This window comes from Hyperolius riggenbachi, chromosome 11 (assembly GCF_040937935.1).
Source record: "Hyperolius riggenbachi isolate aHypRig1 chromosome 11, aHypRig1.pri, whole genome shotgun sequence".
Classification (NCBI taxonomy): Eukaryota; Metazoa; Chordata; class Amphibia; order Anura; family Hyperoliidae; genus Hyperolius; species Hyperolius riggenbachi.
The window spans coordinates 3324300-3466728 of NC_090656.1; the positions used below are offsets into that span (position 1 = coordinate 3324300).

The window sequence follows — 142429 nt, forward strand, 5'->3', positions numbered from 1 at the left end:
ACTATATGAAGAAGAAGATGAAGAAGATGAAGAAGAAGATGAAGAAGAAGAAAAAGAAGATGAAGAAGAAGAAGATGATGAAGAAGAAGAAGATGAAGAAGAAGAAGAAGATGAAGAAGATGATGAAGAAGAAGATGAAGAAGATGAAGAAGATGAAGATGAAGAAGAAGATGATGAAGAAGAAGAAGATGAAGAAGATGAAGATGAAGAAGAAGAAGATATAGAAGAAGAAGATATAGAAGAAGAAGATATAGAAGATAAAGAAGAAGAAGAAGATATAGAAGAAGAAGATATAGAAGAAGATATAGAAGAAGAAGAAGAAGATATAGAAGAAGAAGTATATACAGTACTGAACAAAATTAAGGACACAACTTCTCTTTCCACCTTTTTTTTTTTTAAAGGAACATCCCCACATAATCACTTGCTGTTGTTACTTGGAAAAAAAGATGTTTCTTGCATCATTCACCCTCAAAACAAGTGTTGGAAGCTATTTAAGGCCAATTCGAATAGTCAGCTCGAATAATGAGCTCGAATACCGACTCGAATAGTGAGGTCGAAGTCCGAGGTCGAATCGAATAGTAAAAAATATTCGACTCAAATATTCGACCGAATTCGAATAATTTACTATTCGAATTCGACCAAACTCGAATTATAAAAAGGGGTATCCGAGCATCACTAGAATGGAGGGTTCTATTCAAGATCGGCCTACTGACATTTAAATCCCTGAATAATCTAGGCCCTGGATACATGAAAGATATGTTACAGCTGCGTAGCAATCCCCGCATTCTCAGATCCACAGGTTCTAATAATCTAGTCATACCCAGAGTCCACTTGGAAACTTTTGGTCCCAGAGCCTTCTGCCATGCTGCCCCTACGTTTTGGAACTCCTTACCTCAACAGATCAGGACAGCCCCATCCCTGGACGTGTTTAAATCCAGACTGAAAACCCACCTGTTCAGTCTGGCATTTGCAGAAATATAACTTTTGTTGTGTGAATACTTCATCCTACTAATTACTGAATCTAAGAGAGCCTAAGCACTTTGAGTCCTATGGGAGAAAAGCACTATAGAAATGTTATTGTATTGTATTGTATAAGTGCTGAATCCAGAGAGGAGAGGAAATAAGCTGTTTGGTTGCCAAGCACATTTGGCCCATGGATCAGGTACTCTGTCCACCAATCGTGATATAAAGTGTACATTAACAAGGCAGTTATATTAGTCCAGTGCTGAGCGGAAAGTCACTGCTGAACCCAATCTTTGCACGGGACAAATCAGACTCGGAAGATTAACAACTCAGACCTGCAAGAAATGCCCTGCAGCTGGGATCACTAATGGACAGCAGTGGTTGGTAGTAAGTGATCCAATATGACAGATTATTAATGATGCGCGCTAAAAGTGATAAACAATTTTTATTTTAATATATTCAATGTTCCTTCACTCAATAAAACTCAGCTATTGCAATACATTTTTGGGGTTTTAAGGGATCCCTTGTCTTACAACGCTGCTTATTTAGATAGGAGCCCATCAGCGCCTGGTGACATAAGTATATAAAGTAGATTATTAATGATGTTCAGGGCCAGATAGCTGGAGAGGCCACAAAAGCCCGAGCCTTGGGCAGCTGCAGCCCCCGGGGGCGCCTGGACATGAAAAAGCTACATATGAAAGAGGAGGCTGCAAAAGGGGAGCAACACAGGCAAAGGGAAACTGTGATGTACATGGATGATACACGTGCAATGGGAGGAGACTGCTGTACATGGATATCACACATGGAAGAGGGGCTGCACATGGAATGGGAGGGGGCTGCTGTACATGGATATCACACAAGGAAGAGGGGCTGCACATGGATTGGGAGGGGGCTGCTGTACATGGATGATACACATGGAAGAGGGGGCTGCTGTACATGGATAATACACGTGGATGAGGGGGCTGCACATGGAATGGGGGGAGGCTGCTGTGTACATAGATAATAGACATGGAAGAGGGGGCTGCACATGGAAAGATAGGGGCTGCTGTACATGGATGATACACATGGAAGAGGGGGCTGCACATGGAATGGGAGGGGGACTGCTGTACATGGATGATACACATGGAAGAGGGGGCTGCACATGGAATGGGAGGGGCTGCTGTACATGGATGATACACATGGAAGAGGGGGCCGCACATGGAATGGGAGAGGGGCTGCTGTACATGGATGTTACACATGGAGGAGGGGGCTGCACATGGAATGGGAGAGGGGCTGCTGCACATGGATTATTACACATGGAAGAGGGGGCTGCACATGGAATGGGAGGGGCTGCTGTACATGGATAGTGCACATGGAAGAGGGGGCTGCACATGGAATGGGAGGGGCTGCTGTACATGGATAGTGCACATGGAAGAGGGGGCTGCACATGGAATGGGAGGGGCTGCTGTACATGGATGTTACACATGGAAAAGGAGGCTGCACATGGATTGGGAGGGGCTGCTGTACATGGATGATACACATGGAAGAGGGGGCTGCACATGGAATGGGAGGGGCTGCTGTACATGGATGATACACATGGAAGAGGGGGCTGCACATGGAATGGGAGGGGCTGCTGTACATGGATGATACACATGGAAGAGGGGGCCGCACATGGAATGGGAGAGGGGCTGCTGTACATGGATAGTTAGAGTGACCAGACGTCCCGGATTGCCCGGGACACGTCCCGGATTCGGGGTCCGCTGTCCCAGGCTTAATGAGGTCCCGGGAAACGTCCCGCTTTCAGCAGCGGGACGTCCCGGCCTCGGGACTCTGGCCACTCTCTCCTCAATGAACTGGCAGCGGCGTCTATAGACGCCGTGCCAGTTCATTGCCCGCAGCCCCGCTCCAGCCTCCTCTTCTGGTGTCTGTTTCCGACACCGGCAGGCGAGCAGGGCTACGGCAAGATGGCTGCCGGAGCCCTGTACTGGAGACCTATTTGTGTCACTAGTACAGGGCTTCGGGCGCCATCTTGCCGTAGCCCTGTCAGCGCGGGAGAGAAGAGCAGGAGGAGGAAGACGGTCCCGGGACGGAGCAGCGCGCCAGAGGCCGGACACTTCTGCCAGGTGAGTAAATGCTTTCTTTTCCAGGTGAAATGTTTGCCCGCATTGTTTCTTTTCCAGGTGAAATGTTTGCCCGCATTGTTTCTTTTCCAGGTGAAATGTTTGCCCGCATTGTTTCTTTTCCAGGTGAAATGTTTGCCCGCATTGTTTCTTTTCCAGGTGAAATGTTTGCCCGCATTGTTTCTTTTCTGGTGAAATGTTTGCCCGCATTGTTTCTTTTCCAGGTGAAATGTTTGCCCGCATTGTTTCTTTTCTGGTGAAATGTTTGCCCGCATTGTTTCTTTTCCAGGTGAAATGTTTGCCCGCATTGTTTCTTTTCTGGCGAAATGTTTGCCTGCAGTGCGTTTCTTTTCTGGCGAAATGTTTGCCCGCAGTGCGTTTCTTTTCTGGCGAAATGTTTGCCGCATTGCGTTTCTTTTCTGGTGAAATGTTTGGCCGCAGTGCGTTTCTTTTCTGGTGAAATGTTTGCCCGCAGTGCGTTTCTTTTCTGGCGAAATGTTTGCCCGCATTGCGTTTCTTTTCTGGCGAAATGTTTGCCCGCAGTGCGTTTCTTTTCTGGCGAAATGTTTGCCCGCATTGCGTTTCTTTTCTGGTGAAATGTTTGGCCGCAGTGCGTTTCTTTTCTGGTGAAATGTTTGCCCGCAGTGCGTTTCTTTTCTGGTGAAATGTTTGGCCGCAGTGCGTTTCTTTTCTGGTGAAATGTTTGCCCGCAGTGCGTTTATTTTGTACTGACATGTTGCCCGCATTGCGTTTATTTTGTACTGACATGTTTGCCCGCATTGCATTTATTTTATACTGACATGTTGCCTATTGCGTTTATTTTCTGGTGTCCGGGGTAACTGTTACTGCATTTATTATTTAATGGTCATAGATGGCTATGTTTGCTGCTTTGTGGTTACGGTATACTATTAGCATCACACAGTTTCTGCACACCCATGATACAAAGTCTCGTTTGTCCACATCATGGCGTAAACACTGCTTTCTTATGCCTCGCTGTTACATCATTACGTTAGCTCCGCCCATACAATGTCATGGCCACGCCCATTTCTTCGGCGCCCGCAGCCCCCCTCCCCCAGTCTTCGCCGCTGCGTGCTCCTCACTCCTTCCCACTTTTCGCCCCCCCCCGTCCCAGGTTGGACCCACAAAAATATGGTCACTCTAGGATAGTGCACATGGAATGGGGGGCTCCGGGGCTGCACATGGCAGAGGGGGCTGCACATGGAATGGGAGGAGCTACTGTACATAGATGATATGGAATAAGAGGGGCACTGCTCCACTTGGAAGGGAAGCCCCAAACTTGGCCTAGGGGCTGAAAATCTAGCCTTGATGATGTCAAGGGGGGGAAATAAACCTCCAGGGGATAAAACTATTCATTAAATAAACTGAATTTGCACACCAGAGGGGGTGGAGCCTCCAGGGCAGGGATTGGGAGGAGGGGGTGGAGTCGGCAGGGACTGGGAGGAGGGGGTGGAGCCTCTAGGGCAGGGGTTGGGAGGGGGTGGAGCCTCCAGGGTAGTGATTGGAAGGAGGGGGTGGAGTCTCCAGGGCAGGGATTGGGAGAAGGGGGTGGAGTCTCCAGGGCAGGGATTGGGAGGGGGTGGAACCTCCATGGTAGTGATTGGGAGGAGGGGGTGGGGCCTCCAGGGCAGGGATTGGGAGGAGGGGGTGGAGTCTCCAGGACAGGGATTGGGGGAGGGGCCTCTGCATCATGTCACAGGAAATGAGCAGTACCAGACACTCCAGGACATCGGGGGAATAATCTGGCGCTGTTACGTCATCACGCACGCCGCTGCTGTCGGGATCAGCTCTGTGGGGCGTGGTTACGATGCGCCCTCCCTTCCCCCTCCAATCAGGATGCGGGGCGTAGCGTGGAAGCGAGGGGCGTGGTTACAATGTGCCCGCACTTCTCCCGCCATTGCTGGCAGCATCGTGTTTCACCCTCCAATCACGATGCCTGCAGTGGGCGTGGCCTGGCGCGGAAGAGAGGGGCGGGGTTACGATACGTTCCCTCCATTGCTGGCAGCATCGTGCTCTCTTCTCCAATCAGGATGCGGGGCTCGGGGTGGGCGTGGCGCAGCAGCGGGGAGGGAGGAGCACGTGTGGCCGGACAGGCAGGATGATGAGCCCGGAGCAGAAGAAGCGCAAGGTACTGATCATGTGACACAGGCGGCAGCGAGCAGTTACCAGGCAGCAGCGAGCAGTTACCAGGCGGCAGCGAGCAGTTACCAGGCAGCAGGGAGCAGTTACCAGGCAGCAGCGAGCAGTTACCAGGCGGCAGCGAGCAGTTACCAGGCAGCAGGGAGCAGTTACCAGGCAGCAGTGAGCACTTCCCAGGCGGCAGTGCGCAGTTACCAGGCAGCAGCGAGCAGTTACCAGGCAGCAGCGAGCAGTTACCAGGCAGCAGCGAGCACTTCCCAGGCGGCAGCGAGCAGTTACCAGGCAGCAGGGAGCAGTTACCAGGCAGCAGTGAGCACTTCCCAGGCGGCAGTGCGCAGTTACCAGGCAGCAGCGAGCAGTTACCAGGCAGCAGCGAGCAGTTACCAGGCAGCAGCGAGCAGTTACCAGGCAGCAGCGAGCAGTTACCAGGCAGCAGCGAGCAGTTACCAGGCAGCAGCGAGCAGTTACCAGGCAGCAGCGAGCAGTTACCAGGCAGCAGCGAGCAGTTACCAGGCGGCAGTGAGCAGTTACCAGGCGGCAGTGCGCAGTTACCAGGCAGCAGTTACCAGGCAGCAGTTACCAGGCAGCAGCGAGCAGTTACCAGGCGGCAGCGAGCAGTTACCAGGCAGCAGCGAGCAGTTACCAGGCAGCAGCGAGCAGTTACCAGGCGGCAGTGAGCAGTTACCAGGCAGCAGTGAGCACTTCCCAGGCAGCAGTGAGCACTTCCCAGGCGGCAGTGCGCAGTTACCAGGCAGCAGCGAGCAGTTACCAGGCAGCAGCGAGCAGTTACCAGGCAGCAGCGAGCAGTTACCAGGCAGCAGCGAGCAGTTACCAGGCAGCAGCGAGCAGTTACCAGGCAGCAGTGAGCAGTTACCAGGCGGCAGTGCGCAGTTACCAGGCAGCAGTTACCAGGCAGCAGCGAGCAGTTACCAGGCAGCAGCGAGCAGTTACCAGGCAGCAGCGAGCAGTTACCAGGCAGCAGCGAGCAGTTACCAGGCGGCAGCGAGCAGTTACCAGGCGGCAGCGAGCAGATACCAGGCGGCAGCGAGCAGTTACCAGGCGGCAGCGAGCAGTTACCAGGCGGCAGCGAGCAGTCACCAGGCGGCAGCGAGCAGTCACCAGGCGGCAGCGAGCAGTCACCAGGCGGCAGCGAGCAGATACCAGGCAGCCGCGAGCAGATACCAGGCGGCAGCGTGCAGTTACCGGGCGGCAGCGAGCAGTTACCGGGCGGCAGCGAGCAGTTACCGGGCGGCAGCGAGCAGTTACCGGGCGGCAGCGAGCAGTTACCGGGCGGCAGCGAGCAGTTACCAGGCAGCAGCGAGCAGTTACCAGGCGGCAGCGAGCAGTTACCGGGCTGCAGCGAGCAGTTACCAGGCTGCAGCAAGCAGTTACCAGGCTGCAGCAAGCAGTTACCGGGCAGCAGTTACCAGGCAGCAGCGAGCAGTTGCCAGGGAGCAGTGGCCAGGCAGCAGCAGGGAGCAGTGGCCAGGCAGCAGTGGAGCAGTGACCTGGCAGCAGTGAGTAGTTACCAGGCAGCAGTTACCTGGCAGCAGCGACCAGTTGCCAGGCAGCAGTGCGCAGTTATTAGGGAGCAGTTAACAGCAGCAATTGTTGCCAGGCAGCAGTGCGCAGTTATTAGGGAGCAGTTAACAGCAGCAATTGATGCCAGGCAGCAGTTACCAGGGTGCAGTAAGACGTTACCAGGCAGCAGCGAGCAGTGACCAGGCAGCAGTGGGCAGTTGTGAGAGTTTGAGAGGCATTTCACTGCCTATCAACAGTTCGTGGAAAAGAGGCCTTACTAGGCAGAAGGGAGCAGTTTCCAGGTAGCAGCGAGCAGTTACCAGGCGGCAGTGACCAGGCGGCAGCGAGCAGTGACCAGGCGGCAGCGAGCAGTGACCAGGCGGCAGCGTGCAGTTACCGGGCGGCAGCGAGCAGTTACCGGGCGGCAGCGAGCAGTTACCGGGCGGCAGCGAGCAGTTACCGGGCGGCAGCGAGCAGTTACCGGGCGGCAGCGAGCAGTTACCGGGCGGCAGCGAGCAGTTACCGGGCGGCAGCGAGCAGTTACCAGGCTGCAGCAAGCAGTTACCGGGCAGCAGTTACCAGGCAGCAGCGAGCAGTTGCCAGGGAGCAGTGGCCAGGCAGCAGCAGGGAGCAGTGGCCAGGCAGCAGTGGAGCAGTGACCTGGCAGCAGTGAGTAGTTACCAGGCAGCAGTTACCTGGCAGCAGCGACCAGTTGCCAGGCAGCAGTGCGCAGTTATTAGGGAGCAGTTAACAGCAGCAATTGTTGCCAGGCAGCAGTGCGCAGTTATTAGGGAGCAGTTAACAGCAGCAATTGTTGCCAGGCAGCAGTTACCAGGGTGCAGTAAGACGTTACCAGGCAGCAGCGAGCAGTGACCAGGCAGCAGTGGGCAGTTGTGAGAGTTTGAGAGGCATTTCACTGCCTATCAACAGTTCGTGGAAAAGAGGCCTTACTAGGCAGAAGGGAGCAGTTTCCAGGTAGCAGTGAGCAGTGACCAGGCAGCAGTGAGCAGTGACCGGGCGGCAGCGAGCAGTGACCGGGCGGCAGCGAGCAGTTACCGGGCGGCAGCGAGCAGTTACCGGGGGGCAGCGAGCAGTTACCGGGGGGCAGCGAGCAGTTACCGGGGGGCAGCGAGCAGTTACCGGGGGGCAGCGAGCAGTTACCGGGGGGCAGCGAGCAGTTACCGGGCGGCAGCGAGCAGTTACCGGGCGGCAGCGAGCAGTTACCGGGCTGCAGCGAGCAGTTACCAGGCTGCAGCAAGCAGTTACCAGGCTGCAGCAAGCAGTTACCGGGCAGCAGTTACCAGGCAGCAGCGAGCAGTTGCCAGGGAGCAGTGGCCAGGCAGCAGCAGGGAGCAGTGGCCAGGCAGCAGTGGAGCAGTGACCTGGCAGCAGTGAGTAGTTACCAGGCAGCAGTTACCTGGCAGCAGCGACCAGTTGCCAGGCAGCAGTGCGCAGTTATTAGGGAGCAGTTAACAGCAGCAATTGTTGCCAGGCAGCAGTGCGCAGTTATTAGGGAGCAGTTAACAGCAGCAATTGTTGCCAGGCAGCAGTTACCAGGGTGCAGTAAGACGTTACCAGGCAGCAGCGAGCAGTGACCAGGCAGCAGTGAGCAGCTGTGAGAGTTTGAGAGGCATTTCACTGCCTATCAACAGTTCGTGGAAAAGAGGCCTTACTAGGCAGAAGGGAGCAGTTTCCAGGTAGCAGTGAGCAGTGACCAGGCGGCAGTGAGCAGTGACCAGGCGCCAGTGAGCAGTTACCAGGCGGTAGCGAGCCGTTACCAGGCGGCAGCGAGTTTGAGAGGCATTTCACTGCCAGTTCGTGGAAAAGAGGCCTTACTAGGCAGAAGGGAGCAGTTTCCAGGTAGCAGTGAGCAATTGGACAGTATTTGGTCTGCTCATGGAAAAGGGCCTTTATAGCAGTGTCCAAAAGGAACGCAGAATGATTATTAAGTAAATGACAGCATACTACGTGTACCTGAGATGAGTGAAGTAAAAAATCCATACTTACCTGGGGCTTCCTCCATGAACTGTGTTGCCTCCCTCGCTGTCCTCCCTGGTGGCTCCATTCCTCTGACATATCCCCTGGCAACAGCGGAGCAGCATGACTGAAGCCCTGTTACCGGGGTCTTTTACAGAGGAACGGAGCTACTGGGGAGTAGAGATGGGAAGTTTGGATCTTTTCAATGATCCGGATGATTTGAATCGGATCATTGAAAAGATCCGGATCTTTGATCCGAATCTCGGATCATTTTACTAGAGAAGCATTTGGGGGTGAAATGACTAGCAGGGCAGGAGAAGGAGAGGGGGGTGGACACACAGAGAAGGGGAGAAGATGGACAGAGGGCAGGGAGTGGACAGAGAAGGGAGGAGAGAAGCAGAGAGCAGAAATGTTTGTTTGCACACAATACCCACATGCTGCAATCATGCTTTACATGTATTTCACCTACATGTTCATCTGTATACCTTGAATGGAAAGTAGCACAGTGAAAGAAAGCATTCCCCGAAGATAAGTGCAGCTGTTTAGTGCCGAGTGCAGGAGGATCATATTACACTGCAATCACAGTGCCTGCAAAGTTACTGAGCTGTGCTGAGCTGAGCCAAACGTTTCCAATGTGATCACTGTGCACAACTACGAACAGCCAGCCTATAATGGGCAGCACGTTGCAGCCAGTATGTGTGCTCTACACATATCTGGCAGTGGCACCCATGTCCCCTCTACCTGTCCCTGCAAGGCTGGCTCCCCTGAGTCCCCTCCAACAGAGCGATCCATCTCTGCTCTGCTTCCCGGACCCCGCTGCCCGCTGAGAGGGGGCGTGTCGCTCCTGGCCCCGCCCCTTTTGCGATCCGAATCACTCATTTTGATGATTCGGATGATTCGACTCACAAAATAGATTCGGATCAAAGATCCGAATCGTTCATGATCCGGACAACACTACTGGGGAGGGAGGCTGGAGGAAACTCCAGGGGAAGTATTGGTTGTTTAAAGTGGGATTGTCACCATAAAACTCAAATTTCAACAGCAACTGGTCTGAGTGTATTAAGTGATAAAGAAGCTAATCCTGCATTCAAAACTTGCAAAACTCTTTCTGCTGTTATGATTTGGAGTTATCACATACTAAGGAAGTGCTCCTTAGTATGTGATAACTCCAAATCATAACAGCAGAAAAAGTTTTGAATGCAGGATTAGCGCGTATATCAAAAAAAGGCGCCTGGAAAAAAGGGCGCGGGGTGTAGCCGAAATTATAAGTTTGAATGCAAAACCGTATTTTTCGTTTAAGAGGTTATAAACGATAATTTAGTGCTAAATACGTTAAATAAACGGAAATGAAATGGCAAAATACCGTCTATAACAGTAAACGAATTCTGAAATGAAACGTCAAATAGCGTCTATAGAAAAAACGATATTTACACTCGTATTAAGCATAGTACTAGAATGGTAGGTTTTACAGGTATTTTACTACAATTATACCTAACTTTAGGGTCACAGATATCTCTCCTTATCCCTATCCCTCACACCTAGACCCCCCTTTGTGTAAATACACATAATGTAATAAATTGTATATATTACATATATTGTACTATAACTATACCTAACCTTACTCTCATACAGAACCCTCCCTGTACCTATCCCTAACCCCTAGATCCCCCTGGTGGTGCCTAAACCTAAGACCCCCCTGTTGGTGCCTAAACCTAAGACCCCCCTGTTGGTGCCTAAACCTAAGACTCCCCTGTTGGTGCCTAAACCTAAGACTCCCCTGTTGGTGCCTAAACCTAAGACTCCCCTGTTGGTGCCTAAACCTAAGACTCCCCTGGTGGTGCCTAAACCTAAGACTCCCCTGGTGGTGCCTAAACCTAAGACTCCCCTGGTGGTGCCTAAACCTAAGACTCCCCTGGTGGTGCCTAAACCTAAGACTCCCCTGGTGGTGCCTAAACCTAAGACTCCCCTGGTGGTGCCTAAACCTAAGACCCCCCTGTTGGTGCCTAAACCTAAGACCCCCCTGTTGGTGCCTAAACCTAAGACCCCCCTGTTGGTGCCTAAACCTAAGACCCCCCTGTTGGTGCCTAAACCTAAGACCCCCCTGTTGGTGCCTAAACCTAAGACCCCCCTGTTGGTGCCTAAACCTAAGACCCCCCTGTTGGTGCCTAAACCTAAGACCCCCCTGTTGGTGCCTAAACCTAAGACCCCCCTGGTGGTGCCTAAACCTAAGACCCCCCTGGTGGTGCCTAAACCTAAGACCCCCCCTGGTGGTGCCTAAACCTAAGACTCCCCTGGTGGTGCCTAAACCTAAGACTCCCCTGGTGGTGCCTAAACCTAAGACTCCCCTGGTGGTGCCTAAACCTAAGACTCCCCTGGTGGTGCCTAAACCTAAGACTCCCCTGGTGGTGCCTAAACCTAAGACTCCCCTGGTGGTGCCTAAACCTAAGACTCCCCTGGTGGTGCCTAAACCTAAGACTCCCCTGTTGGTGCCTAAACCTAAGACCCCCCTGTTGGTGCCTAAACCTAAGACTCCCCTTCTGGTGCCTAAACCTAAGACCCCCCTGTTGGTGCCTAAACCTAAGACTCCCCTTCTGGTGCCTAAACCTAAGACCCCCCTGGTGGTGCCTAAACCTAAGACCCCCTGGTGGTGCCTAAAACTAACCACCCCCTGGTGGTGTATATTGCACTGTATGTATACCTAACCCTCCCTGTACCTATCCCTAACCCCTAGACCCCCCTTCTGGTGCCTAAACCTAAGACCCCCCTGGTGGTGCCTAAAACTAACCACCACCCTGGTCCTAACCCTCCCTGTACCTATCCCTAACCCCTAGACCCCCTAGTAATGCCTAAACCTAACCATCCCCACTGAACAAAACACGCTAAACACATATAAACAATAATATATTTAATCCTTAAAATACTTCACTCCAAATAACATGAATAAAACAATTTATATATTTATAATAGAATAACTAGCCTTAAAATCACGTAGAAATCTTAAAATAACAATAATATTTAAAGAGACTCCGTAACAAAAATTGCATCCTGTTTTTTATCATCCTACAAGTTCAAAAAGCTATTCTAATGTGTTCTGGCTTACTGCAGCACTTTATACTATCACTGTCTCTGTAATAAATCAATGTATCTTTCCCCTGTCAGACTTGTTGGCCTGTGTCTGGAAGGCTGCCAAGTTCTTCAGTGTTGTGGTTCTGCTATGAACTCCCCCTTCCAGGCCCCTCTATGCACACTGCCTGTGTATTATTTAGGATTAGAGCTGCTTCTCTCTTATCTTTTACAAGCTGGATAAATCGTCCTCTGAGCTGGCTGGGCTTTCACATACTGAAGAATTACAGACAAGGGCAAAGCAGTTTGCAGGAAGAAACAAGCAGCCTGAAACTTCAGTGCATGAGAACTGCAGGGGGAAAGAAACACACAAATGATCTCTTGAGATTCAAAAGGAATGCTGTATACAGCCTGCTTGTGTATGGATGTATTTTCTATGTGTGGACATACTGTACATCAACCTACTTCCTGTTTTGGTGGCCATTTTGTTTGTTTATAAACAAACTTTTTAAAACTGTTTTTAACCACTTTTAATGCGGCGAGGAGCGGCGAAATTGTGTCAGAGGGTAATAGGAGATGTCCCCTAACGCACTGGTATGTTTACTTTTGTGCGATTTTAACAATACAGATTCTCTTTAAAGCGATATTTTAGTAACCTTAATCAACGCATTAGAAGTGTAAAAACAAAGTTAATACCATAAGCGATGTATTTCTAATACAATCAGCTTTAGAAACGTTATTTAAGCATCATACATATGAAAATGAATTTTAAATGATAAAAGTGTAAACGAAATTTTAGGTGTTATAGTTTTATAAGCGCATTTTTAAAACGAAAAACTAGTTAAAACCCATATAAGCGAAATTTACAAACGAAAAAATAAGTATAATACAAAGTCTAAACGAACTTGTAAACGATATTTCTTATAAACTTTATCCTGTAAACGAAAACCTTTAACACGATCCCTGTAACCGCTATTTCTCGTGCGCCCTTTTTTCCTGTCGGGCGCCGAATAGCCGATATTTTGCATTGCAGTCTATGGCGGCGCCCTTTTTGTCCACTATCCCTGTGCGCCCTTTTTTACTAGTTCAAGATTAGCATCTGTATCACTTAATACACTCAGACCAGTTGCTGTTGAAATTTGATTTTTATGGTGACAATCCCACTTTAAACAACCAATACTTCCCCTGCAGTTTCCTCCAGCCTCCCTCCCCAGTAGCTCCGGGTAGAACCCCCAGCATACAACTGTTTGGCACTGACTACTAAAGGGACAGTGCGGCCCTTTAGTAGTCAGTGCCAAACAGTTGCATGCTGGGGGTTCTTTTTATCTATAATATATTCCTCCTCTTCCCTTTATTTCTCTGCTTAGCTGAAACATGATCCTCTGCTCACATGTGTTTACAAGCAAGGCTGTGGTGACTCAGCGATTGGAGGAGAAAAGAAAAAAGTAAAGGGCAGAAATGACATCAGGATTTAGCCTAAACTGTGGGCAAAACACATGGCCCCCACCAGGAACAGAATTCTCGTCATTTACTATATAACATTCACTGAAATCAAAACGTGGACAGTATAATACATGTGTTGTGTAAGTAGATCAAGTGTTTATCTACTTATATAGGTGTTTTTTTCCTGGCATAGTATGGCTGATCCTCCTGCTTTAATAAAATGAGTTTTTCTGTTGTGGCCCCTCCAGAGGATGCGCTGGTAGAAGAGACAGCTGTGAAGGGCCCCTGGGGACAGTGCATACTACACTGCTGCTTATTGTGGACACCAGTTGATGCTGATTTTAACAATATTGGTAATACATAATAACCAATTTCCCCTACCCTATCCCCTCACACTAACTTTCCTACCACCAGAGCAGGATCATTCACAAGTCAACCTAGGCGGGTGCCTGGGGCCCAACTGCCACTTACTCTGACCTGTCTCCTATCTTAGGAAAATACAGGGGAGCCAATGCTACTACCTTGCCTAGGGCCCATTTCATCTAAATCCATCTCCGCCTAACTGTGCCAAACCCTAACCAGTACATCTAATCTCACCCTAACCCCGGGGTCAGGAGCCTTGTTGGCTGAGAGAGCCATATACTCCACATATTATAAAATGTAATTCTGTGAGGGCCATACAATGGCCTCAATTCACTAAGATCATGCTGGAGATAAGGCAAGAGAAAACTTACCTCCACACAGTAAAGGTAGCCATACACTGGTCGATGTGCCATTAGATCGACCATGTGACAGATCCCTATCTGATCGAATCTGATCAGAGAGGGATCATATGGCTGCCTTTACTGCAAACAGATTGTGAATCGATTTCAGCCTGAAACCGATTCACCATCTGCTGAGCTGCTCCTGCCGCCTGCCCCCCCCCCCCCCCGTATACATTACCTGACGCTGGCCCCCGGGCATCTTCTCCGCATTGCACGGCTCTGTTCCGGCTCCATCCCGGCGCTTCCTGTGTCACTGCAGTGACCAGGAAGTTTAAATAGAGCGCCCTCTATTTGAACTTCCTGGTCACTGCAGTGACACAGGAAGCGCCGGGATGGATGGAGCCGGAACAGAGCCGTGCAGCGCGGAGAAGACGCCCGGGAGCCAGCGTCAGGTAATGTATACTTGATCGGATCGGCCGCCGCTAGCGACGCACACTTTACCCGCGGGCGATCGAGGGTAATTTCCCGCACGTTGCGATCGACGGACCGATCCGATTTCGGGAGGAAATCGGATCGGCGGCTGCGTTTACCGCGAACGATTGGCAGCAGATTCGATCCCAGGATCGAATCTGCTGTCGAAACGGCCGGGAATCGAGCCAGTGTATGGCCTGCTTAAGAGTTATGTTATCTCTTCATTCCTTAAGTTACCTCCTCTGTAGTTATTTTCACACGCAGGTAATTAACAGCCTGTCTTTAACTTTAGAATTCTGTAGTTATTTTAAGGATTGAAATGTTAACTTAAAGACAGAAGAGTTAACTTTAGCTTTGCCTGAGGTAAAATGTTTCCTGAATACTACAGGCCTCGTCACCATGGTGATAACTCTAGAAACGTTAATAAAGACAGGAGATACGCTTGAATTGAGGCCATAAAGTTTCAAACTGGGACGGTAGGGCTCACGTCCCTGTTGCCATGGTGATCTGTATACAGTTGATCCGCTGGGCAGCGACAGTGTCATACACGACTTCAGCTTCTCTTGGATTTCAGCAACATCAGCAATTTCACCGAGAGCCAGACAGGAGAAATACCGACTAACAGCTTGTACAATTAGCTAGCTGACTTGGGGGTTGATTCACTTTGTGGGGCGAGGTCCCCGCACTTTGATTGGCCCAATAGGCTGCTTGCCAAGCGACAGGCAGCCTATTTGGCCAATCAAAGTGCAGGGATCTCGTCCTACAAAGTCACTGGACCTGACAGGATACAGGGTGGGATAATGGAGCAGCTGTTAGTTTTGGGGGGAGTGAAGTTTCCTTCAAGCCTGGTGTGACAGACCCAACTCTAACTATAAACGCCTGCTTACGTGAACTACAGCAATGGATGAATGACAACTGTCTGAAACTAAATGCAGACAAAACTGAAGTCCTTCTGATAGGAGGGCAGAGCATGACAACAAGACGACTTAACTGGCAGTCTTCACCACTGGGAATAGGAGGCACGGATCTACGCAGCTCTGATCATGTGCGTAGCCTGGGAGTTCTAATTGATTGGGATTTAAACTTCAGAACTCAAATCTCTGCTGTGGTGAAATCATCCTATTTTCACCTGAAGAACATTGCAAAAATCAAGCACCTCATACCCCCAAAAGATCTGCCAACCTTAGTCCACGCCTTCATCACATCCCGACTGGACTACTGCAATGCTCTCTACACTGGCCTTCCAAAAAAGGTCTTGTACCGCCTACAGCTGATACAGAATACTGCTGCCAGACTGCTAACCAACCAACCCCGTCACTGCCACATAACGCCAGTCCTGCAGTCCCTTCACTGGCTACCTATAGAATGGAGGGTCCTATTCAAGATCGGCCTACTGACATTTAAATCCCTGAATAATCTAGGCCCTGGATACATGAAAGATATGTTACAGCTGCGTAGCAATCCCCGCATTCTCAGATCCACAGGTTCTAATAATCTAGTCATACCCAGAGTCCACTTGGAAACTTTTGGTCCCAGAGCTTTCTGTCATGCTGCCCCTACGTTTTGGAACTCCTTACCTCAACAGATCAGGACAGCCCCATCCCTGGACGTGTTTAAATCCAGACTGAAAACCCACCTGTTCAGTCTGGCATTTGCAGAAATATAACTTTTGTTGTGTGAATACTTCATCCTACTAATTACTGAATCTGAGAGAGCCTAAGCGCTTTGAGTCCTACGGGAGAAAAGCGCTATAGAAATGTTATTGTATTGTAAGTAAGTTAGTAGCAGGGCTGTGGAGTCGAGGAGTCTGAGCAATTTTGGGTACCTGGAGTTGGAGATTTTATAAACTGAGGAGTCGGAGTCTGTTAATTTTTGTACAAAATCCAAAGCCCTGGTAAGTATTAGACTAAGGAGTCTGAGTCAGTTTGGGTACCTGGAGTCGGAGTTGGAAGATTTTTGTACCAACTCCACAGCCCTGGTTAGTAGTGCATGCTACAGCAGTAGCATGACTACTTTGAAAATGTTACTTGCGCTGCCACATTAAGCTGCTCTGCTTGAGCAGTGTAGCTTAGTGCATCAACCCCTACATTTGCCTGTGAGCCAGATGCAGCCATCAAAAGAGCCACATCTGACTCCCGAGCCACAGGTTCCCTACCCCTGCGCTACCCTAACCCTTCACACTAAAGCTGCGTACATGCTAGATTAAAGATTCCCATTGGACAACATCAGTCTACTGTGTGTACAGGCCTTATAGCGGACCTGAAGATGAGAAAAAAAAAAAGTTTCACTTACCTGGGGCTTCTGCCACTGCTCTGTGCCCGCGATGTTGCTAAACGATCCTCCTTCCCCTACGCAGCTCTCTTTTGCCTCACAGTCGGCGTCCACCGAGCCTGTGCGGCCTTAGCTGCGCGCGTTCTCGTTTGTGCTTTCGTTGCCAGGAGCGTACTGTGCAGGCGCAGTAGAGATTTTCTCATACTGTGTAGGATGCTCCTGGCCTCGGGGGCGTGTACGTACGAGGATGCTCCTGGCCTCGGGGGCCTGTACGTACGAGGATGCTCCTGGCCTCGGGGGCCTGTACGTACGAGGATGCTCCTGGCCTTGGGGGCGTGTACGAGGATGCTCCTGGCCTTGGGGGCGTGTACGAGGATGCTCCTGGCCATGGGGGCGTGTACGAGGATGCTCCTGGCCACGGGGGCGTGTACGAGGACGCTCCTGGCCACGGGGGCGTGTACGAGGACGCTCCTGGCCACGGGGGCGTGTACGAGGACGCTCCTGGCCACGGGGGCGTGTACGAGGACGCTCCTGGCCACGGGGGCGTGTACGAGGACGCTCCTTGCCACGGGGGCGTGTACGAGGACGCTCCTGGCCACGGGGGCGTGTACGAGGACGCTCCTGGCCACGGGGGCGTGTACGAGGACGCTCCTGGCCACGGGGGCGTGTACGAGGACGCTCCTGGCCACGGGGGCGTGTACGAGGACGCTCCAGGCCACGGGGGCGTGTACGAGGACGCTCCTGGCCACGGGGGCGTGTACGAGGACGCTCCTGGCCACGGAGGCGTGTACGAGGACGCTCCTGGCCACGGGGGCGTGTACGAGGACGCTCCTGGCCACGGGGGCGTGTACGAGGACGCTCCTGGCCACGGGGGCGTGTACGAGGACGCTCCTGGCCACGGGGGCGTGTTCGAGGACGCTCCTGGCCACGGGGGCGTGTACGAGGATGCTTCTGGCCACGGGGGCGTGTATGAGGATGCTTCTGGCCACGGGGGGCGTGTACGAGGATGCTTCTGGCCATGGGGGCGTGTATGAGGATTCTTCTGGCCATGGGGGCGTGTACGAGGATGCTCGCAGGCAGGGACTTGCAGGCTCAGTGGCTTACAAGGCGGCGTGAAGAAAAGTGATCGGCGGGGGAACGGAGGATTGTCTCAAACGGCATGGACACAGAGCGGCTGCAGGGGGCTGGCAGAAGCCCTAGTTAGTGTTTTTTGGGGGGTTATTCCAATCTTCAGGTCCACTTTAACCCTCCTAGCACTATATCTAACCCTAACCATTAAATCTCATCTCCTCTCACCCGAACCAGCCTACCACTATGCCTAATGCTGGGAGTACGCGGCGACACTCGGGCCTGGTGTCGGCCGGTTCTTCCCGGTTAATGACGCAATGCGTCATCACGCCGGCCGCTTCGCGTCATCACACCGGCCGGCGTGACAGGTCTGCGCGTGGGCGGAAAATGAAGGAGAGGAGCCAGGAGGACGCCGTGGGACCTTGCCGCCTACGGTGAGCTGGAAGAAGCCCCAGGTAAGTGTATTCTTTTACATTCGGGCACTGCTCGGAGTCCATTTAATTTCCGACATGTCTGATCTCCCGCCCGATCGTTTCACCGCTCAATTTCTCATAGAAGTGAATAGAGAAAGATAAGAAATACGAGCGAAGATGAATCAATTGCAGAATCAAGCGGCAAAATCTAACTGTGTATTCCCAGCATAAGCATTAAAGGGAACCTAAACTGAGAGGGATATGGATGTTTCCTTTTAAACAATACCAGTTGCCTGGCAGTCCTGCTGATCTCTTGCTGCAGTAGTGTCTGAATCACACACCTGAAACAAGCATGCAGCTAATCCAGTCTGACTTCAGTCAGAGCACCTGATCTGCATGCTTGTTGAGGGGCTGTGGCTAAAAGTATTAGAGACACAGGATCAGCAGGAGAGTCAGGCAACTGGTATTATTGTAAAAGGAAAAATCCATATCCTTCTCAGTTTAGGTTCCCTTTAATTCTAATCTGCCCTTACAGGAACGCTCCTACACTGTATCCTCTTGAACTGGTGCTGCATGGTAAAGATAGCTGCCTCTTAACTATACAATGGCCAAGCAACAGTAATGCAGCTCCCGGAAGCTGCCACTTAAAGGACCACTATCATGAAAAAAGTAGTCAGGTTTTGGGCCAGTCCATCTCCTCATGGGGGATTCTCAGGGTTTTCTTTCTTTTCAACAGCATTTCCTGAACGGCTGTTTAACTGTCAAAATAGAAAGATACCAGCCGGCCTCCCTACTCACTTGCACACAATTTTGTATGTTAGACTTTGCAACTGCTGTCCAAGAAATGCTGTTGAAAACAAAACGCTGAGAATCCCACTTGAGGAAATGGACTTGTCAGTTTTTAACTGCCGACTTTTTCTGTGATAGTGGTCCCTTTTTAATATCACAATCCGTGCACAGTAGCTGAGATTCGGCTAGATGGATAGACCAGGATGCTTTTTGTGGGGGGGGAGGAGGGGGGCTTTGCACTTGGTTTATTATCACGTAGTGACTGCGGAAGATACAGGTTCATGTACCAGAGATAGCGGTATGGTGGAAGCTTGTCTCACTCCGCTGTTTTGTCTGCAGATGACACAGGAGGGGGGCGATGATCCACTCTCTACCTTCCTCCACTGGTGTAAGGATTCCGGAATCAAGCTCAACCCAAAGGTCAGTGAGACCCAGAAAAGGGCATTCCTTGTTGTACTAGATCAGTGATCTGCAAACTTAGCTCTCCAGCTGTTAAGGAACTACAAGTCCCACAATGCATTTGCCTTTATGAACCATGACTGTGGCTGTCAGATTCCTGCAATGCATTGTGGTACTTGTAGTTCCTTAAAGGAATATTGTAAGGGGTTGGGGAAAATGAGTTGAACTTACTCGGGGCTTCTAATTGTCCCCCGCAGACATCCTGTGCCTGCGCAGCCACTCCCCAATGCTCCGGCCCCGCCTCCAGTTCACTTCTGGAATTTCAGACTTTAAAGTCAGAAAACGACTGCGCCTGCGTTGCCGCGTCCTTGCTCCCGCTGATGTCACCAGGAGCGTACTGCGCCATACCCAGTATGGTCTGTGCCTGCTCAGTACACTCCTGGTGACATCAGCGGGAGCAATGACACGGCAACGCAGGCACAGTAGTTTTCTGACTTTAAAGTCTGAAATTCCAGAAGTGAACTGGAGCCGGAGCATCGGTGAGTGGCTGCGCGGGCACAGGATGTCTGCGGGGGTGGAGCATCGGTGGGTGGCTGCGCGGGCACAGGATGTCTGCGGGGGGCGGAGCATCGGTGGGTGGCTGCGCGGGCACAGGATGTCTGCGGGGGACGGAGCATCGGTGAGTGGCTGCGCGGGCACAGGATGTCTGCGGGGGGTGGAGCATCGGTGAGTGGCTGCGCGGGCACAGGATGTCTGCAGGGGGTGGAGCATCGGTGAGTGGCTGCGCGGGCACAGGATGTCTGCGGGGGGTGGAGCATCGGTGAGTGGCTGCGCGGGCACAGGACATCTGCACGGGACCAGAGCATCGGTGAGTGGCTGCGCGGGCACAGGATGTCTGCGGGGGGTGGAGCATCGGTGAGTGGCTGTGCGGGCACAGGATGTCTGCGGGGGGCGGAGCATCGGTGAGTGGCTGCGCGGGGACAGGGCGTCTGCGGGGGGCGGAGCATTGGTGAGTGGCTGCGCGGGCACAGGATGTCTGCGGGGACCGGAGCATCGGTTAGTGGCTGCGCGGGCACAGGATGTCTGCGGGGACCGGAGCATCGGTTAGTGGCTGCGCGGGCACAGGATGTCTGCGGGGGGTGGAGCATCGGTGAGTGGCTGTGCGGGCACAGGATGTCTGCGGGGACCGGAGCATCGGTGGGTGGCTGCGCGGGCACAGGATGTCTGCGGGGGGTGGAGCATCGGTGGGTGGCTGCGCGGGCACAGGATGTCTGCGGGGGGTGGAGCATCGGTGAGTGGCTGCGCGGGCACAGGATGTCTGCGGGGGGTGGAGCATCGGTGAGTGGCTGCGCGGGCACAGGATGTCTGCGGGGGGTGGAGCATCGGTGAGTGGCTGCGCGGGCACAGGATGTCTGCGGGGGGTGGAGCATCGGTGAGTGGCTGCGCGGGCACAGGATGTCTGCGGGGGGTGGAGCATCGGTGAGTGGCTGCGCGGGCACAGGACGTCTGCGGGGGGTGGAGCATCGGTGAGTGGCTGCGCGGGCACAGGACATCTGCACGGGACCAGAGCATCGGTGAGTGGCTGCGCGGGCACAGGATGTCTGCGGGGGGTGGAGCATCGGTGAGTGGCTGTGCGGGCACAGGATGTCTGCGGGGGGCGGAGCATCGGTGAGTGGCTGCGCGGGGACAGGGCGTCTGCGGGGGGCGGAGCATTGGTGAGTGGCTGCGCGGGCACAGGATGTCTGCGGGGACCGGAGCATCGGTTAGTGGCTGCGCGGGCACAGGATGTCTGCGGGGACCGGAGCATCGGTTAGTGGCTGCGCGGGCACAGGATGTCTGCGGGGGGTGGAGCATCGGTGAGTGGCTGTGCGGGCACAGGATGTCTGCGGGGACCGGAGCATCGGTGGGTGGCTGCGCGGGCACAGGATGTCTGCGGGGGGTGGAGCATCGGTGGGTGGCTGCGCGGGCACAGGATGTCTGCGGGGGGTGGAGCATCGGTGAGTGGCTGCGCGGGCACAGGATGTCTGCGGGGGGTGGAGCATCGGTGAGTGGCTGCGCGGGCACAGGATGTCTGCGGGGGGTGGAGCATCGGTGAGTGGCTGCGCGGGCACAGGATGTCTGCGGGGGGTGGAGCATCGGTGAGTGGCTGCGCGGGCACAGGATGTCTGCGGGGGGTGGAGCATCGGTGAGTGGCTGCGCGGGCACAGGACGTCTGCACGGGACCAGAGCATCGGTGAGTGGCTGCGCGGGCACAGGATGTCTGCGGGGGGTGGAGCATCGGTGAGTGGCTGTGCGGGCACAGGATGTCTGCGGGGGGCGGAGCATCGGTGAGTGGCTGCGCGGGGACAGGGCGTCTGCGGGGGGCGGAGCATTGGTGAGTGGCTGCGCGGGCACAGGATGTCTGCGGGGACCGGAGCATCGGTTAGTGGCTGCGCGGGCACAGGATGTCTGCGGGGACCGGAGCATCGGTTAGTGGCTGCACGGGCACAGGATGTCTGCGGGGGGCGGAGCATTGGTGAGTGGCTGCGCGGGCACAGGATGTCTGCAGGGGGCGGAGCATCGGTGAGTGGCTGCGCGGGCACAGGATGTCTGCAGGGGGCGGAGCATCGGTGAGTGGCTGCGCGGGCACAGGATGTCTGCGGGGACCGGAGCATCGGTTAGTGGCTGCGCGGGCACAGGATGTCTGCAGGGGGTGGAGCATCGGTGAGTGGCTGCGCAGGGACAGGATGTCTGCAGGGGATTTTCCCCCAACCCTAACAGTATTCCTTTAACAGCTGGAGAGCCAAGTTTGCAAATCACTGTACTAGATCTCATTCTGTGACCTTCATCATGCTTAAAGGGGAACTGAAGAGAGAGCTATACGGAGGCTGCCATATTTATTTCCTTTTAAACAATACCAGTTGCCTGGCAGCCCTGATGGTCTATTTCTCTGCAGTAGTGTCTGAATAACACCAGAAACAAGCATGCAGCTAGTCTTGTCAGATCTGACTTTAATGTCAGAAACACCTGATCTGCTGCATGCTTGTTCAGGGGCTATGGCTATTAGTATTAGAGGCAGAGGATCAGCAGGCCTGCCAGGCAACTGGTATTGCTTAAAAGGAAATAAACATGGCAGCCTCCATATATCTCTCTCTTCAGTTCCCCTTTAAAGGACACCTGAAGTGAGTTGTATATGAGGGCTGCCATAGTTATTTCCTTTTAAACAATGCACATTGCCTGGCTGTCCTGCTGATTCTCTGCCTCTAATACTTTTAGCCGTAGCCCCTGAACAAGCATGCAGATCTGGATTAGCCGCTTGCTTGTTTCAGGTGGGTGATTCAGACACTACTGATGTCTAAAAAATCGGCAGGACGGCCAGACAATTGGTATTGTTTAAAAGGAAATCATTATGGCAGCCTTCATATTCCTCTCACTTCTGGAGTTTTGTTTAATGTTTTCCTGTACTGGGTACCTCGCAGTGTGGCTGTATAGCATATAGCTTTACTTCTTCAGCAGTGCCTGCCGTCCCCAGCATGGCAATACAGAGCCCTGGTGAATGCCGGTGTAGAGGGTAAACTTCCTGGTTTGGAAGCCCAGCCACGCCCACTCCTGCCATATGTCATGACTCCTCCTAATGCCAGGGCTCTGCACTAATAAGGGCAGCTTCACACGGATGTGACGATTTAGACGAAGGGCAAAAGCGATGTTTTTAGGGATCGACTGCCGTCCCATGCAAGTGAATGGGAGCGTTTAGTAGGAGCTTTTGCAGGCTTTCATGAAATCCTGTCAGTAGATCCCGGCGTCTTGTCTCCGAAGCAACATACAGCTTCTAGAAGTTGTTTTCTGTTGCTGGTGTTGCGTCTGAAAGCCAACAAAAGCCTCTGAAAGCCAACAAAAGCCTCTGAAAGCCAACAAAAGCCAGTAGTTCTGCTTCCTGCAGACACAAATGCAAGCCCTTTCCTAACACTCTCAAACGCTACGCACCGAAAGCCTTTAAAACACATTAAAAGCTTAACTGTTAAAATCTGGCAATCTTGGGGGGAAAAAAAAGAGGGCGTTTGATCGAAATGCTGAGCAGAAGCTGCTCTGAACCATTTCTAATGAGGCCAGGCAGGTGTCACACAGGAAGAGAAGAGCGGTATAATAAGTCTCTTAGTGGCCAAAACAATCGTTTGTTATATTTTAGCCGACAGTCAGACGTATTCGCAGGTCTCACCATCTTCTGCATGACACGAACGGCTCACAAGCGGCTGCAGTGGGGTTTTTCGGGTGCCTGTTTTGTCGTGGTTATGACATGGGGAGCCTGCTTGCCTCTCCATAGCACAGCACATGCTTCTCCCCTAAGCCCAGCTTTCAGGAGTGATCGCCTCAGGCGACTGTAATCTAACGTCTATATGGGGGTTTTGGTGTGAAATCTGCAGGATTGTTGTAGGTGTGTAAAGCTGCGTCAGACGTCACGGTATATGATTTGTCCCCGCCCCCAGGTCTACGTCAGCACAGAGAACACAGTGGCACAATATGGAATGTTGTCCCGCGAGGATCTTCCAGAGGGGGAAGTTGTGTTCACCATTCCGCGATCCGCTCTCCTCTCACAGCAGACGACGCGGATTCATCACCTGCTGGAGAAAGGTACAAACTGACAGGCAGTTGAACTGTGTGCTCAGAAAGCAGTTACCAGGCAGTAGCAGGGAGCAGTTACCAGGCAGTAGCAGGGAGCAGTTACCAGGCAGTAGCAGGGAGCAGTTACCAGGCCACAGTGAGCAGCGGCAGGGGGCAGTTGCCGGGCAGCAGCAGCAGTGAGCAGCTATGAGGCAGTAGTGAGCAGTTACCAGGCATCAGTGAGCAGTTACCAGGCAGCAGCGAGCAGTTGTGAGAGTTTGAGAAGCATTTCACTGCCTGTCAACTGCCCGTGGAAATGAGGCCTTACGCTGAATCCATTCTACTACTCTCAACTGAGGCGCAAGGCGTGTGAAGGAATCTTCCATGTTCTCCAGGGGGTCAGTTTACTGCACATTCTAACAAAACTGACGGAGGAAGCTTCTGGTCCCTTTGGGAACTCCTGGTCTTCAGGGATTGAAAACAAATAAATAACTTTTCCCAGAATGCACTGTGCTCCTCATCGGCATAGGCTGTTATCAGTAATGAGAATTAGGCCTCTTTTCCACAAACTGTTGAGCTGTGTGCTCAGCAAGCAGTTGCCAGGCAGCAGTGAGCAGTTGCCAGGCAGCAGTGAGCAGTTGCCAGGCAGCAGTGAGCAGTTGCCAGGCAGCAGTGAGCAGTTGCCAGGCAGCAGTGAGCAGTTGCCAGGCAGCAGTGAGCAGTTGCCAGGCAGCAGTGAGCAGTTGTGAGAGTTTGAGAGGCATTTCACTGCCTAGAAACAGTTTGTGGAAAAGAGGCCTTAAACAGAAGGCAGGCTGAAACACCTTTTTTCATTTTACTGTGATTTATATTGAGTTTCATCCAGCTTTAACTGTTTTAAATTATTTTATAATGTTTGGGTGCCTCCATTCTCCAGTTGACCTCATTGGTTCCCTCCCATCTAGTTGGTGAATATAAACTCAGTGACCCCTGGGATAGCTGCCTGGAGTTATATAAATATGATATAGAAGGGACAGAATAGGAGCTGGCTCCCTGGAGCAATAGACGTGTGTGATGACAGGTCCTCTTGGGACGATCCATTCTTGGTGACCGATCTTTCTCTTCTGTGTGTTCCTGCAGAGCATCAGAGTTTGGACAGTATGTCAGGCTGGGTTCCTCTCCTCATCTCCCTCATGTATGAGTCCACCGATCGCAGCTCACCCTGGGCCCCGTACTTCGGTTTGTGGCCCCATCTCGTCCCCCCAGACCTGCCCATGTTCTGGTAAGACTATGCTTGTTTTCTGTGACTTTTCTTTTTCTACTGATCGGTACAAAAATGTTCATTACAACATTACATTCGTTTGGAAATTAACTAATTAAATCTAGCAGCTAGTCCTATTCCAAGCTGCACTGTGGCTAAAGACTGGAAAATAAGGGGAGGAGTAACAAGACCTGTAATAAATATGTCACCTTGAGGAACACAAGAATGCAGCAATAGACCCCGGATCAGGACAATTTGGCGCTGCGATCGGCAGGAGTCTCTTTGACGCCTCTATTAGCTTTTGGTAATTGGGCGCCCAGCTGTTCATTTAAGCGCGTGATGCCAGTAGTGGCCGATTGGCCACGGCATAGAGTTTAATGGTTGTAGCTGATCGTAGCTGATCGGTAACGATTGTCTGCAACTATAAGGCTCTGTGAAGCTGCCCCCCTACAATCAGCACAAATACAAATGCCATCGTGCTTGGTTAGTGCTGCGTTTGTGCCCACTTGTGTGATTTGTGCTGCTTCCATTTTGAAGATAATGGCACTTATTATTTCCAAAGCAATACCATCACCCAGCCCCCGTACAACAACCTACAGGCAAGAAACTGATACGGGTGGGTAGTGCTGTGCATGTGCTTATTTCTGTTGCAAAAATCATCTTTCTATCAAAAGTTCACTCAGGCTCACCCAGCCTTTGCGATGTGTGTGTGTGTGGGGGGGGGGGGGGGGGGGGGGGGCTTTTCACCCTTAGAAAAATGTGAATACCTCAAAAACTCTAAAAGATGGAAATATTTTTGAGGCACAAATGAGCACATGCACAGCACTACCCCCCCCCCCCCCCCCCCCCCCACCAAACGCGCCCACACACACCAGTTTCATGTCTGTAGGGTGTTGTACGGGGGCTGGGTGATGGTATTGTCTTGGAAATAATAAGTGTTATTATCTTCAAAATGAAAGCAGTACAAATCTTAATTTTTTCAGCACAAATGGGCACAACCGCAACACTAACCAATCATGATGGAATTTTTATTTGTGCTTATTGTAGGGGGCAGCTTCACGGAGCTCAGCTAGCAGCCGTATCGGCACATAAGGTTAGGTATTAGAGCTGGGGTTGTTGGGTATTAGGTGGGGGGTGTTAAGGTTAGAATAGGTGCCGGGTGGTGCATAGTATAATATCAGTCATTTCGATTACCAGTATTTTATTGTTATCGGCAGCACCCAACCGATATGGCAGCGCAGTAATATGTACTCCTAGCCCGTGCGACCCCTGACATCGCAAGGTGGGGGGCGTCTCCCGTGGTAACACGCAGAGCAGTGGCGGGTGATGCTTTGCCTGTTTCCAGCAGCTGGACAGGTCCTCATTCCTCTCTCCAGTGGAGCCTCCTTGCGATTCTCGATGAATGTCACGTGACGTGCAGAGGCGGGAGCTGCGAGGAGAAAGGCTGGGCGGCTGCACTGAGGAGAGTAGTGAGGACCTGTCCTGCCACCGGAAGCAGGTAAAGTATCACGCCTCACTTCTGCTGCTCTGGGGCAACCTAATACTGGGATCAAGGGGGTTACCTATATCTGCATGAAATCTGTGCCCTCCGCCCGCCGGGTTCCCCAGGTCTCCTAGTACCCACCCACTCCCTTATCCCGGGCCGTGCAGAGTGAAGGGCCTGATAGTGCAGCGGAACGCCTCTCACCTGCCCTCCGCCGCTTCCTCCCATGTCTTCTCTCCACCACTGACTTCCTGTCTCATCACTCCTGGGGACTGTGTGTACCGTCACTAAACCACTAGAGGCCAGACTCAGGAAGCACCATGGCAAATGCCTTATGTGACCACTACAGGCCTCTCTAGTGTTTGACCTCTAGCATTTGTCTTGTGACGCACAGCATCCTGGGAGTGAAGAGACAGAGAGAGGACCCTATTGGTGGAGAGAAAACACGGGAGGAATTGGCGGCAAACAAGTAAAAGAAATCTCCCTGTCACGAAAGCGAACGCCGCTAGCAACACGCTCCCGACCCTCCGCTGATTGACCAAAATCTTCCATTCTCCGCAATCGACTGAACCAATTAATTTAGTATTAAAATCGATTAATTGGAAATTCTTTATGGCGTCCATTATCAAATTGAATGGATATCGATAACAAAATCAACCAGTGTATGGCCACCTTATCAGGAACTCGAACTGAGAAGTATATGGAGGCTTCCATATTTATTTCCTTTTAAAAAATACCAGTTTCCTGGCTGTGCTGCTGATCTATGCAGCAGTGTCCCAATAACACCAGAAACAAGCATGCAGCTATATATTTCAATGTTTTTTATTAAACCGTTTAAAAAATTTTTTTTTACAACAGACTTTAACAAAGCAAGTCTTCTTTCTCTGAAAAAGGCAATATAAACACTACATAGTTGTTCAATCACACAAAAACAGTATTTCTTGTCATTGATATACATGAAATATAATCAATACACGTATACATGTCTGTCTGATTTACATATATATATATATATATTATTGATAACAAGCATGCAGATAATCTTGTCAGACCTGACAATAATGTCAGAAACACCTGATCTGCTGCATGCTTGTTCAGGGGCTATGGCTAAAAGTATTAGAGGCAGAGGATCAGCAAGACTGCCAGGCAACTGGTATTGCTTAAAATAAAATAAATATGGCATCCTCCATATCCCTGTCACTACAGGTTCACTTTAAAGTAAATCTGAAGCGATTTAAAAAACAAAAACGCAGATACTCATTTAGGAGAGAAGATTCTGGGACCTTCTACCTTTCCAGCGCTGGAGCCCCCGTTAACAGACTTCAACCGATTGCTCATTTTCGCCGATGTTGGAGGCTTCGGTCATTTTCGGGAGCCCGAGTGCTCCTGAAGACGGCTCACTCCGTGCTGCACATGCGCGAGCACGCATTCTCTGACCAATTCCCCTGTGATTCAGATGGAAGGCTGCGCTTCTCCGTCCAATGCGCATGCGGGGAGATGCTGACAATGGGCCTTTAGTAATGGGGGCTGGTGCTAATAATTGTCAGCTGCTGCCCCCTGTTGGCTATGGGATTTGCACACGGTGTGAAATACTATGCTGTAGGAACTGAAGTTGCTTAAACGCACTGGAATCACAAACATTTCTGTTGCTATGCGGGGGGCCACCGGAGCAGCAGCAAGTGATGTCACGTGGCGGGGATAGTAGGGAGGACGGTGCTTCCAGCCGTTGCTCAACCAAAGCGATCCGCCAGGCTGGCTACTGGCCGAGGAGGGGCGGGGCCACTGTTCGCTGGATTCTCAGCAGAGGCGGTCGTTGTTGGCCACCTCGGCTGAGTTCAATCTAGCGTGTGTGCGGGGCTTAACTGAGTTTCTGGCCGTGGTCATATGTGTACGTTTTATTGGTAGTCGAGGTGGACAACTCAAAGAATAACATTCATATAACCAAGCTGCATCTGACATTTACACAGGACGTCAGTATTGCAAACTCAGCCGTGCAATTAATAGAATTACGAGAAAAAAAACCCACATATATCCAGGCACATCGCCTCTAGTTAGGACATTTAAATAAGTTATTAAGAAAAGGGAGGTGCTGAAGTGGGTGTGGCCAGAAAAATAGCAGAAAACCATTAACCTTTCACACTTTCGCATGCAAATGTTCAAACAAATGTATTCACAGATTCACTCATCCAGGCACCACTGTGATCCCTACAGATAAGTTACAAGTCGGGGTCTTATGCTGGGAATACACGTTTCGTTTTTGCCTTCGTTTTAGCCTTCCATTCGTTCAGTAAACGAATCGAGTGTTGAAAACGTATGTGAAAATAGTCATAATCTCATCATAGTTTTGATTAATAGACCCCAAAAACGAACGACTAGTGATCGAACATGTTTGATATTATCTCTCTTTATCCATCTAATCGAGTCATTGGTCGGCTTGATGGCTGTTCAGATCGATTATATATTCGTTTATGCCGTCCGTCCCTGTACTACGTTTCGTTTCTTTGCAGCCTTCGATCATTGGAAAAACGAAACCATCAGAATCGAAAAAAAAAACGAAACCGTGGGTGGTGATATTAACCGTACGGTCGATTATTTCGGGAACGAAAAGGACAAAAGGCACAATCGAAACGAAGGCTAAAACGAAGGCAAAAACGAAACGTGTATTCCCAGCATAAGACCCCGGCTTGTAACTTATCTGTAGGGATCACAGTGGTGCCTGGATGAGTGAATCTGTGAATACATTTGTTTGAACATTTGCATGCGAGTGTGCAAAGGGTTAATTGTTTATTAATAGGTTATAATTCTATCGTAGCGCTGGCGTCGCTGCGGACGGTCTCACTCCGTACGCGGGATCCCACAGCTGACGCATGTTTCTCTGGCAGGTCGGAGGAGGAGCAGGCGGCGCTGCTGAAGGGGACGGGTGTGGCCGAGGCGGTGAAGAAAGATGTGAAGGATATGGAGCAGGAATATAATTCCATCGTTCTTCCATTCATAAAGAGGCATCCGGACATCCTGTCCCCGCAGACGCACACGCTGGAGCTGTACAGACGGCTGGTGGCGTTCGTCATGGCGTACAGGTGAGTGACGGTCTGAAGCATTATCCTGGCATTGCAGCGTGCTGACACCACTGTCTGGCATTATCACAGTACTTGTGTGAGCACCTCCTTAAAGTGGACCTGAACTCTGCACAGGACAGAAGGAAAACAGGAGAAATGCACTCTGTATGTACTTACAGAGTTTAGCCTGTCTAATTCCCCCTCATCTGTGACTACGCACAAGTTGTAATTTGATCTCTCAGCTGTGTCAGCTGACTTCCGTTCCAGGGAGGTAATTTGCAAACACAGGATGTTAACCCTATGTCTGCTTCCATGAAAGCAGGAAGTAGACACTCTGCAGATTTATTGCAGGTTTTGTATCCGCTGTAACAAAGAAATGTTTTTCTGTAAAAGTTATTATGCTGTTACGTATCTTTTATCCTGCACATGCACAACAGTATGTCCACTTCGGACAGCTTGTGACCACGCTCGCCGGTGAGCCAGTGTGCTGTATGCGCGAACGCCCACGCAATGATGTACCCCGCGTGCACCAGCCCCCCCCCCCCCCCCCCCCCTAGAGGATACACTGCGCATGCGCAGCACAGTATGTCCCGGGCAAAGGTCGCCGACCACTCCGAGGACAGCGGGAGGCATATCGGGCGAATGGAGACAGACGCCGGGCCACGGGAGGTGCGGTAAGTCTATGTGAACACCCCCCCCCCCCTCCCCCGCACACACGCAGGGCGTCATTTTTAGATTTTAACAACCACTAAGGTATCCTTTAAATAGGCTGATGCTGAATATTTAGCACAGTAACTGTGTAGGACAAGTCACCTCATTCATTACTGTCTGTGTGTTCTGCTGATGATTCAGTGTATTATTATTTATTATTATTGTTGACGGTTTCAGTTCAGTAAAAAGCGGAGCAGCAATCCTGGTCTGAGCAATCGCTGATTGTGTTGTGTAAGTCTGTAGTCGTTCAGAAGATATGTGGTGTATAAATCTTTTGCAGTGTCTTGGCTATAGCATTACATTGCTGCAATGGGAATATCAAAAACCCTGTTTTGGTCATCAACATTGTAATGTTAGGATCTGGTTCCTGGGAGTAAAGGGGTTAAATAAGTGTGATCCTCAAAAGTTGCATTGGCCGGGAATCGAACCCGGGCCTCCCGCGTGGCAGGCGAGAATTCTACCACTGAACCACCAATGCCTTACACCAGCACTGCTGGATGAAACAGGACTCCATGCTGGGAAAACACAGCTGGAGGAGATCAGAGCTCTGAGGACAGCTGATGTCTGCTGATGTGGCAGCTCTCCGCTAGAACTTGTTGGAGTAAGGTCAGGTACTCTGTATCTGAAGCATTGGTGGTTCAGTGGTAGAATTCTCGCCTGCCACGCGGGAGGCCCGGGTTCGATTCCCGGCCAATGCAAAGATTATTTTATTTACCACAATAAACGGTTTGATTAAAGAAAATCTGTAATGAAAAAAACCTCCCCTGGGGAGTACTCACCTCGGGTGGGGGAAGCCTCCAGCTCCTATTGAGGCTTCTTTCGTCCTCCTCGGTCCCACGGCGACGGCGAAAATCCTCCCGGAGCGGCGGCGATGTAAATATTTACCTTCCCGGCTCCAGCGCAGGCACAGTATCCGCTCTTCCCACGGAGATAGGCGGAAATAACCTATCTCTGTCGGGCCGCTCTACTGCGCAGGTGCAAGTCTCCTGCACAGTAGAGTGGACCTGATGGAGATCGGCTATTTTCGCCTATCTCTGTCAGAAGAGCCGCAACAGCGCCCCCGCTGGAGCCCGAAAAGGTAAATATTGCACAGGCTGTTGGATTTGTCGCCTGTGCGTTCCGGTGGCTGCAGCGAAGTGGGACACAGGAGGATGGGGGAAGCCTCTATAGGATCCGGAGGCTTCCTCCTCCCGAGGTGAGACCCCCAGGGGAACTTTTTTCCAGTACAGATTTTCTTTAAATTGCTCTCAATGAGCCTGGACATAATCTGTAATCTATGACTCACTGCATAGCCCTCAGCTCTGCTTCACCTGTTCCATGACGATTTCTGAATGCGGACACCATAGTTTAGGTGCCCATACACTCGTCAGATTGGCAGCAGATAGATAAGAAATGCATCTGATGATCTATCTGATGCGTTTTTAGAACATTTTTTACCAGGATAGAATTCCAATAGATTTCAGTTTGAAATCTATTGAAATTCGATCTGATGGCATTTTTTTTGCCATCAGATTTCCATTAAGGCCAATGCAAACTGATAAGCAATCTTATCAGATCGACCTAAATTTTCCACCCTGCCAGGTTGATGGAAATCCATCGAAATCGGCCATCGATCGGTCGATTGGCCAACCGATTTGCAAACGATCGATCGGGATCGATCAGTCGGCCAGAAAATCGGCTAAGTGTATGGGCCCCTTTTCTCCTGAGCCTAAAGTGTGTATGAAGCAAGTTGCCCGGAGGGGATTAGCACACACACATCAGATGACATTGGCCTCCATTCATAAAGCATTACCGCATGCGTTATCGCCCAAGCAGTAAATTACCGCATGGTATGTTGTTGATGGTGGATTCACAAAATTTAACGCATGTTTTACCGCATGCGGTAATAGTGCAGTAATGAAAACGTTGTTTGTGTTGGTAAACTGAATGAAGTGTGTTCATGAAAAAAAGAAGGGGGAGTAAGAAAGCGATAAATAACGTGTTGTTATCGCCAACGAAGATCTGGCGAGTTTGTTGTACACAGCAGCATTTTAGGTGACAAATGGAGCCCTTTCAACTTAATGTTATGGAATTTTTAAGGACACCCCCCCCCCTCATTTGCGGGTTTAGTGGGGGGACAATGCTCCTGGCTGGTGATCAGCTGAATTGATTCGCCAGGCTGATCACTGACCAAGGATCGGGGCCGCTGTACACACGCCAGATGTACAAGGCTTAAAGTGAACCAGAGACTAAGCACCCTCATGTATTTACCATATATATCAGTGGGAACATTACAGAAAACACCTACCCTGCTCTCTGTTTCATCCTTCACTGCTTAGCCTGCTTGTTAGCAGCCCTGATAAAATCCCCCACTGAGCATTCAGTCTGGCTTTGCTCAGGAATCATTCTAGCAGAGACTGCCTTCTCTGTCTTTTCAAGCCCAAGCCTGCCCCCTGCTGGCTCTGCTATAAGGATTCCTAAGCAGTGAAGGATGAAACAGAGAGCAGGGTAGGTGTTTTCTCTAATGTGCACACATGCACAGTAGCAGCTCTCTGTTTTGGCGGAAATAGCTGAGCCCAATCGGGTCTGCTCTATGTGCCTGTGCAGTAGAGAGCGGAACCCAATTGGGCTTCGCTATTTCCGCTGGCAATTGTAAAACCTTGCACACATTCCCTTCCACAATAGCTTCCTGTGCAGTGGTTGGCAAAAATGAAACTGACCCGCGGTGGGGGACTGGAGCATCGGTGCGTGGCTGTGTGGGCATAGGACGGCTGCAGGGGGCTGGTAGGAGCAGAACTAGCTGGCGGCGGGGGACTGGAGCGGCAGTGAGTGACTACGAGGGCACAGGATGGCTGCATGGGGCTGGTAGAAGCAGAACTAGCTGGCGGAGTGGGACTGGAGCAGCAGTGAGTGACTATGCGGGCACAGGATGGCTGCATGGGGCTGGTAGAAGCAGAGCTAGCTGGTGGCGGGGGACTGGAGCAGCAGTGAGTGACTGCGAGGGCACAGGATGGCTGCATGGGGCTGGTAGAAGCAGAACTAGCTGGTGATGGAGGACTGGAGCAGCAGTGAGTGACTACGAGGGCACAGGACGGCTGCATGGGGCTGGTAGGAGCAGAACTAGCTGGCGGCGGGGGACTGGAGCAGCAGTGAGTGACTACGAGGGCACAGGATGGCTGCAGGGGGCTGGTAGAAGCAGAACTAGCTGTTGGCGGGGGACTGGAGCAGCAGTGAGTGACTATGCGGGCACAGGACGGCTGCAGGGGGCTGGTAGAAGCAGAACTAGCTGGTGGCGGGGGACTGGAGCAGCAGTGAGTGACTGCGAGGGCACAGGATGGCTGCGTGGGGCTGGTAGGAGCAGAACTAGCTGGCAGCAGGGGGACCGGAGCAGCAGTGAGTGACTACGAGGGCACAGGATGGCTGCATGGGGCTGGTAGAAGCAGAACTAGCTGGTGGCGTGGGACTGGAACAGCAGTGAGTGACTATGCGGGCACAGGACGGCTGCAGGGGGCTGGTAGAAGCAGAACTAGCTGGCGGCGGGGGACTGGAGCAGCAGTGAGTGACTACGAGGGCACAGGATGGCTGCATGGGGCTGGTAGAAGCAGAACTAGCTGGCGGCGGGGGACTGGAGCAGCAGTGAGTGACTACGAGGGCACAGGATGGCTGCAGGGGGCTGGTAGAAGCAGAACTAGCTGGTGGCGGGGGACTGGAGCAGCAGTGAGTGACTACGAGGACACAGGACGGCTGCAGGGGGCTGGTAGGAGCAGAACTAGCTGGCGGCGGGGGACTGGAGCAGCAGTGAGTGACTACGAGGGCACAGGATGGCTGCATGGGGCTGGTAGAAGCAGAGCTAGCTGGCAGCGGGGGACTGGAGCATCGGTGAGTGGCTGCGTGGGCACAGGATGGCTGCATGGGGCTGGTAGAAGCAGAACTAGCTGGAGGCGGGGGACTGGAGCGGCAGTGAGTGACTGAGGGCACAGGATGGCTGCAGGGGGCTGGTAGAAGCAGAGCTAGCTGGTGGCAGGGGACTGGAGCAGCAGTGAGTGACTACGAGGGCACAGGATGGCTGCATGGGGCTGGTAGAAGCAGAACTAGCTGGTGGCGTGGGACTGGAACAGCAGTAAGTGACTATGCGGGCACAGGACGGCTGCAGGGGGCTGGTAGAAGCAGAACTAGCTGGCGGCGGGGGACTGGAGCAGCAGTGAGTGACTACGAGGGCACAGGATGGCTGCAGGGGGCTGGTAGAAGCAGAGCTAGCTGGCGGCGGGGAACTGGAGCATCGGTGAGTGGCTGCGTGGGCACAGGATGGCTGCATGGGGCTGGTAGAAGCAGAACTAGCTGGAGGCGGGGGACTGGAGCGGCAGTGAGTGACTGAGGGCACAGGATGGCTGCATGGGGCTGGTAGGAGCCCCAGGTAAGTGAAACCCTTTTTTTTTTTTTTTTTTTTTTTAATGGCTTAATATCTCTTTAAGCCTTGCACACACGCTAGAGGAAACTTGGCCAATAACGATCACCAGAGTATCTGGTGTGTGTACAGCGCCACTCGATGCCTTGGCCAGCGCTGAGCCTGGCAGATTGATTCAGCTGAGCGCCAGCTGGGAGCATTGTCCTCTCTGCTAATCCGCCCACCGCATGGTGTAACTTCCTTGCTGCTCTGTTGGCCCTCCGCCCCCTTGCATAGCAACAGAATGTGTTGCTAGCCTACAGATTAGCAATGCGTCTGCACAGCCTCGGCCCTGCAATGTGGCCCAAGGGATCGGGCCCCAATCCCCTCCTGGCGACATGCCTCGTACCAACTGTCACAGCTGAACCGTGAAAAAGCGCAATCTAGTAATCTGAACATTTGTATAGCGCTTTTCTCCTGTCGGACTTATAGCGCTCAAGAGCTGCAGCCACTGGGAGGCGCACAAGAGGCCACCTTGCAATGTTAGTAAGACTTGCCTAAGGACTCCTTACTGAATAAGTACTGATCCTAGCCAGGATTCAAACCTTGGTCTCCCATGTCAAAGGCGGCGCCCTTAACCAGTACACTATCCAGCCACTCGATCAGTTTTCTGCACCGATTGTAATTCACGTGAGAATCCAGATTGGCTGTGTAGGGGCTAAGCATCTGGGGCTACTTCAGAAAGAGCCTTATGTTTAGATGACAGTGTGTCTTAATTGCGTGGGACCAAAGCAAAGCATCCTCCAGCAAGCAGCTAGGTGTGAACTCCTGCATAAAAGGGACCATTTGGCTTGCTGCTGCCAGAGAGAGACTCCAGCGCAGCAAGAGACAGACAAAGCCCTATATCAAATAGCTAGATTGTATTATTTTTGCCTTTTCAAGAGATACTTTACGTTGTGACCTGCATGAAAAGTTCATCATTTGACTGCTAACATCCTGCGGCACATTTTCATGTAAGCTGCAGCCCTGTTATTCCACTTCTCAGTAACGGAATCTCCTACACTATTCATGTCTGGTATTATTGTGATCCATATTCTTTGGGGATTGTGAAATTTGCTATTATTATTTGTGTGCAATGAAAGCGGTCTCATATATAGAAATGTCATCTATTTGGGATTTAAGATTCACTCCAAAATAAGATAACACCCTAACCTCCAGCCCAGGGGCTGGCCCTGAGTTCCGCTCGCAAGTGCTGGGTCCTACATAAGGAAGGGACTGAAATCTGATGGGGTCCTCCCTTTTTTGTAACATCACTTAAAGCGGAATATAACCCTGCATTTCAACTTTGCTCTAAAACATTATTTACAGTATATTATATGCAACCAGCATTTTTTTTTTACTAGACCAGCATTGGAAGGGTTACACAGTGCTTTAAAGTTCCTGGAGATTTCTGCAGACGCATCCGAAGCTGACATAGATACATTTTGTTTACATAAATGTATCTAAGTGTTGAATGTGACTCATCTCTCTGACTGAGGAGCTGGAGGACAGCCAAAGAGTGTGTAACATTTCTCAATAGATACATTTAACTAAATAGAATGTAACAATCTGAACTTCTGCATATCTCTCCACGGAACTTTAAACCTCTGTATGTAACCCTTCCAATGCTGGTCTAGTAAAAAAAAAATGCTTTTTGCATATAATATGCTGTAAATAATGTTTTAGAGCAAAGTTGAAATGCAGGGTTATATTCCGCTTTAAAGTAAACCAGAGACCTCATTAAGTAAAGATTTGATACTTACCCAGGGCTTCCTCCCGCCCCATAAACACGTCTCAGTCCCACGCCCTGGGTAAGTATCAAAACTTTACTTAATGAGGTCTCTGGTACACTTTAAGCCTGGAGCCAGCAAGAGGACCGTGAGGCTGGCCTCCATTTTGACTGACTTTTGGAACAAAGGAACTTTTAATTTTGCTTGGATTTCCTCACAAAGGACATCTTTCTTCAAAAACCTTACGTATTCTTTTCTTTGTTTTTTCATTTTACACTGCGGTTACCGTCTCCATAATTGTTACTTATAATAATTTTCTGTATATATTAATTATTTATATTGCATTTAAAATAAAATTATTATTTTTTATTTATATAGCGCCAGCATCTTCCGTAGCGCTGTACATAGTAGAAACAAATAATGGGGAACAAATATACATAAGAAATACAAGACACTGTACAGTCATGACATTGAATAGAATAAATACAGATACATACATAGTTGATGTGTAGTTGGTACATGTACATATGGTAAAATTACAGCAGTATGAGAAACACTAGGAGGAGGTCCCTGCCCTTGCGGGCTTACTTAGGGTCATTTTTACGGCTACATACCCGATTGGAACTCTGCAGAAAGAATCCTAGCCTTTCTGCAGATTCGCTTCCTAAAGTATTGTATTTCAGTAATAATAGATGGTTAACCATTTCTTCTTTGTGCAGCCTAGCTAGCAGGTTCCCGTTTTTCCAGATAAAATGGGTGGTGCCAGCCCTGTACCTGAAATATTGTGTAGTAAAGTGTTTGTGTCGCTCGCATGCTCCCTCCTGGCCTGTCTGTTTGCCAAATTCCAGCAGTTTCAGCGCATCGCTTGCAGCCACGAGATTGAATAGTCTGTGAGCTAAAAACAGACTGGGAGGCACTGAGCAGCCCCGGCCACTAGGGGGCTTGTGACACCTGCGAATTGATGGCATTAGCTTTAGGAAATCATCATGGAACAGGGTTAGAAAAGGTACAAGGTGAGGGCTACTGTCTGCAGCTAGTCATGGATTATTATGTCCAGTAGGGAAGGTCTAAAGTGCCAATTTGCAAATCTGAAAGATTTCTAAATTCTGCCTGCCTGGTAATTCTGATTTCTGAACACTAAATACCGCAGACTTATGCGGTTTTACTCCCTGCCATTATTATTATTATTTCCGGAATTTAGGATCTTTTCTGAATGTTTCATACTCTAAAACCAGGAAAAAATCATGCTGCCAGAAAGCCAGCAGCAGCCCCAGCACTCACTCACCTCCCTGGGCTCCAGCGCTGCAATTTTTCCTCTGTCCTCCAGGTGGCGCTGTAACTCTGTAATGAGATCGCTGACGGTGATCTTACCAGAGTGATTCAGAGCCTCCGTGGAGAGGAAGTTAGAATGGCTGCCAGCGTCTGGATCCCCCGGGAGGTGAGTAAAAACGCCCGCTGCGCTCCATTGTTCTGCATTGAGCTCCCGGCGGTTAGCACAAGTGTAGCTCGGGGCTACCACCAGGGAGGTTAAAGGGAACCAGAGAGGAACGGGGGGGTGAAAAAAGAAAAAGATTTTATACATACCTGGGGCTTCTTCCAGCCCCATAAGCCTGAATCGCTCCCACGCCGCCGTCCTCAGCTTCCTGGATCCGCCGGTACCGGGCCCGTCACTTCCGGCAGACGCGGCCAATTGTCCGCATCATAGGGGCTCCCTCCATACATGTACGCATGCGGCTGCGCAGTTAGCAGCCACATGCGTATCTGTATGGGGAGAGCACCCTGTGATGCGGAGAATTGTCCGCCGGCCGACTTGCCGACTCGCGGCAATGACGGAACCCGGTGGCGGCGGATCCAGGCAGCGGAGGACGGCGGCGTGGGAGCGATCCGTGCGTATGGGGCTGGAGGAAGCCCCAGGTATGTATATTGCATCCTCTCTGGTTCCCTTTAATTGCAAAGCCCTAGTTAACGCCATCTTTACCAAACTTGCCAGGCATCTTCAGGAGAATAGCGGGAACAAGCGAAACGGTTTTCACAAAGATCTTGTCGTTTTTGAGAAAATCGATTCTGAACACTTCAAAGAATTTATTTTTCGAGTCGGCAAAAATACATTCTGCAGGGAAATCCCACCACGTAAAGCAGTATTCTGCTCAGAATGCCCCAGTATTTTTTCAAAGATACCTGGCAAATTTGGTGAAGATTACATTTATGTGGGCTTTGCAATTAACCGCAGACGTTGGTTATTTACTGTAATGTGAATGGAGGAATTCTGCTGCAGAATGTCGTGTTGCCAACTTTTAAAAACATTTTTTCTTTGAACTATTCAAAATCTATTTTTCTCAAAAATGACAAGGGCTGTTTGGATTTTTTTTCCATTTGTTCTCACTGTTCTCCCAAAGATGTCTGGCTAATATGGTGAATAAAGCATTTATGGGTGCTTTGCAATTAACCGTGGAAGTCGGCAGTATGGATTCTTATATAATGGCCACTCTGTTGCGTTGCCCGAGGGATTGTGTGCGAATCCCCGGCGGGCGACTTGCTTCATATACGCTTTAGGCTCAGGTGAATCTATGGCGTTCGCATTCAGAAATCGTCATGGAACGTGTTATGCAGAGACACATGGTGCAAGTTACCGCATCAAGTCATGGATTAAAGATTATGTTCAGGCTCATGGAGAGCAACTTAATCAATCAAAAGGTTTATTGTGGTAAATAAAATGATCCTTGCATTGGCCGGGAATCGAACCCGGGCCTCCCGCGTGGCAGGCGAGAATTCTACCACTGAACCACCAATGCTTCAGATACAGAGCACCTGACCATACTCCAACAAGTTCTAGCAGAGAGCTGCCACATCAGCAGAGCTCAGCTGTCCTCAGAGCTCCGATGTCCTCCAGGTGTGTTTTCCCAGCCTGGAGTCCTGTTTCATCCAGCTGTGCTTTTGTAAGGCATTGGTGGTTCAGTGGTAGAATTCTCGCCTGCCACGCGGGAGGCCCGGGTTCGATTCCCGGCCAATGCAACTTTTGGGGATCCCACTTATTTAACCCCTTCACTCCCAAGATCCAGTTCCTGACATAACAATTGTGGCAACCAAAACAGGGTTTTCAATAGCCCCACTGCAGCAATGGAACGCTACACAGCCAAGAAACGGCAAAAGATGTATACACCGCATATCTTCTGACCGACTACAGACATACACGGCACAATCAGCGATTGCTCAGACCAGGATTGCTGCTCCGCTTTTTACTGAACAGAAACCTTCAACAATAATAAAAAATAATAATAATAATAATACACTAAAAATCATCATCGGAACACATAAATAGTAAGGAGGAGACTTGTGTTACACAGTTACTGTGCTATATATTCAGCATCAGCCTAAAGCTATGCCCCTAAAATGAGTTTCAATCCGCCGCTGATTGTGGGGTACTTAAAGGGGAATGCTTTAAGGTTTACTTAAAGGGAACCTGAAGTGAGAGGGATATGGAGGCTGACATATTTATTTCCTTAAACCTAAACCATACCAGTTGCCTGGCAGGCCTGCTGCAGTAGTGTCTGAATAACACCTGAAACAAGCATGTGGCTAATCGTGTTAGACTTTAGTCAGAAACACCTGGATATGCTGCATGCTTGTTCAGGGGCTGTGGCTAAAAGTATTTGAGGCAGAGGATCAGAAGTACAGCCAGGCAATATGCATTTTTTAAAAGGAGATAGCTATGGCAGCCTCCATATGTCTCTCACTTCAGGTGTGCTATATACTGATCTGGTAAGAGAACGTTTCACTTTAAGCAAACGCACAATCTACGGATGACTAAAACTAATTACAGGGCACTGAACAGCAACAACGCTACGCTGAGCATTTGTACAAACGTGTAAGTGGTTGTAAATTTATTGTTTTCTGAAACAGGAAAAAAGTTTTAAGGGCATGGCTTTATATTAAGACTGGATTCACACTGTGCACGTTGCAGAACGCACGCATTATAATGTGTATGAACGGCAATGGACACTGCGTTATGTTAATGTAAAGCCTGCATGTAGTGAGTTAGAATAAGGCTCACTATTACTGTCACACACCCTAAACCAGCAGTCACACTTCAGTCAGGGAAACTGATCTGCATGCTTGTTCAGGGGCTAGGGGTAAGAGTATTAAGAGGATCAGCAGGACAGCCAGGCAAGCTGCATTGTTTAAAAGGAAACAAATATGGCAGCCTCCATAGCCTTCTCAGTAGCGTACCTGAAGTGGGGAAAAGAAAGTTAGAGTATTTACCTCAGTAGATGGAGGCCTCTGGATAGTCAGCTATGTTTCCCGCGCCCCCACTCCATTCCGTGTAGGAGCGCATCAACTTGCGCCTGCGCTAGGATGGTCTGCACATGCCCAATAGAATGAGGCTCCTTTGCTTGGCTCTGTCTTCCACGTACATGCAGCTTCGTTGTCCGGGGCTTGTGTGGAGTGTATGGGTGCAGGCACAGGATAGGCCACGCTCATACACCGATTGGAGCGCGGCCGGGACAAGAAGGAGGTTCCAGGCAGCTGTGGGGAAGTCGGAGGCTTGGGGACCCTCAGGAACATCCACAGGCCCACTACATATCAGACAGGGCTGTGTACAGCAGGAGACATTGGCAGCGCTTCCAAACAGAGGCTGTACCCAAATGAATTACCTGTAATAGATGTGCAGAGCTCCACAATGTGGACAAAATTACACAACCTGCATTTAAAACAGGTACAGCATAGGAGGGCGTTAGCTTCAGTATAAATAATATGTGCACAAATTATTCCCTACTAGACTTCCCCACCTCGATGACGGGCCCTCATGGGGAAGACCTACCGCTAGTCTAACGATAAAAACATAATTTTTCCTAGTGCTGCTAATCATAAAATGGTATACACATTTCTTCAAACAGACATCAAACAAATGACAGCGCTCATAGGCTGCAACTGAATTGAAGACCAACAGAGGCATGCAGAGCTGCCCAGGGGCTAAATACATGCCTTGAATGCAAATCACGTGCAAATTATGTACTAGTTCCTAATCTAAAATTTGAATGCAAGTTAAAGCACATGGATGCAGCTAGCCATAAGTATACTTACATGAGTTTTGTACAGCAGGAGACATTGGCAGCGCTTCCAAACAGAGGCTGTAACCGAATTAACTACCTGCAATAGATGTGCAGAGCTCCACAATGTGGACAACATTTGTTTGATGTTTGAGGGCTGTGTAGAACATCAGAGTGTGAATCTTTCTTCAGTTTCCAGGAGCCGATGGAGGAGGATGAAGAGGATGATATTGGGAAAGAGGTTCTTCCTCCAATGATGGTGCCAGTCGCGGATCTACTGAATCACATAGCCAAGCACAACACGCACTTGGAGTTCACTGCGGTGAGTGTCTTCCTCTGTGTATCATGTGACTTGAGTGTTTTCTAGTGTGGGTGCAGCGTGATGAGGTCACTGGCTTCTGCTGCTACATTCACTCGCTAGTGTGGATGCAGCATGATGAGGTCACTGGCTTCCGCTGCTACATTCACTCGCTAGTGAGGGTGCAGCATGATGAGGTCACTGGCTTCCGCTGCTACATTCACTCGCTAGTGAGGGTGCAGCATGATGAGGTCACCGGCTTCCGCTGCTACATTCACTCGCTAGTGAGGGTGCAGCATGATGAGGTCACTGGCTTCCGCTGCTACATTCACTCGCTAGTGTGGGTACAGCGTGATGAGGTCACTGGCTTCCGCTGCTACATTCACTCGCTAGTGTGGGTGCAGCGTGATGAGGTCACTGGCTTCCGCTGCTACATTCACTCGCTAGTGTGGGTACAGCGTGATGAGGTCACTGGCTTCCGCTGCTACATTCACTCGCTAGTGTGGATGCAGCGTGATGAGGTCACTGGCTTCCGCTGCTACATTCACTCGCTAGTGTGGGTGCAGCGTGATGAGGTCACTGGCTTCCGCTGCTACATTCACTCGCTAGTGTGGGTGCAGCGTGATGAGGTCACTGGCTTCCGCTGCTACATTCACTCGCTAGTGTGGGTGCAGCATGATGAGGTCACTGGCTTCCGCTGCTACATTCACTCGCTAGTGAGGGTGCAGCATGATGAGGTCACTGGCTTCCGCTGCTACATTCACTCGCTAGTGTGGGTGCAGCATGATGAGGTCACCGGCTTCCGCTGCTACATTCACTCGCTAGTGTGGGTGCAGCGTGATGAGGTCACTGGCTTCTGCTGCTACATTCACTCGCTAGTGTGGGTGCAGCGTGATGAGGTCACTGGCTTCTGCTGCTACATTCACTCGCTAGCGTGGGTGCAGCATGATGAGGTCACCGGCTTCTGCTGCTACATTCACTCGCTAATGTGGGTGCAGCGTTATGAGGTCACTGGCTTCCGCTGCTACATTCACTCGCTAGTGAGGGTGCAGCATGATGAGGTCACCGGCTTCTGCTGCTACATTCACTCGCTAGTGTGGGTGCAGCGTGATGAGGTCACTGGCTTCTGCTGCTACATTCACTCGTTAGTGTGGGTGCAGCGTGATGAGGTCACCGGCTTCTGCTGCTACATTCACTCGCTAGTGAGGGTGCAGCATGATGAGGTCACTGGCTTCCGCTGCTACATTCACTCGCTAGTGTGGGTACAGCGTGATGAGGTCACTGGCTTCCGCTGCTACATTCACTCGCTAGTGTGGATGCAGCGTGATGAGGTCACTGGCTTCCGCTGCTACATTCACTCGCTAGTGTGGGTACAGCGTGATGAGGTCACTGGCTTCCGCTGCTACATTCACTCGCTAGTGTGGGTGCAGCGTGATGAGGTCACTGGCTTCCGCTGCTACATTCACTCGCTAGTGTGGGTACAGCGTGATGAGGTCACTGGCTTCCGCTGCTACATTCACTCGCTAGTGTGGGTGCAGCGTGATGAGGTCACTGGCTTCCGCTGATTCATTCACTCGCTAGTGTGGGTGCAGCGTGATGAGGTCACTGGCTTCTGCTGCTACATTCACTCGCTAGTGTGGGTGCAGCGTGATGAGGTCACTGGCTTCCGCTGCTACATTCACTCGCTAGTGTGGGTGCAGCGTGATGAGGTCACTGGCTTCTGCTGCTACATTCACTCGCTAGTGTGGGTGCAGCGTGATGAGGTCACTGGCTTCTGCTGCTACATTCACTCGCTAGTGTGGGTGCAGCGTGATGAGGTCACTGGCTTCTGCTGCTACATTCACTCGCTAGTGTGGGTGCAGCGTGATGAGGTCACTGGCTTCTGCTGCTACATTCACTCGCTAGCGTGGGTGCAGCATGATGAGGTCACTGGCTTCCGCTGCTACATTCACTCGCTAGTGTGGGTGCAGCATGATGAGGTCACTGGCTTCCGCTGCTACATTCACTCGCTAGTGTGGGTGCAGCGTGATGAGGTGACTGGCTTCTGCTGCTACATTCACTCGCTAGTGTGGGTGCAGCGTGATGAGGTCACTGGCTTCTGCTGCTACATTCACTCGCTAGCGTGGGTGCAGCATGATGAGGTCACTGGCTTCCGCTGCTACATTCACTCGCTAGTGTGGGTGCAGCATGATGAGGTCACTGGCTTCCGCTGCTACATTCACTCGCTAGTGAGGGTGCAGCATGATGAGGTCACTGGCTTCCGCTGCTACATTCACTCGCTAGTGTGGGTGCAGCATGATGAGGTCACCGGCTTCCGCTGCTACATTCACTCGCTAGTGTGGGTGCAGCGTGATGAGGTCACTGGCTTCTGCTGCTACATTCACTCGCTAGCGTGGGTGCAGCATGATGAGGTCACCGGCTTCTGCTGCTACATTCACTCGCTAATGTGGGTGCAGCGTTATGAGGTCACTGGCTTCCGCTGCTACATTCACTCGCTAGTGAGGGTGCAGCATGATGAGGTCACCGGCTTCTGCTGCTACATTCACTCGCTAGTGTGGGTGCAGCGTGATGAGGTCACTGGCTTCTGCTGCTACATTCACTCGTTAGTGTGGGTGCAGCGTGATGAGGTCACCGGCTTCTGCTGCTACATTCACTCGCTAGTGTGGGTGCAGCGTTATGAGGTCACTGGCTTCCGCTGCTACATTCACTCGCTAGTGAGGGTGCAGCATGATGAGGTCACCGGCTTCTGCTGCTACATTCACTCGCTAGTGTGGGTGCAGCGTGATGAGGTCACTGGCTTCTGCTGCTACATTCACTCGCTAGTGTGGGTGCAGCGTGATGAGGTCACTGGCTTCTGCTGCTACATTCACTCGCTAGTGTGGGTGCAGCGTTATGAGGTCACTGGCTTCCGCTGCTACATTCACTCGCTAGTGTGGGTGCAGCGTGATGAGGTCACTGGCTTCTGCTGCTACATTCACTCGCTAGTGTGGGTGCAGCATGATGAGGTCACCGGCTTCTGCTGCTACATTCACTCACTAGTGAGGGTGCAGCGTGATGAGGTCACTGGCTTCTGCTGCTACATTCACTCGCTAGTGTGGGTGCAGCATGATGAGGTCACTGGCTTCTGCTGCTACATTCACTCGCTAGTGAGGGTGCAGCATGATGAGGTTACTGACTTCTGCTGCTACATTCACTCGCTAGTGAGGGTGCAGCATGATGAGGTTACTGGCTTCTGCTGCTACATTCACTCGCTAGTGTGGGTGCAGCGTGATGAGGTCACTGGCTTCTGCTGCTACATTCACTCGCTAGTGAGGGTGCAGCGTGATGAGGTCACTGGCTTCTGCTGCTACATTCACTCGCTGAGCATTTCATCAACACTACTGACACAGAGTAGAGGTTTTATTCTCGGGGTTACATACCAGTGTGCAGCAATATATACTGTATCTCACTAATGTGAGCTCACCTCCCCCATTTTTGTAAACGGTTTATTATATTTTTACATGGGACAACCAGGGCAGTGGAGTCGGTACAAAATCATCTGACTCTCATTTTATGAAACCACCGACTCTGAGGGCCGGTGCACACCAAAAACCGCTAGTGTAATCGCAAACGCTCAGCACTTTTTGAAGTGTTTTTTTTTTTTCAGAGTGATTCTAGGCATGTGCTTTTCTAATCTTGCCTAGCGATTTTTGGAGCGTTTTGGTGGTGTTTTTTATTTTTTGTTACAGTAGAGCTGGAACTGAACAGCTTCTGTAACAAAAACGCCTGGAGAATCGCTCTGATCTAGCGCTTTTCAGAGCGATTTTCCACTTTCCTATACTTAACATTGAGGCTGAATCACCTCAGAAATCAGCAGAAATGCTGCAGGACCCGCGTTTGCGTTTTGAAGAAAATCACATCGCTCTGGTGCGCTCCATCCCATTCATATACAGTGGAGGAAATAATTATTTGACCCCTCACTGATTTTGTAAGTTTGTCCAATGACAAAGAAATGAAGTCTCAGAACAGTATCATTTCAATGGTAGGTTTATTTTAACAGTGGCAGATAGCACATCAAAAGGAAAATCGAAAAAATAACCTTAAATTAAAGATAGCAACTGATTTGCATTTCATTGAGTGAAATACGTTTTTGAATCCCTACCAACCATTAAGAGTTCTGGCTCCCACAGAGTGGTTAGACACTTCTACTCAATTAGTCACCCTCATTAAGGACACCTGTCTTAAAGTGGATCCGAGATGAACTTTTACTCCTTGCATAATTGTGTTCCTCACATATAGTTTATAGGGCATTTCTCAAGCCAAATACTTGTTTTGTTTTGTTTTAATACCCTAATATCCTATAAACTAAACAAACCACACCCACAGCTTCTCCAGAGTGCCTTGGCGCTTGCAAGGGATTCTGGGATTTCAGTCTGGGCAGGTGAAAAAGGTGTTACTAGCTATAGATTTCAGAGGCAGAGTTTTCACAATCTGAGAGCTGCAGTGCAGATACAGATCAGTTGCCTGTGTAATGGAGGAGATAAGAGTGGAGTTTTCACAGAATATGCAGATTAGCATGCCTAGATACAGATAAGCTTGCCTGTGTGTGTAATTGTGTAATAGTGACAAGCAGAAAACATGTCTGCTCCCATTGTATCACAGGAAAAAATATTAATATACTGTTGAAGCTGTTTGAAGATAGATTTGCTGTGTAAACTATCTAAACTTTAGATAAGATATATAGACAAGTCACTTGTTATATTTAGTTTTTCATCTCGGATCCGCTTTAACTAGTCACCTATATAAAAGACACCTGTCCACAGAATCAATCAATCAAGCAGACTCCAAACTCTCCAACATGGGAAAGACCAAAGAGCTGTCCAAGGATGTCAGAGACAAAATTGCAGACCAGCACAAGGCTGGAATGGGCTACAAAACCATTAGCAAGAAGCTGGGAGAGAAGGTGACAACTGTTGGTGCGATTGTTCGAAAATGGAAGGAGCACAAAATGACCATCAATCGACCTCGCTCTGGGGCTCCACGCAAGATCTCACCTCGTGGGGTGTCAATGGTTCTGAGAAAGGTGAAAAAGCATCCTAGAACTACATGGGAGGAGTTAGTGAATGACCTCAAATTAGCAGGGACCACAGTCACCAAGAAAACCATTGGAAACACATTACACCGCAATGGATTAAAATCCTGCAGGGCTCGCAAGGTCCCCCTGCTCAAGAAGGCACATGTGCAGGCCCGTCTGAAGTTTGCCAATAAACACCTGAATGATTCTGTGAGTGACTGGGAGAAGGTGCTGTGGTCTGATGAGACCAAAATAGAGCTCTTTGGCATTAACTCAACTCGCTGTGTTTGGAGGAAGAAAAATGCTGCCTATGACCCCCAAAACACCGTCCCCACCGTCAAGCATGGGGGTGGAAACATTTTGCTTTGGGGGTGTTTTTCTGCTAAGGGCACAGGACAACTTAATCGCATTAACGGGAAAATGGACGGAGCCATGTATCGTGAAATCCTGAACGACAACCTCCCTCCCTCTGCCAGGAAACTGAAAATGGGTCGTGGATGGGTGTTCCAGCACGACAATGACCCAAAACATACAGCAAAGGCAACAAAGGAGTGGCTCAAGAAGAAGCACATTAAGGTCATGGAGTGGCCTAGTCAGTCTCCGGACCTTAATCTAATAGAAAACCTATGGAGGGAGCTCAAGCTCAGAGTTGCACAGAGACGGCCTCGAAACCTTAGGGATTTAGAGATGATCTGCAAAGAGGAGTGGACCAACATTCCTCCTAAAATGTGTGCAAACTTGGTCATCAATTACAAGAAACGTTTGACCTCTGTGCTTGCAAACAAGGGTTTTTCCACTAAGTATTAAGTCTTTTATTGTTAGAGGGTTCAAAAACTTATTTCACTCAATGGAATGCAAATCAGTTGCTATCTTTTATCTAAGTTTATTTTTTCGATTTTCCTTTTGATGTGCTATCTGCCACTGTTAAAATAAACCTACCATTGAAATGATACTGTTCTCAGACTTTTCATTTCTTTGTCATTGGACAAACTTACAAAATCAGTAAGGGGCCAAATAATTATTTCCTCCACTGTACGTTAGCCAAGCGCTTTTCAAAGCAATGGTGTTTTTAAAAGCGCTCTTGGTGTGCACCAGGCCTGACTCCAGGTACCCAAAATTACTCCAACGCCTCCTTACAGGGCTGAGGACAACACAATAGATAAGTCATCCCGTTGGTTTCCCCCTCTCCTCTGGCTGCTGCCCACCCGCTTGCCCTCTGGGAACCGGCCACGTAGTTTTCTGTTTTGTTAGACTGCAACATAGTAGAACTCCTTTTTTTAAAATTTTTGTTGAGATGGCTTTTTTTTTTTTTTTACCATTGCTGGAAGGACCAGGGGATACTTGGTGCACGGACATCTGGTTTCAGCTACAGGTGTTCTCTTACGTTTAGGTATGTACCCATGCCTGCTGCCCCACAAGTGGTACGCCACTAACCTTCCAGCATGCCTACACACACACACACACACACACGTACACGCGCACGCACACACACAAACACAATGTTTACCTGTTCCGGACGCAGGATTGGCTCTCCTCTCCCTCCACTGAGCGACCGCTGTAATGCGGACTTCTCCTCCTGGTTCCCGATTACATGATATGCCATGTGATAAGGAGCCAGAGGATGTTTGCAGCACCTCCCGGAGGTGGAAGAGGGGCAGGCCCGGCCCTAGACTTTTTGCCGCCTGAGGCAAGCTTTAAGCAACGGGCGGGGATCACTCACCTCTTCCTCGTTCCAGCCTAGCCTGCGCTCCACTGACGTCACTTCCTGCTACGCCGCAGGAAGTGACGTCAGTGGAGCGCACGTTGGAACGAGGAAGAGGTGAGTGATCCCCGCCTGTTGCCTCTTACAGCTGCAGCAAGCCAGCCAGCCACACAACTTTTTAAAGCTGGAGGGGAGCGGAGGACGGGGGACCCAGGCGAGGGAGGGGGGGGTCCGACCCCACTCCCCGCCGCTAGGCCCAATACCCCCTTCCTGCCCGCTATCCCATCCAGCTCCGGCGGCCCCTCACACCCACGGACGGGCGGGTGCCGCCCCCCAGAAGTGCCGCCTGAGGCAAAAGTTTCACCCCGCCTCATGGGCGGGCTGGCCCTGAAGAGTGGTGGTGGAAGTCTACAATGCCGACACCATCCTCTTGTTCCCGATCCCGTCATATGATGGGATTGGGACCAGAACAGGATGTGGGCTTTGAAGCGCCATGGGTGGGGGAAGGAGGAGAGCCAATCCAACGACTGGACAGGTAAATATGAAACTGCTCCTTGCACTCCTCTATTCTGCATTAGGCTGCTTGAGATCAGCCTGCTGAGGATGCCACGCCCTGAGATCTCACGCCAGACAATGTGGGCTGGGCTGCGAGTAGGGATGGTCAATGAGATGCAAATATTTCAAGTTGATGCATCATTATGCAAATTTATGCAGCTTGAAAATGAAACAATCACCTGCTGAGGTAAAATTAAGTTGATCCAATTTGAATACATTTGTATAATCCTGCATCAACTCGAAAATATTTGCGTCTCATTCACCATCCCTACAAGTGAGGTTTGCAGAATCCCAGTAATCATCAGCTTGAGAGAGTCTTAGTAAATCGGGGCGTATCTGTGTTGTCACCCCCAGGAGTGTCTGCGGATGGTCACCACACAGCCTGTGCCAGCCGGGCATGAGCTCTTTAATACGTACGGGCAGATGGGAAACTGGCAGCTTCTGCACATGTACGGCTTCGCCGAGCCGCATCCAGGGAACATCAATGAAACCGCCGACATCCCCATGAGCACCCTGCTGGAAGCTGCACTGCAAGGTACGTGACCACTGGGGGCAGTGGTGTTCTCTGATAGTCAAGGTATGTGACCACCGGGGGCAGTGGTGTTCTCTGATTGTCAAGGTACGTGACCACCGGGGGCAGTGGTGTTCTCTGATAGTCAAGGTATGTGGCCACCGGGGGCAGTGGTGTTCTCTGACAGTCAAGGTATGTGACCACCGGGGGCAGTGGTGTTCTGTGATAGTCAAGGTATGTGACCACCAAGGGCAGTGGTGTTCTGATAGTCAAGGTATGTGACCACCGGGGGCAGTGGTGTTCTCTGACAGTCAAGGTATGTGACCACCAAGGGCAGTGGTGTTCTGTGATAGTCAAGGTATGTGACCACCAAGGGCAGTGGTGTTCTGATAGTCAAGGTATGTGACCACCGGGGGCAGTGGTGTTCTCTGACAGTCAAGGTATGTGACCACCGGGGGCAGTGGTGTTCTGTGATAGTCAAGGTATGTGACCACCGGGGGCAGTGGTGTTCTCTGACAGGCAAGATATGTGGCCACCGGGGGCAGTGGTGTTCTCTGACAGGCAAGATATGTGGCCACCGGGGGCAGTGGTGTTCTCTGACAGTCAAGGTATGTGACCACCGGGGGCAGTTAATTTACTGACGCAACCATGGCCCTGACATCACACTTGGGGAGGGGTCTCACCACAATATCAGCCATACAGCGCCCCCTGATGATCATTTGAGAAAAGGAATAGATTTCTCATGGGAAAGGGGGTATCAGCTACTGATTGGGATGAAGTGCAATTCCTGGTTACAGTTCCTCTTTACAGCAGAGCAGGAGGGAAGCAGAGCATACATTCCCGACTGGCTCAATATTCCCGGATCCCGCCTACGCTGCAGCTGCTGGTGAGATGAGTGCAGGTCTATGGGAACAGACAGTCCCCGTTCTCACTAGGCTGTTTCCCCCCTCAGGTCTGGATATACTCACCTGTCTTCTGCTGCCATCCAGGTCCTTCACCGCTGCTGGGGTCAGGGACAAGTGCAGAACATAGCTCCTACTAAAAGCACAGGGCTCCCATTGGATGACAAAAGACTAATGGGAATCCTCCCTAGCAACAGGAAGGATTCTCATTGGTTCAGGTGGATCTGTGAGAATCCTTCCTGTTGCTAGGGAGGATTCCCATTGGTCTTTTGCCATCCAATGGGAGCCCTGTGCTTTTGGTAGGACTCTGAGCAATTTAAAGAAAACCAGAGATGATTTTAGTAAATACTGTACGTGGTATTTTTCGCTGCTCTGGTGTGCCGTTTTTTTTTCTTTTTTTTTTTTTACTAAAACTACATGCAAAACAGTTTATCAGAAAAGCATATTATTTAGTGGGCTTTGTGCAAAATGAAATCACCATTTCTAAAAACCCTCTTATGACTAGCAAATATAGATTAAAAAAAAGTTTTTCAATATACACTTTACATTAGCAGCTCCTCCCATCTCCTCACTGCTCTCTGTGATGCTGCAAGTATACAGAACAGGAAAGCAGAGCCAGAAGGGGGCAGGCTTGGGTTTGAAAAGACATCAGAGAAGACAGACTCCGCTATAATGATTCCTGAGCAAAGCCAGACTGAATGCTTAGTGGGGGATTTTGTCAGGGCTGATAACAAGCAGGCTGAGCAGTGAAGGATGAAACAGAGAGCAGGGTAGAGGGTTTCTCTAATGTTCTCACTGATATATATGGTAAAATACATAAGGGTGCTTCATCTCTGGTTTCCTTTAAAGGCGGAGTTATAGAATGCCCCTCCTTCCCCTTAAAGTCCCTTGTGTTATGGTACCACCCACAATAGTGCCCTCCTCCTAGTTTCCCCCAGCAGGCATGTTGTGCTCATCTCATCAGCTGTTCCTGCAAACGTCACCATTGTCCCAATCCTCCTGCACGTCTCCACTCCTCTCCGTCACATGATCATACTGCAGGGAGCGCATGAGCAGAACAGCGAGGAGGAGGTATGAGGGAGGCGGTTTACTTACCCGACACACTACAATGCTCACCCAAGGGGGGAGGGGAAAGTGGGAGGAGCCTTGGGATACTATAATGATTCGAGGCAAGGGTGCCAAATCGATTCCCCAGCAATACTCCAGCGGAAGGCTGTAAAGGTGGTAATGATCCGCACACCGTTCAGCACTAAATGCCCGAAAAGGAACCCCACCTTAGTCCGCTTCAGCCACACATTTTAAGCTTTAGGGACAAAAATATACACCGTGCAGAATAACAAAAGTCTCATGTTCAGTAGTAGAAATCGTTTGTTTCAGATCCTCTGATACTTTTTTAACTTGTGAATGGAAAACAAAAGTTTGCCTTTTTAAGACAGAATGTATTTGTGATAATTTGGTTAGTAGTGAGCATATGATGTCTACCACAATGCATCACTGCTGAATATGCAAATCACCCATTGTTGTCCCTGTAAGCTAGCCACACCTCCAGAACCGCTGGAATGCAATGATGTCAGCTTGTTCATTGTACGCATCACGTCAGACTGTTGGGATGTCGTCGCTTGGTTGCCTAGCAATGCCGCGGCTGCTAGAATTACACAATGGGGTATTAATGCAGCGGATAGCTGTATGGATATTTGCATTATACGAGACTGGCAGCTGTGCAAGTCGGCTTGGTAGAGTTAGATCCAGATGTCCTCTATGGGACAACCAACTCCAAGTCAGCTTAGCATGGCAGCTGGGCACCTTCCATCTTTTCAGAGGGGGGTAAACTGTAAAGCTCGCTCTTAGGTGGAGGATCTGGGAGGCTCGCTGTTAGGTGGAGGATCTGGGAGGCTCGCTTTTAGGTGGAGGATCTGAGAGGCTCGCTGTTAGGTGGAGGATCTGGGAGGCTCGCTCTTAGGTGGAGGATCTGGGAGGCTCGCTTTTAGGTGGAGGATCTGGGAGGCTCGCTGTTAGGTGGAGGATCTGGGAGGCTCGCTCTTAGGTGGAGGATCTGGGAGGCTCGCTTTTAGGTGGAGGATCTGGGAGGCTCGCTCTTAGGTGGAGGATCTGGGAGGCTCGCTTTTAGGTGGAGGATCTGGGAGGCTCGCTTTTAGGTGGAGGATCTGGGAGGCTCGCTTTTAGGTGGAGGATCTGGGAGGCTGTTAGGTGGAGGATCTGGGAGGCTCGCTGTTAGGTGGAGGATCTGGGAGGCTCGCTTTTAGGTGGAGGATCTGGGAGGCTCGCTTTTAGGTGGAGGATCTGGGAGGCTCGCTTTTAGGTGGAGGATCTGGGAGGCTCGCTTTTAGGTGGAGGATCTGGGAGGCTCGCTTTTAGGTGGAGGATCTGGGAGGCTCGCTTTTAGGTGGAGGATCTGGGAGGCTCGCTTTTAGGTGGAGGATCTGGGAGGCTCGCTTTTAGGTGGAGGATCTGGGAGGCTCGCTTTTAGGTGGAGGATCTGGGAGGCTCGCTGTTAGGTGGAGGATCTGGGAGGCTCGCTGTTAGGTGGAGGATCTGGGAGGCTCGCTGTTAGGTGGAGGATCTGGGAGGCTCGCTGTTAGGTGGAGGATCTGGGAGGCTCGCTTTTAGGTGGAGGATCTGGGAGGCTCGCTTTTAGGTGGAGGATCTGGGAGGCTCGCTTTTAGGTGGAGGATCTGGGAGGCTGTTAGGTGGAGGATCTGGGAGGCTGTTAGGTGGAGGATCTGGGAGGCTCGCTGTTAGGTGGAGCATCTGGGAGGCTCGCTGTTAGGTGGAGGATCTGGGAGGCTCGCTTTTAGGTGGAGGATCTGGGAGGCTCGCTTTTAGGTGGAGGATCTGGGAGGTTCGCTGTTAGGTGGAGGATCTGGGAGGCTCGCTGTTAGGTGGAGGATCTGGGAGGCTCGCTGTTAGGTGGAGGATCTGGGAGGCTCGCTGTTAGGTGGAGGATCTGGGAGGCTCGCTGTTAGGTGGAGCATCTGGGAGGCTCGTTGTTAGGTGGAGGATCTGGGAGGCTCGCTGTTAGGTGGAGGATCTGGGAGGTTCGCTGTTAGGTGGAGGATCTGGGAGGCTCGCTGTTAGGTGGAGGATCTGGGAGGCTCGCTTTTAGGTGGAGGATCTGGGAGGCTCGCTTTTAGGTGGAGGATCTGGGAGGCTTTTAGGTGGAGGATCTGGGAGGCTCGCTTTTAGGTGGAGGATCTGGGAGGCTCGCTTTTAGGTGGAGGATCTGGGAGGCTTTTAGGTGGAGGATCTGGGAGGCTCGCTTTTAGGTGGAGGATCTGGGAGGCTCGCTTTTAGGTGGAGGATCTAGGAGGCTTTTAGGTGGAGGATCTGGGAGGCTCGCTTTTAGGTGGAGGATCTGGGAGGCTCGCTGTTAGGTGGAGGATCTGGGAGGCTCGCTGTTAGGTGGAGGATCTGGGAGGCTCGCTGTTAGGTGGAGGATCTAAGAGGCTCGCTGTTAGGTGGAGGATCTGGGAGGCTCGCTGTTAGGTGGAGGATCTGGGAGGCTCGCTTTTAGGTGGAGGATCTGGGAGGTTCGCTTTTAGGTGGAGGATCTGGGAGGCTCGCTGTTAGGTGGAGGATCTGGGAGGCTCGCTGTTAGGTGGAGGATCTGGGAGGCTCGCTTTTAGGTGGAGGATCTGGGAGGCTCGCTGTTAGGTGAAGGATCTGGGAGGTTCGCTGTTAGGTGAAGGATCTGGGAGGTTCGCTGTTAGGTGAAGGATCTGGGAGGTTCGCTGTTAGGTGGAGGATCTGGGAGGCTCGCTGTTAGGTGAAGGATCTGGGAGGTTCGCTTTTAGGTGGAGGATCTGGGAGGCTCGCTTTTAGGTGGAGGAACTGGGAGGCTCGCTGTTAGGTGGAGGATCTGGGAGGCTCGCTGTTAGGTGGAGGATCTGGGAGGCTCGCTGTTAGGTGGAGGATCTGGGAGGCTCGCTGTTAGGTGGAGGATCTGGGAGGCTCGCTGTTAGGTGGAGGATCTGGGAGGCTCGCTGTTAGGTGGAGGATCTGGGAGGCTCGCTGTTAGGTGGAGGATCTGGGAGGCTCGCTGTTAGGTGGAGGATCTGGGAGGCTCGCTTTTAGGTGGAGGATCTGGGAGGCTCGCTGTTAGGTGGAGGATCTGGGAGGCTCGCTTTTAGGTGGAGGATCTGGGAGGCTCGCTGTTAGGTGGAGGATCTGGGAGGTTCGCTTTTAGGTGGAGGATCTGCGAGGCTCGCTTTTTCGCTTTTAGGTGGAGGATCTGGGAGGCTCGCTTTTAGGTGGAGGATCTGGGAGGCTCGCTTTTAGGTGGAGGATCTGGGAGGCTCGCTGTTAGGTGGAGGATCTGGGGGGCTCGCTGTTAGGTGGAGGATCTGGGAGGCTCGCTGTTAGGTGGAGGATCTGGGAGGCTCGCTGTTAGGTGGAGGATCTGGGAGGCTCGCTGTTAGGTGGAGGATCTGGGAGGCTCGCTGTTAAGTGGAGGATCTGGGAGGCTCGCTTTTAGGTGGAGGATCTGGGAGGCTGTTAGGTGGAGGATGTGGGAGGCTTTTAGGTGGAGGATCTGGGAGGCTCGCTTTTAGGTGGAGGATCTGGGAGGCTCGCTGTTAGCTGGAGGATCTGGGAGGCTCGCTGTTAGGTGGAGGATCTGGGAGGCTGTTAGGTGGAGGATCTGGGAGGCTCGCTTTTAGGTGGAGGATCTGGGAGGCTCGCTTTTAGGTGGAGGATCTGGGAGGCTCGCTTTTAGGTGGAGGATCTGGGAGGCTCGCTGTTAGGTGGAGGATCTGGGAGGCTGTTAGGTGGAGGATCTGGGAGGCTGTTAGGTGGAGGATCTGGGAGGCTGTTAGGTGGAGGATCTGGGAGGCTCGCTTTTAGGTGGAGGATCTGGGAGGCTCGCTGTTAGGTGGAGGATCTGGGAGGCTCGCTGTTAGGTGGAGGATCTGGGAGGCTCGCTGTTAGGTGGAGGATCTGGGAGGCTCGCTGTTAGGTGGAGGATCTGGGAGGCTCGCTCTTAGGTGGAGGATCTGGGAGGCTCGCTTTTAGGTGGAGGATCTGGGAGGCTCGCTTTTAGGTGGAGGATCTGGGAGGCTCGCTTTTAGGTGGAGGATCTGGGAGGCTCGCTGTTAGGTGGAGGATCTGGGAGGCTCGCTGTTAGGTGGAGGATCTGGGAGGCTCGCTTTTAGGTGGAGGATCTGGGAGGCTCGCTTTTAGGTGGAGGATCTGGGAGGCTCGCTTTTAGGTGGAGGATCTGGGAGGCTCGCTTTTAGGTGGAGGATCTGGGAGGCTCGCTTTTAGGTGGAGGATCTGGGAGGCTCGCTTTTAGGTGGAGGATCTGGGAGGCTCGCTGTTAGGTGGAGGATCTGGGAGGCTCGCTGTTAGGTGGAGGATCTGGGAGGCTCGCTGTTAGGTGGAGGATCTGGGAGGCTCGCTGTTAGGTGGAGGATCTGGGAGGCTCGCTGTTAGGTGGAGGATCTGGGAGGCTCGCTGTTAGGTGGAGGATCTGGGAGGCTCGCTGTTAGGTGGAGGATCTGGGAGGCTCGCTTTTAGGTGGAGGATCTGGGAGGCTCGCTTTTAGGTGGAGGATCTGGGAGGCTCGCTTTTAGGTGGAGGATCTGGGAGGCTCGCTTTTAGGTGGAGGATCTGGGAGGCTGTTAGGTGGAGGATCTGGGAGGCTGTTAGGTGGAGGATCTGGGAGGCTGTTAGGTGGAGGATCTGGGAGGCTCGCTGTTAGGTGGAGCATCTGGGAGGCTCGCTGTTAGGTGGAGGATCTGGGAGGCTCGCTTTTAGGTGGAGGATCTGGGAGGCTCGCTTTTAGGTGGAGGATCTGGGAGGTTCGCTGTTAGGTGGAGGATCTGGGAGGCTCGCTGTTAGGTGGAGGATCTGGGAGGCTCGCTGTTAGGTGGAGGATCTGGGAGGCTCGCTGTTAGGTGGAGGATCTGGGAGGCTCGCTGTTAGGTGGAGGATCTGGGAGGCTCGCTGTTAGGTGGAGCATCTGGGAGGCTCGTTGTTAGGTGGAGGATCTGGGAGGCTCGCTGTTAGGTGGAGGATCTGGGAGGTTCGCTGTTAGGTGGAGGATCTGGGAGGCTCGCTGTTAGGTGGAGGATCTGGGAGGCTCGCTTTTAGGTGGAGGATCTGGGAGGCTCGCTTTTAGGTGGAGGATCTGGGAGGCTTTTAGGTGGAGGATCTGGGAGGCTCGCTTTTAGGTGGAGGATCTGGGAGGCTCGCTTTTAGGTGGAGGATCTGGGAGGCTTTTAGGTGGAGGATCTGGGAGGCTCGCTTTTAGGTGGAGGATCTGGGAGGCTCGCTTTTAGGTGGAGGATCTAGGAGGCTTTTAGGTGGAGGATCTGGGAGGCTCGCTTTTAGGTGGAGGATCTGGGAGGCTCGCTGTTAGGTGGAGGATCTGGGAGGCTCGCTGTTAGGTGGAGGATCTGGGAGGCTCGCTGTTAGGTGGAGGATCTGGGAGGCTCGCTGTTAGGTGGAGGATCTGGGAGGCTCGCTTTTAGGTGGAGGATCTGGGAGGTTCGCTTTTAGGTGGAGGATCTGGGAGGCTCGCTGTTAGGTGGAGGATCTGGGAGGCTCGCTGTTAGGTGGAGGATCCGGGAGGCTCGCTGTTAGGTGGAGGATCTGGGAGGCTCGCTGTTAGGTGGAGGATCTGGGAGGCTCGCTGTTAGGTGAAGGATCTGGGAGGTTCGCTGTTAGGTGGAGGATCTGGGAGGCTCGCTTTTAGGTGGAGGATCTGGGAGGCTCGCTTTTAGGTGGAGGATCTGGGAGGCTCGCTTTTAGGTGGAGGATCTGGGAGGCTCGCTGTTAGGTGGAGGATCTGGGAGGCTCGCTGTTAGGTGGAGGATCCGGGAGGCTCGCTGTTAGGTGGAGGATCTGGGAGGCTCGCTGTTAGGTGGAGGATCTGGGAGGCTCGCTGTTAGGTGAAGGATCTGGGAGGTTCGCTGTTAGGTGGAGGATCTGGGAGGCTCGCTTTTAGGTGGAGGATCTGGGAGGCTCGCTTTTAGGTGGAGGATCTGGGAGGCTCGCTTTTAGGTGGAGGATCTGGGAGGCTCGCTTTTAGGTGGAGGATCTGGGAGGCTCGCTTTTAGGTGGAGGATCTGGGAGGCTCGCTGTTAGGTGGAGGATCTGGGAGGCTCGCTGTTAGGTGGAGGATCTGGGAGGCTCGCTGTTAGGTGGAGGATCTGGGAGGCTCGCTGTTAGGTGGAGGATCTGGGAGGCTCGCTTTTAGGTGGAGGATCTGGGAGGCTCGCTTTTAGGTGGAGGATCTGGGAGGCTCGCTTTTAGGTGGAGGATCTGGGAGGCTGTTAGGTGGAGGATCTGGGAGGCTGTTAGGTGGAGGATCTGGGAGGCTCGCTGTTAGGTGGAGCATCTGGGAGGCTCGCTGTTAGGTGGAGGATCTGGGAGGCTCGCTTTTAGGTGGAGGATCTGGGAGGCTCGCTTTTAGGTGGAGGATCTGGGAGGTTCGCTGTTAGGTGGAGGATCTGGGAGGCTCGCTGTTAGGTGGAGGATCTGGGAGGCTCGCTGTTAGGTGGAGGATCTGGGAGGCTCGCTGTTAGGTGGAGGATCTGGGAGGCTCGCTGTTAGGTGGAGCATCTGGGAGGCTCGTTGTTAGGTGGAGGATCTGGGAGGCTCGCTGTTAGGTGGAGGATCTGGGAGGTTCGCTGTTAGGTGGAGGATCTGGGAGGCTCGCTGTTAGGTGGAGGATCTGGGAGGCTCGCTTTTAGGTGGAGGATCTGGGAGGCTCGCTTTTAGGTGGAGGATCTGGGAGGCTTTTAGGTGGAGGATCTGGGAGGCTCGCTTTTAGGTGGAGGATCTGGGAGGCTCGCTTTTAGGTGGAGGATCTGGGAGGCTTTTAGGTGGAGGATCTGGGAGGCTCGCTTTTAGGTGGAGGATCTGGGAGGCTCGCTTTTAGGTGGAGGATCTAGGAGGCTTTTAGGTGGAGGATCTGGGAGGCTCGCTTTTAGGTGGAGGATCTGGGAGGCTCGCTGTTAGGTGGAGGATCTGGGAGGCTCGCTGTTAGGTGGAGGATCTGGGAGGCTCGCTGTTAGGTGGAGGATCTAAGAGGCTCGCTGTTAGGTGGAGGATCTGGGAGGCTCGCTGTTAGGTGGAGGATCTGGGAGGCTCGCTTTTAGGTGGAGGATCTGGGAGGTTCGCTTTTAGGTGGAGGATCTGGGAGGCTCGCTGTTAGGTGGAGGATCTGGGAGGCTCGCTGTTAGGTGGAGGATCTGGGAGGCTCGCTTTTAGGTGGAGGATCTGGGAGGCTCGCTGTTAGGTGAAGGATCTGGGAGGTTCGCTGTTAGGTGAAGGATCTGGGAGGTTCGCTGTTAGGTGAAGGATCTGGGAGGTTCGCTGTTAGGTGGAGGATCTGGGAGGCTCGCTGTTAGGTGAAGGATCTGGGAGGTTCGCTTTTAGGTGGAGGATCTGGGAGGCTCGCTTTTAGGTGGAGGAACTGGGAGGCTCGCTGTTAGGTGGAGGATCTGGGAGGCTTGCTGTTAGGTGGAGGATCTGGGAGGCTCGCTGTTAGGTGGAGGATCTGGGAGGCTCGCTGTTAGGTGGAGGATCTGGGAGGCTCGCTGTTAGGTGGAGGATCTGGGAGGCTCGCTGTTAGGTGGAGGATCTGGGAGGCTCGCTGTTAGGTGGAGGATCTGGGAGGCTCGCTGTTAGGTGGAGGATCTGGGAGGCTCGCTTTTAGGTGGAGGATCTGGGAGGCTCGCTGTTAGGTGGAGGATCTGGGAGGCTCGCTTTTAGGTGGAGGATCTGGGAGGCTCGCTGTTAGGTGGAGGATCTGGGAGGTTCGCTTTTAGGTGGAGGATCTGCGAGGCTCGCTTTTTCGCTTTTAGGTGGAGGATCTGGGAGGCTCGCTTTTAGGTGGAGGATCTGGGAGGCTCGCTTTTAGGTGGAGGATCTGGGAGGCTCGCTGTTAGGTGGAGGATCTGGGGGGCTCGCTGTTAGGTGGAGGATCTGGGAGGCTCGCTGTTAGGTGGAGGATCTGGGAGGCTCGCTGTTAGGTGGAGGATCTGGGAGGCTCGCTGTTAGGTGGAGGATCTGGGAGGCTCGCTGTTAAGTGGAGGATCTGGGAGGCTCGCTTTTAGGTGGAGGATCTGGGAGGCTGTTAGGTGGAGGATGTGGGAGGCTTTTAGGTGGAGGATCTGGGAGGCTCGCTTTTAGGTGGAGGATCTGGGAGGCTCGCTGTTAGCTGGAGGATCTGGGAGGCTCGCTGTTAGGTGGAGGATCTGGGAGGCTGTTAGGTGGAGGATCTGGGAGGCTCGCTTTTAGGTGGAGGATCTGGGAGGCTCGCTTTTAGGTGGAGGATCTGGGAGGCTCGCTTTTAGGTGGAGGATCTGGGAGGCTCGCTGTTAGGTGGAGGATCTGGGAGGCTGTTAGGTGGAGGATCTGGGAGGCTGTTAGGTGGAGGATCTGGGAGGCTGTTAGGTGGAGGATCTGGGAGGCTCGCTTTTAGGTGGAGGATCTGGGAGGCTCGCTGTTAGGTGGAGGATCTGGGAGGCTCGCTGTTAGGTGGAGGATCTGGGAGGCTCGCTGTTAGGTGGAGGATCTGGGAGGCTCGCTGTTAGGTGGAGGATCTGGGAGGCTCGCTCTTAGGTGGAGGATCTGGGAGGCTCGCTTTTAGGTGGAGGATCTGGGAGGCTCGCTTTTAGGTGGAGGATCTGGGAGGCTCGCTTTTAGGTGGAGGATCTGGGAGGCTCGCTGTTAGGTGGAGGATCTGGGAGGCTCGCTGTTAGGTGGAGGATCTGGGAGGCTCGCTTTTAGGTGGAGGATCTGGGAGGCTCGCTTTTAGGTGGAGGATCTGGGAGGCTCGCTTTTAGGTGGAGGATCTGGGAGGCTCGCTTTTAGGTGGAGGATCTGGGAGGCTCGCTTTTAGGTGGAGGATCTGGGAGGCTCGCTTTTAGGTGGAGGATCTGGGAGGCTCGCTGTTAGGTGGAGGATCTGGGAGGCTCGCTGTTAGGTGGAGGATCTGGGAGGCTCGCTGTTAGGTGGAGGATCTGGGAGGCTCGCTGTTAGGTGGAGGATCTGGGAGGCTCGCTGTTAGGTGGAGGATCTGGGAGGCTCGCTGTTAGGTGGAGGATCTGGGAGGCTCGCTGTTAGGTGGAGGATCTGGGAGGCTCGCTTTTAGGTGGAGGATCTGGGAGGCTCGCTTTTAGGTGGAGGATCTGGGAGGCTCGCTTTTAGGTGGAGGATCTGGGAGGCTCGCTTTTAGGTGGAGGATCTGGGAGGCTGTTAGGTGGAGGATCTGGGAGGCTGTTAGGTGGAGGATCTGGGAGGCTGTTAGGTGGAGGATCTGGGAGGCTCGCTGTTAGGTGGAGCATCTGGGAGGCTCGCTGTTAGGTGGAGGATCTGGGAGGCTCGCTTTTAGGTGGAGGATCTGGGAGGCTCGCTTTTAGGTGGAGGATCTGGGAGGTTCGCTGTTAGGTGGAGGATCTGGGAGGCTCGCTGTTAGGTGGAGGATCTGGGAGGCTCGCTGTTAGGTGGAGGATCTGGGAGGCTCGCTGTTAGGTGGAGGATCTGGGAGGCTCGCTGTTAGGTGGAGGATCTGGGAGGCTCGCTGTTAGGTGGAGCATCTGGGAGGCTCGTTGTTAGGTGGAGGATCTGGGAGGCTCGCTGTTAGGTGGAGGATCTGGGAGGTTCGCTGTTAGGTGGAGGATCTGGGAGGCTCGCTGTTAGGTGGAGGATCTGGGAGGCTCGCTTTTAGGTGGAGGATCTGGGAGGCTCGCTTTTAGGTGGAGGATCTGGGAGGCTTTTAGGTGGAGGATCTGGGAGGCTCGCTTTTAGGTGGAGGATCTGGGAGGCTCGCTTTTAGGTGGAGGATCTGGGAGGCTTTTAGGTGGAGGATCTGGGAGGCTCGCTTTTAGGTGGAGGATCTGGGAGGCTCGCTTTTAGGTGGAGGATCTAGGAGGCTTTTAGGTGGAGGATCTGGGAGGCTCGCTTTTAGGTGGAGGATCTGGGAGGCTCGCTGTTAGGTGGAGGATCTGGGAGGCTCGCTGTTAGGTGGAGGATCTGGGAGGCTCGCTGTTAGGTGGAGGATCTGGGAGGCTCGCTGTTAGGTGGAGGATCTGGGAGGCTCGCTTTTAGGTGGAGGATCTGGGAGGTTCGCTTTTAGGTGGAGGATCTGGGAGGCTCGCTGTTAGGTGGAGGATCTGGGAGGCTCGCTGTTAGGTGGAGGATCCGGGAGGCTCGCTGTTAGGTGGAGGATCTGGGAGGCTCGCTGTTAGGTGGAGGATCTGGGAGGCTCGCTGTTAGGTGAAGGATCTGGGAGGTTCGCTGTTAGGTGGAGGATCTGGGAGGCTCGCTGTTAGGTGGAGGATCTGGGAGGCTCGCTGTTAGGTGAAGGATCTGGGAGGTTCGCTTTTAGGTGGAGGATCTGGGAGGCTCGCTTTTAGGTGGAGGATCTGGGAGGCTCGCTGTTAGGTGGAGGATCTGGGAGGCTTGCTGTTAGGTGGAGGATCTGGGAGGCTCGCTGTTAGGTGGAGGATCTGGGAGGCTCGCTGTTAGGTGGAGGATCTGGGAGGCTCGCTGTTAGGTGGAGGATCTGGGAGGCTCGCTGTTAGGTGGAGGATCTGGGAGGCTCGCTTTTAGGTGGAGGATCTGGGAGGCTCGCTGTTAGGTGGAGGATCTGGGAGGCTCGCTGTTAGGTGGAGGATCTGGGAGGCTCGCTTTTAGGTGGAGGATCTGGGAGGCTCGCTGTTAGGTGGAGGATCTGGGAGGCTCGCTTTTAGGTGGAGGATCTGGGAGGCTCGCTGTTAGGTGGAGGATCTGCGAGGCTCGCTTTTTCGCTTTTAGGTGGAGGATCTGGGAGGCTCGCTTTTAGGTGGAGGATCTGGGAGGCTCGCTTTTAGGTGGAGGATCTGGGAGGCTCGCTGTTAGGTGGAGGATCTGGGGGGCTCGCTGTTAGGTGGAGGATCTGGGAGGCTCGCTTTTAGGTGGAGGATCTGGGAGGTTCGCTTTTAGGTGGAGGATCTGCGAGGCTCGCTTTTTCGCTTTTAGGTGGAGGATCTGGGAGGCTCGCTTTTAGGTGGAGGATCTGGGAGGCTCGCTGTTAGGTGGAGGATCTGGGAGACTCGCTTTTAGGTGGAGGATCTGGGAGGCTCGCTTTTAGGTGGAGGATCTGGGAGGCTCGCTGTTAGGTGGAGGATCTGGGGGGCTCGCTGTTAGGTGGATGATCTGGGAGGCTCGCTGTTAGGTGGAGGATCTGGGAGGCTCGCTGTTAGGTGGAGGATCTGGGAGGCTCGCTGTTAGGTGGAGGATCTGGGAGGCTCGCTTTTAGGTGGAGGATCTGGGAGGCTGTTAGGTGGAGGATGTGGGAGGCTGTTAGGTGGAGGATGTGGGAGGCTCGCTTTTAGGTGGAGGATGTGGGAGGCTCGCTGTTAGCTGGAGGATCTGGGAGGCTCGCTGTTAGGTGGAGGATCTGGGAGGCTCGCTGTTAGGTGGAGGATGTGGGAGGCTCGCTGTTAGCTGGAGGATCTGGGAGGCTCGCTGTTAGGTGGAGGATCTGGGAGGCTCGCTGTTAGGTGGAGGATCTGGGAGGCTCGCTGTTAGGTGGAGGATCTGGGAGGCTCGCTGTTAGGTGGAGGATCTGGGAGGCTCGCTGTTAGGTGGAGGATCTGGGAGGCTCGCTGTTAGGTGGAGCATCTGGGAGGCTCGTTGTTAGGTGGAGGATCTGGGAGGCTCGCTGTTAGGTGGAGGATCTGGGAGGTTCGCTGTTAGGTGGAGGATCTGGGAGGCTCGCTGTTAGGTGGAGGATCTGGGAGGCTCGCTTTTAGGTGGAGGATCTGGGAGGCTCGCTTTTAGGTGGAGGATCTGGGAGGCTTTTAGGTGGAGGATCTGGGAGGCTCGCTTTTAGGTGGAGGATCTGGGAGGCTCGCTTTTAGGTGGAGGATCTGGGAGGCTTTTAGGTGGAGGATCTGGGAGGCTCGCTTTTAGGTGGAGGATCTGGGAGGCTCGCTTTTAGGTGGAGGATCTAGGAGGCTTTTAGGTGGAGGATCTGGGAGGCTCGCTTTTAGGTGGAGGATCTGGGAGGCTCGCTGTTAGGTGGAGGATCTGGGAGGCTCGCTGTTAGGTGGAGGATCTGGGAGGCTCGCTGTTAGGTGGAGGATCTGGGAGGCTCGCTGTTAGGTGGAGGATCTAAGAGGCTCGCTGTTAGGTGGAGGATCTGGGAGGCTCGCTGTTAGGTGGAGGATCTGGGAGGCTCGCTTTTAGGTGGAGGATCTGGGAGGTTCGCTTTTAGGTGGAGGATCTGGGAGGCTCGCTGTTAGGTGGAGGATCTGGGAGGCTCGCTTTTAGGTGGAGGATCTGGGAGGCTCGCTTTTAGGTGGAGGATCTGGGAGGCTCGCTTTTAGGTGGAGGATCTGGGAGGCTCGCTTTTAGGTGGAGGATCTGGGAGGCTCGCTGTTAGGTGAAGGATCTGGGAGGTTCGCTGTTAGGTGAAGGATCTGGGAGGTTCGCTGTTAGGTGAAGGATCTGGGAGGTTCGCTGTTAGGTGGAGGATCTGGGAGGCTCGCTGTTAGGTGAAGGATCTGGGAGGTTCGCTTTTAGGTGGAGGATCTGGGAGGCTCGCTTTTAGGTGGAGGAACTGGGAGGCTCGCTGTTAGGTGGAGGATCTGGGAGGCTTGCTGTTAGGTGGAGGATCTGGGAGGCTCGCTGTTAGGTGGAGGATCTGGGAGGCTTGCTGTTAGGTGGAGGATCTGGGAGGCTCGCTGTTAGGTGGAGGATCTGGGAGGCTCGCTGTTAGGTGGAGGATCTGGGAGGCTCGCTGTTAGGTGGAGGATCTGGGAGGCTCGCTGTTAGGTGGAGGATCTGGGAGGCTCGCTTTTAGGTGGAGGATCTGGGAGGCTCGCTGTTAGGTGGAGGATCTGGGAGGCTCGCTTTTAGGTGGAGGATCTGGGAGGCTCGCTGTTAGGTGGAGGATCTGGGAGGTTCGCTTTTAGGTGGAGGATCTGCGAGGCTCGCTTTTTCGCTTTTAGGTGGAGGATCTGGGAGGCTCGCTTTTAGGTGGAGGATCTGGGAGGCTCGCTTTTAGGTGGAGGATCTGGGAGGCTCGCTGTTAGGTGGAGGATCTGGGGGGCTCGCTGTTAGGTGGAGGATCTGGGAGGCTCGCTGTTAGGTGGAGGATCTGGGAGGCTCGCTGTTAGGTGGAGGATCTGGGAGGCTCGCTGTTAGGTGGAGGATCTGGGAGGCTCGCTGTTAGGTGGAGGATCTGGGAGGCTCGCTTTTAGGTGGAGGATCTGGGAGGCTGTTAGGTGGAGGATGTGGGAGGCTTTTAGGTGGAGGCAGGGCCGGCCCGCTCATGAGGCGGGGTGAAACATTTGCCTCAGGCAGCACATCTGGGGGGGCGGCAACCGCCTGTCCATGGGTGGGGGGCCGCCCGCTGAGCTGGAGGAGTAGCAGGCAGAAAGGGGGTATTGGGCCTAACGGTGGAGAGAGGGGTCGGACCCCCCCTCCCTCGCCTGTGTCCCCCGATCTGTGCTCCCCTCCAGCTGTAAATAGTAAAGTACCAGTGTATAGATTAAGAGGCAACAGGCGGGGATCACTCACCTCTTCCGCGTTCCAGCGAGTGCTCCACTGATGCCACTGAATGTCCGACCCCCCTCCCCACCGCTAGGCCCAATACCCCCTTCCTGCCCGCTACCTCTCCAGCTCTGTGGCCCCCTCACCCGGGGGGGGGGAGGGGGGCGGCAATTTTTTTAAATTTTGCCTCAGGCGGCAAAAAGTCTAGGGCCGGCCCTGGGTGGAGGATCTGGGAGGCTCGCTTTTAGGTGGAGGATCTGGGAGGCTCGCTGTTAGCTGGAGGATCTGGGAGGCTCGCTGTTAGGTGGAGGATCTGGGAGGCTGTTAGGTGGAGGATCTGGGAGGCTCGCTTTTAGGTGGAGGATCTGGGAGGCTCGCTTTTAGGTGGAGGATCTGGGAGGCTCGCTGTTAGGTGGAGGATCTGGGAGGCTGTTAGGTGGAGGATCTGGGAGGCTGTTAGGTGGAGGATCTGGGAGGCTGTTAGGTGGAGGATCTGGGAGGCTCGCTTTTAGGTGGAGGATCTGGGAGGCTCGCTGTTAGGTGGAGGATCTGGGAGGCTCGCTGTTAGGTGGAGGATCTGGGAGGCTCGCTGTTAGGTGGAGGATCTGGGAGGCTCGCTGTTAGGTGGAGGATCTGGGAGGCTCGCTCTTAGGTGGAGGATCTGGGAGGCTCGCTTTTAGGTGGAGGATCTGGGAGGCTCGCTTTTAGGTGGAGGATCTGGGAGGCTCGCTTTTAGGTGGAGGATCTGGGAGGCTCGCTGTTAGGTGGAGGATCTGGGAGGCTCGCTGTTAGGTGGAGGATCTGGGAGGCTCGCTGTTAGGTGGAGGATCTGGGAGGCTCGCTTTTAGGTGGAGGATCTGGGAGGCTCGCTTTTAGGTGGAGGATCTGGGAGGCTCGCTTTTAGGTGGAGGATCTGGGAGGCTCGCTTTTAGGTGGAGGATCTGGGAGGCTCGCTTTTAGGTGGAGGATCTGGGAGGCTCGCTGTTAGGTGGAGGATCTGGGAGGCTCGCTGTTAGGTGGAGGATCTGGGAGGCTCGCTGTTAGGTGGAGGATCTGGGAGGCTCGCTGTTAGGTGGAGGATCTGGGAGGCTCGCTGTTAGGTGGAGGATCTGGGAGGCTCGCTGTTAGGTGGAGGATCTGGGAGGCTCGCTGTTAGGTGGAGGATCTGGGAGGCTCGCTGTTAGGTGGAGGATCTGGGAGGCTCGCTTTTAGGTGGAGGATCTGGGAGGCTCGCTTTTAGGTGGAGGATCTGGGAGGCTCGCTTTTAGGTGGAGGATCTGGGAGGCTCGCTTTTAGGTGGAGGATCTGGGAGGCTGTTAGGTGGAGGATCTGGGAGGCTGTTAGGTGGAGGATCTGGGAGGCTGTTAGGTGGAGGATCTGGGAGGCTGTTAGGTGGAGGATCTGGGAGGCTCGCTGTTAGGTGGAGCATCTGGGAGGCTCGCTGTTAGGTGGAGGATCTGGGAGGCTCGCTTTTAGGTGGAGGATCTGGGAGGCTCGCTTTTAGGTGGAGGATCTGGGAGGTTCGCTGTTAGGTGGAGGATCTGGGAGGCTCGCTGTTAGGTGGAGGATCTGGGAGGCTCGCTGTTAGGTGGAGGATCTGGGAGGCTCGCTGTTAGGTGGAGGATCTGGGAGGCTCGCTGTTAGGTGGAGGATCTGGGAGGCTCGCTGTTAGGTGGAGCATCTGGGAGGCTCGTTGTTAGGTGGAGGATCTGGGAGGCTCGCTGTTAGGTGGAGGATCTGGGAGGTTCGCTGTTAGGTGGAGGATCTGGGAGGCTCGCTGTTAGGTGGAGGATCTGGGAGGCTCGCTTTTAGGTGGAGGATCTGGGAGGCTCGCTTTTAGGTGGAGGATCTGGGAGGCTTTTAGGTGGAGGATCTGGGAGGCTCGCTTTTAGGTGGAGGATCTGGGAGGCTCGCTTTTAGGTGGAGGATCTGGGAGGCTTTTAGGTGGAGGATCTGGGAGGCTCGCTTTTAGGTGGAGGATCTGGGAGGCTCGCTTTTAGGTGGAGGATCTGGGAGGCTTTTAGGTGGAGGATCTGGGAGGCTCGCTTTTAGGTGGAGGATCTGGGAGGCTCGCTGTTAGGTGGAGGATCTGGGAGGCTCGCTGTTAGGTGGAGGATCTGGGAGGCTCGCTGTTAGGTGGAGGATCTGGGAGGCTCGCTGTTAGGTGGAGGATCTGGGAGGCTCGCTTTTAGGTGGAGGATCTGGGAGGTTCGCTTTTAGGTGGAGGATCTGGGAGGCTCGCTGTTAGGTGGAGGATCTGGGAGGCTCGCTGTTAGGTGGAGGATCCGGGAGGCTCGCTGTTAGGTGGAGGATCTGGGAGGCTCGCTGTTAGGTGGAGGATCTGGGAGGCTCGCTGTTAGGTGGAGGATCTGGGAGGCTCGCTTTTAGGTGGAGGATCTGGGAGGCTGTTAGGTGGAGGATGTGGGAGGCTGTTAGGTGGAGGATGTGGGAGGCTCGCTTTTAGGTGGAGGATGTGGGAGGCTCGCTGTTAGCTGGAGGATCTGGGAGGCTCGCTGTTAGGTGGAGGATCTGGGAGGCTCGCTGTTAGGTGGAGGATGTGGGAGGCTCGCTGTTAGCTGGAGGATCTGGGAGGCTCGCTGTTAGGTGGAGGATCTGGGAGGCTCGCTGTTAGGTGGAGGATCTGGGAGGCTCGCTGTTAGGTGTACGATCTGGGAGGCTGTTAGGTGTACGATCTGGGTGGCTCGCTGTTACGTGGAGGATCTGGGAGGCTGTTAGGTGGAGGATCTGGGAGGCTCGCTGTTAGGTGGAGGATCTGGGAGGCTCGCTGTTAGGTGGAGGATCTGGGAGGCTCGCTGTTAGGTGGAGGATCTGGGAGGCTCGCTGTTAGGTGGAGGATCTGGGAGGCTCGCTGTTAGGTGGAGGATCTGGGAGGCTCGCTGTTAGGTGGAGGATCTGGGAGGCTCGCTTTTAGGTGGAGGATCTGGGAGGCTCGCTGTTAGGTGGAGGATCTGGGAGGCTCGCTTTTAGGTGGAGGATCTGGGAGGTTCGCTTTTAGGTGGAGGATCTGGGAGGCTCGCTTTTAGGTGGAGGAACTGGGAGGCTCGCTGTTAGGTGGAGGATCTGGGAGGCTCGCTGTTAGGTGGAGGATCTGGGAGGCTCGCTGTTAGGTGGAGGATCTGGGAGGCTCGCTGTTAGGTGGAGGATCTGGGAGGCTCGCTGTTAGGTGGAGGATCTGGGAGGCTCGCTGTTAGGTGGAGGATCTGGGAGGCCCGCTGTTAGGTGGAGAATCTGGGAGGCTCGCTGTTAGGTGGAGGATCTGGGAGGCTCGCTGTTAGGTGGAGGATCTGGGAGGCTCGCTTTTAGGTGGAGGATCTGGGAGGCTCGCTTTTAGGTGGAGGATCTGGGAGGCTCGCTCTTAGGTGGAGGATCTGGGAGGCTCGCTGTTAGGTGGAGGATCTGGGAGGCTCGCTGTTAGGTGGAGGATCTGGGAGGCTCGCTTTTAGGTGGAGGATCTGGGAGGCTCGCTGTTAGGTGGAGGATCTGGGAGGCTCGCTTTTAGGTGGAGGATCTGGGAGTCTCGCTGTTAGGTGGAGGATCTGGGAGGTTCACTTTTAGGTGGAGGATCTGCGAGGCTCGCTTTTTCGCTTTTAGGTGGAGGATCTGGGAGGCTCGCTTTTAGGTGGAGGATCTGGGAGGCTCGCTTTTAGGTGGAGGATTTGGGAGGCTCGCTTTTAGGTGGAGGATTTGGGAGGTTCGCTTTTAGGTGGAGGATTTGGGAGGTTCGCTTTTAGGTGGAGGATCTGGGAGGTTCGCTTTTAGGTGGAGGATCTGGGAGGCTCGCTGTTAGGTGGAGGTTGTGGGAGGCTCGCTGTTAGGTGGAGGTTGTGGGAGGCTCGCTGTTAGGTGGAGGATCTGGGAGGCTCGCTGTTAGGTGGAGGATCTGGGAGGCTCGCTGTTAGGTGGAGGATCTGGGAGGCTCGCTTTTAGGTGGAGGATCTGGGAGGTTCGCTTTTAGGTGGAGGATCTGGGAGGTTCGCTTTTAGGTGGAGGATCTGGGAGGTTCGCTTTTAGGTGGAGGATCTGGGAGGTTCGCTTTTAGGTGGAGGATCTGGGAGGCTCGCTGTTAGGTGGAGGATCTGGGAGGCTGTTAGGTGGAGGATCTGGGAGGCTGTTAGGTGGAGGATCTGGGAGGCTCGCTTTTAGGTGGAGGATCTGGGAGGCTCGCTTTTAGGTGGAGGATCTGGGAGGCTCGCTGTTAGGTGGAGGATCTGGGAGGCTCGCTGTTAGGTGGAGGATCTGGGAGGCTCGCTGTTAGGTGGAGGATCTGGGAGGCTCGCTTTTAGGTGGAGGATCTGGGAGGCTCGCTTTTAGGTGGAGGATCTGGGAGGCTCGCTGTTAGGTGGAGGATCTGGGAGGTTCGCTTTTAGGTGGAGGATCTGGGAGGCTCGCTGTTAGGTGGAGGATCTGGGAGGCTCGCTGTTAGGTGGAGGATCTGGGAGGCTGTTAGGTGGAGGATCTGAGAGGCTCGCTGTTAGGTGGAGGATCTGGGAGGCTCGCTTTTAGGTGGAGGATCTGGGAGGCTCGCTGTTAGGTGGAGGATCTGGGAGGCTCGCTTTTAGGTGGAGGATCTGGGAGGCTCGCTTTTAGGTGGAGGATCTGGGAGGCTCGCTTTTAGGTGGAGGATCTGGGAGGCTCGCTGTTAGGTGGAGGATCTGGGAGGCTCGCTTTTAGGTGGAGGATCTGGGAGGCTCGCTGTTAGGTGGAGGATCTGGGAGGCTCGCTTTTAGGTGGAGGATCTGGGAGGCTCGCTGTTAGGTGGAGGATCTGGGAGGCTCGCTTTTAGGTGGAGGATCTGGGAGGCTCGCTGTTAGGTGGAGGATCTGGGAGGCTCGCTGTTAGGTGGAGGATCTGGGAGGCTCGCTTTTAGGTGGAGGATCTGGGAGGCTCGCTGTTAGGTGGAGGATCTGGGAGGCTCGCTGTTAGGTGGAGGATCTGGGAGGCTCGCTGTTAGGTGGAGGATCTGGGAGGCTCGCTGTTAGGTGGAGGATCTGGGAGGCTCGCTGTTAGGTGGAGGATCTGGGAGGCTCGCTGTTAGGTGGAGGATCTGGGAGGCTCGCTGTTAGGTGGAGGATCTGGGAGGCTCGCTGTTAGGTGGAGGATCTGGGAGGCTCGCTGTTAGGTGGAGGATCTGGGAGGCTCGCTTTTAGGTGGAGGATCTGGGAGGCTCGCTGTTAGGTGGAGGATCTGGGAGGCTCGCTGTTAGGTGGAGGATCTGGGAGGCTCGCTTTTAGGTGGAGGATCTGGGAGGCTCGCTGTTAGGTGGAGGATCTGGGAGGCTCGCTGTTAGGTGGAGGATCTGGGAGGCTCGCTGTTAGGTGGAGGATCTGGGAGGCTCGCTGTTAGGTGGAGGATCTGGGAGGCTCGCTGTTAGGTGGAGGATCTGGGAGGCTCGCTGTTAGGTGGAGGATCTGGGAGGCTGTTAGGTGGAAGATCTGGGAGGCTGTTAGGTGGAGGATCTGGGAGGCTGTTAGGTGGAGGATCTGGGAGGCTCGCTTTTAGGTGGAGGATCTGGGAGGCTCGCTTTTAGGTGGAGGATCTGGGAGGCTCGCTGTTAGGTGGAGGATCTGGGAGGCTCGCTGTTAGGTGGAGGATCTGGGAGGCTCGCTGTTAGGTGGAGGATCTGGGAGGCTCGCTGTTAGGTGGAGGATCTGGGAGGCTCGCTGTTAGGTGGAGGATCTGGGAGGCTCGCTGTTAGGTGGAGGATCTGGGAGGCTCGCTGTTAGGTGGAGGATCTGGGAGGCTCGCTGTTAGGTGGAGGATCTGGGAGGCTCGCTGTTAGGTGGAGGATCTGGGAGGCTCGCTGTTAGGTGGAGGATCTGGGAGGCTGTTAGGTGGAGGATCTGGGAGGCTCGCTTTTAGGTGGAGGATCTGGGAGGCTCGCTGTTAGGTGAAGGATCTGGGAGGCTCGCTGTTAGGTGGAGGATCTGGGAGGCTCGCTTTTAGGTGGAGGATCTGGGAGGCTCGCTTTTAGGTGGAGGATCTGGGAGGCTCGCTGTTAGGTGGAGGATCTGGGAGGCTCGCTGTTAGGTGGAGGATCTGGGAGGCTCGCTGTTAGGTGGAAGATCTGGGAGGCTCGCTGTTAGGTGGAGGATCTGGGAGGCTCGCTGTTAGGTGGAGGATCTGGGAGGCTCGCTGTTAGGTGGAGGATCTGGGAGGCTCGCTTTTAGGTGGAGGATCTGGGAGGCTCGCTTTTAGGTGGAGGATCTGGGAGGCTCGCTTTTACGTGGAGGATCTGGGAGGCTCGCTGTTAGGTGGAGGATCTGGGAGACTCGCTTTTAGGTGGAGGATCTGGGAGGCTCGCTGTTAGGTGGAGGATCTGGGAGGCTCGCTGTTAGGTGGAGGATCTGGGAGGCTCGCTTTTAGGTGGATGATCTGGGAGGCTCGCTGTTAGGTGGAGGATCTGGGAGGCTGTTAGGTGGAGGATCTGGGAGGCTCGCTGTTAGGTGGAGGATCTGGGAGGCTCACTGTTAGGTGGAGGATCTGGGAGGCTCGCTGTTAGGTGGAGGATCTTGGAGGCTCGCTTTTAGGTGGAGGAACTGGGAGGCTCGCTGTTAGGTGGAGGATCTGGGAGGCTCGCTGTTAGGTGGAGGATCTGGGAGGCTCGCTGTTAGGTGGAGGATCTGGGAGGCTCGCTTTTAGGTGGATGATCTGGGAGGCTCGCTGTTAGGTGGAGGATCTGGGAGGCTGTTAGGTGGAGGATCTGGGAGGCTCGCTTTTAGGTGGAGGATCTGGGAGGCTCGCTTTTAGGTGGATGATCTGGGAGGCTCGCTGTTAGGTGGAGGATCTGGGAGGCTGTTAGGTGGAGGATCTGGGAGGCTCGCTGTTAGGTGGAGGATCTGGGAGGCTCGCTGTTAGGTGGAGGATCTGGGAGGCTCGCTGTTAGGTGGAGGATCTGGGAGGCTCGCTTTTAGGTGGAGGAACTGGGAGGCTCGCTGTTAGGTGGAGGATCTGGGAGGCTCGCTGTTAGGTGGAGGATCTGGGAGGCTCGCTTTTAGGTGGATGATCTGGGAGGCTCGCTGTTAGGTGGAGGATCTGGGAGGCTGTTAGGTGGAGGATCTGGGAGGCTCGCTGTTAGGTGGAGGATCTGGGAGGCTCGCTGTTAGGTGGAGGATCTGGGAGGCTCGCTGTTAGGTGGAGGATCTGGGAGGCTCGCTGTTAGGTGGAGGATCTGGGAGGCTCGCTGTTAGGTGGAGGATCTGGGAGGCTCGCTGTTAGGTGGAGGATCTGGGAGGCTCGCTGTTAGGTGGAGGATCTGGGAGGCTCGCTGTTAGGTGGAGGATCTGGGAGGCTCGCTGTTAGGTGGAGGATCTGGGAGGCTCGCTTTTAGGTGGATGATCTGGGAGGCTCGCTGTTAGGTGGAGGATCTGGGAGGCTGTTAGGTGGAGGATCTGGGAGGCTCGCTGTTAGTTGGAGGATCTGGGAGGCTCGCTGTTAGGTGGAGGATCTGGGAGGCTCGCTGTTAGGTGGAGGATCTGGGAGGCTCGCTTTTAGGTGGAGGAACTGGGAGGCTCGCTGTTAGGTGGAGGATCTGGGAGGCTCGCTGTTAGGTGGAGGATCTGGGAGGCTCGCTGTTAGGTGGAGGATCTGGGAGGCTCGCTTTTAGGTGGATGATCTGGGAGGCTCGCTGTTAGGTGGAGGATCTGGGAGGCTGTTAGGTGGAGGATCTGGGAGGCTCGCTTTTAGGTGGAGGATCTGGGAGGCTCGCTTTTAGGTGGATGATCTGGGAGGCTCGCTGTTAGGTGGAGGATCTGGGAGGCTGTTAGGTGGAGGATCTGGGAGGCTCGCTGTTAGGTGGAGGATCTGGGAGGCTCGCTGTTAGGTGGAGGATCTGGGAGGCTCGCTGTTAGGTGGAGGATCTGGGAGGCTCGCTTTTAGGTGGAGGAACTGGGAGGCTCGCTGTTAGGTGGAGGATCTGGGAGGCTCGCTGTTAGGTGGAGGATCTGGGAGGCTCGCTGTTAGGTGGAGGATCTGGGAGGCTCGCTTTTAGGTGGATGATCTGGGAGGCTCGCTGTTAGGTGGAGGATCTGGGAGGCTCGCTGTTAGGTGGAGGATCTGGGAGGCTCGCTGTTAGGTGGAGGATCTGGGAGGCTCGCTGTTAGGTGGAGGATCTGGGAGGCTCGCTGTTAGGTGGAGGATCTGGGAGGCTCGCTGTTAGGTGGAGGATCTGGGAGGCTCGCTGTTAGGTGGAGGATCTGGGAGGCTCGCTGTTAGGTGGAGGATCTGGGAGGCTCGCTGTTAGGTGGAGGATCTGGGAGGCTCGCTGTTAGGTGGAGGATCTGGGAGGCTCGCTGTTAGGTGGAGGATCTGGGAGGCTCGCTGTTAGGTGGAGGATCTGGGAGGCTCGCTTTTAGGTGGAGGATCTGGGAGGCTCGCTGTTAGGTGGAGGATCTGGGAGGTTCGCTTTTAGGTGGAGGATCTGGGAGGCTCGCTTTTAGGTGGAGGATCTGGGAGGCTCGCTGTTAGGTGGAGGATCTGGGAGGCTCGCTTTTAGGTGGAGGAACTGGGAGGCTCGCTGTTAGGTGGAGGATCTGGGAGGCTCGCTGTTAGGTGGAGGATCTGGGAGGCTCGCTGTTAGGTGGAGGATCTGGGAGGCTCGCTGTTAGGTGGAGGATCTGGGAGGCTCGCTGTTAGGTGGAGGATCTGGGAGGCTCGCTTTTAGGTGGAGGATCTGGGAGGTTCGCTGTTAGGTGGAGGATCTGGGAGGCTCGCTGTTAGGTGGAGGATCTGGGAGGCTCGCTGTTAGGTGGAGGATCTGGGAGGTTCGCTTTTAGGTGGAGGATCTGGGAGGCTCGCTGTTAGGTGGAGGATCTGGGAGGCTCGCTTTTAGGTGGAGGATCTGGGAGGCTCGCTGTTAGGTGGAGGATCTGGGAGGCTCGCTGTTAGGTGGAGGATCTGGGAGGCTCGCTTTTAGGTGGAGGATCTGGGAGGCTCGCTGTTAGGTGGAGGATCTGGGAGGCTCGCTGTTAGGTGGAGGATCTGGGAGGCTCGCTTTTAGGTGGAGGAACTGGGAGGCTCGCTTTTAGGTGGAGGATCTGGGAGGCTCGCTGTTAGGTGGAGGATCTGGGAGGCTCGCTGTTAGGTGGAGGATCTGGGAGGCTCGCTGTTAGGTGGAGGATCTGGGAGGCTCGCTTTTAGGTGGAGGATCTGGGAGGCTCGCTGTTAGGTGGAGGATCTGGGAGGCTCGCTTTTAGGTGGAGGATCTGGGAGGCTCGCTGTTAGGTGGAGGATCTGGGAGGCTCGCTTTTAGGTGGAGGATCTGGGAGGCTCGCTGTTAGGTGGAGGATCTGGGAGGCTCGCTGTTAGGTGGAGGATCTGGGAGGCTCGCTGTTAGGTGGAGGATCTGGGAGGCTCGCTGTTAGGTGGAGGATCTGGGAGGCTCGCTTTTAGGTGGAGGATCTGGGAGGCTCGCTGTTAGGTGGAGGATCTGGGAGGCTCGCTGTTAGGTGGAGGATCTGGGAGGCTCGCTGTTAGGTGGAGGATCTGGGAGGCTCGCTGTTAGGTGGAGGATCTGGGAGGCTCGCTTTTAGGTGGAGGATCTGGGAGGCTCGCTTTTAGGTGGATCTGCATGAACCTTTCATGTGGTTGGCTTTGCAGGTGCGGAGTCGGAGGAGGAGAAGGACCGGTTCCGGGAGAGGTGGACCTTCCTGTGCCGTATGGAGATTGTAGGAGAAGAGGGGGCTTTTGTCTTCAGCCGTGAAGAGGTGTTGACTGATGAGGAACTGAGGACCAGTCTGAAGGTGATGTGTATAAAACAAGTTCTGGGGAGGAAACCAGAGTGCCTGGAGGAAACTCACACAGACATGGGGAGAACATACAAACTCTGTGCAGATAGTGCCCTGGTTCTTAAAGTGAACCCGAGGTGAAAGTAATATGGAGGCTGCCATATTTATTTCCTTTTAAGCAATACCAGTTGCCTGGCAGTCCTGCAGATCTTCTGCCTCTAATACGTTCAGCCACAGCCCCTGAACAAGCATGCAGCAGATCAGGTGCTCTGACTGAAGTCAGACTGGATTAGCTGCATGCTTGTTTCAGGTGTGTGATTCAGCCACTACTGCAGCCAAATAGATCATCAGGGTTGCCAGGAAATTGGCATTGTTTAAAAGGAAATAAATATGGCAGCCGTCATATCGCTCTCGCCTCGAGTTCTCTTTAACTCTGAGTGAGATGGGCAGAGGGAGCTGCTGACAAATTATTGGAGGACTCAGAATGATGTTTAACCCCCATGCAGGATTGTAGAGCCAGAGGTGAAGGTTAATAATCTTATGATGGTGACCAGCCAATCAGAGGCGTGCACATCGATCTCCTGTGCTTCTCCATGTAATGCCCTTTTAGGAGAAACTCTTAAGCCGGTACACACATCCAATTTTGATTGGCCAATCACTGACCAATTTTATACCTTCATGTAGTATGAGGGCCAATAGACTTTGAAAACTGTAAACAGATTGTGTAGGTAATTTCTCATGCTACATGGAAGTGGTAAAACTGGGCAATCAAAATTGGACGTGTGTACCAGGTTTAAAGAGAACTTGTAACAAAAAAAAGTTCCCCTGGGGGTACTCACTACTCACCTCGGGAGGGGGAAGCCTCAGGGTCCCAATGAGGCTTCCCCCACTTAATCCCCACCCCTCTCCCCCGTAGCTGCAGGCAGTCCAGCGCTGGCTCCCCCGAAGTGTCCCAGAATCCTCCCCCGGGGGCGCTGTTGCGTCTCTCAGCACCGAGATAGGCGGAAATAGCCAATATCTATCGCGTCCGCTCTACTATGCAGGTGCAGGAGACTTGCAGGAGACTTGCGCCTGCACAGTACAGCGGACCGACAGCGATCAGCTATTTCCGCCTATCTCCGAGCAGAGAGCCGATACTGCGCCTGCGCTGGAGCCAGGAAGGTAAATATTTACATCCCCGCTGTTCGGAGGGGCACAGCGAGACCGCCATGGGACACAGGAGGACGGGAGAATCCTCAATAGGATCCGGAGGCTTCCCCCACCCGAGGTGAGTACCCCACAGGGGAGGATTTTTTCGTTACAGGTTCTCTTTAAGGCTTCATTTCCCCATAACCCCCTGCAGTTCCCAGTCCCATCACGTCCCGGGACATCAGGCGCCTCCGTACACGATGTAACGCACGAGTCCTCCATGGCTACACAATATTTATCAATGCAGAAGCACAAGAGGTGTTCTGAAATGAGCAACCTGATGTCTGTCTTTTTACAGCCATAAAAAAATCACATACAGGTGGAAATGGCCCATAGATTTTAATGCGTTTTCCTTGTGTGTAAAAACTCAGATATTCGGGACTAATGCAAACGCAGCCGTATAGGAAAATCCATCGTCTCAAATCCCCTCACTCAGAATTATTTGTTTACCAGGTTAAAGGAGAACTGTAGAGAGGGGTATATGGAGGCTGCCATATTTATTTCCATTTACAGAGACACTGAAGCGAGACTAAATCTCGCTTCAGCTCTCATATATAGTAGGGGCACGTGTGCCCCTGCTAAAACGCCACTATCCCGCGGCTGCAAGAGGGTCCCTGACCCCCCCCCCCCAACCCACCCCCCCGCATACCTTGGTCGTAAAACTTGGTCGCAGATTAGCCCTTCCTAGAGGCAGGGTTAACGGCTGCAGCCCTGCCTCACAGCGCGTCTATCAGACGCGCATCGCCGCCTCTCCCCCGCCCCTCTCAGTGAAGGAAGACAGAGGGGTGGGGGAGAGGCGGACATGCGCGTCTGACAGACGTGCGTGGGGCAGGGCTACGGCGGTTAGCCCTGCCCCAATGCGGAAGCGCTCCCCCGCATTACGGAGGAGATTTGGGGGGGACTGGGACCCCTGTTAAGCCACGGGATAGCGGCGTTTTAGCAGGGGCACACGTGCCCCTGCTATATATGAGGTCTGAAGCGAGATCTATTCTCGCTTCAGACTCTCTTTAAATAATGACAGTTGCCTCACTGTCCTGCTGATCCTCTGCCTTTAATACTATTAGCCATAGCCCCTGAACAAGCATGCAGCAGATCAGGTGTTCGTGACATTATTGTCAGATCTGACAAGATTGGCTGCATGCTTGTTAGGTGTGTGATTCAGACATTATTGCCGCCAAATACATCAACATGGCTGCCGTAGCAACTAGTATTGTTTAAAAGGAAATAAATATGGCAGCCACCATATTTTTCTCACTACAGTTGTCCTTTAACCACTTGAGCGGTATGGACAAGCTCAGGGAAGTTGCGGTTCTCGCGGGATTGCGGCTAGGTAAATATAGCCGGCGGCGATCATGGGGACCAGAACGGTGCCGGGGGACTTGGGGCACATGTGTGGCTAGCCTAGTGCTAGCTACACTATATAAAATACATTTAAAACAAAAATTTCCCTCCCGTGGCCACAACAACTGAACGCCAGGGAGGTTAAACAACAATTCATTGTATTTGGACGTTTGTCTTTTTTTCAACCCACATAAAACTATGTAAGCTTCATTCTGATTGATTGCAGTGAGGCAGCATGGATGTAACTGCAATCAAAAATTAACCCTCTGCCCTCACAACACTCACAACAAGCGGGAACGTTAGTTAAAAAAAAAAAATGGAGACTATTTGCTTCCAAAACGGATCGCATGCAACAACATTCTACACTGGACCATTTCACCAGCATTGAGGTTCCCTCTAAGAAAGGGTCCCTACTCCTCCCACACCAGTCAGCCAGCAAGGGTCTCTTCCTTTTGTACCTGTAATTCAAGCTGAGGCTGTCGGCTATCTTGCCCCATGCCAGCATAACTGATTATTTTAATGTCAGTTGCAACCAAATACATTTTAGCAACCTAGTTGTTTTTATCTCTAGTTTGCTGTGGGTGTATTAATGATTGATTACATACACTTTTTGTCTTGCCAATTTCCCTGAGCACTGGCTTCCCCCTTAAGAACCCGGTGACAGTAGGATGAGCATGGCTTGCTTGTATGTATAATCATACATGTAGTAACAGAGCTGGAAGAGATGTCGCTGAATGCAGGGCCGGTTCTAGCTCCAATAGAGGGCTCAGCTAGCAGAAAATTCGATTTTGCTGGACCCCCAGAACTTAATTGTGCTCCCCCAAACCCCGGCAAATATTTTGGCAGCATAGCAACTCAACTGTCCCAGTTTGTGCACGCTTGTCTGCATGCTCACAGGTGTGCCGCTTCTCAATGAGCCAACACGTTATTATGCCATGACATGCTCTGAGAAGAGCGCTCGGGGGCCCTGAGGGAATTGCCCCTAGGGTAGTGCCGCCCCTGGCTGGATGTAACCTGTAGACCTTATGACACCTTCTCTTTTAGTTCAGTTGCCACATCTTCTGGCGCCCTCTAATGGTTTACCTTTCATCTTGCAGCTGCTCTGCATGTCTCCCGAGGAGTTTGCTGAATACCAGCAGAATGATGGCTGGGAGGAGGATGATGAGGATGATGAAGAAACGATGACGTGTCAGAAGCTCGCACAGCTGCCGCTGTCCTGGCGCAGACTTCTCCATTCCTGCACGGAGCTGGCCATGAAGGCGTACGCCACAGATCTGCCCAGTGAGCAGCGTCTCCTCGATGATCCTGCCGACTACGCCAAGCTGAGCAGCAGAGAGCAGTACTCCCTGCATGTGCGCTACGGACAGAAGCTTATATTACAGCAGCTGATGGAGCTCACAGCCAGCTGATCCCCCGTAACTGAGCCACTAAGTGCTCGTATTGCCTTTCTGAACGACTGGGACTTTTATTAATGATGTTTACAGAATATCCCCATTTCTCTGACTCAGGTGGCCTGTTGATTGGGTTATCCAGACTCGCAGGTTGTCGCAGCACAGCACACAGCTGTTGTATATAATTCATCAATAAATGAGCGATTCTTATCAGTAGTTTGACTGCCTCCTGGATATTACTTTAAGGCCTTGTTCACACTATACGCGCTGCCGTGCACTTTTCGGCAGCGTGTATGATGTGCATAGCAGAGCACTTCTGACGTTCAGGCTATGTGCGCTGCGCAGCTGTGTGATGCGCTATTGCACTGCTGCACGCATGTTTGCAAAGCGGATAATGAATAGGATGAGCAGCAGATGGCGTGCAATCGATCGGGTGCGCTTGCGTCCTGAACGCACGGCCATACACGTTGCCTAATGTGAACGAGGCCTACAGTCTGTGGCCTGTCTGGGATCTAGGTGCCACGTTGTCTATGTGCAGCGTAGACGCGTGGCGATATGCATGCAGTTTGACGTGACTGCTCTGACCTTTGCTTTGGCCTTTTATTTTGCATTAAAGTATATCTGAAGTTGGAAATTTACCAGAGACCCCTCCGTGCCTCCGCTGGGACCGCTTTGGCAATCTTCAACAATAAAGTTGATGATTGCTTGCGGCTGCACTCCCTTCCATGTACAAACACAGACGCACGGCACAGGGGCAGAGTACGGCCTGCACGGTGCCGCTCGTGCAAACAGCTTCTTTCCTCCGTGCACTGAGCAGGTGCAGCCATCTGTCTGCCTGCAAAGTGTGATCGCACTCTTACACGAAGGGGAGCGCGGCCAGGAAGAGGAATAAGGGTCGTGGACATCGGGGGAGCTTCCGGGGACTTATGGAAGTAAACTTTTTTTTTTTTTTTTTTAAAGGACCACTATCCTGAAAAAAGTAGGCAGTTAAAATCTTACAGAACCAACAGGTTTTGGGCCAGTCCATCTCCTCATGGGGGATTCTCAGGGTTTTATTTGTTTTCAACAACATTTCCTGAACAGTAGCTGCAAAGTCTACCTCACAGAAAAGTGTGCAAGTGAGTAGGGAGGCCGGCTGGTATCTTACGATTTATGGCAGTTAAACTGCTGTTCAGGAAATGCTGTTGAAAAAAAAAAGAAAACCCTGAGAATCCCCCATGAGGAGATGGACTGGCCAAAAACCTGTTGGTTCTGTGAGATTTTAACTGCCTACGTTTTTCACGAAAGTTCAGGTTTACTTCAGTAAAGTAAGTTAAAGTGAAGGAAATTTCAGGATGTTCTCTTTTTTTTTTTATCTTTTACAGTTTAAGAAAAAAAAAGTGTGTGACTCTCCAGCGAGCCAAGTGCTGCGCAGCCCCTGATTTGGGTGCCGCCATAGACATAATTTGAATTAAGGCTATAGCGGCACAGCCCGAATCACAAGTTAATTTGCTGCCAGTAATAGCCGGACCCCAAATTTCCATGTCCAAATGAACAAATTAGGTTATTAGTCCGGGAATATATTTGATATAGTCCCCGGAATTACCTAGCGCAAGGAGAGACCTCTTTCAGCTTCTCCCTGCGCCCAAATGACACGTGGCCGGTACATACGGACGCCTCCCCAGACCTGCCACTATTCACTACTTGGTATCCCATGAGATGTCAGCAGACAACTGACGGAGTACTAATACATTTGTACTGGCTTTAAGATCTTTCGGACAAGCGTAGTTGAAATCTACGCCTCGTTTATGTCCACCTAAGCCTGCCAGGGTGTAGTTTTCAACTTCCGCATTCTGCACGGACCCGCCGCTAAAGCTCACGCCTACCGACCCCGCAGAGCTCCGTGACACTGTCAAGAGCAGATTTCACAGCGATCGCAGGGTCAGCAGCCAGTGACATCGGCTCCTGACCAGCTCACGGAGCTCTGCCGTCATACCGGAAGCAGGGAGAGTGGCACGAATAGCGGTAGCAGCAGGTCCGTGCAGCGTAAGGCTGGTAAGCCCAGTTTTTGTTTCAGCAGTCTCTGGTCCTTCTCATCAGCACTAACCACGAGTCAGGCTCGGGCTGGAAATCCGCAGCTCAAACCATTAATTCTGAGCCTGACTCATGGTAGCCGCCGGAAGGTATAGGCAGAGCCTGAGCACAACAGGTATTTGTAACTCCCCTCCCCCAGGATACAGACACCGGCAGAAATTCCTCTTCCGCTCCTCGGAGGCTCTGGATCCCTCTGATGAGATTGTCTGTTGTCATGACGACAGCCAGCATCTCACTATAAGGGTACAGTGGCACCCAGTGGATGGAGGGAGAACTGCAGGGCTGGATCCAGTGGAGGTGAGTAACGTGCAGGAGCTGCCGCAGATCTAATCAGACCACCACCAGGGAGGTTAAGGGGTCAGAGAAAGCTGGTACTGAAGTGGTTTAACACACTTAAAAGTAAAGCTGATGGCAACCAAGTATCCTTCAATGTGTACAATGATCTCATGTAGAATGGAAAATACACCCAACAGAGGGTACAAAAAAAAGGTAGTCACTAACGGTCCAATTTCTAGTGAAGAATCATTTGAGTGATCAGAAATTCTGATTGGATTTTCGTCAAACCGAAATTTGGATTTTCTTGCTGACTGTGATAGATAGGAAGCAAAGATTGGTTCGTTGATGGGGTAGTGAAGGATTTTTTGCTAGAAATTGAATAGTTAGTGGCCACCTTAATGGTGTCCATTAATGGTACAATTTTCACCAAATACAATCTTTCAACGTGATTTTAACGATCGTAACTACTCTCATTTACTGAACGATTTTCTTCAAATTCGATCATAAAATCCAACTTTCAGATCGATTTTATCCTATTTAGCAATTGGCCAAAGAATCGATTGCCTTCATAAATGGAAAATTTTCCATACAAATTGTTCTTAAAAATTTCATCGAAAGATTACATTTGGTGAAAAAAAATGTACCGTTAATGTGCTCCTTAAAGGGACTCCGAGCAGTGCAGAAACTATGGAAAGATGCACATCATTTTAAAGCTCTCTTTCTCCTCTTTCCAATGATATATAAACCACCACCCCTATGCCTTTTAGTTTTCGCTATTTTCGCGATTGAAATTGCCGCGGCCGCGATTTCAATCGCGAAAATAGAGAAAACTAAAAGGTGGAGGGCAAAGGTTTAGGTGTTGTCAGAAAGAGGAGAAAGAGAGCTTTAAAATGATATCCATCAAGCCATAGTTACATTGTATTACACAGGACGACTTTTTGTCAAAGTCAGCAGCTGCATTCAGCAGAATAGAGCTGCTGACACTGGGGAAAGTGTCGTCCTGTGTAATACAATATAACTATGGCTTGATGGATATCATTTTAAAGCTCTCTTTCTCCTCTTTCTGACAACACCTAAACCGTTGCCCTCCACCTTTTAGTTTTCTCTATTTTCGCGATTGAAATCGCGGCCGCGGCAATTTCAATCGCGAACATATCGAAAACTAAAAGGCGTAGGGCGGCGGTTTATATATCATTGGAAAGAGGAGAAAGAGAGCTTTAAAATGATATGCATCTTTCCATAGTTTCTGCACTGCTCGGAGTCCCTTTAATGGATATTTGCGCACCTTATCAATAAAATGCTTTAAAGAAAACCTGTAACAATAAAAAGTTCCCCTGGGGGGTACTCACCTCGGGTGGGGGAAGCCTCCGGATCCTAATGAGGCTTCCCCCATCCTCCTGTGTTCCGTGGTGGTCTCGCTGTGCCCCTCCGAACAGCGGGGATGTAAATATTTACCTTCCCAGTGCGGGCGCAGTATCGGCTCTCCGCTCGGAGATAGGCGGAAATAGCCGATCGCTGTTGGTCCGCTCTACTACGGAGGCGCAAGTCACCTGCGCAGTAGAGCGAACCCAACGGAGATCGGCTATTTCCATCTAGCCCCCCGCTGAGAGCCACAACAGCGCCCCCCGCTGGAGCCAGGGAAGGTAAATATATCACGCCTTGTCAGGCTTGTCAGGGGAGGATTGCCGGAGACTTCGGGGGAGCCAGCGCTGGATTGCCTGCAGCTACAGGGATGGGGGAAGCATCATTGGGACCCTGAGACTTCCCCCTCCTGAGGTGAGTACCCCCAGGGGAACTTTTTTTTTAGTACAGAGTCTCTTTAAGCCACCAGCAAGCAAAAAAATATTTGGTGCTTTTTCACATGCAGAGTGCTGAAAAGTTGTTTTAAAAAAAGATGAAACTTTATCTCTGAATAGTGAATGGGTTCGGGGGGCAGTGTTGCATACAGCAGCTTCACTGCTACTTGGCATGCACAAGGTCCTCCAATATTCCCCATGGGTGGGGCACCTCCAATAACACTCCTCCCCCCAAAAGGTAGTGCACCTCCCACTTCTTCCCCAGCCCCTGCCTTCTTCATATAGGCTACCCCAATTACCCTTCCTTTAGTGACCCTCCAGTATCCCCCCCACAGGTTGTGTACATGCGGAAAACTTTGCACGGACGAGTGTGAATGATTTTTTTTTTCCTGCTATCTTTTAAAGGGAACCAGAGAGGAAGCACCCTTGTGTATTTTACCATATATATCAGTAAGAGCATTACCATGCTCTCTGTTTCATCCTCCCTGCTAAAAAAAAGTGTCTTATCAGCTGTGATAAGAATCCCGGACTGAGCATTCAGTCTGGCTTTGCAGGGAATAATTATAGCTGAGCCATTATAGCAGAGCCACAAGGGGGCAGGCTTGGGCTTGAAAAGACACCAGAGAAGACAGACTCAGCTATAATCTTTCCGTAGCAAAGCCAGACTGAGTGCTCAGTCGGGGATTTTTATCAGAGGTGATAACAGGCAGACTGAGCAGTGAGGAATGAAACAAAGAGCAGATTAGGTGTTTACTGTCATGTTCCCACTGATTTATAAGGTAAAATACAAGAGGGTGCTTCATCTCTGGTTCTCTTTAAGACCATATACAGCATCACATTTTTGTTACTTATTACATATAAACCGCGCAGTGAATAAAGTAAAATAATGCACATCTCTTACCTTCCCTACATGTCTCGCAACTTGGCTTTCATGTGACTGTAATCCACAGAATGCTCGCCAATACACAGACATTCATATATGTTGTGAAAAGGTTATTTATTCTATAAATAAGTCCTACTTTTTATAAAATAACAGTATGGAACTAAAAAACCCATATGCTTTGGGACTGTGGAATTTTCAGTGTAGACCCCTCCACCCCCTTAAAGTATTCCTAAACTCAGGGACAGAAGATGCATTTAAACATTTTTCACTACTAAGTCTCTCTGCATGTCCCATCAGGAAAATCAGCTCAATAGTAAGGTAATATGTAACCACAGCCTCTTGTCATGCTGCTCCATAGCTTTGGAACTCCTTCACATACACCCTTTCAAGATAGCTTTAACCCTAGAGGTGTTTATATCCAAACTGAAAAGCATTCTGTTTAGTCTGGCATTTACAAACAACTTTTTTTCCTCTGTAGCACATGCCATCCCTTAACATTGATCTGAGGCTAATCTATATGCTCTGAGTCCTATAGGAGAAAAGCGCTTTACAAAGGTCGATGGTATCCCCCACAGAGAGAGCAGATTCTCCAACTCTGGCCAGGAAGGTTAGAGGGCAATACTCACAGGTAAAACAATGTTATCTATAGAGCTGGAATCAGGCAGGGGGAAGTATAGCTGAGTCTGACTTAGATTGGAACAACACCGCTAACTTGTCAGGAATAAAAATACATCTGAAAAAAAAAATACATCTGATCGATTTCTCTGTCCAATCATCGAAGTGGGATGGTGAAGGTCTTGTTCCCAGATTTGCAGCAAATTTCCTCCGCATAGAATCGAGTCAGGATTTCAGAATCTTCAAACTCGTCCACCACATTCTGGAAAAAAGAGAAAATACTGTATCAGCACCTCCTCCAGCAGGGGGCGCCGTCCCTTCATAACCCACTGCTGCTTTTTCTACAGCAGGGGTGTCAAACTCAAATACAAAGAAGGCCGAAAATGAGCGAGTCGCAGGCTGACCTCAATGTCTCATAGCCACATCTATCCCTTATTAAGTTCCCTGGTGTCTAATGGCCCCCCTCCATCCCCTCTGCAGTTCCCTGGTGTTTATTGGTCCCTCCTACCCCCTATATAGTTCCCTGGTGTCTAGTGGCCCCCTCCTTCCCCTTAGTTACTATTTTAACTCCTCCTGTACTAGAAAACATTACGAGACTTTTCTTTGCTGCTAACGCTCCATTTCTTAGCTGTACTACACATACAATCATTAACTCATACATGTATTTTCCTTTCAGGTTTGCTAGCTCCTGAGGGTCCCAGTCCTCACAGTTCTGCATAGTTTGTCCTGCCTTTGCAAAGGCAAACCATTTTAACCCTCCTGGCGGTTTGCTAAAAAATCGCCAGGGGGCAGCAAATCCTTTTTTTTTTTTAATTTTTTTTTTCATGTAGCGAGACAAAGTCTCGCTACATGATAGCTGCCGGCGATCAGGAGATCCCGTTCAAAGAACGGGATCTCCTGGAGGGCTTCCCCCGTCGCCATGGCGACGGGGCGGGATGACGTCATCGACGTCGTGACGTCAAAGGGGATTCCTATCCACCCCATAGAGCTGCCTGGCACTGATTGGCCAGGCAGCGCACGGTGTCTGGGGGGGGGGGGGGGGGGGGGGGGCGGCTGCGGCGCGACGGATAGCGGCGGATCGGCGGGTAGCGGCGGCGATCGGGCACTGCACGCAGCTAGCAAAGTGCTAGCTGCGTGCAGCAAAAAAAAAAAAATTATGCAAATCGGCCCAGCGGGGCCTGAGCGGTGCCTTCCGGCGGCATAGCCCGAGCTCAGCTCGGGCTTACCGCCAGGAAGGTTAAGCGTATTACATCTTTGTTAACCATTTCAGCCCGCAGGGATTTTTCACCTTATGGGCGAGAGGAATTTTCTCATTTCAGCGCTCCTCCCATTCAATCCCCAATAACTTTATCACAAAGAAATGATCTATACCTTGTTTTTTCCACCACCAATTAGGCTTTCTTTGGGTGGTACATTATGTTAAGAATTGTTTTATACTACATGCATTTTAAATGGGAATAATTAAGAAGAAAAATTGGAAAAAAAAATTCACGGTTTTCGGCCATTATAGTTTTAAAATACCACATGGTACCGTAATTAAAATCCACACGTTTTATTTGCCCATTTGTCCCGGTTATTGCAACATTGAAATTATATCCCTAGTATAATATATGGTGATAATACTATTTGGATTTTTTTTTTTACATTTTTTCAGTTTTTACATCCATTGCTAATTTTTAGCCCATAAATTTATAATATGTCCTCTTGACATTCATATACATTTATTTTTTTTTAAATCCCTAAAGACAGTCGGCGTAATTTTACTATTTGGTCACAAGATGTCCCCGCTGAGCAAATCCCTATGTAGCATACTACATAGGAAACAATGTGTTGCTACATTGTAACTAGGGAAGTGACTGCAGGCTTCAATGGAAGCCTGCATCACGGGTGGCCTGCAGCAAGATTAATAAATGTGAACTTTCATAAATCTATGGGCGGAGAAGGAACCGCGGCGGCTCTATTTAAGAATAAACACTGTTCTTGCACAAAAACAGTGTACATTCTCGGCGGACATGTACGGATTGGCATAGGGGACTTTTGTCCCCTGCAGCCAATCTTCCCCCCCCCCCCCCTCTTGCTGGTAACAGCGCGATCGCGTGCAAACCTCCCCCAAACTAGCACGTCCCTGTGGCTGTAGCAGCCGCCGGTGCGGACGTAAAGCTTGCATAAATGGTTAATTATAAGCTCAGTTTCATCAGTCATATTTATTTGGAAATTTGACATGTTTGAGCGAGAGCGTTCCAGTGATATTTTAGCATTCCTGCAGCACGAATCGAGGACTGAGGGGCAACTACTACATAGCTCACTAGCTTTCAGTACATATGTGATCAAGGGTTAAATAACCCTAAAATAGGAGGGAAAACCCAAAAGTTGCATTGGCCGGGAATCGAACCCGGGCCTCCCGCGTGGCAGGCGAGAATTCTACCACTGAACCACCAATGCCTTACACCAGCACAGCTGGATGAAACAGATCTCTATGCTGTGAAGAACTGTGCTGGATGTAACATGACTCTGCTGGAAACAGCTGGATGAATAGGACTACACACTGGGAAGCACACAGCTGTACACTGCTGATGTGGCACCTCTGAGTCAGGACTTGTAGGAATAAGGTGGAGATAACATCATCTGAAGCATTGGTGGTTCAGTGGTAGAATTCTCGCCTGCCACGCGGGAGGCCCGGGTTCGATTCCCGGCCAATGCAAGGATTCTTTTTTGCTTACCAGAATAAACCTGGCTATCAAATATATACTTTTTGATACATGTGTATGCCTGCTGCTCGTTTTTGCTTAAGGGCGCTCGGGCGATCAGCAAAGCGCTGCTACAATGTATCCCTATGGATACATTCGCACTGCAGCGCTTGCGATTTTGATCAATCGCAAGCTCGCTGCAAGCAGCGTTTCGGGGGCGATTGATCTGCGATTCTTGTTCTAATGAACGGGAATCACAAGCACAGATCGCAAGATTTTAGTTAAGATCGTGGAGCCGAAAGTGATCGCGGGCTAGCGGCGCTCCCTGTTCCACTGGCAATTGCGATTCAGCAAAGTTCCAAATTCTCCCGGCGATTGCGATTTTGCTATGCAATGCAAAAATCGCGATTAAGTAAAAAACAAAATCACGGTAGTGGAAATGACCTACTGCAATTCCTATGTTATTTGACAAACCGTAGCGATTTAAAAATCACTAGCAGTTTGCGATTCAGCATCGCAATCACTGCTAGTGGAAAAGGGCCCTGATGAGGGTGCCCACACACGTATTGATTTTTCCTATCGATTCCCGGCAGAGCCGATCGTTGTGATTGAATCTGAGATCAATACCCCAACATGCCTGGCCGAAAGTAATTTTGATCGATTGGCAGACAAAATTGATGAAAATCAGACCGTACCGGACGGAAGATCTCGCTCACACAGGGCAGCAGCAGTGGTAGATTGACGCCCTGTAGTGTTGCACTGCAATCACTTAATTAGGCGATGGAAAATCGAGTCATTTATGGCATCTTTGCATATTTAAGCGCCCTCTTACACGAGGCGTGACCCGATACGGAAATCGGATGTCGCCCATTTTGCTGATCGCAACAACACTGCGATTAACGTGTAAATATTCCGGTGCTCTTTCCCCACTACTGGGATTTGTTTTTCCCAGAATTGCGATCACCGACCTGCACGATGTTTTGTTGCGTTTGCGCTCGTATCCGTCAGACCGCGGTAGTGGGAATTAAAGGAAACACAATCGCATTGCAGCGTGATTTTGCATGCGTTTGCTAGTGGAAAAGGACCGTAAAGCTGAGTACACACATCAGATAGAAATCTTTGCAAGCTGAGACGTTTTCTGCACAGGAGAGAACACTGTATTTTACAAGACAAGCTAAATCAGTAACACCAGTGTATGTTCTTGTTCTATTTTAAAGCGGACCTGATCTCAGAACTTCCTTTCTGCTCTGAAAGATAAGCAACAGCATAATAACCTGTAAAGAAAAACAAGCTGGCACAGCTGAGAGCTCAAATTACATTGGTGATTAGTCACAGATGAGGGGGAATTAGACAGGCTAAACTCTCTAAATACACACAGGGTGCATTTCTCTATGCTTTCCTTCTGTCCTGTGCAAGAGTTCAGGTCCACTTTAAGCACACATTAGTCTAGGTATACTAACTTAAAGGGGAACTTCAGCCTAAACAAACATACTGTCATTAAGTTACATTAGTTATGTTAATTAGAATAGATAGGTAATATAATCTCTTACCCACCCCGTTTTAAAAGAACAGGCAAATGTTTGTGATTCATGGGGGCTGCCATCTTTGTCATGGGGGCAGCCATCTTTTTGGTGGAAAGGAGGTGACAAGGAGCAGGAGACACAGTTCCAACTGTCCTGTGTCCTGATCACCCCTCCCAGCTGCACACACTAGGCTTCAAATGTCAAATTCAAAATGTAAAAAAAAAAAAAAAAATTGCACCAAAACAGCAGAACGAGAACAACAACATCAGAAATCCCATCATGCTTTGCACAGCATCAGGGGAAAAATGCCCGGGCAGTTTTTTTCTGTGCAGCTAAAAATGAGGCTTATAAAGGAGAAAACAAGTTCTGATGCTGTGAAACAGTTAAAGAAACATCAGGCCTTTCCAGTGCTGCTGAGTCAATTTTTAGTCTGGATGATACAAACATCCAATATTGATTGGCCAATCTCTGACCAATTTTACCACCTCCATGTAGTATGAAGGTTTACCTACACAATCTGCTCATAGTGTTCAATATCTGTATCTTATACTACATGGGGAGGTAAAATTGGCCAGTGATTGGCCAACCTTAATTGAAAGTGTGTTAGCCTGGCAGGCTTGTAGTGTTACCTGGAGAGACGGATTAGCACATAAGTTACATTGCCCTGCAGAGGGCGCTCTCTCACCTGCAGCTGTGTCAGAGTGGCTCCCTGGATCAGTCCTGCACAGTCCCCCACACACCAGGCCAGGCTGACGTGGAAGGAAGGATTCTGGGAAAACAGAAACGGTTTCTTTAGTAAACCATCGCATCATCACTAAGTGTCCACACACATCCAATTTTACAACTTCCGTGTAGTAGGGGGACCAACAGATTGTGAATACTATTAACAGATTGTGTAAGGAAACTCTCATACTACATGGAGGTGGTAAAATTGACCAATCATTGGCCAAAAAAAAATTGGACGTGTGTACCAGAGCCGAAGCTGAGGTACAAAATATACCTAGAGAGAGAGAAGCCTCAGGATCAGATTGAGGCTTCCTTCGCTATTCCATTGCCACCCCGTCGCTGAGCGCAGCCCCCCCCCCCCCGAAAGATCAGCGACAAGGCATTGTCCTCTTCCTGTATCATGGCTGCACAATAGCCGACCGAGCCTGCATGCGCAGTAAGCCAGAGCCGTGGGCTCCGTGCTATCGTGCATGTGCAGTAAGCCAGAGCCGGGGGCTCCGTGCTATCGTGCATGCGCAGTAAGCCAGAGCCGTGGGCTCCGTGCTATCGTGCATGCGCAGTAAGCCAGAGCCGTGGGCTCCGTGCTATCGTGCATGCGCAGTAAGCCAGAGCCGTGGGCTCCGTGCTATCGTGCATGCGCAGTAAGCCAGAGCCGTGGGCTCCGTGCTATTGTACATGCGCAGTAAGCCAGAGCCGTGGGCTCCGTGCTATCGTGCATGTGCAGTAAGCCAGAGCCGTGGGCTCCGTGCTATCGTGCATGCGCAGTAAGCCAGAGCCGTGGGCTCCGTGCTATCGTGCATGCGCAGTAAGCCAGAGCCGTGGGCTCCGTGCTATCGTGCATGCGCAGTAAGCCAGAGCCGTGGGCTCCGTGCTATTGTGCATGCGCAGTAAGCCAGAGCCGTGGGCTCCGTGCTATCGTGCATGCGCAGTAAGCCAGAGCCGTGGGCTCCGTGCTATCGTGCATGCGCAGTAAGCCAGAGCCGTGGGCTCCGTGCTATTGTGCATGCGCAGTAAGCCAGAGCCGTGGGCTCCGTGCTATCGTGCATGCGCAGTAAGCCAGAGCCGTGGGCTCCGTGCTATCGTGCATGTGCAGTAAGCCGGAGCCGTGGGCTCCGTGCTATCGTGCATGCGCAGTAAGCCAGAGCCGTGGGCTCCGTGCTATTGTGCATGCGCAGTAAGCCAGAGCCGTGGGCTCCGTGCTATTGTGCATGCGCAGTAAGCCAGAGCCGTGGGCTCCGTGCTATTGTGCATGCGCAGTAAGCCAGAGCCGTGGGCTCCGTGCTATTGTGCATGCGCAGTAAGCCAGAGCCGTGGGCTCCGTGCTATCGTGCATGCGCAGTAAGCCAGAGCCGTGGGCTCCGTGCTATCGTGCATGCGCAGTAAGCCAGAGCCGTGGGCTCCGTGCTATTGTGCATGCGCAGTAAGCCAGAGCCGTGGGCTCCGTGCTATCGTGCATGTGCAGTAAGCCAGAGCCGTGGGCTCCGTGCTATCGTGCATGTGCAGTAAGCCAGAGCCGTGGGCTCCGTGCTATCGTGCATGTGCAGTAAGCCAGAGCCGTGGGCTCCGTGCACGCGCAGTAAGCCAGAGCTGTGGGCTCCGTGCTATCGTGCATGCGCAGTAAGCTAGAGCCGTGGGCTCCGTGCTATCGTGCATGTGCAGTAAGCCAGAGCCGTGGGCTCCGTGCTATCGTGCATGCGCAGTAAGCCAGAGCCGTGGGCTCCGTGCTATTGTGGATGTGCAGTAAGCCAGAGCCGTGGGCTCCGTGCTATCGTGCATGCGCAGTAAGCCAGAGCCGTGGGCTCCGTGCTATCGTGCATGTGCAGTAAGCCAGAGCCGTGGGCTCCGTGCTATCGTGCATGTGCAGTAAGCCAGAGCCGTGGGCTCCGTGCACGCGCAGTAAGCCAGAGCTGTGGGCTCCGTGCTATCGTGCATGCGCAGTAAGCTAGAGCCGTGGGCTCCGTGCTATCGTGTATGTGCAGTAAGCCAGAGCCGTGGGCTCCGTGCTATCGTGCATGCGCAGTAAGCCAGAGCCGTGGGCTCCGTGCTATTGTGCATGCGCAGTAAGCCAGAGCCGTGCATGCGCAGTAAGCCAGAGCCGTGGGCTCCGTGCTATCGTGCATGCGCAGTAAGCCAGAGCCGTGGGCTCCGTGCTATTGTGCATGCGCAGTAAGCCAGAGCCGTGGGCTCTGTGCGATTGTGCATGCGCAGTAAGCCAGAGCCGTGGGCTCCGTGCTATCGTGCATGCGCAGTAAGCCAGAGCCGTGGGCTCCGTGCTATCGTGCATGCGCAGTAAGCCAGAGCCGTGGGCTCCGTGCTATCGTGCATGCGCAGTAAGCCAGAGCCGTGGGCTCCGTGCTATCGTGCATGCGCAGTAAGCCAGAGCCGTGGGCTCCGTGCTATCGTGCATGCGCAGTAAGCCAGAGCCGTGGGCTCCGTGCTATTGTGGATGTGCAGTAAGCCAGAGCCGTGGTCTCCGTGCTATTGTGGATGTGCAGTAAGCCAGAGCCGTGGGCTCCGTGCTATCGTGCATGCGCAGTAAGCCAGAGCCGTGGGCTCCGTGCTATCGTGCATGCGCAGTAAGCCAGAGCCGTGGGCTCCGTGCTATCGTGCATGCGCAGTAAGCCAGAGCCGTGGGCTCCGTGCTATTGTGGATGTGCAGTAAGCCAGAGCCGTGGTCTCCGTGCTATTGTGGATGTGCAGTAAGCCAGAGCCGTGGTCTCCGTGCTACTGGGCATGTGCGGACGTGCTCACGTGGCTTCTGCACGGCCATGATTGAGGAAGAGGAGCCGAGCTGCCCCGATGTGTTGGGGGTCCGCGCTCTGCAATGGGGGGCTTCAGACATGGGATAGGATCCGGAAGCTTCCCTCCTTTCTGGGTAAGTATCTGATTTTGAACCCTTCGGATCGTGATCGCTTTAAGGTGCCCACTAACAGTACAATTATCAGCGAAGAATCGCCCAATCCATCAGATAAACGCAAATGGAAATATAAAGGTCATAATACATCGATTATTTCACCATCAACAAACCAATCTGTACTTTATATCTATCACAACCAGTTATGATACGTTTTTTTTTTATTTGACTAAATTATCATGAAACGCTCACCATGAGGCTGGGAACACACTAAGCAGGGCAGAACAACGCACGCGCGCACACACTACACACTAGGCAGGGCAGAACAACGCACGCGCGCACACACACTACACACTAGGCAGGGCAGAACAACGCACGCGCGCACAAACTACACACTAGGCAGGGCAGGACAATGCACGCGCGCGCACACACACACTACACACTAGGCAGGGCAGAACAACGCACGCGCGCACAGACACTAGGCAGGGCAGAACAACGCACGCGCGCACACACCACACACTAGGCAGGGCAGTACAACGCACGCGCGCACACACACTACACACTAGGCAGGGCAGAACAACGCACGCGCGCACAAACTACACACTAGGCAGGGCAGAACAACGCACGCGCGCACACACACTACACACTAGGCAGGGCAGAACAACGCACGCGCGCACACACACTACACACTAGGCAGGGCAGAACAACGCACGCGCGCACACACTACACACTAGGCAGGGCAGGACAACGCACGCGCGCACACACACTACACACTAGGCAGGGCAGAACAACGCACGCGCGCACACACTACACACTAGGCAGGGCAGAACAACGCACGCGCTCACACACTACACACTAGGCAGGGCAGGACAACGCACGCGCGCACACACACTACACACTAGGCAGGGCAGGACAACGCACGCGCGCACACACACACTACACACTAGGCAGGGCAGAACAACGCACGCGCGCACACACACTACACACTAGGCAGGGCAGAACAACGCACGCGTGCACACACTACACACTAGGCAGGGCAGAACAACGCACGCGCGCACACACTACACACTAGGCAGGGCAGAACAACGCACGCACGCACACACTACACACTAGGCAGGGCAGAACAACGCACGCGCGCACACACACTACACACTAGGCAGGGCAGAACAACGCACGCGCGCACACACACTACACACTAGGCAGGGCAGAACAACGCACGCGCGCACACACACTACACACTAGGCAGGGCAGGACAACGCACGCGCGCACACACACTACACACTAGGCAGGGCAGAACAACGCACGCGCGCACACACTACACACTAGGCAGGGCAGAACAACGCACGCGCTCACACACTACACACTAGGCAGGGCAGGACAACGCACGCGCGCACACACTACACACTAGGCAGGGCAGAACAACGCACGCGCGCACACACTTCACACTAGGCAGGGCAGAACAACGCACGCGCGCACACACTACACACTAGGCAGGGCAGAACAACGCACGCGCGCACACACTACACACTAGGCAGGGCAGGACAACGCACGCACGCACACACTACACACTAGGCAGGGCAGGACAACGCACGCGCGCACACACTACACACTAGGCAGGGCAGAACAACGCACGCGCGCACACACACTACACACTAGGCAGGGCAGGACAACGCACGCGCGCACACACACTACACACTAGGCAGGGCAGGACAACGCACGCGCGCACACACACTACACACTAGGCAGGGCAGAACAACGCACGCGCGCACACACTACACACTAGGCAGGGCAGAACAACGCACGCGCGCACACACACACTACACACTACACACTAGGCAGGGCAGGACAACGCACGCGCGCACACACTACACACTAGGCAGGGCAGGACAATGCACGCGCGCGCACACACACACACTACACACTAGGCAGGGCAGAACAACGCACGCGCGCACACACACTACACACTAGGCAGGGCAGAACAACGCACGCGCGCACACACTACACACTAGGCAGGGCAGAACAACGCACGCGCGCGCACACACACACACACACACACACACACACACACACACACACACACACACACACACACACACACACACACACACACACACACTAGGCAGGACAACGCGCACGCGCGCGCGCACACACACACTACACATTAGGCAGGGCAGAACAACGCGCGCGCGCACACACTACACACTAGGCAGGGCAGGACAACGCACGCGCGCACACACACTACACAGGGCAGAACAACGCATGCGCGCACACACTACACGCTAGGCAGGGCAGGACAACGCACGCGCGCACACACACTACACACTAGGCAGGGCAGAACAACGCACGCGCGCACACACTACACACTAGGCAGGGCAGGACCACGCACGCGCGCACACACACTAGGCAGGGCAGGACAACGCACGTGCGCACACACACACTACACACTAGGCAGGGCAGAACAACGCACGCGCGCACACACTACACACTAGGCAGGGCAGAACAACGCACGCGCGCACACACTACACACTAGGCAGGGCAGAACAACGCACGCGCGCACACACTACACACTAGGCAGGGCAGAACAACGCACGCGCGCACACACTACACACTAGGCAGGGCAGAACGCACGATTTCTGCACTGTGTGTTTTTAATCATTTTCTGCATTTTTGTACGCGTTTGTGTTTTTCATGCATTTTTGGTGTGTTTCACGTTTGTGGTTTTCATTATTTTCCTAATCAATGAGTAAAGTACAGGATCATGTTTTACAAAAGAAAACACATCAAAAATGCATTCCTGTGTGTTTGTGTGTGTGTGTGTGTACAACTTGCATCATTTTCACACATGTAAAACACACACACACACACTGTAAACACTATACATACACACACACACACAGTACACACTATATACACACATACACTATACACACACACACACACACACGGCCCATAGACTTTCATTAGCAGCAAAAACACGTGCACTCCTGCCTAGTGTGCTCCTAGCCTCAGAATCTTTCATCGTCAATCTGGAATATCAACAAGGTCTCTTTTCTGCCAAACCAATCGCATTTATCTGACCGCTCAGGAAATTCTTCGCTGACAATTGTACCTTTAGCCAGCACCTTTAAACCGGGTACACACCTTAAATTTTTATTGCCCAATTTTACCAGTTCCGTGCAGTATGGGGGCTTACCTACGCAATCTGCTCATAGTATTCAATATCTGTTCGCCCTCATCCTACATGGCGGTGGTAACATTGGCCAATCATACTTGAAGGTGTGTAGCAGCCTTTAGGCTTACACTGCACACAGCACTGACGCTGCAGAGGGCGCTTTTTCACTGAACGTCTATAATGAACAATGACTATCAAAAAAGATCAACCATTGGCCAAAACTGTAACTTGCTTCAAAGAAAACTCAATTAAAATTAGTTTATAGAATCTGATATACCGCTTAAAAAGTTCTGGTTGGGCAGCTACAAACTGCTATTTGCATAATGTTGAATTTTTTTGGGGAAAAAAAATCATTAAAAAAGAACCACTCCAGCCAAAAAAGTAAGCAGTAGAAATCTGACAGAGCCAACAGGTTTTGAACTAGTCCCATCTCCTCATGGGGGATTCTCAGGGTTTCCTTTGTTTTCAAAAGCATTTCCTGAATGACTGTCTCTAATTCTAAATGTCAGAATAGTGTGCGAGTGAGTAGGGAGGCTGGCTGGTATCTTACGATCTTAGCCGTAAACTGCCATTCACGAAATGCTTTTGAAAACAAAGAAAACCCAGAGAATCCCCCATGTGGAGATGGACTAGTCCAGAACCCGTCAGTTAGGTTTACTTTTGTCGTTGGAGTTGTCCTGTAATGAAGAATGTAAGGCAGCTGCACCGACCTGGAAGAAAGTCTCCAGATTGAACTCCTGAAGGGATTTGTCCACTTGTGATACCACCTCCAGCAGCTGCTGGTGCCCGACCGTCACCGCCAGTCCCAGGAACGTCCTGCAGAAGAAGCAGGCGGTTATCACACGTCACAATAGGATCGCACACAGATATAGCCCAGTCATTCCTCATCATCGGCCGCTCACATCATATCCTCACTAAGGATGATCATAGATATGCAAACTCAAGAGTTTATGCAAATATATGCAAATTTGTATGCAAATATAGGCAGTTTGAAAATGGACCAATCAATTTAAACTGAGGTTTAAACTGATTGGACCTTTTTTCAAGCTGCATATATTTGCATCTCATTGATCCTCCCTAATCCTCACTGCCAGGAGGGGGCACGCCCACATCACAGATTACCCCGCCCACATCTATCCGCAGCACTTGAACACAACAGGAACTCATATGCAAACACATGCTAAGTATGGACCTCCCTCAAAACTGCATGCACACCTCTGACCTGATCCCCTCGGGTGACATCGCTGGGCCGGCCTCTATAGACCAGTGTCAGCAGCTATGTGGGGCGGGGCATACATGATGTCATGTGACAGGCGGGGGAACGGCATACATACCTGACTGATGTGGCTGGTGGAGGGGACAGGACCTGATCCCCTCGGGTGACATCGCTGGGCCGGCCTGTACAGACCAGAGTCAGCAGTGTAGCTGGCAGCGCGCTCTGTTGCTATGCGGGGGCGGGGCATACATGATGTCACATGACAAGCAGGGAAGCGGCGTGTACATAGGAGTTGGCCGTTGCTTGGCCATGTTGATCCCCCAGGCGGATCGCTTACGAAGCTACAGTCAGGGGCTGCTGTACACACATCTGACTATCAGCTGAGGTGGTCATTATCAACCTTGTTGGCCAGCTTTAGGCCTCTTTTCCACGGACCGCTGATAAGCAGTGAAAGGTCTCTCAAACGCTCTCAACTGCTCACTGCTGCCTGGTAACTGCTCACTGCTGCCTGGTAACTGCTCACTGCTGCCTGGTAACTGCTCACTGAGCACACAGCTCAACAGTTTGTGGAAAGGCGGCCTTAGGCCTCTTTTCCACGGACAGTTGATGGGCAGTGAAATGCCTCTCAAACCCTCACAACTGCTCACTGCTGCCTGGCAACTGCTAGCTGCTGCCCGGTAACTGCTCACTGCCGCCCAGTAACTGCTCACTGCCGCCCAGTAACTGCTTGCTGAGCACACAGCTCACCTGTCCGTGGAAAGGAGGCCTTAGTCATGCGTGTGTACAAGGCTAAACACTACAGATGATGGAGTGAGGGATCGTTATCCACTTTAAGATTTTAGGATGGGAATCCAACGTCCCAATTAGTTCTCCTATAGATTTCAGGACGTGAGACGCATGCACTGCACTAACAGCTGCCGCACGCTCGTGCACCCATTCACCAGTGCATGATTGCTACCACAGCAAATAGCAGCAATCATTCATGAAATGTAGGGGAAAAAAGGGTTAGAAAATGTAAATATAAAGTTAAAGTGATAGTGTCAAACTACAAAAGTAAAGCGTTAACCCCTACCTAACTGACGAACGCTTGGTGTCACCTATACTTGGCCTTAAAGGATACCTGAAGTGAGAGGGATATGGAGGCTGCCCTATTTATTTCCTTGTAAACAATACCAGTTGCCCCTGCTGATCTCGTGGCATAAGTAGAAACAAAGAGGCAAAACCCTGGAACAAGCATGCAGTTAATCCAGTAAAACCTGAGTCAGAGCACCTGATCTGCTGCATGCTTGTTCAGGGGCTATGGCTGAAAGTATTAGTGGCAGAGGATCAGCAGGACAGCCAGGCAACTGGTATTGCTTAAAGGGAAATCAATATGGCAGCCTCCATATCACTCTCACTACTACAGGGACCCTTTAAGATCCATGGACACCTGTAATGGCTGCTGCCCTTAGTGACCAGATGTCATCCCCAGGGCGACAGTTTGATGACCCAACGCTGTATAGATGCACCCCTGACTGTTGCCTTGCAATGTATCTGTACAGCACTGGGGTCCCCAGAGTGTGTATCCTAGCAACCCCATCCAATTGCTGGAGAGCCCAGGCTGGGGAGAATACTACGTTACATGTCCAACTAGTGATGGAAAATGGCATTTGTGGGATCATTTTAACTGAGCCAAATAATGCACTTGGAGGCGTTTTATAACTGTGGCACGTATGTGAAAATTAGGAAGGGGGAAACATGGGGAAAAAAAAGTGTATTTTCTGCATTCATGTCTTTATTCCACTATAAAATGCCTACAAAATGTAACAATTCTTTATTGCTGTATTACCAACACAGCTACAATTGTGAGGAATCTTAAAGTGTACCGGAGACAAAAAGCGTCTCAGGTTCCATGCTTACCTGGTGCTTCCTTAAGCCCCTTGAGGCCGCTCATCCCGCGCCGTGTCCCCCGGGTGGCTCCTGTCCCCCGTAATATTGCCTGAAAGCCTGGCCAAGTTGCACTTCCTTGGGCATGTGTGGCGCTCCCATGGCTGGCAGTGTTCTGCGTCTGCATAGTACTACTGTGATGGGGGAGCGCGTCTGGCCGGGCCACACATGCCCAACGAAGTGCAACTCGGCCAGGCTTTCAGGCAGTATTGCGGGGGACAGGAGCCACCCGGGGAGACGACAAGTGGCCTCAAGGAAGCCGCAGGTAAGTATAGAGCCTGAGATGCTTCTCATCTCAGGTGCACTTTAAGGCAGGTGTCACAAAACCAGAGAACCCTCCCTGACAGCAGCTGACTGTCGGCAATAGGGAATCGAACACGATGTGGGAAGAAAGCAGCAGTGCCGCTATTGTGTTACCGCTGAAAGAAAACACTCATTGCGCGATTGTGCATTGGGAAGAATTATGTGTGATTTTGCATGCAGTTTCACATCGTGAAAAACGCACACAATTTTTGGCAAGTGTGACCCCTGCCTGAACAGGCAACAGCCCAGGAATGCAAAGTCTGATTAAGGCCTCCTTTCCACGGACTGTTGAGGTATGTGCTCAGCAAGCAGTTACCAGGCAGCAGTTGCCAGGAAGCAGCGAGCAGTTGCCAGGCAGCAGTGGGCAGTTGAGAGAGTTTGAGACGCATTTCACTGCCTATCAGTGGTCCGTGGAAAGGAGGCCTTATTCTGATGCAGCTTCAAAACTCTCCACCAGCAGTCAATGAGATGAAGATAATTTTGAGTTGATGCAAACATTTAGTAAAATGTTTTCAGCTTGGAAATGCAGCAGTTGAACATTGAAATAAAATTTTTCATAAAAATTACATTATTATAGTTTCATTGACTAACACTATCTACCCAACAGTAATAAACACAATAAAAAAAACAAACACTTGGCCTCATTTGGGGAAGCCAGCCCTAGTACACCCATTATACACACAGTGACATTAGAGCGCCCTCACCTGGTCTTCTCCTGATTGGTATAAACTTTCACTCGGTCAGCAACACACAGGAACCTGCAGCACAAAAAAAATAAAAAAGCACAGGTCAATCAACATTGTATATAATAAGAAATAGTTATATATAAAGGAATACGTTTTTCCCGGAGGCAATAGTCTGCACACCCCGCCTCTTCTGATAACTCCACCCACATCTCATCCTGTTATTCAGTCCGCACAACTGTCTGCACAGCTGCTGGCCACACCTCTACCAATAACTCCACCCACATCTCATCCTGTTATTCAGTCCACACAACTGTCTGCACAGCTGCTGGCCACACCTCTACCAATAACTCCACCCACATCTCATCCTGTTATTCAGTCCACACAACTGTCTGCACAGCTGCTGGCCATGCCTCTGATAACTCCACAAACACCTCATCCTCTTATTCAGTCCACACAACTGTCTGCTCAGCTGCAGGCCACACCTCTACTGATAACTCCACCCACATCTCATCCTCTTATTCCATCCACACAACTGTCTGCACAGCTGCTGGGCATTGATGTATTAGCTACAGTACAGGCACCACACAGCCGCGTATGCAGCCTGCCCTGGGTAGCCATGGTCAATGAGATACAAAGAATTCCAACGTGATACAATTCTGCTTCTGCATCTGATTGGTTCATTTCCAAACTGCAAAAATTTAGCTAAATTGTACATCAAAATAAGGCAGTCATTAACAATGCAATTCTCCAGGCGATCGATTGTCTGATCCTATTAACAATTGGAAACAATCGTTCGGGCCCACTAAGAGAAAGAAAGCTGCTAATGAATCCGATCAGATTGATGGAATCGATCCAAAAAACGGATCAATTCCATTAATCTGACTGAATTGTATAGCAGCTTTCCTTCCGTTAGTGGGCCTGAACGATCTATTCCCTTTGATAAAATGATCGCATCAAAGAACTGATCCTCCGGAGAATTGTATCATTAATGGCCACTATTCGGATTATTACCATCTCATCCCCATGACGGGTGGATCGCAAGGCTGGTTCACACTGGGCACTTTTTCAGTGCTTTACTGATCGAAGGTGATCAGCAAAGCGCTGCTGCTAGTGTATCCCTATGGATATATTTACACTGCGGTGTTTGCGATTTTGATCAAACGCAAACGCGATGCATGAAGCGTTTTGGGGGCAATTGCGCAGCGATTCTCATTCTAGTGACGGGAATCACAAGCACAATCGCGGACCTGAATGCGATCGCCGGGAAGCACTGGGCAATGTGAACAGGCCGTGCGATGTGCCTTTCATATACCGTAGAGAAGAAAGCGCTTACCTTGGCATGGCGCTCAGTCCTTCCCGCAATGACTGAACGAACAGGTCAATCCAGTGATGTCGCAGTATAACGGTCTGTGATTGGCTGATGTGAAATTTCTCCATCTTAGTCATCCGAAGACCTTTTCTCCTGGCTGCTTCCAGCACTGCGTCCAGCATCTCCAGGAACTCCTCCTGAGGCTGCACTAAGGGGGGGAAAGACAAGCAAAGAAAGGTAAATCCTCTCGGGGACGTGGGTCGGGGCTGGTGCACACCAACAGCGCTTCTGAGAACTCTAAAAATCACCAGCGCTTCGAAAAACATGTGACTAATGTATGGGATGGATCACACCGGAGCGATGGGATTTTTTCCCCAAATGCAAAACGTGGGTCCTTTCTGAGGCGATTACGCGTCAATGTTAAGTATAGGAAAGTGGAATTTGCTCTACAAAACGCTAGAATGGAGCGATTTTCCTAGCATTTTTTTTCAAAAGCTGATGTCTTCCAGGTCAAAGTGTAGAAGACGTCTAAAGACGATAAGCGAAAACGCTCTAAAAATCACTAGGTATAAACAGTAAAAAACAAACAAAAAAAAAATTGCTTCAGAAAAAGGCAAAGCGTTTGCGATTACGCTACTGATTTTTGGTGTGCGCTTGCCCTGTGTGTGTGTGTAAGAGGGGGAGCTCCATACAAATTGTCTAACGATCGTCAGGTGTGTGGGCACAAAGGCATGCAGCTGTCTCCAAGATCTGTACTGCATGTACACAGCAGGAGTAAAGAAGAAGAAAGCAAGTGCTCCCTGTGTGTGTGTCAGACTTCAAAGCAGAACCCTCCAGCTAGAGAGCGACTTAGATTCTGGCTGATAGCGTCAAAATCTGCAAACAAGCATTAGAAGTGGTTAGCCTGCTGGCGTCTCATTGGCATCAGGTTTGGGCCCGATAAAGCTATCTTGCCTATGGCTGTTGTGTCAGCTTCCCGGACAGATGACTTATCGGTGAACAGCGGGATACCATCTAACGTATGGCCCCAAACACGATCAATTGGACTTTAGGAAGTAGTTACTTTTTATTTCTGTTATTGCTGTTTCAATACGTTTCGCAAGGAACTACGTTGTTTCCTCGGGGTCACATAAACTGAATTTACAGTAAACATTTTATGTGATCCTGAGGAAGAAAGGTCGTTCTTTGCAAAGCGCATTGGTTTTACTGTAATAGCCTGGAAAAAAAAAAACAACGAAATGCAGCCACTGTACGATCTGTCTGGGCCATTTACAAGCTGCATACATTTGCATTTAAATTAGGATAAAATGTGCATCAACTCAGAAATATTTGCATCTCATTGACTATCCCTGTTAATAAACAGTTTTATGGGAAGAGGAATGTATCATGTAGCACCAAATAGTAGGGTGAAGTAGAAAATCTTTATATTTTAATCCATCATCAGTGTTATGATTAAAAGCTCACACGTATCGGAGCAGGTGGCTCCCCACTCATAGCTATGATTATAGCTATGATAGCTATGATTGGGGAGCCACCTGCTCCGATACGCGTGAGCTTTTAGACATAACACTGATGATGGATTAAAATATAAAGATTTTCTACTTCACCCTACTATTTGGTGCAGCGACTTCCTTGGTTACCTATGGACGTTTGATCTCCTTGCTCCCATCTGTGTATTACATGTGAGTGCAGCAGTCTTCCTCTCCCTTTCTGCAATGTATCATGTATATGTCCGTGGCTGCATCAGATGACTGTACTCACGTGGAACATAGACATAGGTGGCCCAGTTTCCTCGCTGGTGGGGGAAGCTGCGCATGCGTCCGCCATGTCTGGTGGTGTCATCTGTGTGTTGGGCCCCATCTGGGTCTGGGAACATGTTCAGAACACATTCTGGGAGGGGAAGGGGTCTGTGCTGCCTAAGGGGAGGATACAGGAAAGAATTACTATTATTAAATAATATATATACACACACACACACACACACACACAGGTCTAGAGATCAGTTCACTACCTCTGGACTCCTGCAGAGTACTTGTGGCAGCGGAGTGTAGTCACCACTCACCTCTCCAGCCACCTCACTCCCTGCAGGTTGTGTCCTACCACCTTCATCCTCCCCAGCGCCTGATCTCAATGACACGGCGGCATGTTACGGGTATGTACAGGCCGCCGGGAGTCAGAGAACAGCTGCTGCTAGAGACCTGAGGACACAGATTGGAGGGAGCGCATCGTCCAGGTGAGTATGCTCCCTTGCTGCAAATACTCTGTCAATGTTCAACTAGCGGCTTCACCCTGCAAAAAAAATAAATTACGGGCGCCTTCGTCTGACGTACGCCCTCAACACAGTAAGGGCCTTTTTCCACTGCACAGCTGAATCGCAAATCGCTAGGGTTGTTACTTTATCATAGAAATCATGAGAAGTATTTTCCACTATAGTGATTCTATTTGTAAATCGCAAATTGCAATCGCTTTCTGGAGCAATTTTAAGAGGAATAATGCAATGCAAATGAAAAATTGCAATCGCATAACAGAATTAATGAAAAATCGCAATTGCAGGCATTTGTGATTGCGTTTGCTAGTGGAAAAGGGCCCTAAGGGCCCTTTCCACTAGAGCGATTGTGATTGCTGAATCGCAAATCGCTAGTGATTTTTAAATCGCTAGGGTTGTTACTTTATCATAGAAATCACAAGAAGTATTTTCCACTACAGTGATTTGTTTTGGAAATCGCAAATCGCAATCGCTTTCTGGAGCGATTTTTACAATGATAATGCAATGTATGCAAATTGCAATCGCATAACAGAATTAATGAAAAATGGCAATCTCAATCGCTGGCGTTTGTGATTGCGATTGCTAGTGGAAAAGGGCCCTAAGGGGGACTTCTAGTACTGTGAGTGCCCTGTGCTTGTTGCTGTACGGTAGAGAGAAAGATACAGTATATTTCATATTCATTGTTGTGCTTTCCATAAACTAGTGATGCACAAATTCTGATTCAAAGAAATATTGATACATGGAGTACAAACCCCATTAGTATAAAATGTACCTGAAGGCAAATACCTAAGAAAAGGGAAGCATCTGATCCTGTAGAGACTTTACACGACATCCTCCGGTCCACCGTTACAGAGCATGGAGCCCTGAAAGGAACAGGACAAGAGCTTGCTGGATTCCAAGCTTGCGGTCGCGCTACTCTTCAGGCACGAGTGTGGACATACTGCGCGAGGATGGCTGCAACTGCACTGTACGCTGAGGACACTTATGCACAAGCAAGCGGCTCTGTGCTACCGCCCAAGCGTGGCCGCGCATGTACAGGAGTGCATGCGCAATGTGCAGGAGGGTCCCGGGCAGCGGCAGTGGTCTGGAGGATCCAGACACTTCTATAAATATGTATATTTCCTCCCCCCCCCTTCCCCCGAGAACCTATCAGGGTGATCCTCTCTCATAGGCGTAGGGGATCGCATAGTGAGGCAATGTAGGGGACAGCCAAGTGACACGGCTGTCCCCAGTACAGCACTACGGTAGATCACCGCGCTGTACAATCAAAACAAACGGCTGTTTGTGTTTTTTTAAGTCTGCCAGCAATGATCACCGCTAATTCCTCCCCCAGGACTTGACGCTCCTGGGGGAGCCACTCTGCAGCTGCCGATCAGCGTTAGGTGGTCGCAGAGTGGTTAAAGGACAAAAGGGAGTGAGAAATATATGGAGGCTGCCATATTTATTTCCTTTTAAACAATACTAGTTGCCTGGCAGCCCTGCTGAGCTATTTGGATTCAGTAGTGTCTGAATAACACCAGAAACAAGCATGCAGCTAATCTTGTCAGATCTGACAATAATGTCAGAAACATCTGATCTGCTGCATGCTTGTTCAGGGGCTATGGCTAATAGTATTAGAGGCAGAGGATTAGCAGGACAGCCAGGCTACTGCTATTGCTTTAAAGGAAATGAATATGGCAGCCTCCATAACCCTCTCACTTCAGTTGTCTTTTAAGTCTTCCCAGACCCTAAAAATCCTTATTAAACAGCTCTGGCCAATCATAGGGTTCAACAAACCAGTGTAAAGTGGGATCAGATTTGTAGCTCCAGTCCAAGTAATCGTTCATCACTGCAGCATATTCTTACACTGAAATGTACGGTAGGTCTTCTAAATAAAGTTACTTTTAATTTTGCTACTGTAGTGAGACTGGGGCCTGAGGAAAGACACGGTTCCTGGTTGGCACAAGCCCCTTCCAAATATTACCAAAACAGCCATGTGGGCATCAGGGGTGGGCCAACTTTGCCATCTTGCCTAGGGCCCTGTTAGCATTTTGAGGGTTGAAGATGTAAACTGTCTAGTGATGGTATATAGTATAATACCTTTTTAAAGCATCAGGGCAGTTTCTAGGCTAAATTGCTCCCAGGGCAAGGGTGTAAAAATTGAGAACATTATTTGTGATGCGGTATTTAGCCCCCAGTGTAGGTGCCCCCAGCATAGCAGTGTTCTCTCTAGGCTCTTTTAGCCGGGTGCTCCACCCAGCTAGTTTTGGTGAGCTTCCGGCTGTCATCAGCTCACCTCCTCCTATGCTGTAATCAGAGTTGTGCAGAGAAGCACCGGCCCTGCATTCTCTCATCTCGCCCCACTCTGCTACTATTTCATGCCACCCGGCTGTCATCGGCCCACCTCCTCCTATGCTATAAGCAGAGTTGCGCAGAGAAGCACCAGCCCTGCATTCTCTCATATTGCCCCACCTGGCTACTATTTCATGCCACCTGGCTGGAAAGAATTCCTGGGGAGAACACTGTATAGTTAGCCAGGTATAGGTGCCCCAGTATAGGTTAGTCAGATTTAGGTGCCCCCTGTATAGGTAGCCAGGTATTGGTGCCCCCAGTATAGGTAGCCAGGTATTGGTTCCCCCAGTATAGGTATTTTCCTGTGTTTGTACTTCATGCAATTTATGCAGTTGAGCCAATACAGACTGTCTGTGAAAACAGTGACAGTATTAATATTTGCACAGGCAATATGTTCCAATTCAGAAGAAAAATATTTAGTATATACAGGTATAGATGTACCCAGGATAGGATAGCCAGGTATAGGTGTCCTGGTAAATAATAGCCAGGTATATGTGCCCCAGTATAGGATAGCCAGGTATATGTGCCCCGGTATAGGTTAGCCAGGTATAGGTGCCCCCAGTATAGGAAGCCAGGTATAGGTGCTCCCAGTATAGGTTAGCCAGGTATAGGTGCCCCAGTATAGGTTAGCCAGGTATAGGTGCCCCCAGTATAGGTTAGCCAGGTATAGGTGCCCCCAGTATAGGTTAGCCAGGTATAGGTGCCCCCAGTATAGGTTAGCCAGGTATAGGTGCTCCAGTATAGGATAGCCAGGTATATGTGCCCCAGTATAGGATAGCCAGGTATATGTGCCCCGGTATAGGTTAGCCAGGTATAGGTGCCCCCAGTATAGGAAGCCAGGTATAGGTGCTCCCAGTATAGGTTAGCCAGGTATAGGTGCCCCAGTATAGGTTAGCCAGGTATAGGTGCCCCCAGTATAGGTTAGCCAGGTATAGGTGCCCCAGTATAGGTTAGCCAGGTATAGGTGCCCCCAGTATAGGTTAGCCAGGTATAGGTGCTCCAGTATAGGTTAGTCAGGTATAGGTGCTCCAGTATAGAATAGCCAGGTATAGGTGCCCCAGTATAGCTTAGCCAGGTATAGGTGCTCCAGTATAGAATAGCCAGGTATAGGTGCCCCAGTAAAGGTTAGCCAGGTATAGGTGCCCCCAGTATAGATAGTCAGGTATAGGCGCCCCAGTATAGGTTAGCCAGAAATAGGTGCCCCAGTATAGGAAGCCAGGTATAGGTGCCCCAGTATAGGAAGCCAGGTATAGGTGCCCCAGTATAGGAAGCCAGGTATAGGTGCCCCAGTATAGGAAGCCAGGTATAGGTGCCCCAGTATAGGTTAGCCAGGTATAGGTGCCCCAGTATAGGTTAGCCAGGTATAGGTGCCCCAGTATAGGTTAGCCAGGTATAGGTGCCCCAGTATAGGTTAGCCAGGTATAGGTGCCCCAGTATAGGTTAGCCAGGTATAGGTGCCCCAGTATAGGTTAGCCAGGTATAGGTGCTCCAGTATAGGATAGCCAGGTATAGGTGCCCCAGTATAGGTTAGCCAGGTATAGGGGCCCCAGTATAGGTTAGCCAGGTATAGGTGCCCCAGTATAGGTTAGCCAGGTATAGGTGCCCCAGTATAGGTTAGCCAGGTATAGGTGCCCCAGTATAGGTTAGCCAGGTATAGGTGCCCCAGTATAGGTTAGCCAGGTATAGGTGCTCCAGTATAGGATAGCCAGGTATAGGTGCCCCAGTATAGGATAGCCAGGTATAGGTGCCCCAGTATAGGTTAGCCAGGTATAGGTGCTCCAGTATAGGTTAGCCAGGTATAGGTGCCCCAGTATAGGTTAGCCAGGTATAGGTGCCCCAGTATAGGTTAGCCAGGTATAGGTGCCCCAGTAAAGGTTAGCCAGGTATAGGTGCCCCAGTATAGGTTAGCCAGGTATAGGTGCCCCAGTAAAGGTTAGCCAGGTATAGGTGCCCCAGTATAGGTTAGCCAGGTATAGGTGCTCCAGTACAGGTTAGCCAGGTATAGGTGCCCCAGTATAGGTTAGCCAGGTATAGGTGCCCCAGTATAGGATAGCCAGGTATAGGTGCTCCAGTATAGGTTAGCCAGGTATAGGTGCCCCAGTATAGGTTAGCCAGGTATAGGTGCCCCCAGTATAGGTTAGCCAGGTATAGGTGCCCCCAGTATAGGTAGCCAGGTATAGGTGCCCCCAGTATAGGTTAGCCAGGTATAGGTGCCCCAGTATAGGTTAGCCAGGTATAGGCGCCCCAGTAAAGGTTAGCCAGGTATAGGCGCCCCCTAGAAACGAGGCTGTAAATGATACCCCCTCCACTCACCTAAAAGCCCCCCTCAGCTCTCCCAGGTCAGCCAGTAGCACACAGGCGCTGACCTGGTGGTGCGCATCTTTGATCGCATATCTGCGGCCAGGAGCGCTCTATACATGCGCTTGTCAATGGTGACATCATACGCAGAGCACTACCGCCTGTGGGCACGTGTGCTGCCAGATCAGCGCCTGCGCACTACTGCCCACACTGCAAGAGGCTGAGGGGGTGGAGGAGAACAGGTGGGGAGCAGGGGGCATGAGGACTGCGTCACATACATGCCTGCTCCTCCCTTTTTAAAATTTTGCGTCAGCTCTCGAATCCTTTTAATTGTGTTTCAGCTGCTTTTTGTTCTGCTGAGACAGCAATGTTCTTATTTCTGTGACTTTGAAAGAGATCTGTAGCCGATTGTTCTCTAAAAGAAATGCATCGTGTCTCACCCTAGAAAGTATCAGTTAGTTAAGAAATATAAGTATAAGTTAGTTAAGAAATATAAGTATAAGTTAGTTAAAAGTATACGATAGTTAGTAGTTAAGTTAGCCAATAAATGGTATCATCCGGATTAAAAATTCTTGCTTATAAAGTATTTAATTTACACAATGAAAGTTAGTGCCTCTAGCTATTATTCTAGCCGTACAGCCAATAACTTGTAAGTTGTATATTGATAAGTTTTGAATAGAAACTTTGAGAGAAGTTTGAAACTGACAAACCGAGTCCACATCTATAATATCTCTCTCTTTCTGTGTGCCGCTGTAGAGGGACATCACCTGTCCACGCGGGTAAAGACCGGGGGTCTCCCTAGGCAACCAGGAGTCGTACTATTCTAACAAGCCACATTTCACCATCATCTGCCTCTTCACATAGGTGGATAATAGAGAATAGAGCCTCCTCCAGTTATTATCAGCATTCTATAGTGCAGCATTCCAGGCTCACAGTATAGGGGGAGGGGGAGAATCTAACTGCCTGTACACAAGAGGGAATATCAGAACTGCCAATACTGTACACACATTTCCAGGGACACAGGGCGGGGGGAGAAGGGGCAGCCATTACTCTGCACTACCCTGATTCTCCCATGTGAGGGGCTGATGGGAAGTGAGGTCATGATTGGACCCCAGTGACTGCTAAGGTCACTTCCAGGGACACAGGGCAGGGGGAGAAGGGGCAGCCATTACTCTGCACTACCCTGATTCTCCCATGTGAGGGGCTGATGGGAAGTGAGGTCATGATTGGACATCACTGACTGCTAAGTACACTTCCAGGGACACAGGGCAGAGGGAGAAGGGGCAGCCATTACTCTGCATTACCCTGAATCTCCCATGTAAGGGGCTGATGGGAAGTGAGGTCATGATTGGACACTACTGACTGCTAAGGACATTTCCAGGGACACAGGGCAGGGGGAGAAGGGGCAGCCATTACTCTACACTACCCTGAATCCCCCATGTAAGGGGCTGATAGGAAGTGAGGTCATGATTGGACATCACTGGCTGCTAAGGACACTTCCAGGGACACATGGCAGAGGGAGAAGGGGCAGCCATTACTCTGCACTACCCTGAATCTCCCATGTAAGGGGCTGATGGGAAGTGAGGTCATGATTGGACATCACTGGCTGCTAAGGACATTTCCAGGGACACAGGGCAGGGGGAGAAGAGGCAGCCATTACTCTACACTACCCTGAATCCCCCATGTAAGGGGCTGATAGGAAGTGAGGTCATGATTGGACATCACTGGCTGCTAAGGACACTTCCAGGGACACATGGCAGAGGGAGAAGGGGCAGCCATTACTCTGCACTACCCTGAATACCACCTGTAAGGGGCTGATGGGAAGTGATGTCTTGATTGGACCCCAGTGACATTTCCAGGGACACTGCACAGTGAAAAAGATGGGTGACTCCTCCCATGTTGCTCCACCCTGCACTGTGATTGGCCGGCAGCAGGGAACAGATCTGCACAGTCCTGGTTGCCAGGGGGACACGTTGAGGAGGTATCAGCAGCCCTGTGACGTCACTCACCCCTCCGAAGTCTCCTCCCCTTCAGAGGAACTGTCGCTGCTGCTGTATCCCACGAGCGCCAGCCTGACCGGAAGCCGTCTGAGTCCCCGCCCACCGCCAGCTCTGCACTGTCCGCTCGCCTATACTGTCTTCCCGGGAACAAGACTATTCACACGGGTTCCGCCCACCACTGATAGCCACTCAGCTGGGATCACTCATCAAGCCCCTCCCACCTGATAATTATCATTTACATTGTATCAATCAGTATGACCTCACCTGTCATTTACAATGTATCCATCAATAATATCACAAGTGCTCTCTCTGAAGTGTCTCTCTTCCTCTGCAATGTACCTGTGCTCATTATAAGGCCTCTATTCCATAGACTGTTCATAGGCAGTGTAATGCCTCTCAAACTCTCACAACTGCTCACTGCCACCTGGCAACTGCTAACTGCCACCTGGTAACTACTCACTGCCGCCTGGTAACTGCTTCCTGGTAACTGCTCGCTGCCGCCTGGTAACTGCTCGCTGCCGCCTGATAACTGCTCGCTGCCGCCTGGTAACTGCTCGCTGCCGCCTGGTAACTGCTCACTGCTGCCTGGTACCTGCTCGCTGCCAACTGCTTACTGCCACCTGGTAACTGCTTGCTGCCGCCTGGCAACTGCTCACTGCCAACTGCTTACTGCTTGCTGCCGCCTGGCAACTGCTCACTGCCAACTGCTGCCTGGTAACTGCTCGCTACTGCCTGGCAACTGCTTGCTGAGCACACAGCTCAACAGTCCGTGGAAAAGAGGCCTATCTGAGCTCATTATAAGGCCTCTATTCCATAGACTGTTCATAGGCAGTGTAATGCCTCTCAAACTCTCACAACTGCTCGCTGCTGCCTGGTAACTGCTCGCTGCTGCCTGATAACTGCTCGCTGCCAACTGTTTACTGCCGCCTGGTAACTGCTTGCTGCTGCCTGTTAACTGCTTGCTGCTGCCTGATAACTGCTCGCTGCCAACTGTTTACTGCCGCCTGGTAACTGCTTGCTGCTGCCTGGTAACTGCTTGCTGCTGCCTGGTAACTGCTTGCTGCTGCCTGGTAACTGCTCGCTGCTGCCTGATAACTGCTCGCTGCTGCCTAGTAACTGCTCACTGCCAACTGCTCGCTGCCGCCTGGTAACTGCTCGCTGCCGCCTGGTAACTGCTCGCTGCCGCCTGGTAACTGCTCGCTGCCGCCTGATAACTGCTCGCTGCCGCCTGGTAACTGCTCGCTGCCGCCTGGTAACTGCTCACTGCTGCCTGGTACCTGCTCGCTGCCAACTGCTTACTGCCACCTGGTAACTGCTTGCTGCCGCCTGGCAACTGCTCACTGCCAACTGCTTACTGCTTGCTGCCGCCTGGCAACTGCTCACTGCCAACTGCTGCCTGGTAACTGCTCGCTACTGCCTGGCAACTGCTTGCTGAGCACACAGCTCAACAGTCCGTGGAAAAGAGGCCTATCTGAGCTTATTATAAGGCCTCTATTCCATAGACTGTTCATAAGCAGTGTAATGCCTCTCAAACTCTCACAACTGCTCACTTCTGCCTGGTAACTGCTCGCTGCCAACTGCTTACTGGTACCTGCTCGCTGCCGCCTGGTAACTGCTCGCTGCCGCCTGGTAACTGCTCGCTGCCGCCTGGTAACTGCTCGCTGCCGCCTGATAACTGCTCCCTGCCGCCTGGTAACTGCTCGCTGCCGCCTGGTAACTGCTCGCTGCCGCCTGGTAACTGCTCACTGCTGCCTGGTACCTGCTCGCTGCCAACTACTTACTGCCACCTGGTAACTGCTTGCTGCCGCCTGGCAACTGCTCACTGCCAACTGCTTACTGCTTGCTGCCGCCTGGCAACTGCTCACTGCCAACTGCTGCCTGGTAACTGCTCGCTACTGCCTGGCAACTGCTTGCTGAGCACACAGCTCAACAGTCCGTGGAAAAGAGGCCTATCTGAGCTTATTATAAGGCCTCTATTCCATAGACTGTTCATAAGCAGTGTAATGCCTCTCAAACTCTCACAACTGCTCACTTCTGCCTGGTAACTGCTCGCTGCCAACTGCTTACTGCTGCCTGGTACCTGCTTGCTGCCGCCTGGTACCTGCTCGCTGCCGCCTGGTACCTGCTCGCTGCCGCCTGGTACCTGCTCGCTGCCGCCTGGTACCTGCTCGCTGCCACCTGGTAACTGCTCGATGCCGCCTGTTACCTGCTCGCTGCCGCCTGGTACCTGCTTGCTGCCGCCTGGTACCTGCTCGCTGCCGCCTGGTACCTGCTCGCTGCCGCCTGGTACCTGCTCGCTGCCGCCTGGTACCTGCTCGCTGCCGCCTGGTAACTGCTCGATGCCGCCTGTTACCTGCTCGCTGCCGCCTGGTACCTGCTCCCTGCCGCCTGGTACCTGCTCGCTGCCGCCTGGTAACTGCTAGCTGCCGCCTGGTAACTGCTCGCTGCCGCCTAGTAACTGCTCGCTGCTGCCTGGTAACTGCTCGCTGCTGCCTGGTACCTGGTCGCTGCTGCCTGGTACCTGGTCGCTGCTGCCTGGTACCTGGTCGCTGCTGCCTGGTAACTGCTTGCTGCTGCCTGGTAACTGCTTGCTGCTGCCTGGTAACTGCTTGCTGCTGCCTGGTAACTGCTTGCTGCTGCCTGGTAACTGCTGCCTGGTAACTGCTCGCTGCTGCCTCCAGGCCTGCCGCCGCCTGGTAACTGCTCACTTCAGCCTGGCAACAGCTCACTGCTGCCGCCTGGTAACTTCTCAATGCTGCTGCCTGGTAACTTCTCAATGCTGCTGCCTGGTAACTGCTCGCTACTGCTTGGCAACTGCTCGCTGCTGCCTGGTAACTGTTCGCTACTGCCTTGCAACTTCTTGCTGCTGCCTGATAACTGCCGCCTGTTAACTGCTCACTGCCTGGCAACTGAACGCTGAGTACACAGTTCAACTGCCTGTGTAAGGCCTCCTTTCCATGAACTGTTGAGCTGTGTGCTCAGCAAGCAGTTACCAGGCAGAAGTAAGCAGTTATTATGCAGCAACAAGCAGTTACTAGGCAGCAGTGAGCAGTTGAGAGAGTTTGAGAGGTATTTCACTGCCTGCTTATCAGCAGTCCGTGGAAAGGAGGCCTAAAAGAAGCCGGTGTGTCATTGTACTTCCACATTTGCGCTCCCGTGTGGTTCCTGGCGTTATAGCTATATGCCGGTAGTAACTTGGGGCCCAAATGTGGAAATAAGGCATGGACACTCAGCGCAGACAGGTATAGTATACCTGCACAGGGGAACCCGGGGGGGGGGGGGGGGGGGGGCATATGTGCAAAAACAGCAGCAGGAAATTTGGGCGCAGGTTAAAGCTGAAAAACAGCTCACCCTGCTCTTGCTAAAGTCCCGGTGGCAGTACTACTAGGAAGATTAGACGAGACCGGCACAGTGACTGGAGCAGGTAAATATTAAACTGCTCCACTGCACTACTTTGCCTAAGGGGGAGGAGTGGGGTTCAAGGCCCTCCCATGGTCACTATAGTTACGCCCATTTTATTTGAGACAGTTCAAACAATGCAAAAGGGCATTGTTCTTCTTTACATCCTGCCAACTACGTGCTGCTGCCTGCGTCATACACCGCACTGTCGGCCCTTCTGCTAGGCTGCAGGCTAGGGGCACGTCTGTATAGAACTCAGCCCTAAACTGTTGCCTGAGGGATCATATTTCAAACCCAATGGACGACAGTCCTTGTACCAGGCGTTACCTCAATCTTCTGACAACTACCCTATCACCTCCTAATTCCCTCCTTATGTCCTAACATATCACTCTTATGCGGCCCAAACACTGCTCGATTTCTGCCATCGATATACGGCCGATTCGACCGCGCTGATCGAATTGGCTAGAAATCGATGCAGCAGGCAGCATTATCAATCGACCGATTGATTTCTGACAGATTTCGATCGATTTCGTTGATCAGCCCGGATGGAAAATCTGGGTTGATCGGCTGCTGGCGGCAGATCAATGACCCATAGCGTTGCATTGAAATCTATTGGAAATCTGTTCCTAGTGTGTGTGCGTATATATGTAATCGCCTCTAGGAGATTTGGGCGCAGGATACAGCCGGTATACGGCTCACCCTGCTCCTGCACAAGTCCCGGCTGTGTTAACTACTAACTATTCCCCCTCCAGGCCGCCATGGATAGTGGGGGAATGATATACTTCAGCGATTGCTGGCGGCCGAATTACTGTGTTTTATAATGTAACTTCAGCTCCGTCTTCTGACAGCGCCGACGTTACTCCCTGTGCGCCCAAATCTCCTGCGCTGTCATTACAGCACTCGGTGTGTGGCACACATCAGATAGATTCCTGCCAGATTTGACCCGAGAAGCATCTGACAGAAATCAATCTGCTGCAAATCTATCAGTGTATGGGGTACATTTATACTCGCTCATCACTGGGCAATTACCCCACTGTCCACATCTACTGATAATCGCCATGTCTAGGTGCTTTATAAATAGTTATTCATGAGGAGTGGGGGGGGGGGGGGGGGGGGGGGGCGGGGAGGGGGGGTGTATTGGGTATCATTAGGGAGGATGATGGGAGTGATCAGTGTTATTGATGAGGTGATGAATGATGGGTATCATTAGGGAGGATGATGGGAGTGATCAGTGTTATTGATGAGGTGATGAATGATGGGTATCATTAGGGAGGATGATGGGAGTGATCAGTGTTATTGATGAGGTGATGAATGATGGGTATCATTAGGGAGGATGATGGGAGTGATCAGTGTTATTGATGAGGTGATGAATGATGGGTATCATTAGGGAGGATGATGGGAGTGATTGATGAGGTGATGGATGATTGGGGTTATTAGTGAGGGGGAGGATGATGGGGGTGATCAGTGTTAGTAATGAGGATTATGGGTATTATCAGGGATGAGGATGATGGGAGTTATAGATGATGAAGATGATGGGAGTTATAGATGAGGCGGTGATGGGGGTTATTGATCAGGTGATGGATGATGGGAGTTATTGATGAGGATGATAGGAGTGATCAGTGTTAGTAATGAGGAGGAGGAGGATGGGGGTTATTAGTGAAGATGATGGGAGTTATTGATAAGGTGATGATGGGAGTGATCAGTATTATGGATGAGGCAGTGATGGATGATGGGAGTTATTGAATGATCAGTCACTATGAGGGGCATCAGGGCAGGTCTCCCCCCCCCCCCTCGGGCCGGTGATGATCCGCAGTGACCCGGCAGCTCAGGGGGATGAGCACGGCGCGCGTGTTTCCGGCTGTGTGACCCGCATTGCCCGGCAGGGGGCGGTGCGGCGCCAGGCTCCTCCCCCGGGAAGAGGACGGATGTCGGGTGTGCAGGCCGGGCGGCAGGTAAGGGGCGGTGCGGGGCTCTCCCGGGGAGATCTGTGCTGACACCCCGCCGCGGGGGATGCGCCGCTCACATGGCGGCCCGGGGAGTGTGTGCGGCGCCCCTCCCTCTGTATATAATACTACATTTCCCCCTGTATACACTATATACACCTCTCTGTATCTGTGTACTACATATACATACCCCTCCTGTATACACTATACACTTCATATACCTCCCCCTGTATACCCTATACATACACCTCCCTGTATCTATATACACCTCTATCTGTGTACTACATATACATACCCCTCCTGTATACACTATATATCTGTATAGACACACATCTCCCCCTGTATACACTATATACACCGCTATCTGTGTACTACATATACACCCCCCCCCCCTGTATACACTCTGCCCTGTATCTGTATAGACACACATCTCCCCTGTATACACTATATACACCTCTATCTGTGTACTACATATACATACCCCTCCTGTATACGCTATATATCTGTATAGACACACATCTCCCCTGTATACACTATATACACCTCTCTGTATCTGTGTACTACATATACATACCCCTCCTGTATACACTTCATATACCTCCCCCTGTATACCCTATACATACACCTCCCTGTATCTATATACACCTCTATCTGTGTACTACATATACATACCCCTCCTGTATACACTATATATCTGTATAGACACACATCTCCCCTGTATACACTATATACACCTCTATCTGTGTACTACATATACACCCCCCCCCCCTGTATACACTCTGCCCTGTATCTGTATAGACACACATCTCCCCTGTATACACTATATACACCTCTATCTGTGCACTACATATACATACCCCTCCTGTATACGCTATATATCTGTATAGACACACATCTCCCCTGTATACACTATATACACCTCTATCTGTGCACTACATATACATACCCCTCCTGTATACGCTATATATCTGTATAGACACACATCTCCCCTGTATACACTATATACACCTCTATCTGTGCACTACATATACATACCCCTCCTGTATACACTCTACATGCTCTGCCTTGTATCTATATACACTACATATACCTTCCCCTGTATATACTACATATACCTTCCCCTGTATATACTACATACACCTCCCTGTATCTATATACACCTCTCTGTATCTGTGTACTTCATATACCCCCTGTATACTCTTTATATAATACATATACCTCATTCTGTATACACTATAATACATATACCTTCTCTTGTATACACTGTATATACTACGTATAACTCCCCTGCTGTATACCATGTATATCTCCCCCTGTATATACTTCTCCCTGTACACACTTTATATACTACATATACCTTTCCCTGTATTCACTATATATACACCTCCCCTTGTATACCCAATATGTATATATACAGTATACACACAAGTACATTTGAAATCGGCGCCGGTAGACTTGGGCGCAGGAAACATTGGTATATAGCTGATCCTGCTTCTGCACAAGTCCAGGCGGCAGTAATTACTATTCCCCCTCCAGGCCGCCATGGATAGTGGGGGAATGAAATAATTTGGCTTCCAGCGATTGCTGGAGGGCGAATTATTATGTTTTTAAGCAACCTCGGCTCCGTCTTCTGACAGCACCGACGTTACTCACTGAGCGCTGCAATAGGAATGATTCGTATTGTGGTCTATGGAGGTGTGGCTGCGCCCAAATCTAGCAGCGCTGAAAAGCACTGCTCCGATACACACACCCAAAAAAAATCGCCAAAACCGTTTTGCGGCAATTTTGCCTTTTGCCAAAACACTGGCAAAACCACTGCAAGTAGGTTTTAGGCTTCATAATTGGCATTCCTTCGCTTTCTCAAAAAGTAGAGGCAGCCAACTACATCTTAAAAAGATCCTGAGGTGTGAGATCTGTAAAAGCTGCCATATTTATTTCCTTTTAAACCATACCGGTTGCCTGGCATACTGCTGATCTTTCTGGTCACTAGGGTCTAAATCACACACCTGAAACAAGCATGCAGCTAATCTTGTCAGATTTGTCATAGACCTCTGATCTGCATGCTTGTTCAGGGGCTGTGACTTAAAGTATAAGAGACAGAGGATCAGCAGGACAGCCAGGAATCTGCATTGTTTAAAGGGAAGGTTCAGGGAGGGTGGGTAAAAAATAAAAATCAATTTCCACTTACCTGGGGCTTCCTCCAGCCCAGAACTTCTGCGTCCCACGCCGGCGCGCTGACGTCATCGGACGTCCTCCGGGCTCTACTGCGCAGGCGCAGAACTACTGCGCCTGCGCAGTAGAGCCCGGAGGACATCCGATGACGTCAGCGCGCCGGCGTGGGACGCAGAAGTTCCGGGCCTTGGAGCGCAGAAGAGCCCGACCTGGCAGCCGGCCTGGCCAGGTCGGGTCGGCCACCGGGAGCCTGCGGAGCGGCGGCGAGGGCACCTCCTGCCTGCCACGGGCTGGAGGAAGCCCCAGGTAAGTGGAAATTGATTTTTATTTTTTACCCACCCTCCCTGAACCTTCCCTTTAAAAGGAAATAAATATGTTGCTCAGCAGCTCTTTGTTATTGTCCATGGTGAAGGTGAGGTTTTAATGCAATGGATTCTTTGGGCAGGTCTGCTTTATGCACAGAATGAGTTGAGATCAGGAGTTTCTCACTACCTCCCCACTGTAACCCCCGATATTATGCTCTGGTCACATGCTATGTAGACCAGGGGTGGGCAAACTTTTTGACTCAAGGGCAACATGGGGTTCTCAAGTTTAACCGAGGGGCCGGACCAGAATAGTGTATCGCAAAATGGCAGCAGCCACATAACATGGCAGCGTTTCCTATAAAATACACATAACGTGGCAGCGTTTCCTATAAAATACACATAACGTGGCAGCGTTTCCTATAAAATACACATAACGTGGCAGCGTTTCCTATAAAATACACATAACGTGGCAGCGTTGCCAACTAAATACCAGGGCATCTGAGTCTGAGCAATTTTGGGTGCCTGGAGTCGGAGTCGGGGAAAAAATGCACCGACTCCGACTCCTAACGAATTTAAACTGTAATTAAAATAGAAAATATGATAAAATGTTCTATTTCTCAGATAATAGTCATCATAAATAATTTATACATACAGTAATAGCTGTGTTCAGTCCACAAAAATAAAATAAACCAATAAAAAATTAGTTACTTGTGCTGCAGTCACCATATTTTTAAAGTCATATATACACATCTGATTGTGACTGTATATATGATGTGTACACAAGAATCTCTTATATATACTAAATAACATCTATGCTGTAAGAATAAAGCCTGATGTGTAGCTGTGTCACTAGTAGAGATGGTCAATGAGATGGAAATAATTCTGCGTTGATGCTGATTTATGCAAATGTATGCACTCCCTTTGCTGATGAAATCAAATAATTTGATATGTTGTTAAAATTTGGTTTAGTGACTACGAATTAAATGGGACCTGAGAAGGATGAAAAAAAAGTTTTATACATACATGGGGCTTCCTCCAGCCCCCTTCAGGCTAATCAGTCCCTTGCTGTCCACCTCCACCACCTGGATCTTCTGCTATGAGTCCCGGTAATTCAGCCAGTCAGCGCAGTACGGCCGTTTGCTGCTCCTACAGCCAGGGGCATTCTGCACCTGCGCAACAGTGCTGTGCAGGTGTAGTACGCTCCAGGCGGCGGAGTGTGTGCATGCGCACTACACCAGACTGGCTCAAGTACCTGGACTCATAGCAGAAGATCCAGGTGGCGGAGGAGGACAGCGAGGGACTGATTAGCCTGAAGGGGGCTGGAGGAAGCCCCAGGTATGTATAAAACTTAAATTATATCTGTCTCAGGTTTACTTTGCTACACAGTAGTACTATACTCTACATATGCACTCCCCACAGAGCTGCAGGGAATCCACTGAGAATTTTGTGCACATTGAACACAGAGGTGTTGTCTGTCATCCATAAACCTGGTTCAGATTGTGCATGAAGAATGTGTAATAGAGCAAGAATCTCCTCATTCTCTCATTCTCCTGCAGAGTACCTGCACATCACTCTTACATGTACCCACAGTTACATTGCCTAGGGCCTGATCCATGTTTAGATTGTGCAGGAAGAATGTGTAATTGCAGGAGAATGAGGCAATTCTTCCTCTGAGTACCTGCACATCACTCTTACATGTACCCACAGTTACATTGCCTAGGACCTGATAGATGTTCAGATTGTGCATGAAGAATGTGTAATAGAGGAAGAATCTCCTCATTCCCCTGCAGAGTACCTGCACATCACTCTTACATGTACCCACAGTTACATTGCCTAGGGCCTGATCCATGTTCAGATTGTGCATGAAGAATGTGTAATAGAGGAAGAATCTCCTCATTCCCCTGTAGAGTACATGCACATCATTCTTACATGTACCCACAGTTAGGCCTCCTTTCCACGAACTGTTGAGCTGTGTGCTCAGCAAGCAGTTACCAGGTAGCAGTAAGCAGTTATGCAGGAACAAGCAGTTACCAGGCAGCTGTGAAAGTTCGAGAGGCATTTCACTGCCTAACAGTTCGTGGAAATGAGGCCTTACATTGCCTGGGGCCTGACCCATGTTCAGATTGTACATGAAGAATGTGTAATAGAGGAAGAATCGCCTCATTCTCCTGCAGAGTACCTGCACATCACTCATACATGTACCCACAGTTACATTGCCTAGGGCAGGGGTGCCCACACTTTTTCGGCTCGCGAGCTACTTTAAAATTCGCTGAGGCCAGGAGATCTACCAATGTTTCAAATGCACCCCCCCCCCCCCCCCCGGAAATGTAGTTAGGTATAGGTCCCCTCAGTATAGATTAGCCGGGTATATGTGCCTTCAGTATAGTTTAGCCGGGTATAGGTCCCTTCAGTATAGGTTACCTGGGTATAGGTCCCTTCAGTATAGGTTAGCCGGGTATAGGTCCCTTCAGTATAGGTTAGCCGGGTATAGGTCCCTTCAGTATAGGTTAGCCGGGTATAGGTCCCTTCAGTATAGGTTACCTGGGTATAGGGCCGATGTCTTCCCGCGGTGGCGTCCAGGTCTTCAGGCCTGGCTCCGGTGGGCAGCGTGAGTGGAGTCGGAACTCTGAAGTTTTCCGCCTCTCCGAGTCCCGATTGGCTGCGCGCCTCTCCTCCCGATTGGCTGCGCGCCTCTCCTCCCCTGATTGGCTGCGCGCCGCTCCTCTCCTCTCCTGATTGGCTGCGCGCCTCTTCTCCCCTGATTGGCCAGGCTCTCTCCTCCCCTCTCCTGATTGGCCAGGCTCTCTCCTCCAGTGGCCAGCAGCAGAAACTGCGTTATACAGCTACTGGCTGCTAAATTCAATGGGACGCGGCCAAGAGGCCGCGATCTACCGATCAGGCGGTGGCGATCTACCGGTAGATCGCGATCGACCTATTGGGCACCCCTGCTTTAAAGCAATTGTTATTTAAAAAAAAAAACAGAGACCACGGAAACTAAATAATAGATACAGTACTTACCCGCTGCTTCCTCCAGCCCCATAAGCATGTGTGAGTCCCTCTGTGTCCTCTCGAGGTCTGCCGTTCAGCTGTGGTAAGCCCTGGTAACTGGCTCAGTCAGGTCCAGTGTGGCTCTACTGCACAGGGGAGGTCCGCGCATGCGCAGAAGACCCAGACAGACGTGACTGAGCCAGTTACCAGGGCTGAACGGCAGACCGCAGGATGACAACGAGGGACTCACACATTAACCAGCTGAGCGGTCTGGACGAGCTCAGCTCGTCCAACACCGCCAGCGGCTGCCGCTCAGGCCCTGCTGGGCCGATTTTAACGAAATAAAAAGCAGCACACGCAGCCGGCACTTTGCCAGCCGCGTGTGCTGCCTGATCGCCGCCGCTCTGCGGCGATTCGCCGCGAGCAGCGGCGAAAGAGGGCCCCCCTAGCCGCCTGAGCCCAGCGTAGCCGGAACAAAAAGTTCCGGCCAGCGCTAAGGGCTGGATCGGAGGCGGCTGACGTCAGGACGTCGGCTGACGTCGATGACGTCACTCCGCTCGTCGCTATGGCGACGATATAAGCAAAACAAGGAAGGCCGCTCATTGCGGCCTTCCTTGTTTATTCTGGGCGCCGGAGGCGATCGGAAGATCGCCTCCGGAGCGCCCTCTAGTGGGCTTTCATGCAGCCAACTTTCAGTTGGCTGCATGAAATAGTTTTTTTTTTATTTAAAAAAAACCCTCCCGCAGCCACCCTGGCGATTTAATCAGAACGCCAGGGTGGTTAAAGAGAACCCGAGGTGGGTTCTAAGAATGTTGTCAGCACACAGAGGCTGGATCTACATATAATGCCCAGCCTCTGTTGCTATACTGCTCCCCCCAGGCCTCTCCTGCGCTCTGCTGTCCCCATAAATCAAACCGCCGCGCTAGCGACATCGCTAGCCAACTGTTTACATCTGGATGTGTCCGTCTCGCCGTTCCCCCGCCTCCTCTGTCGCCGCTCCCCGTCTGCGTCCCTTCCCTCCCCGCTGATTGGAGGGAAGAGACGCAGGCGGGGAGCTGCGCTATGGAGGAGGCGGGGGAGCGGCGATACTGACACTGGCAAAGGTAAACAGCCATCTTCGACACGCTGCATGTCGCTAGGACGGCATTTGATTTATGGGGTGCAAGCAGAGCGCAGGGGGGGCCTGGGGGGAGCAGTATAGCAACAGAGGCTGGGCATTATACGCAGACCCAGCCTCTGTGTGCTGATAGCATTCTTAGAACCCACCTCGGGTTCTCTTTAAAGGGTACTTAAAGCAACATGACATAGGGTGCATACACATACAATTCTCATTGGCCAATTTTCCCACCTCCATGAGGGCTCTCAGATTTTGAATGCTATGAGCCGTTTGTGTAGGTAAGCTGTCGTACTACATCGAGGCCGGGTGCACACATAACACGAATGGCTGCGTTCTATGTTTATGTTTCATTGTATGTTGTGTGCGTTTTTGCTGCGTTTGCTGTTTTTTGTTTTTTTTTACCGCAGATGCGTTTTACAAGCATTTTGAGTGCATTTTAATGTGTTTGCGGTTTGCATATACAAAATGCATATGCGTTTTTTTCCTGCGGCCTGCCGACTTCCATTAGCGGCAAAAACACAGCGTTTTTCACAACGCCAGCATTTCTGCTATGTGTGCAATTAGTCATTGAATGCGTGTGCATGTATTACATAGATCCAGATCGTTTTCCTTTTTTCAGTTTAATTCAAGCCTGGCACACACTTTCAATTATGATTGGCCAATCACTGACCAATTTTACCACCTGTATGTAGTATGAGGGATTACCTACACAATCTGCTCATAGTATTCAATATCTATTGACTCTTATACTACATGAAGGAGGTAAAATTGGTCAGTGGTTGGCCAATCATAATTGAAAGTGTGTACTACAGTGTTCTCCCCAGGCTCTTTTAGCTGGGTGCTCCACCCGGCTAGATTTGGTGACCACCCGGCTGTCATCGGCTCACCTCCTCACCTCCTCCTATGCTGTAAAGCAGAGTTGCCCTGCATTTTCATCTCATCCCACCCGGCTGCTTTTTCATGCCACCTGGCTGGAAAAAAAATTCTGGGGAGAACACTGTACTTGTCTTTAGGGTTTATAACCACATCCAAGTACCGTTTCCATGTAGTGTGGGGGCCAACAGACTTGGAATACGATGAGCAGATTGTGTTGCTAAGTTCTTATACCACATGGAAGGGATAAAGTTGGCCAATCGTTGCCCAATAAAAATTGGATGTGTGTACGCACCCTAACACATTAAATTTTGATTGCGTTCGAGCGATCACATCAGTGGCTACAGTAGCCAATTTGGGATCGCTCCAGGAATCGCGGTAACGCAGCACTACCGGGATTTGCTAAATGCGGCTAAGCGCCCGTAGTGGGTGTAAGCCCTGAAAGCACATTGAGTATCCCAAAGCCTTGTGCACACGTTTGAGGCATGTCGTCCGGCAGGGATTGTGATTCAATCGCTTGGGTGACACGTCGCTAGCCTGCAGGCTACTGACACCTTCTGTTACTGGGGGTCGGAGGGCTGACGTCGTGGCCAGTGATCTGCCCAGTGGATCATTTTGGACAAGAGTATAGTTCTCCTTGCTCGCCCCGCCCACCTTGTGACTTCACTCCATTGGCCCTCCCTCCACATAGCAACAGAACTCTGCAGGCTAGCAACGTGTCTGTACAGCCTCGGCCCTGCAATATCGCCCGGGGGATCCTGTCCTGACCCCCGACAGGCAACGGGCCTCATACGTGTTACATTCAAGGCACAAACGGCAGTTTTTAAAAAAAAAAAAAAATTTGCTCTTAAAGAGAATCTGTACTCTCAAATTCTTACAATAAAAAGCATACCATTCTATTCATTATGTTCTCCTGGGCCCCTCTTTGCCGTTTCCCCTGCTCCCAGTCGCAAGCCTGGCTTTTAATCACCAGTTTTAGGCAGTATTTACAAACCGAAAACATGGCCGCTAACCAGGAAGTGATGTTTGTATATATCTCATGTTACAGTATACAGTTTTTTATTACATAGAGAATTATCTTATTCTCACAGATCTTAGCATGAGACAAGCAGCTCCCTTCCCCCTCAGAGAGCACTGTCTGCGAGTAGTAAACAAAGCACACAGAGCCTGGAGGGGGCGTGCATAACTTCGCCCTATCACAGCAAAGGCAGTGTCTTCCTCTCTGGGTCGACAAAGCTTGACAAAGAAAAGAAAATTAGATATATTACACAGACACTGCAACTAGAAAAGGCTGCAGTAAGACAGAGCACATTAGAACAGGTATAGGAACTTATACGATACAAGAAATAAGGCTGAACATTTTGTTACAGAGTCTCTTTAAAATATAACAAATGTGTTGCATTAAAGGGAACCTGAGGTGAGAGGGATACGGAGGCTGACATGTTTATACACACACACACACACACACACACACACACACACACACACACACACACACACACACACACACACACACACACACACACACACACACACACACACACACACACACACACACACACACACACACACACACACACACACACACACACACACACACACACACACACACACACACACACACACACACACACACACACACACACACACACACACACACACTCTGTGTACACACACACACACACACACACTCTGTGTACACACACACACACACACACACTGTGTACATACACACACACACACACACACACACACACTGTACACACACACACACACACACACACACGCTGAATGATCGATTACAAACAATTCTTGGTATGAACGATCGAAAATGATCGTTTAGGACCACTAATGGAGAAAAAACTCCCAACCAACCCGATCAGATTAATTAAATCGATCCGCATTTCGGTTCAATCCCATCAATCTGATCGGATTGGTTAGGAAACTTTTTTGTCCATTAGTGGTCCCAAACGATCATTTTCGATTATTCATGCGAAGAATTGATCAGTCAGCAAATTGTATCATTAGTGGCCACCTTAATATTTAAAGCCATAGCTCCTGAACAAGCATACAGATCAAATGTCTGTGACAAATCTGACAAGATTAGCTGCATGCTTGTTTCAGGTGTGCGATTCAGACACTACTGACAAGAAAGATCAGCAGGATTGCCAGGCAACCGGTATTGTGTAAAAGGAAATAAATATGGCAGCTTCCATAGGTCTCACACCTCGGGTTCCTTTTACACTGAATGGTGTTGCAGTTATTTTGCATAGTAACAACGACCCCAAGTGTTACCATGCAACATTCTTGCACAGTTTACAGTTTGAACAGCCCCTAATTGTGAAAGTCACGCACCATCTCTCATTCTTGTTGCAGATCCCATTGTGAAGGACAGCGTAGTGTCATCACCGTACTCTGCCAGAAGATGGCGTGACATTCTGCTCTGCTGAGGGAAGAAACACTCCGACATCCTGAAGCCTTTCGTGTCCACGCCCTGCTTCCTCCCGCCCAGCATGTCGGAGGCCTGGCCCCCCGCCCAGGTTCCTCCGCCCACCATGCAGCCCACCCAACAGCAGGTGCCCCAGCAACCCATCGCTCTAGGGGAACATGGCATGCCCAACCCTGGCGCTGCTGAGAACCCCCTGGGCTGTGCCGTCTACGGTATTCTGCTGCAGCCAGACCTGGCGGTCCAACACCCGCCTTTACCTCCCGTCGAACCCAAATGTGGACTCTGCGGCCATGACCTTTCTCACCTCAGTAATCCGCAAGACCACCAGTGTCTGCCCCCCACCAGCCAGGACCGCTCTTTTCAGTGTACCCAGTGCCTGAAGATCTTCCACCAGGCCACAGACCTCCTGGAGCACCAGTGCACTCAGGTGGAGCAAAAACCGTTTGTTTGCGGCGTGTGCAAAATGGGTTTCTCCCTACTGACCTCACTGGCCCAACATCACAACGCCCACAACGGCAGCGCCCTCAAGTGCTCTATCTGTGAAAAGACCTACAAGTCCCCAGAGGCCGATAGAACCTGTTTACCAGGAGCCCCGCCCCCGCTGGCTCTTCCTCCTCCTACCCATGACCGGCCCTTCAGCTGTACCCTGTGCCACAAGCCTTTCAAGCACCTGTCAGAACTTTCCAGACACGAGCGGGTTCACACCGGCGAGAAGCCCTACAAATGTACGCTGTGTGACAAGAGCTTCAGCCAGTCCTCGCACCTGGTGCACCACAAACGCACGCACAGCTCCGAGCGCCCGTACAAGTGCACTGTGTGCGAAAAAAGCTTCAAGCATCGCTCGCACCTCCTGCGCCACATGTACGCCCATGCCGGGGAGCAGCTTTTCCAGTGCCAGACCTGCCAGCTGCGATTTAAGGAGTCTTCGCAGCTAATGCAGCATCCGTGCACACCGGCTGGAGAGAGACCCTTCCGGTGCAGCGCCTGTCAGAAAACATTCCGCCGCCCGTCCGACCTGAGGCAGCACGAACGCACGCACAGCGAGGAGCGGCCCTTCCACTGTGACCTCTGCCAGATGAGCTTCAAGCAGCAGTACGCGCTCATGAGACACCGACGCACGCATAAAACCGACGACCCTAACTGCAATCTGTGCGAAAAGGGCGTGCTGTTCACCCAGCACGGCGCGGAGAGTATCTTCAAGTGTAACGGCTGCCAGCGGGGCTTCAGCCAGTCGCAGGAGCTGTTGAGGCACAAGTGCGGGCAGAGCAACGCCGACCGACCTTTCCAGTGCAGCGTGTGCCACAAAACCTACAAGCGTTCCTCCGCGCTGCAGAAACACCAAGCGGCGCACTGCTCCGAGAAACCGCTGCGGTGCCAAGCTTGCGAGCGCCGCTTCTTTTCCTCCACAGAATTCGTGCAGCACCGCTGTGACCCCACCAGGGACAAACCGCTGAAATGTTCAGACTGCGAGAAACGTTTCAAATATGCGTCGGACCTGCAGCGGCACCGGCGGGTCCACACGGGGGAGAAACCTTACAAGTGCCCGTCGTGCGACAAAAGCTTCAAGCAGCGCGAACACCTCAACAAACACCAAAGCGTCCACAACCGGGAGCAGCAGTACAAGTGTCTGTGGTGCGGGGAGCGATTTCACGAACTGAGCCAACTGCAGGAGCACAGCACACAACACGCTGCGGATGGTACATTCCAAGTGGCTGCCTGTCTACCGTAAATCCACCTCCTTCTGAAATTAGGACTGGCTGAGGTGGAGTCTGCTCAGGACCATCTGCCATTTATTACACGCCCCTCTTTGGACTACTCATGTTAGCAGGACTGTCTTTCACTTTACCCCCCCTCCCCCCTTTCCGGAATTAGAATCTTTTAGCATTACCAATAACCCATCCCTGCCTCGTGTCCAATCAGCAATTTATACATCTGTCCATGTGACCCTGTAATAAAAACATGTTTAAAGGGACAGTGCGTAAGTCAATGTAAGGGCAGAAAACTGTGTTTTATGACTTTTACAGTGCTGCCCATAATTATTCATACCCCTGGCAAATTTTGAATTAAAGTTACTTTTATTCAACCAGCAAGTAATTTTTTGACAGGAAATGGCATAGGTATCTCCCGAAAGATAATAAGACCGTGTACAAGAGGAATTATTGTGGGGAAAAAAACATTTCTCAGCCTTTATTTACATTTGAGCAAAAAGTGTCCCGTCCAAAATTATTCATACCCTTCACAATAATCAATAGAAAAGCCTTTATTGGCTATTACAGCAATCAAACACTTCCTATAATTGCAGACCAGCTTTTTGAATGTCTCCACAGGTATTTTTGCCTATTCATCTTTAGCAATTAACTCCAAATCTTTCAGGTTTTAAAGTGAATGGGAACCGCATTTAAAAAAATGAGAGATACTTACCCAAGGAGAGGGAGGGCTCTGGGTCCTATAGAGCCTTCTGGCTCCTCTCCTGGTCCCCGCGTTCCGGTGCTGACTCGCCCGGTAGCAGTGTTTCACTAATTTAGTCAAATACTGCTTTACCCGGCCGGAGGAGGCTTCAGAAGTCTTCAGGGAGCCCGAGTGCTCCTGAAGAAGGGCGGCCCTGTACTGCGCCTGCGCAAGCACGCTCTCTTGCACGCTCACGCCTGTGCAGTATGGAGCCGCACGTCTTCGGGAGGACACGGCTCCCGAAGACTTCCAAATACCCTTTTGGCGGGGGATTGAAACGGGGGGGGGGGGGGAGCCAGCACAGGATAGAGGGCACCGAGAGAGGAGATGGAAGACTCTATACAACCCAGAGCCTTCCCTCTCCTTAGGTAAGTATTTGCTTCATTTTTTTAAAAAATGCGGTTCCCATTCACTTTAAGGGTCTTCTTGCCATCTCTCTGATCTTTAGCCCCCCTCCTCAGATTCAAGTCTGGACTCTGGCTGGGCCACTCAAAAACAATGTTGTTGTCTGCTAACCATTTCTTCACCACTTTTGCTGTGTGTTTTGGGTCATTGTCATGCTGAAATGCCCACTGGTGCCCAAGGCCAAGTTTCTCTGCAGACTGCCTGATTCTCATTGAGAATCCTCATGTATTGCTCTGTTTTCATGGTGCCGTTTACTGTGATTAGGTTCCCTGGTCCATTGGCTTAAAAACACCCCCAAAGCATTAGGTTCCCCCCACCATGTTTGACAGTGGGGATGGTGTTCTTTGGGTTGAAGGCTTCTCCTTTTTTTACGTCAAATAAAGGAAACATCATTGTGACCAAACAATTCAATTTTTGTTTCATCTGACCATAACACAGAAGGCCACAAATCTTCTTCTTTGTCCAGATGAGCATTTGCAAGGGCCAAGCGAGCTTTTGTGTGCCTTATCTGGAGAAGTGGCAGCCTCCTTGGTCTGCATCCGTGGAACCCAGCAGTGTACAGTGTCCATTGGATTGTCAGCCTTCAGACATTGCCACCAACAGAGCCCAGATTCACCAGGATGGCCTTGGTGGTGATCCTTGGATTCTTTATCACCTCTCTCACTATCCTCCTGGCCAGCACAGGTGTCACTTTTGGCTTCCGACCATGTCCACTAAGATTTTCCACACGGAACATCTTGTATTTTTTAATAATACTTTGCACTGTAGCCATTGGTACTTGAAAACATTTAGAAATGGCCTTGTAGCCCTTTCCTGACTTGTGAGCAGCCACAATGCGCAGCCATAGGCCCTCACTGAGCTCCTCTGTCTTAGCCATGACTGTCCACAAACCACATGCAGAGAGCTGCTGTTTTTCACCTGTTTAGTTGATTAAAAACAGCTGTTCCCAAAGAATCAGGATAATTAGGATGCTTTAGAACAGCTTGGACTATTTGGAATGGTATAGAACTTTGGATTTTCCCACAGACTGTGACAGTTTGTGAAGGGTATGAATAGTTTTGGACCGGACACTTTTTACTTAAAGGTAAATAAAAGCTGACAATTTTTTTCCACAATGATGCCTCTTGTACACGGTCTTATTATCTTTTGGGAGACACCTATGTCATTTCCCATCAAAAAATGGCTTGCTGGTTGAATAAAAGTAACTTTCATGCCTCTTGCACACTGCAAGCGATTCCGATTCCGCTTTTTAATCGTTTTTTTTACATCCGATTCAGATTCCGATTTGCAGTGTGCAGGGAGCAAACTGCAAATCGGAATCGGATGTAAAAACCGATTAAAAAGCGGAATCTGAATCGCTTGCAGTGTGCAAGAGGCCTAAAAGACATCTATCTATATCCATCCCCCTTCTCCTAAAAATGACTTTTTTAGGTATCACAGTTTTATTTTATAATTGAATCTAGTTTTTAAGTTTTTACTGTTTCATTGTCTCTGCTCAATGACACATTCATTAAAGTATGCCAGAGCAAAAATCTATGAATTATTGACCCTTTTTATCTCTTTTCCGCTCTCAGAAGCCATTTACTGACAGGAAAGTGTTTTATGGCTGTAATTCCTTATCAGTGAGGGATAACTTATAGTCCGACCCAGCCCCGACCCTGACAGAAACTGACAGTTTCATACTTGATATTTAACTCTTTTAGGCAGAGAAAGAAAAAAGGAACACAGCCTAGTAATTTGTCTGCTAGGCACTGTACATACAAATTTCCATCTCATCATGTCGCCTCGGATGTCCTTCAAGTCAAAATTTGCCAGGGGTATAAATAATTATGGTCAGCACTGTAACTATGAAATAAGCCACCATAGAGGAGACAGCAGCATCCTGAAAGAGTAAATCTATTGTGTGGTACGTGAATTAGGGTTCTATGGCTCATGTCTCTCTCTTCTGAATAGAGAATGTCATATTGTGAATAGAGTAATGTTATGTCTGTATGTTGCAGGGCTTTCAAAATTATTCCCAGAATATCATGACAATATGGGTTGTGTTCTTTTGTTGTGGAGACTAGACTCTATAGGGTAGGACTTCCTTATTATACACCAGCGTACAGTGCAGGAACCCCATTCTACAGAGACTAGTGTACAGTGCAGGGACCCCATTCTACAGAGACTAGTGTACAGTGCAGGGACCCCATTCTACAGAGACTAGTGTACAGTGCAGGGACCCCATTCTACAGAGACTAGCGTACAGTGCAGGGACCCCATTCCACAGAGACTAGTGTACAGTACAGGGACCTCATTCTACAGAGACTAGTGTACAGTGCAGGGACCCCATTCTACAGAGACTAGTGTACAGTGCAGGGACCCCATTCTACAGAGACTAGCGTACAGTGCAGGGACCCCATTCCACAGAGACTAGTGTACAGTACAGGGACCTCATTCTACAGAGACTAGTGTACAGTGCAGGGACCCCATTCTACAGAGACTAGCGTACAGTGCAGGGACCCCATTCTACAGAGACTAGCGTACAGTGCAGGGACCCCATTCTACAGAGACTAGTGTACAGTGCAGGGACCCCATTCTACAGAGACTAGCGTACAGTGCAGGGACCTCATTCTACAGAGACTAGTGTACAGTGCAGGGACCCCATTCTACAGAGACTAGCGTACAGTGCAGGGACCCCATTCCACAGAGACTAGTGTACAGTACAGGGACCTCATTCTACAGAGACTAGTGTACAGTGCAGGGACCCCATTCTACAGAGACTAGCGTACAGTGCAGGGACCCCATTCTACAGAGACTAGCGTACAGTGCAGGGACCCCATTCTACAGAGACTAGTGTACAGTGCAGGGACCCCATTCTACAGAGACTAGCGTACAGTGCAGGGACCCCATTGTACAGAGACTAGCGTACAGTGCAGGGACCTCATTCTACAGAGACTAGCGTACAGTGCAGGGACCCCATTCTACAGAGACTAGCGTACAGTGCAGGGACCCCATTCTACAGAGACTAGCGTACAGTGCAGGGACCTCATTCTACAGAGACTAGCGTACAGTGCAGGGACCCCATTCTACAGAGACTAGCGTACAGTGCAGGGACCCCATTGTACAGAGACTAGCGTACAGTGCAGGGACCTCATTCTACAGAGACTAGTGTACAGTGCAGGGACCCCATTCTACAGAGACTAGCGTACAGTGCAGGGACCCCATTCTACAGAGACTAGCGTACAGTGCAGGGACCCCATTCTACAGAGACTAGCGTACAGTACAGGGACCTCATTCTACAGAGACTAGTGTACAGTGCAGGGACCCCATTCTACAGAGACTAGCGTACAGTGCAGGGACCCCATTCTACAGAGACTAGCGTACAGTGCAGGGACCCCATTCTACAGAGACTAGCGTACAGTGCAGGGACCTCATTCTACAGAGACTAGCGTACAGTGCAGGGACCCCATTCTACAGAGACTAGTGTACAGTGCAGGGACCCCATTCTACAGAGACTAGTGTTCAGTGCAGGGACCCCATTCTACAGAGACTAGTGTACAGTTCAGGGACCCCATTCCACAGGGACTAGTGTACAGTACAGGGACCCCATTCTGCAGAGACTAGTGTACAATGCAGGGACCCCATTCCGCAGAGACTAGTGTACAGTACAGGGACCCCATTCTACAGAGACTAGCGTACAGTGCAGGGACCCCATTCTACAGACACTAGCGTACAGTGCAGGGACCCCATTCTACAGAGACTAGTGTACAGTGCAGGGACCCCATTCTACATAGACTAGCATACAATGCAGGGACCTCATTCTACAGAGACTAGTGTACAGTGCAGGGACCCCATTCTACAGAGACTAGCGTACAGTGCAGGGACCCCATTCTACAGAGACTAGCGTACAGTGCAGGGACCCCATTCTACAGAGACTAGCGTACAGTGCAGGGACCCCATTCTACAGAGACTAGCGTACAGTGCAGGGTCCCCATTCCACAGAGACTAGCGTACAGTGCAGGGTCCCCATTCCACAGAGACTAGCGTACAGTGCAGGGACCCCATTCTACAGAGACTAGCGTACAGTGCAGGGACCCCATTCTACAGAGTCTAGTGTACAGTGCAGGGACCCCATTCTACAGAGACTAGTGTACAGTGCAGGGACCCCATTCTACAGAGACTAGTGTACAGTGCAGGGACCCCATTCTACAGAGACTAGTGTACAGTGCAGGGACCCCATTCTACAGAGACTAGTGTACAGTGCAGGGACCCCATTCTACAGAGACTAGTGTACAGTGCAGGGACCCCATTCTACAGAGACTAGTGTACAGTGCAGGGACCCCATTCTACAGAGACTAGCGTACAGTGCAGGGACCCCATTCTACAGAGACTAGCGTACAGTGCAGGGACCCCATTCTACAGAGACTAGCGTACAGTGCAGGGACCCCATTCTACAGAGACTAGCGTACAATGCAGGGACCCCATTCTACAGACACTAGCGTACAGTGCCGGGACCCCATTCTACAGAGACTAGCGTACAGTGCAGGGACCCCATTCTACAGAGACTAGCGTACAGTGCAGGGACCCCATTCTACAGAGACTAGCGTACAGTGCAGGGACCCCATTCTACAGACACTAGCGTACAGTGCCGGGACCCCATTCTACAGAGACTAGCGTACAGTGCAGGGACCCCATTCTACAGAGACTAGTGTACAGTGCAGGGACCCCATTCTACAGAGACTAGTGTACAGTGCAGGGACCCCATTCTACAGAGACTAGTGTACAGTGCAGGGACCCCATTCTACAGAGACTAGTGTACAGTGCAGGGACCCCATTCTACAGAGACTAGCGTACAGTGCAGGGACCCCATTCTACAGAGACTAGCGTACAGTGCAGGGACCCCATTCTACAGAGACTAGCGTACAGTGCAGGGACCCCATTCTACAGAGACTAGCGTACAGTGCAGGGACCCCATTCTACAGACACTAGCGTACAGTGCCGGGACCCCATTCTACAGAGACTAGCGTACAGTGCAGGGACCCCATTCTACAGAGACTAGCGTACAGTGCAGGGACTCCATTCTACAGGGACTAGCGTACCGTGCAGGGGCCCCATTCTACAGAGACTAGGGTACAGTGCAGGGACCTCATTCTACAGAGACTAGTGTACAGTGCAGGGACCCCATTCTACAGAGACTAGTGTACAGTGCAGGGACCCCATTCTACAGAGACTAGTGTACAGTGCAGGGACTCCATTCTACAGAGACTAGTGTACAGTGCAGGGACCCCATTCTACAGACACTAGCGTACAGTGCCGGGACCCCATTCTACAAAGACTAGTGTACAGAGCAGGTAGCCCATTCTACAGAGACTAGCGTACAGTGCAGGGACCTCATTCTACAGAGACTAGTGTACAGTGCAGGGACCTCATTCTACAGAGACTAGCGTACAGTGCAGGGACCCCATTCTACAGAGACTAGCGTACAATGCAGGGACCTCATTCTACAGAGACTAGCGTACAATGCAGGGACCTCATTCTACAGAGACTAGCGTACAGTGCAGGGACCCCATTCTACAGAGACTAGCGTACAATGCAGGGACCTCATTCTACAGAGACTAGTGTTCAGTGCAGGGACTCCATTCACCAGGGACTAGTGTACAGTGCAGGGACCCCATTCTACAGGGACTAGTGTACAATGCAGGGACTCCATTCTACAGAGACTAGCGTACAGTGCAGGGACCCCATTCTACAGAGACTAGCGTACAGTGCAGGGACCCCATTCTACAGAGACTAGCGTACAGTGCAGGGACCCCATTCTACAGAGACTAACGTACAGTGCAGGGACCCCATTCTACAGAGACTAGCGTACAGTGCAGGGACCCCATTCTACAGAGACTAGCGTACAGTGCAGGGACCCCATTCTACAGACACTAGTGTACAGTGCAGGGACCCCATTCTACAGAGACTAGTGTACAGTGCAGGGACCCCATTCTACAGAGACTAGCGTACAGTGCAGGGACCCCATTCTACAGAGACTAGTGTACAGTGCAGGGACCCCATTCTACAGAGACTAGCGTACAGTGCAGGGACCCCATTCTACAGAGACTAGCGTACAATGCAGGGACCTCATTCTACAGAGACTAGTGTTCAGTGCAGGGACTCCATTCTACAGGGACTAGTGTACAGTGCAGGGACCCCATTCTACAGGGACTAGTGTACCATGCAGGGGCCCCATTCTACAGAGACTAGCGTACAGTGCAGGGACCCCATTCTACAGAGACTAGCGTACCATGCAGGGGCCCCATTCTACAGAGACTAGCGTACAGTGCAGGGACCTCATTCTACAGAGACTAGTGTACAGTGCAGGGACCCCATTCTACAGAGACTAGTGTACAGTGCAGGGACCCCATTCTACAGAGACTAGTGTACAGTGCAGGGACTCCATTCTACAGAGACTAGTGTACAGTGCAGGGACCCCATTCTACAGAGACTAGCGTACAGTGCAGGGACCCCATTCTACAGACACTAGCGTACAGTGCAGGGACCCCATTCTACAGAGACTAGTGTACAGAGCAGGTAGCCCATTCTACAGAGACTAGCGTACAGTGCAGGGACCTCATTCTACAGAGACTAGCGTACAGTGCAGGGACCCCATTCTACAGAGACTAGCGTACAATGCAGGGACCTCATTCTACAGAGACTAGCGTACAGTGCAGGGACCCCATTCTACAGAGACTAGCGTACAATGCAGGGACCTCATTCTACAGAGACTAGTGTTCAGTGCAGGGACTCCATTCTACAGGGACTAGTGTACAGTGCAGGGACCCCATTCTACAGGGACTAGTGTACAATGCAGGGACTCCATTCTACAGAGACTAGCGTACAGTGCAGGGACCCCATTCTACAGAGACTAGCGTACAATGCAGGGACCTCATTCTACAGAGACTAGTGTTCAGTGCAGGGACTCCATTCTACAGGGACTAGTGTACAGTGCAGGGACCCCATTCTACAGGGACTAGTGTACAGTGCAGGGACCCCATTCTACAGGGACTAGTGTACAGTGCAGGGACTCCATACAATGCAGGGACTCCATTCTATAGAGACTAGCGTACAGTGCAGGGACCCCATTCTACAGAGACTAGCGTACAGTGCAGGGACCCCATTCTACAGAGACTAGTGTACAGTGCAGGGACCCCATTCTACAGAGACTAGCGTACAATGCAGGGACCTCATTCTACAGAGACTAGCGTACAGTGCAGGGACCCCATTCTACAGAGACTAGCGTACAATGCAGGGACCTCATTCTACAGAGACTAGTGTTCAGTGCAGGGACTCCATTCTACAGGGACTAGTGTACAGTGCAGGGACCCCATTCTACAGGGACTAGTGTACAGTGCAGGGACTCCATTCTACAGAGACTAGCGTACAGTGCAGGGACCCCATTCTACAGAGACTAGCGTACAGTGCAGGGACCCCATTCTACAGAGACTAGTGTACAGTGCAGGGACCCCATTCTACAGAGACTAGCGTACAGTGCAGGGACCCCATTCTACAGAGACTAGCGTACAGTGCAGGGACCCCATTCTACAGACACTAGTGTACAGTGCAGGGACCCCATTCTACAGAGACTAGTGTACAGTGCAGGGACCCCATTCTACAGAGACTAGCGTACAGTGCAGGGACCCCATTCTACAGAGACTAGTGTACAGTGCAGGGACCCCATTCTACAGAGACTAGCGTACAGTGCAGGGACCCCATTCTACAGAGACTAGCGTACAATGCAGGGACCTCATTCTACAGAGACTAGTGTTCAGTGCAGGGACTCCATTCTACAGGGACTAGTGTACAGTGCAGGGACCCCATTCTACAGGGACTAGTGTACCATGCAGGGGCCCCATTCTACAGAGACTAGCGTACAGTGCAGGGACCTCATTCTACAGAGACTAGTGTACAGTGCAGGGACCCCATTCTACAGAGACTAGTGTACAGTGCAGGGACCCCATTCTACAGAGACTAGTGTACAGTGCAGGGACTCCATTCTACAGAGACTAGTGTACAGTGCAGGGACCCCATTCTACAGAGACTAGCGTACAGTGCAGGGACCCCATTCTACAGACACTAGCGTACAGTGCAGGGACCCCATTCTACAGAGACTAGTGTACAGAGCAGGTAGCCCATTCTACAGAGACTAGCGTACAGTGCAGGGACCTCATTCTACAGAGACTAGCGTACAGTGCAGGGACCCCATTCTACAGAGACTAGCGTACAATGCAGGGACCTCATTCTACAGAGACTAGCGTACAGTGCAGGGACCCCATTCTACAGAGACTAGCGTACAATGCAGGGACCTCATTCTACAGAGACTAGTGTTCAGTGCAGGGACTCCATTCTACAGGGACTAGTGTACAGTGCAGGGACCCCATTCTACAGGGACTAGTGTACAATGCAGGGACTCCATTCTACAGAGACTAGCGTACAGTGCAGGGACCCCATTCTACAGAGACTAGCGTACAATGCAGGGACCTCATTCTACAGAGACTAGTGTTCAGTGCAGGGACTCCATTCTACAGGGACTAGTGTACAGTGCAGGGACCCCATTCTACAGGGACTAGTGTACAGTGCAGGGACCCCATTCTACAGGGACTAGCGTACAATGCAGGGACTCCATTCTATAGAGACTAGCGTACAGTGCAGGGACCCCATTCTACAGAGACTAGCGTACAGTGCAGGGACCCCATTCTACAGAGACTAGTGTACAGTGCAGGGACCCCATTCTACAGAGACTAGCGTACAATGCAGGGACCTCATTCTACAGAGACTAGCGTACAGTGCAGGGACCCCATTCTACAGAGACTAGCGTACAATGCAGGGACCTCATTCTACAGAGACTAGTGTTCAGTGCAGGGACTCCATTCTACAGGGACTAGTGTACAGTGCAGGGACCCCATTCTACAGGGACTAGTGTACAATGCAGGGACTCCATTCTACAGAGACTAGCGTACAGTGCAGGGACCCCATTCTACAGAGACTAGCGTACAATGCAGGGACCTCATTCTACAGAGACTAGTGTTCAGTGCAGGGACTCCATTCTACAGGGACTAGTGTACAGTGCAGGGACCCCATTCTACAGGGACTAGTGTACAGTGCAGGGACCCCATTCTACAGGGACTAGTGTACAATGCAGGGACTCCATTCTATAGAGACTAGCGTACAGTGCAGGGACCCCATTCTACAGAGACTAGCGTACAGTGCAGGGACCCCATTCTACAGAGACTAGTGTACAGTGCAGGGACCCCATTCTACAGAGACTAGCGTACAGTGCAGGGACCCCATTCTACAGGGACCAGTGTACAGTGCAGGGACTCCATTCTACAGAGACTAGCGTACAGTGCAGGGACCCCATTCTACAGAGACTAGCGTACAGTGCAGGGACCTCATTCTACAGAGACTAGTGTACAGTGCAGGGACCTCATTCTACAGAGACTAGCGTACAGTGCAGGGACCCCATTCTACAGAGACTAGCGTACAATGCAGGGACCTCATTCTACAGAGACTAGCGTACAGTGCAGGGACCCCATTCTACAGAGACTAGCGTACAATGCAGGGACCTCATTCTACAGAGACTAGTGTTCAGTGCAGGGACTCCATTCACCAGGGACTAGTGTACAGTGCAGGGACCCCATTCTACAGGGACTAGTGTACAATGCAGGGACTCCATTCTACAGAGACTAGCGTACAGTGCAGGGACCCCATTCTACAGAGACTAGCGTACAGTGCAGGGACCCCATTCTACAGAGACTAGTGTACAGTGCAGGGACCCCATTCTACAGAGACTAGCGTACAGTGCAGGGACCCCATTCTACAGAGACTAGCGTACAGTGCAGGGACCCCATTCTACAGACACTAGTGTACAGTGCAGGGACCCCATTCTACAGACACTAGTGTACAGTGCAGGGACCCCATTCTACAGAGACTAGCGTACAGTGCAGGGACCCCATTCTACAGAGACTAGTGTACAGTGCAGGGACCCCATTCTACAGAGACTAGCGTACAGTGCAGGGACCCCATTCTACAGAGACTAGCGTACAATGCAGGGACCTCATTCTACAGAGACTAGTGTTCAGTGCAGGGACTCCATTCTACAGGGACTAGTGTACAGTGCAGGGACCCCATTCTACAGGGACTAGTGTACCATGCAGGGGCCCCATTCTACAGAGACTAGCGTACAGTGCAGGGACCCCATTCTACAGAGACTAGCGTACCATGCAGGGGCCCCATTCTACAGAGACTAGCGTACAGTGCAGGGACCTCATTCTACAGAGACTAGTGTACAGTGCAGGGACCCCATTCTACAGAGACTAGTGTACAGTGCAGGGACCCCATTCTACAGAGACTAGTGTACAGTGCAGGGACTCCATTCTACAGAGACTAGTGTACAGTGCAGGGACCCCATTCTACAGAGACTAGCATACAGTGCAGGGACCCCATTCTACAGACACTAGCGTACAGTGCAGGGACCCCATTCTACAGAGACTAGTGTACAGAGCAGGTAGCCCATTCTACAGAGACTAGCGTACAGTGCAGGGACCTCATTCTACAGAGACTAGCGTACAGTGCAGGGACCCCATTCTACAGAGACTAGCGTACAATGCAGGGACCTCATTCTACAGAGACTAGCGTACAGTGCAGGGACCCCATTCTACAGAGACTAGCGTACAATGCAGGGACCTCATTCTACAGAGACTAGTGTTCAGTGCAGGGACTCCATTCTACAGGGACTAGTGTACAGTGCAGGGACCCCATTCTACAGGGACTAGTGTACCATGCAGGGGCCCCATTCTACAGAGACTAGCGTACAGTGCAGGGACCCCATTCTACAGAGACTAGCGTACCATGCAGGGGCCCCATTCTACAGAGACTAGCGTACAGTGCAGGGACCTCATTCTACAGAGACTAGTGTACAGTGCAGGGACCCCATTCTACAGAGACTAGTGTACAGTGCAGGGACCCCATTCTACAGAGACTAGTGTACAGTGCAGGGACTCCATTCTACAGAGACTAGTGTACAGTGCAGGGACCCCATTCTACAGAGACTAGCGTACAGTGCAGGGACCCCATTCTACAGACACTAGCGTACAGTGCAGGGACCCCATTCTACAGACACTAGTGTACAGAGCAGGTAGCCCATTCTACAGAGACTAGCGTACAGTGCAGGGACCTCATTCTACAGAGACTAGCGTACAGTGCAGGGACCCCATTCTACAGAGACTAGCGTACAATGCAGGGACCTCATTCTACAGAGACTAGCGTACAGTGCAGGGACCCCATTCTACAGAGACTAGCGTACAATGCAGGGACCTCATTCTACAGAGACTAGTGTTCAGTGCAGGGACTCCATTCTACAGGGACTAGTGTACAGTGCAGGGACCCCATTCTACAGGGACTAGTGTACAATGCAGGGACTCCATTCTACAGAGACTAGCGTACAGTGCAGGGACCCCATTCTACAGAGACTAGCGTACAATGCAGGGACCTCATTCTACAGAGACTAGTGTTCAGTGCAGGGACTCCATTCTACAGGGACTAGTGTACAGTGCAGGGACCCCATTCTACAGGGACTAGTGTACAGTGCAGGGACCCCATTCTACAGGGACTAGTGTACAATGCAGGGACTCCATTCTATAGAGACTAGCGTACAGTGCAGGGACCCCATTCTACAGAGACTAGCGTACAGTGCAGGGACCCCATTCTACAGAGACTAGTGTACAGTGCAGGGACCCCATTCTACAGAGACTAGCGTACAGTGCAGGGACCCCATTCTACAGAGACTAGCGTACAGTGCAGGGACCCCATTCTACAGAGACTAGTGTACAGTGCAGGGACCCCATTCTACAGAGACTAGCGTACAGTGCAGGGACCTCATTCTACAGAGACTAGTGTACAGTGCAGGGACCCCATTCTACAGAGACTAGTGTACAGTGCAGGGACCCCATTCTACAGAGACTAGTGTACAGTGCAGGGACTCCATTCTACAGAGACTAGTGTACAGTGCAGGGACCCCATTCTACAGAGACTAGCGTACAGTGCAGGGACCCCATTCTACAGACACTAGCGTACAGTGCAGGGACCCCATTCTACAGAGACTAGTGTACAGAGCAGGTAGCCCATTCTACAGAGACTAGCGTACAGTGCAGGGACCTCATTCTACAGAGACTAGCGTACAGTGCAGGGACCCCATTCTACAGAGACTAGCGTACAATGCAGGGACCTCATTCTACAGAGACTAGCGTACAGTGCAGGGACCCCATTCTACAGAGACTAGCGTACAATGCAGGGACCTCATTCTACAGAGACTAGTGTTCAGTGCAGGGACTCCATTCTACAGGGACTAGTGTACAGTGCAGGGACCCCATTCTACAGGGACTAGTGTACAATGCAGGGACTCCATTCTACAGAGACTAGCGTACAGTGCAGGGACCCCATTCTACAGAGACTAGCGTACAATGCAGGGACCTCATTCTACAGAGACTAGTGTTCAGTGCAGGGACTCCATTCTACAGGGACTAGTGTACAGTGCAGGGACCCCATTCTACAGGGACTAGTGTACAGTGCAGGGACCCCATTCTACAGGGACTAGTGTACAATGCAGGGACTCCATTCTACAGAGACTAGCGTACAGTGCAGGGACCCCATTCTACAGAGACTAGTGTACAGTGCAGGGACCCCATTCTACAGAGACTAGTGTACAGTGCAGGGACCCCATTCTACAGGGACTAGTGTACAGTGCAGGGACCTCATTCTACAGAGACTAGCGTACAATGCAGGGACCCCATTCTACAGAGACTAGCGTACAGTGCAGGGACCCCATTCTACAGAGACTAGCGTACAGTGCAGGGACCCCATTCTACAGAGACTAGCGTACAGTGCAGGGACCCCATTCTACAGAGACTAGCGTACAGTGCAGGGACCCCATTCTACAGAGACTAGTGTACAGTGCAGGGACCCCATTCTACAGGGACTAGTGTACAGTGCAGGGACCCCATTCTACAGGGACTAGTGTACAATGCAGGGACTCCATTCTACAGAGACTAGCGTACAGTGCAGGGACCCCATTCTACAAAGAGACTAGCGTACAGTGCAGGGACCCCATTCTACAGAGACTAGCGTACAGTGCAGGGACCCCATTCTACAGAGACTAGCGTACAGTGCCGGGACCCCATTCTACAGAGACTAGCGTACAGTGCAGGGACCCCATTCTACAGAGACTAGCGTACAGTGCAGGGACCCCATTCTACAGGGACCAGTGTACAGTGCAGGGACTCCATTCTACAGAGACTAGCGTACAGTGCAGGGACCCCATTCTACAGAGACTAGCGTACAGTGCAGGGACCCCATTCTACAGAGACTAGCGTACAGTGCAGGGACCCCATTCTACAGAGACTAGCGTACAGTGCAGGGACCCCATTCTACAGAGACTAGCGTACCATGCAGGGGCCCCATTCTACAGAGACTAGCGTACAGTGCAGGGACCCCATTCTACAGAGACTAGCGTACAGTGCAGGGACCCCATTCTACAGAGACTAGCATACAATGCAGGGACTCCATTCTACAGGGACTAGTGTACAATGCAGGGACCACATTCTACAGAGACTAGCGTACAATGCAGGGACCTCATTCTACAGAGACTAGCGTACAGTGCAGGGACCCCATTCTACAGAGACTAGCGTACAGTGCAGGGACTCCATTCTACAGAGACTAGTGTACAGTGCAGGGACCCCATTCTACAGGGACTAGTGTACAATGCAGGGACTCCATTCTACAGAGACTAGCGTACAGTGCAGGGACCCCATTCTACAGAGACTAGCGTACAATGCAGGGACCTCATTCTACAGAGACTAGTGTTCAGTGCAGGGACTCCATTCTACAGGGACTAGTGTACAGTGCAGGGACCCCATTCTACAGGGACTAGTGTACAGTGCAGGGACCCCATTCTACAGGGACTAGTGTACAATGCAGGGACTCCATTCTATAGAGACTAGCGTACAGTGCAGGGACCCCATTCTACAGAGACTAGCGTACAGTGCAGGGACCCCATTCTACAGAGACTAGTGTACAGTGCAGGGACCCCATTCTACAGAGACTAGCGTACAGTGCAGGGACCCCATTCTACAGAGACTAGCGTACAGTGCAGGGACCCCATTCTACAGAGACTAGTGTACAGTGCAGGGACCCCATTCTACAGAGACTAGCGTACAGTGCAGGGACCTCATTCTACAGAGACTAGTGTACAGTGCAGGGACCCCATTCTACAGAGACTAGTGTACAGTGCAGGGACCCCATTCTACAGAGACTAGTGTACAGTGCAGGGACTCCATTCTACAGAGACTAGTGTACAGTGCAGGGACCCCATTCTACAGAGACTAGCGTACAGTGCAGGGACCCCATTCTACAGACACTAGCGTACAGTGCAGGGACCCCATTCTACAGAGACTAGTGTACAGAGCAGGTAGCCCATTCTACAGAGACTAGCGTACAGTGCAGGGACCTCATTCTACAGAGACTAGCGTACAGTGCAGGGACCCCATTCTACAGAGACTAGCGTACAATGCAGGGACCTCATTCTACAGAGA

At 51.5% G+C, this 142429-nt stretch overlaps 3 protein-coding genes and 6 non-coding genes across 10 annotated transcripts; 5 read left to right on the top strand and 4 right to left on the bottom strand.

The window, feature by feature from the left end:
* Positions 1 to 5089: 5089 nt before the first annotated feature.
* On the top strand, positions 5090 to 78994 carry SETD6 (SET domain containing 6, protein lysine methyltransferase). The gene is made up of 9 exons (XM_068261222.1): positions 5090 to 5208; positions 19279 to 19359; positions 23802 to 23946; positions 25036 to 25177; positions 29522 to 29716; positions 41779 to 41908; positions 49549 to 49729; positions 74731 to 74873; positions 78485 to 78994. The coding sequence occupies exons 1-9, from the start codon at positions 5179 to 5181 to the stop codon at positions 78794 to 78796; spliced, it is 1359 nt and encodes a 452-aa protein (XP_068117323.1). The 5' UTR covers positions 5090 to 5178; the 3' UTR covers positions 78797 to 78994.
* TRNAG-GCC (transfer RNA glycine (anticodon GCC)) lies at positions 30814 to 30884 on the bottom strand. The gene has a single exon. It is a non-coding gene; the product is annotated as a tRNA-Gly (tRNA).
* On the top strand, positions 31034 to 31104 carry TRNAG-GCC (transfer RNA glycine (anticodon GCC)). The gene has a single exon. It is a non-coding gene; the product is annotated as a tRNA-Gly (tRNA).
* TRNAG-GCC (transfer RNA glycine (anticodon GCC)) lies at positions 39260 to 39330 on the bottom strand. The gene has a single exon. It is a non-coding gene; the product is annotated as a tRNA-Gly (tRNA).
* Positions 39480 to 39550, top strand: TRNAG-GCC (transfer RNA glycine (anticodon GCC)). The gene has a single exon. It is a non-coding gene; the product is annotated as a tRNA-Gly (tRNA).
* A 4907-nt stretch (positions 78995 to 83901) lies between the features above and the next one.
* USB1 (U6 snRNA biogenesis phosphodiesterase 1) lies at positions 83902 to 109834 on the bottom strand. 2 transcript variants are annotated; one of them, XM_068260010.1, is made up of 7 exons: positions 109728 to 109834; positions 102585 to 102739; positions 100848 to 101031; positions 99533 to 99586; positions 96094 to 96199; positions 89317 to 89400; positions 83902 to 84683 (listed from the first exon to the last, which is right to left on the bottom strand). In XM_068260010.1, exons 2-7 carry the CDS (start codon positions 102697 to 102699, stop codon positions 84579 to 84581), a joined length of 648 nt encoding a protein of 215 aa, XP_068116111.1. In that variant the 5' UTR covers positions 102700 to 102739; positions 109728 to 109834; the 3' UTR covers positions 83902 to 84578. The 2 variants fall into 2 exon arrangements, with proteins under 2 accessions (XP_068116111.1, XP_068116112.1); XM_068260011.1 differs by lacking the exon at positions 109728 to 109834 and adding an exon at positions 109523 to 109624.
* On the bottom strand, positions 86793 to 86863 carry TRNAG-GCC (transfer RNA glycine (anticodon GCC)). The gene has a single exon. It is a non-coding gene; the product is annotated as a tRNA-Gly (tRNA).
* TRNAG-GCC (transfer RNA glycine (anticodon GCC)) lies at positions 87052 to 87122 on the top strand. The gene has a single exon. It is a non-coding gene; the product is annotated as a tRNA-Gly (tRNA).
* Positions 109835 to 114975: 5141 nt separating the features above from the next.
* On the top strand, positions 114976 to 127047 carry ZNF319 (zinc finger protein 319). Its single transcript, XM_068261552.1, has 2 exons — positions 114976 to 115069; positions 124892 to 127047. The coding sequence occupies exon 2, from the start codon at positions 125029 to 125031 to the stop codon at positions 126691 to 126693; it is 1665 nt and encodes a 554-aa protein (XP_068117653.1). The 5' UTR covers positions 114976 to 115069; positions 124892 to 125028; the 3' UTR covers positions 126694 to 127047.
* The last annotated feature ends 15382 nt before the right edge of the window (positions 127048 to 142429 follow it).

Bases quoted from the DNA above. Each gene is read 5' to 3' on its own strand.
- SETD6 (XM_068261222.1), top strand. From the start codon at position 5,179: ATGATGAGCCCGGAGCAGAAGAAGCGCAAG. The intron at 25,178-29,521 runs GTAAGACTATGC...TTTCTCTGGCAG, and splicing joins CCAGACCTGCCCATGTTCTG to GTCGGAGGAGGAGCAGGCGG. The intron at 41,909-49,548 runs GTGAGTGTCTTC...TGTCACCCCCAG, and splicing joins CGCACTTGGAGTTCACTGCG to GAGTGTCTGCGGATGGTCAC.
- USB1 (XM_068260010.1), bottom strand. From the start codon at position 102,699: ATGTTCCCAGACCCAGATGGGGCCCAACACACAGATGACACCACCAGA. The intron at 96,200-99,532 runs GTGAGGGCGCTC...CTTCTTCTGCAG, and splicing joins ACCAATCAGGAGAAGACCAG to GACGTTCCTGGGACTGGCGG. The intron at 89,401-96,093 runs GTCGGTGCAGCT...CTGTTTTCCCAG, and splicing joins ATCTGGAGACTTTCTTCCAG to AATCCTTCCTTCCACGTCAG.
- ZNF319 (XM_068261552.1), top strand. From the start codon at position 125,029: ATGTCGGAGGCCTGGCCCCCCGCCCAGGTTCCTCCGCCCACCATGCAG.